This window comes from Polypterus senegalus, chromosome 15, assembly GCF_016835505.1.
Source record: "Polypterus senegalus isolate Bchr_013 chromosome 15, ASM1683550v1, whole genome shotgun sequence".
NCBI classification, from domain to species: domain Eukaryota; kingdom Metazoa; phylum Chordata; class Cladistia; order Polypteriformes; family Polypteridae; genus Polypterus; species Polypterus senegalus.
Genome location: NC_053168.1, coordinates 118,873,582 through 119,017,760, shown reverse-complemented (window position 1 = coordinate 119,017,760; position 144,179 = coordinate 118,873,582). Strand labels below are relative to the sequence as shown.

At 37.8% G+C, this 144,179-nt stretch overlaps 3 protein-coding genes, 1 long non-coding RNA gene and 2 other non-coding genes across 11 annotated transcripts in view; 3 read left to right on the top strand and 3 right to left on the bottom strand.

Annotated features, from left to right (window-relative positions):
• Positions 1 to 52,262: 52,262 nt before the first annotated feature.
• Positions 52,263 to 52,334, bottom strand: trnad-guc. The gene has a single exon. It is a non-coding gene; the product is annotated as a tRNA-Asp (tRNA).
• A 1,330-nt stretch (positions 52,335 to 53,664) lies between these two features.
• On the top strand, positions 53,665 to 53,735 carry trnag-gcc. The gene has a single exon. It is a non-coding gene; the product is annotated as a tRNA-Gly (tRNA).
• Positions 53,736 to 55,458: 1,723 nt separating this feature from the next.
• Positions 55,459 to 59,189, top strand: LOC120516103. 2 transcript variants are annotated; one of them, XR_005630778.1, is made up of 5 exons: positions 55,459 to 55,551; positions 57,915 to 58,093; positions 58,446 to 58,490; positions 58,686 to 58,737; positions 58,823 to 59,189. It is a non-coding gene; the product is annotated as an uncharacterized LOC120516103 (long non-coding RNA). The 2 variants fall into 2 exon arrangements; XR_005630777.1 differs by having other exon boundaries at positions 58,446 to 58,737.
• An 8,085-nt stretch (positions 59,190 to 67,274) lies between these two features.
• Positions 67,275 to 71,179, bottom strand: polr2k (RNA polymerase II, I and III subunit K). Its single transcript, XM_039737406.1, has 4 exons — positions 71,043 to 71,179; positions 70,065 to 70,131; positions 68,302 to 68,394; positions 67,275 to 67,436 (listed from the first exon to the last, which is right to left on the bottom strand). The coding sequence occupies exons 2-4, from the start codon at positions 70,123 to 70,125 to the stop codon at positions 67,414 to 67,416; spliced, it is 177 nt and encodes a 58-aa protein (XP_039593340.1). The 5' UTR covers positions 70,126 to 70,131; positions 71,043 to 71,179; the 3' UTR covers positions 67,275 to 67,413.
• A 3,734-nt stretch (positions 71,180 to 74,913) lies between these two features.
• Positions 74,914 to 119,305, top strand: pop1 (POP1 homolog, ribonuclease P/MRP subunit). Of its 5 annotated transcripts, none has more exons than XM_039736900.1 (16): positions 74,914 to 74,945; positions 75,596 to 75,753; positions 76,483 to 76,614; positions 79,025 to 79,200; positions 84,507 to 84,755; positions 85,174 to 85,261; positions 87,009 to 87,184; positions 93,329 to 93,582; positions 94,987 to 95,080; positions 95,289 to 95,397; positions 99,398 to 99,517; positions 109,550 to 109,665; positions 110,902 to 111,093; positions 115,631 to 115,785; positions 117,750 to 118,004; positions 118,247 to 119,305. In XM_039736900.1, the coding sequence occupies exons 2-16, from the start codon at positions 75,624 to 75,626 to the stop codon at positions 118,884 to 118,886; spliced, it is 2,886 nt and encodes a 961-aa protein (XP_039592834.1). In that variant the 5' UTR covers positions 74,914 to 74,945; positions 75,596 to 75,623; the 3' UTR covers positions 118,887 to 119,305. The 5 variants fall into 5 exon arrangements, with proteins under 5 accessions (XP_039592834.1, XP_039592831.1, XP_039592833.1 ...); XM_039736897.1 differs by lacking the exon at positions 74,914 to 74,945 and adding an exon at positions 74,963 to 75,053; XM_039736899.1 differs by lacking the exon at positions 74,914 to 74,945 and adding an exon at positions 74,984 to 75,048.
• A 5,910-nt stretch (positions 119,306 to 125,215) lies between these two features.
• The window catches only part of LOC120515647 (NIPA-like protein 2), a 63,270-nt gene continuing 44,306 nt past the window's right edge, over positions 125,216 to 144,179 (bottom strand). Inside the window, exons 5-11 of the mRNA XM_039736862.1 lie at positions 143,504 to 143,625; positions 138,791 to 138,887; positions 138,128 to 138,263; positions 135,493 to 135,581; positions 131,073 to 131,136; positions 128,518 to 128,612; positions 125,216 to 127,786 (exon numbers count right to left, since the gene is read on the bottom strand). Coding sequence (XP_039592796.1) covers positions 127,689 to 127,786; positions 128,518 to 128,612; positions 131,073 to 131,136; positions 135,493 to 135,581; positions 138,128 to 138,263; positions 138,791 to 138,887; positions 143,504 to 143,625 — 701 coding nt within the window. The 3' untranslated portion in view covers positions 125,216 to 127,688. The remainder of the gene's footprint in view (positions 127,787 to 128,517; positions 128,613 to 131,072; positions 131,137 to 135,492; positions 135,582 to 138,127; positions 138,264 to 138,790; positions 138,888 to 143,503; positions 143,626 to 144,179) is intronic.

The window sequence follows — 144,179 nt, the reverse complement described above, 5'->3', positions numbered from 1 at the left end:
TCCCGACTCTCGCCCTGAATGAAGGGAGGCGGACCCTTTTATCCGCACCCGGATGAGCTCCAGGTGCTCCCCAGCAATCTCCCGCTGACACGCCCCAGTGTGGCGGAAGTGCCGGTTGTTCTCCCGGAAGCTCTCCGGGTGTCCCTGCTTCTCTTCCCCCCAGCACTTCCTGGTGTGGCGGAAGTGCTGAGGTCCAGGATCCCCAAGGCATTGGGGCGCCCCCTGGAGGTGACCACGGGCCCCTACAGGGTGGGGCTTCCATGCCCTGAACCCGTGGCCCCCAAAGAAACGTGATCCCAGATGGGCACACGCCCACTTCCAGTCCTCCAAGGTGTCCCGGCTGGGTCGTGGCCCCTGGCATCCTCGACAATGTCTAGGCCTGTTAGGTGCATTCATGTTTTCTGTACACTATATACTGTACATTATACAAATCTCGTTTTTTGCTGTCTAACAATTCTGCTTAGAATGTAGGAAGCTCACAATTTCTTTGTTTAGTTTACACACACAACATATTCTGCACTTCAAATGTGGACAAACAATTATTGATACCTTAAAAAAGTATTAAAAAATAGCCTTAAGTGCTTAATTCTTCAAAGCTGGTGAAACAGTTCTTGGTAAATCTCATTTTTAAGTATACCCGTTCAGAAGTCATTTTAGGTAAGTCCCTGCTTGTTTTGCTCAAGTGTTTTCAAGGAGTTTCAGAACTGTCTAGTCACAGATTTTCTGTTGATTTAGGTTTGGGGGTCTAGGAAATTCAATGTGAAAATGTGTGCAAATGATGTAAGAGGTTATCTAAACTCAGTTCATTTCAGGTACTATGATATTCAGAACATTTTTGCTGTAGTACAGAATGTATTGGCTTATTATTTTTTTATTAAACTTGATTATTTGTTTAATCACTATGCTTTTGAAGATTAAGTTATTATACACAGACTGCTTATGTATAAACAGATCATGCGGTTCTACTGATTAATGCTCAAGAATTCAAAGGCTAGGTTTTATGCTGTTTTAAATGAAAGTGGGACTTTACAAGTATTTCTGTATAATTATCTGCAAGTGTTGTTACTTTGCAAGAAAAAAGTGGAAATTCTATTTATACTGTATATGTGCATCTCTGGCAAGGCAAGTCGGTATATACTGTGTTGTAATACTAACTTAATAGACCGGTGCAACTTTGAACTACCAGAGAACAAAACATTCTTCACTTAATTAATAATGACAAAGCCTTTATCTTGTCCCTTTATCTCAAGATGAGTATCACAATGCCAAGGTTATGTTTTTTGCTTTTAAAAACTGTCCAGTATACATGTATGACATTTTTATGTCAAGGAGAAGACATGACTCATTTACTAATTATCCTTTCCACTGAATAAACTCAGTTGATAGAGTTACACAAAAAAACTTACACCTAAGTCAAATATGTAGAGTGAAGTGATGTTGTATATTTTATGTAATCTAGTAGAATAGAAAGTTACATTATTTTCTTAGGACGTGACACTTGTTCAAACTAATTTACCTATCAAAGGATCACAACGTGAATCCTTTCATGATTTTACATTTGGAGTGCTTGTAGTTCAAGTGACTTGTTCGAGGTGTTGCAGTAGGGGGCGCTAGTGCTTCCTTGAGCCCTCAGGTACCACGCCAAACACCTGGTAAAAGTGCCACAATTATTCTTTTTATTATAATAAAAACATGTACCAAGCACCCTCCACTCCACACTGTTCAAAAATACACAATAAACACAATCAATAATCCAATCCTCCAGCTCCCAGACGCGTTGCCCTCCTACCACCCAGCTCAGCCTGCCGCCTGGGAGCTCAAACAATCCTTTTATAGTTCCTGACCCGGAAGTGGTTCTCATCCTTCAGTCCATAATTCCCTATCACTTCCGGGTCAGATAAAAGTCCTTTTTTCAACTCGGAAGTACATCATCCCTTCCGCTCATGTGACTTAGAAGTACTTCCGGGGCATAGGGCAAAAAGAAGTCTTCGGCCCTCCCTGCAGCTCCCTCTTGCAGCCCTTGTGATATCCCGCAGGGCTGAGGATAAAAACTACAACGTCCATAAGGCCCTGCTGGTCTTCGGGGCACCTCCATACTGCAGGGAGGGCTCCATCTGGCGGCTTGGGGGAACATGGCCGGGATAAACTGCCAGGCACCGTCCACAGGGGTTATAAAGTGAGTAAGTGGTGGGGACTGCGCTGGCAGTGATTTGCTTTTATCTGTAGTTTATTAGATAACATTTCTTAAATATGAATCTTAATCTATATTGTAATGCAAGAGTACACAGAAATTGTAATAGGTTAACAAAATGTACCAAGACAAAATGGACAATAAACTGGCAGTATATATTATAAGAGACATTCCAAGAATCAAGGGTAACTTCGGTACTATGATCAAGTGAGATGTTTTACCTGCCTAGGTACTGAATCATTTGTGGCTACCGAATTTAAAGTGATAATGTGGAGAATGGATTGAATGCCAAGTTTACACATCAGTTTAGCTAAATGCCATTACACATCAGTTTAGCTAAATGCCATATAAAAGCCCAGGTAGAAGATGCTAGACCTCTGTTGTAGTTGTCTGAGAACTAATTGTCCTCTGGCATTAATAGGTGAATGGACCTTTCAATGGAAACCAGTTCTCCAGTAAAGTCAATATGACCGTAGTGACCCAGGAGTTTTCATAGTATATCCAGACTCTGGTTTTCTGAAAGTGAACACTAGAATAGAAATGCAATTGTCATATCTTGACTCTGCATTAGGAATCTGCTTCTGGCACTTTTGAGGATGGGGCCTGTTAAATGATTTAGTAGAAAATAAAGTTAATGCCCATCTCTGGATACTTGTAGGCTCACAACAGGTTTAAATCCAGATTTAAGATATTGTGTGGAACTGCCTGGGGACACAGATGCATTGATTAAAGAGCAAAGACAGTACATAGAATGGGTAAAGCATAAGAATTAAGGGGCATCGCTGGATGCAAAGTTTCTGAAAGCTTGTTGGTAGGGAGATAGTGGAGGAGAAGGAGTACAAGGTTAAACTGCAGTTTCATTCCTTTGTGTTTTGGACTGGGCAAGTTATCAAGATTGTTGACTAATGAATGTGGTACTAGGCTATTTCTTTAAAGAGAACCAGCAAAACAAATTATTTTGTATGTCACTTTGTGTTACTCTGTGTAATTATTAAGTTTGATTTGTTGAACCAGTACCCTGAACTTGTACATTTTAGATTCATCTGACTATTTTTGTTCTGGGGGTGATAGGGAGGAAAAGTGCACATTGATACATCATATACTGTACTGTAAATAGCTTCATATATGCCTATTTTGCTATACCTGTTAACAATGATAAAGGGTTTGTTAATTAAATTTTTTTGGGTTAAAATGTACACCTGACATTCAAGTTTCAGCTTGTCACCAGAAGAAAGCATAGTTCTATCTGCTGGCTTGAAACTAGGCCAGAATTACACAACTCTATTAGACCCTGCTGAAGCATTGAAACAATTGTGTGACATTTCATGTTTATTCAGTTTGAAAATTCCATGATTTGCTAATTAACATTTTACAGACCCCAATAAAAGAAGTATTGAGTTCTAAATCCTGTTTTCAACAGTGTGTGTTAAGAAAGCAGCTTACGTAACATTCTACCCATAGTTCACTAACAGGCAACATGCTGTGTCTCTTTCTGTGGAATTTGAACACTTTGTTCTTCACTGAGCATGTGGTTTTTGAGAGACAAGGTGAAACAAACACATTAGCTTTAAATGATTTGTTGTCATATCCAAAAAGTATTTTCTGTGTGAAATGAAGCTACAGTATGTGTTCCTGCTCCCACTTTATTTCTGAAATGTTAGAAAAGTACACTAAACATTTTAATATTCAATCAATTTTTAAGTTTCACAAGATTCTTCACCTGTATGTTTAGATGATTGCAAATGGTGATTAGAACAGCCCTTCAGATTTTGTTTTGTATTTTTCTTTTTTTTTTGTGAAGTTTCAATAAAAAATTAAGTTTCAGTACTGCTAGGTGCTGTATTTTGTTTATTAAATATTTTAATAAGAGTATATTCTGTGTTGCTACCTGGATTCATTGTTTAATTAGGTAGCCTATTAATATTTTATGTGGTGGTGTTAGAATTTACAAAAGTATGTTTTACTTTTCTGAAGAAAGGATACTATACTCATGAATCTTTTCCACTGCTTTTAGATCACTTTGAATTAATGACCTAGACATCATTTCTGATGTTTTTTTATTCCATTCCTTATACTGTTGCTTGAAAGCTATAGTTCCATGTTGTATTTTTACATTGTAATCTTTCTTTAAATACATATTATCCATCTGTCCATTTCCTGTCTTGCTCAGTCCATGGTGACAGGGGCTAAGCTTATCCCAGCAACATCAGGTGCAGGTTAGGCACCAGCCTCGGATGGGGTACTAGTCTATCACATGGAACATTCTCACACACACACACACACCTTCTTGCTCTCACTGACATAGGGACATTTGACCTAACCTGTTCATCTTTGGGACTAGGGTGGAAAACAAACACAATTACTGAGGCTGCAAGCGAGGCATTTTATCCTAGTCTTCTAGAGCTTTGAGGTGGCAGTGCTAACCACTGTGCCTTTGCGACTCTCTAATACAAATGTATGATAAATTTTCTAATGTGTCCACAAAATATATACATTGCTTAGTGAAAATCCTACTGAGACAAAATAAGACATTAGGTAGGCAAGTGAAACTCAGGGTTCAATAGCTCAGTTAGCATGGTTAAGTGTCACCAGAACAAAGCCAGAGAGGTCTTCTCCTATATAAAGATGTGAAACTTGATTTAGCATGCCATCTTAATTATTTTAACACACTTGACTTGTGGTCTAAGGTGACATCATGCAAGTGCTCTTCATTTTCAAAAAGGCTGTTAAATCAGAGCAAAAAATTTTAGAATGTATCAGTTTACTGTAAGACAGTTAGTATGAAAATAGAGAATATTTATTTTAGATCTGCACAATCTCCCAAAATGATCTTGAATATCCAAGGGAACTACAGGACCACATCCAAGGGCCTCCTGACCTCCTTCTTCAGCTGTTGTCCCTATTCATGCCTCAAAAATACAGCATTAGCTGAATTTCTGTGATATCTGCTTGATCTTGTTAATATTTAGATGAATGTTCTCTGTAAGAAATAATTTAACATAAGACAAAGACCAAGAAAATACCATTTTTGATGAATATTTAACATTGCTTTCCACTATGATAACCTTTTCCTTACTGTCAGACAAGAAAGTGAGAATGTTATTGTTTTGATCAGCTTTTCTGTGTATGGTCCTGGATGAATCTCCATCATTGAGGGGACTGTGAATTCAAAGTTATACCAAACATTTGTGGAGATGATCATTAGGTCCTTTGTACATGACCTGACTTCAGCCTTAAGTGAGTTCTTAAGAAAAATACTGATCCTAAACATTCCAACAAAACTGCTCAAAATAGTTTCAGGGGAAAAATATGTTTTGAAATACCAGAATCACTAAGAGGAAAAAATGTCTTTTGGTTTACAAGAATCAAAGTCCATATCACAGTTCAGTTGAAGGAAGGTAGCAAAGGACAGGATCAAAAACCACAGAATGAGATGGACATGGAGTGTCTGTCACCTTCGTAGACTTATATATATATATATATATATATTATAGATTCAGTTGAGCAGCAGGGTTTGGTTTACTTATTTGACTGCTATTAGTGCGATAATCTGTTCTTTACCTTATTTATCTGTTGCGTATTTTAATACACCAGATTCTGGGAGGGGATAGGTGCTAGGTGGGTATTCTCTTCTGTTAGAATATAGGTTATAGTAAAAAATAACCTGTCTCATTTTGTCTCATGTTAAACAAGTACCAGAATTCATACAAAAATAAGACATTTTGTTATCCAGACAATCAGTGTTTATTTCACATTGTACCATTATGGATATGCATCATTCATTACAAGATTACAATACAATATAAAGGACATACTATACAGAGATTTAGTGCAACAAAGTCCATTTAGAAAATAATGGTTCAACAACAGATTACAGTAGGGTAAAAAAAGGGTTAAAGATCAAAGAAGAAAATTTAAAAAGGAATTACCTAGCAGCTCCTTTAGAGACTATATTCCTAGACACAAAGATCTCTCACTAACTCTGGGGGTAGCCTGTCTGCCTGTGTCATATAATTGCTGCGTCTCTTTCAGCTCTCGTATCTCTCAGTCTCTTGGTTGGCAGCCTTTCTCCCCCTAGGGAGCTCTTGCATCTGACTCTTGCACTAAATTTGTAAACTCCTGGCAGGTGGTTGATTATTTGCACCCTCCCAAAACCCCCCGTCCCTTTCCCCAATTACCACCACCATATTTTCCACATGCAGGATCTCTCCAGAATGACTTCAGAGGTCAAGAGTTGCTGTGAAGTCATCTGCCAATTTGCACCCCTAAGGCCTGGTTTCTTTCAGAGGGGTTTTGGGCCACCTACTTCAGCACTTCTTCCTGAGCAGCCATGTAGCTATCTATTTCCATTATGGACACCTTCTAATCTCCAAATGTGATCCTCTATGCAGTACCTCCTTTGTCTCTGAGGTTCCAATAGCACACTACTAAGTCAATCCCATACAGAGGTCATTTACTTAGATATGGCTTGCTGTTAGGCCCTGTCACAATTCAGCACCTTTCTCTTAGAGAGCATATTGCTTTGTGACCAATAGCTAGAAGGAAAGCCAAGCCTGACAGAAAAGCTTCTCTAGAATAGTTGCTTTGTCACACTTTAAAATGCCATATTTGCATTTCATTTCATTTTTCATTCCTGTCTCTCTGATATCTTGCCCTGTTACCTTTACTGTACTGTCTGTCTGCCATTATGCGCATGCAAAGATAAACTTTGTAATTCCTTTTTAATAGGAGTGATTTTTGAGTGTGCTATATTTGCTTACCATTGTTATTTTGTTATGAAGACTGATGCACTGGATGAAAGGTAAATTGCTTTTCTAGTTGACTAGAGGATATTAAAAACACACACCACCTTGAATGTAGAAATTGTTAAGAAAGAAAAGCATGGTATCATATAGTACTGAGAGTCAAGTAGTGTGAGATAGACACAATTGTGTTTTATGCAGTTGTTAGGTTAGTAACTTCTGCCATGGGTACAATGTAATATGTATTAGTGAAGGTCACCTCCTTGACTTGATATTCATATGTACTTTTTTTTCTTTTTCTTTTTTCCAGCGATTTGGATTTGGTTCCTGCCTTATGCCTAGACTGCTGGAAAAGACCTTGTGCTGCACATGACCCAATATTGGACTAAGCTGTTTAAGAAAACTGATGGATGAATTAATGTATCTTCAGTGTCATCCGTTTCCTGGCTACCAGGTTGGTCTGGAGAATAGTCTCACATGCCTAAAAATTACTGGGAAAAAAAAAATCTTCCTTTTTATAGATAGAGAATCCTGGGTTCAAATTCCAGCCCATGCAGTACTGATGTTGTATTTGGATGTTTTTTCGTCAGTTTTTTTTTTTTCTTTCAGATTTTCTCCCATGTGTCAAAGTCTAGGTTTGCCCACAAGTCTAATTAGCTTAGTGTGCGCAAGCGTGTCCTCTGATGTACTGGCAACCTATTCAGGGTTGGTGGTTCTCTTGAATATGATCCTGCTAGGATTGGTTTTGAGTCCCCACAACTGTAAATTGAAATAAGCAGGTTTTGTTATGAATTATGAATGGATGTTTAAGGAATTCACTGTGACAGTAAAAGAAGACTCAAAATATTTATTGATGTAAAATATATATTGTCTAACACCACACTCTACTGAGATCTGAGTAAAGGGGTTTTCTGTTGGCACATGTGCAGTGGTAATTGCTCCAGCAGATTACAACACCTGGTAAAGCTTAGTTTTCTTTCTGTTGGCAGCATCAGCTTTCATTTTCTCATCTGACCCTCCTTTAAGCAAATGAACCCCATGGGATGGGACCACTGGTTTGCCCATCCTTTTATTTTCCATACTTTTTGGCTAAAAGATATGTGTTTATTTAGAAGCCTGAGTAGATCTGAACAGTTCAAAGCTGTTTAATCTGAAGCCACTCAATAGAAGTTGTAATTTCACAGATTTCAAATTAAACATTTGCTTTGATTACAGCTGTTCCAAGTGACTGGAAATTAATTCTGTTGCACAGAATTTCTTGGTTCCTTGTGCACTCTGCATTGCCACCGCCTTTATAATAACACACGTAAATAATCCCAACAGCACAATTACCATCACTTAATTCTACAATCAAAATAGCCAAGGACAATTTTGGACTCATTGTGTTGCACCTCCCTCTACTGAATGGGTTTGCGCCCATAGCAATCATTCAAGTGAATGGTAACGTTGGCAGCCGCCTCATCCTGGGAGGAGAATTCACCTAACCAGAAGTGCAAGTTATACTGCGGACTAGTTTGGTATATCCAATGAAAAACTAGCAAAACAGATTTCTTTGAAATGAAAACCAGGTCAAATGTCAAACCCTATGCCTGTGTCCATTGTACCATTATAAATTATAGCATAGCGAATACAAAAGAAATGAATGCAGCTAGTAACAGCTGCACAAAAAGGAGGGAGTGGACACACTTTATGTAAGTTGGTAGTTGCCAGATGTAATATGTCTATAAGCAAAAATTGAACACTCACATGTGAAAGGCTGCTGTCTCTGCTTGTTTTCTGGGCAACAAAACTGGTAATTAACAGCCATATTATGCTGCTAATGGGATCTCTTTGTTAATACTTCATTTTTCCTTATGATTACCCTAACAAGATAAACTTTGTATTTGTCTTGTATTTGATACTGTTTTTTGAAATAGCAGACCAGTTTTGGTTTGATATCCCACCCAGTAAGAGAGTTCAAAAGGATTCTTGCTAATAACATTAAACACCTTACTGTGCATAGGGCAATGACATGTCTTGATTTTGATCGGGGGAATACATATGTCATTTTATGAGATTGATGTTTTAAAGTAAGTGCAGGAAAACCAGTTACCTTCTTTGAAGACGAACCAGTAAAGCTGTCAGTGCGACTACAAGCTTTGAAAGTGGAGGTTCATGATCCATCCCTCTTTTTGTATTTTAGGCATCCGGTTCCAGGAATGTTAAAATAGGTATTCCTGAGTTGTGGCAGCCAAGCCTTCACATAAATATAACTTAGATCCTTTATTTTAACTCTACCTTTCATTGTATAGCGAAATTTACCAGCTCTGGATTGTTCACTCACTAACATGGAAAGGGGTGCTGTTTAGACCATCCTGACAGAGGTTAGTTTTACAAATTGATTCCTCAAGTTTAGAATTTCTTCTTAAAATAATGATATCCTAGTGCCACAGGAATTTCTGTAGGTCAGGGATAGTAGGCCAGACGAACAGTTGTTCAAGGTGTAGCCTAATAGATGTTGTCAGATAACATTAGGCAAGACACAGTGTGAAAAGAAAGTAGGCTTTGTGATCAAATAACTGGATAAGAGCCACAACACTAGCTGCTGATTGTTTGGATAGTTCTCCACTAGGGCTGTAAAATAACATCTGGGATATTATATAGTGCATAGGTGACAGTGTAGATGATGGAACTTGAACAGCACCAAAAATAATTGTTAAGAACATAAGCTTCTGTCATTTCTGTTTCTTGCTAACTTTGAGTACTTATTGGGACAATAAAAACTGTGAAATAAAATTAAAAACCTGTGTAAAGCACACACCAAAGATAGCTCAAAGAATGTTTTTTATACAGTTTTTCACTGTTTTAAAATGCATAAATGTTCAATATTTTTTTTCTTATGTACTGTATAGCCCTGTGTCTGCGTGGGCTTCTTCCGGGCACTCCAGTTTCCTCCCACAGTCCAAAGACATGCAGGTTAGGTGGATTGGCGATTCTAAATTGGCCCTAGTGTGTGCTTGGTGTGTGGGTGTGTTTGTGTGTGTCCTGCGGTGGTTTGGCACCCTGCCCAGGATTGGTTCCTGCCTTGTGCCCTGTGTTGGTTGGGATTGGCTCCAGCAGACCCTGTGACCCTGTGTTCGGATTCAGCGGGTTGGAAAATGGATGTACTGTATAGTATATTATCTGATGTTGTTTTCATTGTTTGTTTTTGGTATCATCCTCTCGTCACCAGGATACACAGCCAATGTTTAGAGTTAATTCTGTTTGGAAACTTAAGGATTATGTGTCTGCTATTTGCAGATGATTTTGTTCTCTTTATCAGACTGTGATCTTTTGTGCACACTGGTACTGTCCACAAGTGTGTGTAATATAGTTGAAATGAGAATTAGCTCCTACAAACCTGAGACCATGGTTTTTTCCCAGAAATGACTGGCTTACTCCTTGCCAGTGGCAGCTACCCCAGCTAGAGGAGCAGTGTCATTTGAACCTCAGGGTCTTGTTTACGAGGTAGAGTAGAGGTGAGGGTGAGACTGGACAAAGAATCAGTGCAGTGGCAGAAGTTTTTTGGCCATTGTACTGAACCATGCTGGTGAAGCATGAGTCCACAAATGAAGCTGTCAGTTTCCCAGTTGGACTACCTTACCATCCTCACTTAAGGTGACAAGGTTTGGCTAGTGACTGAAAGAACAAGATTGTGAGTATAAGCAACTGTGTCAATACTAATAGATTGGATCATCTTCCTTAAAGGAAGCAGAGATATATATTCATCCTCTGGCCTCATCTAAACCTTCTCCTGTGATACCAGTAGCCTAATCATGGTGGGATCTTATAAAAAAATGTGCTTTTCACACCAGTCAATCATGTTACCTATTAGGTGAGTCTTCACAGCTTTGTGTTTGTGTTTAATCTTTTTATACGTCCTTTTTTGAAGAAGTAGTCTCTAGTACCCTGTCAGCACTAAATATGAGATAGTGGGGAGTTCTAGAGACTCCAGTTTCATTGTTTAGTACACAGGAGAGATTATGGCCCAGAAGAGCATTTATGGATTTCTTCTAGTGATTTACATACCCTGTTGCAAAGTTTCTCCTGTTGGTATTCTGATTTACTACGAGGATATGTTTAAGTGCCATTTGTGATTTTTTTGAGAAAAATTTTATTCAATTTTAAGTTTGTTGAATTGTTCCCTAACGACTGGTGTATGCTCATTGTCATAAATCATTCATTTATAAACTTTGTATTGCTTGTGTGTTATGTGAATCACGTTTATTGTTTATATGTGTGCTTATTAGTCACACTGTCATGCATCATCCTGATGTGACTACAGCTTTGATTTGATAACATGCACAGAGATGAACAAAAAATATTTTCTAATACAATAAAGCTGGAACGTCCATGGGAATAAAAACTTTTTGTAGCCAAAGTATATGGTAAAGGAAGTAGAGACAAATAGCTGATGAGTTTCGTTGTCCAAATCAGAAAATGTGATTGGCATAAAACGCAATGAAAAAAAATATCCCTTGCCTTTGAATATCTCTTCCTGTATGAATCAGTCATATCTTAACCTCATTTTATGTGCCTAAAGCACAAGAGCAACGAATTAGTGGCTTCTCAGACATGCTTTAGTTTGAGAGCACCATTTGCCCTTGAAAAGGACACAGATAATTATTTAGCCTAGCATTTGACTAGATATATTAAGTTGAACGTCTAAAAACCAATAAATGCATGACATGCGGTCAAGAGTCACTTAAGTAAATGAACATTTTGTCGTGATGACCTTTGGATGAGTCCGCATTGTGTAAAGAGCTGTGTGTTGATTCTACCTTCACAAGTAAATATTTTGATCTTGAGCTTCAGGCTGAGTTGTGCGCTCTGGAAAACCTGACCTCCATTTCAAAGTGCGTTTTAAGTACAGATGGGTTATATTAGGTATCGATTTAGGAGTCTAAATAGGGGGTTTGGTACAGTTTGACATGACACTACTTGTCATAAACTTCTTGTTAATTTCCAGGTAGATAACTGTGCCGTGGAATTCTGCTCTAAACAAGAAATACACCGCTCCTTGCAGCAATAGTAAAAATCAGACCAGGTCTGAAACACCAAGAAGAATGGGAGCAGTAAGAGTCTGGATCTGTCTAGCCTTTATCACTCCATATGAAACAGTAATACATAGTGACATAGGGAGGACTTCTTACTTACACTGCACCAAGCTTTTTGTAAAATGTAAGGGATTGGAACTTTTATCTGTGGATTCTAATATACAGTACCTCTGGAGCTTAGACACTGCTAGCAGGACTTCTTTTGACACATCTGTCACGGGAGGCCAAATCCTTTTCCTAGAATTCAGGATCTGATGGTTTTGTTGGTCTATTGCATGGCAGCAAGAGTTACTGTTTAGTTAATACCGTATTTTGCTTGTGTTATGGCAGTGTCATTCGTTGTTGTCATGCCACTAGAGTTTCTATAATGTCATTCTCTGGTTACAAGCAAGCCAATACCGATATCATGGGAAATAAAGTCAATGGGCACAATTGTGACTAGGAGTGGCATTGCTTTCTATAATGACATTAGCAATTTTTCATAATTATCTTTCCCCCATAAAAGTGCTTAATTTGAAGGCAGATGTATCTGTTATCTGTCTTACAATACAATACACAATACAATACAATTTATTTTTGTATAGTCCAAAATCACACAAGAAGTGCTGCAATGGACTTTAACAGGCCTCTTGACAGCACCCCAGCCTTGACTCTCTAGAAGACAAGGAAAAACTCCAAACAAATAGCCCTAGTAGGGATAAAAAAAAGGAAGAAACCTTGGGCAAGGCAATTCAAAGTGAGACCCCTTTCCAGGTAGGCTGGGTGTGCAGTGGGTGTCAAACAACTGCAGAGTATTGGTTTCAAAATCCCTGACTGGTCACTCTCTATGTTGAGTTTTTCCTTATGGTACTCTGATTTTTCTCCCATCGACTTGAAAGTTAATTTTTGACTCTGATAGGCCCCATAATTGTACTGAAGCCCCATCCTGGTTTGATGGAGTTTAGAAATGCATGGACGGATGAATGGGAGAGTGTAGTGATGCTTGAGGTACTTTATTGGCAGTGAGCATGAGGATGAGGCAACCCTCCTGATAATTAAAAATGAGACCCTATGCATTTAAGCTCATTGAGACAGGTAGGTTTTGCTTTTATCTTTTAAATATTTTGTGTTTTGGAATTAATCTTCTTAGTCCTGTGTGTGTGTTTTTAATAACAAAATAAGTTTATATAAAAATAACATTTTTGTTGCCCATTATTATGGCATGTGAGATTCAATTATTAAAGTGCATTCCGCATTAATACTAATCATTCTAAAACATGCATATACGTAATATGTGTTTGAATATTTCACATACATAAGATGTGGCTTTTAAGTACAAATGCCTGACTTACTATGTTTTAAAATGTAATTGTTAAAACAAAACTTGGGAGGTGTTCTCAAGGGAATTTTAGCAGCTGCAGTGAGAATGATCAGCACTTGAATGCAGGATTGGTTTAGCACCGGAAAACAGGATGGCTGCAGGGTTAAAGCTGTTTGTTTTAGCAATTCAGTACAACCAGGATATGTGGAGTAAAAAGCCACTTTAACTTATTTGGGAAGGCATGGTCTGTGAGATGCACTGCAGGTTATTATTATTTGTCTCTTTTTAAAACTGCAATACAGTTAATTTTGTATAAAAAATATCTTCTGATAATGTTCACAGTGAAAGGTGCTGAAGTTCTACCTCTTTTTGATTTGTAAGATAGTTACTTTATAAATTGCTTTTTTGATATTGCTTACAGTAAATGGCAAAGAATATTGCTTGGCTCCTTTTAAATTATAATTTCATTATACATTACTTGCTAATACTTGTTACTGTGCATATTTATTATTTATTAGACCAAGTACCTGGCATTGCCGGTATAATTGCAGAGGAACTTTCTTTTAGATATTCAACATAGCTAAATGTAACCCACGTAATCCAGCAAGTCAAAGAAACCCTTTGGCCTTTAAGATCTTGCTTTGGCCTGTAGAAAGTTTTTTTTTTTTTTTTGTGCTGATGACGAAATCTTCCATCAGCCATAATGTACTTCTTCTGCCTGATGGGAATTGAAGACTCTGTGTCGGCACTGATTTTTGGGCTGACACCCTCCCATTATAATATACCAAATATTTTAATCTCGACTAATCGAAATGGCACATGCAAAATTTTGTGAAAATCAGTTCAGCCTTTTTAATGTGATTAGTGAACAAACATACTGTATATCCATACAGCTTATAATTTAATGTAAATGGATTTCCTTTAGAGCAGGGGTTCCCAAGTTTAGTTTTGCGGTATCACTGTGGCTGCAGGTTTTTGCAATTAATTTTTAGAGATCTGTTTTCACTTTAATATTAAAGTATTTTTATATTGATCACTGTGAAAAAACCCAAATGAAATCCACTGGGATTAAATGTTAAATAACAATAAAATGGGGAAACGTCCAAGAGGTGAGTACATTTTATAGGCATTGCATATATACTGTATAGATAAGAGCCTCACAAAATGTTATCCTTGTCTTTAACAAGTTCTGCATTAAATTGCAATTTGTATGCCAACATTATTTGACTGAAGTTATAGTTGATATTCAACCCCATACTTAAATCTGTCAATTTATTTCACTTAATAAGAAAACCCTTGAGGCCATAGCATGCCATGTGCTGTGAAATTACATGAAGGCAGCATGTCTGAGATGGCATTTGACAATAAAAACATGTCACGTTACCAAAGGACGGGTCAATCGATTTTCGTGTGAAAAAACTCAAAACGTGAAGCAGCAAATGTACACCCTAGAGAGCAGTGCTACTCCAGTTTCCAAAGGTCAGGAAGCATCTTATTGCGTTTGCTTGTGGATAAGGCAGTATAACCACACATTACTGTTCAGGAACTTTGTCATATTGTGCAGAGAAAAAGATGATAAACAGCTAGGCCTGGGGCCCCTTTTGAATGACACAGTCACACACAGAAAAAATGATAGGGCCAGATGATGTCAGAAGTACACTGACACAGCACATTAAAATGAGCAGATGCTTTTCACTAGCCCTAGATGAGACTGCAGATTTGGCCAGTTTGCTTGTTTATGTTAAATTTGAGTTAGCTATGAGGACTTTTTGTTCTGTAAGCTATTACCATCAAAAACTACAGGAGAGCATTTCTAATTTTGAATGTGTTAATGATACAGAATGGCCTCTCCTGAAAACACGAATCTTAGTTTGAGCAGTTGTAGTTTTAGGTTGCCCCAGATATGAAATGAACTCACTTGCAGTATGTCAAGGAAATGCCCAAGGGTTTCAAATCTGTGCTAGAATCTGCTGTTGAAGTTGTGACATTTACTAAGCCTTGATTAATAAATTCAGGAGTGTTTGGTATGCTGTGTAATAAGGGGGCAATGAACACATGGCAGTTTTTGCAATATACAGATGTGAGGTATTTACAAGAAGTTAACATACAAATATTTTCCATGAATATCAGTTTCACCTGGCAAATCTATTTGATGCTTGTATATGACTAGCAAACATACCCTATCTGGCTGATGTATTTTCACATTTGAATGAACTAAATATGGGCACTAAATTTTGCTCTTGAACCATTTTTAGCATATATGACAAGGACACTGCAAAGAAAAAAAATGCTAATTTTGTCAAGACAAGCAATATCTCCGTATTTTTTTATTTTTGGGGAATTTTCTGCACACATACAGAATAACACTTCTTACTGCTGCTCAAGATACAATTTGTATGTATTTCTTTTAACTGGAACAACAGTCCTCACAATATTCTCCGCTTGAGGCCCCACACCAAAGAGGATTATGAACACCATCACAGTTGATGTCATGTGAATACCAGGCAATCTGAACTGTACTGAATAGAGGAGTTGTGTGAGTTATCATCTAATGAAACTTTGATGACAGAATTGAAATGACTGTCACTGTTAAACTTCTGGACCCAAAAGAGGAAGTGAATATCCTACCATTTTATCAAAGGTGCAGCGCTCTTATCATTTGTGTGTTCTGTATGAGGGTAAAGCTTAATGCCGGTCTCTATTTTTATCAGAATCAGGTGTTTTTTTGGAGACATGATTCTATCTCTGGTCAGAGAACTTCATGTACATGTATTGTATCTTTTTAGTTTGTCATGATAAGAGATTGTTGCTTATGGAGGTGTGCACTTTTCTTCATACCCATGTTGGTTGTTGAAATTTCTGTGAAGTGGTACTTTGATACTTTGTATTGGTCAAAGGCAGTACTTGCTTCAAATAACTTGAGAACTACTGATGTCAACCATTAAAATAGTATTATATCAATAAGTTATTAGAGTCTCATTCATAAACAAATTATGCTAAACACTATGCACTATTTAATATCTGATAAAAGTTCTATGTTAATTAATCACTGGGCAAAAAGTATTCTGTAATGCTTCACATATACTTTTCTGTATTAAAGAAATTACCCTTTCTTCTGCTTGCAGACTGTATTAACCTAGAGCAAAAATGTTTTTTTTAAATGATAAGGATCAGGAGATGAGGCATAGTCAGAATACAAGCCAAAATCAGAGCCAAAGTCAAGCCAATCATTTGCCAAGTTTAAATTGCTTTCCAAAAACCAATGTACTAAAAACAAAAGCAGAGTTCTAAAGCTAGGACGTTAATTTACACCAAATGAATTGCATACTAACACAGGCATTCTCAGCAAACTTGGATGGGAATATATGACAGCTAGGTCCTTCAATGGATACCCAAAACTAAGGTGACCATCCATCCCTGTTTTCCGGGGACAGTCCCCTTTTTCGAACAACTGTCCCCGCTCAGAAACATGTCCCCGTTTTGTCCCCAGTTTAAGATTTCGTCCCCGGTTTCAGCTGGTTCACTTTTTTGAATGTATCTCATCACTATGATAATTTGAACTCGGCGCGCGTGCGTGGTGTTTTGACTGAGGTTATGCTTTACCTCATCCTGCAACTTTGGTGAGAAATCACATGATAAGCTTTTGTTTTGTACTCTTTAGTGTTTAGAGTCCCTACTCGTGATCTGTAGATTCTAAAAGAGGCACGCCGTGCTCTGCCTCAGCCTGTGGCTGTGTTTGCATGTGGCTTGCTTCTGGATGCGAGAGCAGCGTGGCAGCTCTTTTCTTCCACCTGTTGTTTCTGCATTTTGGCGCGGTGATCCAGGTTAGTTTAGGTGGATTGACGATTCTAAATTGGCCCTAGTGTGTGCTTGCTGTGTGAGTGTGTTTGTGTGTGTCCTGTGGTGGGTTGGCACCCTGCCCAGGATTGGTTCCTGCCTTGTGCCCTGTGTTGGCTGGGATTGGCTCCGGCAGACCCCTGTGACCCTGTGTTCAGATTCAGCGGGTTAGAAAATGGATGGATGGATGGATTCAACATGAGTGCTAAAAGGAAATGTCAGTTCAATGATGGGCTTCAGTGTGAATTTTCGGATTTGTGTCCAACCCCGGATGATTCTGTTGTGATCTGCAGCGTGTGCGACTCAAAAGTTTTCCATCGGTAGTGATGGGAGAACTTCAATCATGGAAAACGAGGGGAGTAGTCTACCCCATGTCCCCGGATTGGCCCAAAAATTTCTGGTCACCTTACCAAAACAGACTCACCCAAGCCAGCCAGTCCCCTGATAGTTACCTTCAGCCTTTGACTTACACAGGCATATAAATGGGGAGCTTGCTTTAAAAGTTAAAATAATGTCACAGGTTTAATAAAATGCCTGTAAAGGTGGAGAAGCATAAAAACTGTGGCTTTTAATCAAAAAGGCAACAAGAACCTTGATAAAAGAAGATATTTATTTTAAAAGCACAAAAACTAAGCAAGTACAGTATAAGAAAAAAATGCTCAAAAAAGAAGTAAAGAGTTGTCCCACAAACAATTCCAAAGTTAACAAGTCCCAAAACACTATTCAAATTGCAGAATTCATAGGCAGAAGCAAAAAAAAACAAAAAGTCAAAACAAAATAGTAATGATTATGATAAACACCTTACAATTCAATAAACCACTGCTGAGGCTTGCTTTTGACAGAGTATATAAAGCCAGAAGGTAGACCCTTCAGCCATGACAACAGGGTAGACCTTCCTCATAGAGCTCCACACATAATGGAATGGCAGCAAATTTAAAAGTGATAAAACTCAAATAACAAATGATAAGTGCAATTGACAAAATATAACGTAACATGTGAAAAGTAATAAGTCAAAATTAACAAAAACAATAATAAAACAAAAAATAAATTCAATCCATGGGAAAAAAAAATCCTGGCTGTAACACAACAAAACCTCTCTGAAACAGCTGCCCTCCTTATGATTTAGCACACTACAGGTTAAAGAAAAATTTTTAAATACAAGACATTTTGTGATAAATGAAAAAATAACATCCACTAAGTAGCTATCAGGAACAAAAAACAATTTGTTAATGAGATAGGTTAGAGGAGGATGATCTGACTTGTTCAAGAGAAAGGCCACAAATACTCAAATAAAAACTCTTTACAACAATGGGAGCAGATGGGCATCTCTGAATGCACAAAGCCGTAGACCTTGAAAAGGACAGGCTACAGGATGGGAGATCACCAAATTGCATTCATGATTGCTACGTATACAGTAGAAAGATGAGGCTGAAATTAGCTCGTCTGCCACAAAATGACATCATCACAGATTGCAAGGAATGTTTCAGGGAAGAATAAAATTCAATTATTGTTGCAGCATGCAGATTGCAGGGTCTGAAATTAGAATTTCAACTGTGTATCTATGCATACATCCTGCCTTGTGTCAAAGGTACCAGCTGATAGCATTAGTGTAATAGTGTGGTAAATGTGTTCTTGACTTACTTTGAACTATTTAATACCAAGTGAGTATCATATGGATGCAAAATCTTTATGGACACAATCAACCCTTTGTGAATACTTCCAGCATGATAATGCGTAACGTCATTAAACACATATAATTTCATGCTGGCTCCATGAACAACACAGTTTACTTCAACATATAGCACAGCCAGATCTTAATTTGGCAGAGAGATGTACAACATTAATGTGTGGACAAAAATGCTGTACAGACTTGATCATTGCGTGGAGGCAACATGGAATTTTTCCAATAAAGCAGCCAGTGTACTGTATATGTTACAATGCCTTCAGACACAATCACTTTTTACACATTGTTATGTTGCAGTCCTGCGCTAAATAATTTAAATTAATTTTTTCCCTCATCAAATAACACTCAGTATCCCAGAATGACAAAGAGAAAATAGGATTTCATTGATTTTTGTACATTTATTAAAAAAATTTAAATCTGAAGTATCACAATAACACAAGTATTCTGACCCTCCATTCTGTACTTCCTTGAAGCTCGTTTGGCAGCAATTGCAGCCTGGAACCTTCATGGGTTTGTTGCAACCAGCTTGGCACACCTGGATGTGGGGATTTGGAGGAGGACTTGTGCTGCATTCCATTTGAAGTGGGAAGTTGGAATTTCTGAGCTCCTAATTGGAATTTTCAACTGGAATGTCCTTTAAGTCGTATCTCCAACTGAGAAACTCAGTGCTGGTCTGTCAAGTCCAAGTTTGTCTAATTGAGAATGACATCAATCCAAAATGGCGGCATACACTACAATCCTAAATGAAAGCAGCAGTATTATGTTGTTTATTAGCACTTCTGTATTATTATCTTATTATCTGTCATACACAAAGTACTGTCCAACTTCTATCGGTGGACATATCGCTACGGTGTTAGGATATACAAAATACCACATAATACTTTATTATCATTTGTTGTTTATATGGATGGAGCAAGCACAATAAAGGTTTTCCTGGACGCATCCATATTGGTTTTTCAAATATTTCATGGAAACGTGAACAGCTCTTGTCAAAGTGACCAGTGGCCATCTTTATGTCTAGAACAATGTCCTAATTAAAGTGCTGTTTATTTCACAGTTTATTTTTCCAACTGGTCATTAAATGTGGATCACCTTAGTGCCCTAACTCTTCCTTTTTGTTTGCATCAACTCATTTACAATAGTTTCACACACACATATAGTCTACTGATGTAGAGAATTCTGGATTGTGAATGTTCAATTGTGTGCAGTGTGTACTTGTAGACATATTGGTATAGGATTATCACAGTGGTTAGAAGACGAAATACCCTCTAAAATCACCGTACACTGGGTCATATATATCATCCTTTATACTATATTGAACTAAACAATACTTGAGTTTCTACACATTGTACTAGATATTTAAAAGAGTTTTATTATGAGATTCCTCAAGAGGGCTAATATAACATGTAGGTCAAGTAGATGACCATCTGATGAACTAAGGGTGTGCAAGGTTACAGAATGTCTCCCCAAAAGAATGTGAGGCACATCCAAAAGTCAGCAAAATTTTGCGGGAATCTTAAAATGCTCTTTTCTTTGTTCTGATGTCAAAGAATTAGAAAAAGTGATGTATGATAAGCCAACAGCCCAGGGTGGACCACCAAACCACAAAAAGAATGCAGTGCCTCCCCACATTGCCTGCTCCAAGAATTTCCGACTCTAATTTTTTCCTTAAGGAGCTATAATTTAATTGTGTGTGTGTTTTCTAGCTTTCATCTTCGAGCCTTCAGGAGTAAACACTAGAAACAATGGACTTTATATGCCAATTGCTGATTAGAAAGAGATAAGCACATGTCTGCATGTGCCCACGTGCAAAACCTTCAAGGAGGCCCCGCCAGACCACATTATTCTCTCTGAACTGGTTTGGCTCCAGTCTGTCCCACTATTGTCAACTGAACAATACAATCCAGACACCCTGAACTTTTGCACACATGATCCAATTTGGGCTTTCCCTGTAATTTGAAGTGGCAGTCACCCAGAGGCAGGAAACCGATCACAATGCCAAAATGTTAAGTCAGCGGACAGCTTGGTACGTGCTTTCTTGATTGAAGTTATTTAAATGTATTTTTGTATGTGTATGTGTTGGTCAGAGATAGGGTCAAATGAAGATTCATTAGGTCAAGACCCTCTATATACTGACCCTGTCCACAGAAGGCATCCTGCACCCCAGATGATTTTCTGTATTCATGTGCTTTAATTTAAGAAGACAGAGAATTGCAGCTGACTGACACCCTGTTGTCTATACTGTACTGGTAGTGATTACTTATTTTGTTCTATTAATTTGAGTGTCATCTTGTACTCCTCAAAAAATGTGCTATGTAATATTTGACCTTTTGGTTTACTGCAAATGGGGCATTTTGGTTAGCTTATTCATTAATTTTTTAATCCTGTTTGTATCTAATAAGTAAGTAAAGTAAGTATATAAAAGTTTATTTATAAAGCGCATATCACAAACAAAAGTCACAAAGCATTGAACAATAAAACATTGAACAAAATGAAATTTTAAAACAAAATACAGAGCAGTGACAATACAAAAAACACCCTCAGATGACAGCGCTACCCAAATGGCAATCTGAACAAATGCATTCCAAGTTGTCAACTGAACAGTTCAACAGATTTTGCAGATCTCAAAGTCAGTGGAAAAATGTGTCATACCCGAGTAGATAGTTATGGGGAGCTGGAGCCTAGAGGGCAGGGAGAAACACTTTTATAGGGCACAACAACACACACATACTGTATAGTCTCTTTAAAAAGAATTAAACCTCTAGGATTGTTCACATTTTGTTCTGAAACAACATAGAATCACAATGGATTTAATTTGGCTTTTCTAACACGAATCAACAAAAAAGACTCTTTAATGTCAAAGTGAAAACGGATCTGTGAAAAGTGATCTAAATTAATTACAAATCTGAAACACAAAATAATCGATTGCATAATATTCTCTCACTCTAAGTATTTCATAGATGCACCCATGAAATCCTCGAGTCTGTGTGCTCAAGCCTCTGTCAGCTTTGTACATCTGGACACTGCAGTTCCTCCCATTTGTCTTTACAAAACTGCTCAAGATCTGTCTGTTTGCATGTGGATCTGAGTGAAGAGCTTTTTTTAAGTACAGTCTTAATTTCTTTGTTGGATTGAGATGTGGACTCTGACTCCACAACCTCAGGACATTAATGTTATTTCTTAAGCCATTCTCATGTAGCTTTGGCTTAATGCTTGAGGTTATTGTCCCCCAAGGCACAAGTTTCTTACAGACAACATCAGGACTTCCTGCAGGATTGTCCTGTATTTTGCTGCATTCACCATCCCTGGAAGAGCTTTCCATCACATGCTGCAAAAAGGTATCCCAACAGCATGATGCTCCCATCACCAGACTTCATGATTAAGATGGTGTGTTTTGATAAAGTGCAGTATTTTGCATATGCCAAACATGGCATTTAGTTTGATGGTCAAAAAGCTCCTCTGCCTTGAAACTCTCCCATGTGCCTTCTGGCAAAATCTAGCAAAGATGGTAGAGTATGTGTGTTTTATTAACAGTGGCTTTTTTGCCACTCTCTGATGAAGCACCCAGGCACAGTTGTTTGCACAGTCTCTCCAGTCTCATCCACAGTAACTTGTAACTCCTTCTCATAGTTATCATAGGTCTCTTGGTGATCTCATTCACTAGTCTTCTTCTTGCACAATCGTCAGTATTTGTGGATTGTCTGCTGTAAACAGATTTACAGCCCTGCCATACTCAAATTTTGTATTTCTTAATTGTTGATTTCAATGAACTCCAATGGTTATTATGTGATTTGGATATTTTCTTGCTTAAATACACCCTACCCCCCCGACTAGTGTTTTTCAATCCCCTTTTTCACAGTTTCTTAAAGTGTTCTTTTGTCTTCACTATGTAAGTTATGCTACCATACTGACTTGCCACATATTGACTACAGATAGGTGATCTCCAATGAACTAATTATGGAACTTCTAAAACAAACTAGCTGCAGCAGTCATGATTTAGATGTATCACATTAAAGCGGTTGAAAACTAATGTGATCAATTGTTTTGTGTTGTGTGGGCAACAACTAAGCTCCACACAGACTGACAGAGATAGGATTAGAACATGGGGCTTTGAAGCTGTGAGCCAGAATCTCTAACCACTGTGCCACCCACATCAGCCCTGCCATGTATTAAAATACTGGAAGCAAGGATAAAAAAGTTAGTAACATGGCAAATGACACGGCTTTCGGGGAAGAGATATTTTTGGAAAGCCAGCTAGCTTTACTGCCAAGGGGCCAACTCGTAACGCCTTCTTAAGTAACAGCAGCTAGGGTTGTGTAATCAGCCCAAAAGTGCATCCTGCAAATTGCTGGTTCACAAATGCCTGCCAGCTGCTATAAGCCTTTAAAACTCCTAAGAAAGTCCTCATCAGCAAACCAACTTAGCAGAGTTTTAATTTCAAATTAAGTCAATGAACGAATTGGAAGCAAATTCAATTACAAATTTCAGTTTTCTTTTTGTTTTTTTCCACTTCTTTATTAGTGGTTGAAAAAATGTTTCATTGGCCTGAAGATTTCATCTTTCTTGTGTTAGATGTGATATTTTGTGTGTTGGTGAGGCATGCACTATATATGTATAGGCCTAGGCCAGGGTGCCGATGACAGAAAATCCTGATTCAAAACCCCACATTCTTCTTAATAAATGCTTGCAAAATTCATTCAAACTGTATCTGGCTTTTTCTTTTTCTTTTTCAGAAACCAGGATTGCCTTGAAGATATACCATATATAGTGCCTTTTACCTTGTACACTCACATGATCTCAAACTAAAGAACAAAATACTCAGAATCCTTAGGGAAATGTGATGACTAGTCTAGGCAGCAAAAGACATAGAAAGGGACCGGGTGGGGCAGAGCAGGTCATGACCATCTTCTTATCAGGGGTGGACATGAGAAGGGCTTCCTCTGTGGCTCCATTGACTGAAAATGGTTACAACCCTGTCGCGGAGTTTCCCAAAATAGCTTCTGGGAAGACAGTGGAGGGGGTTGGCGGTGGGGGGGGCGGCAGTTCAGAATCTTGAGTGTCTGTCTAGTAAAGCAGGACTGCAAATGCTTCAAATGGGCTCTTGTTTTAGAGGTTTAAGGAATAAAGCAAGGATGAAGAGATGTTTGTTGTACAAAGTGAACTTCAGTCTTGATTTTTGAAAATGTGTGCATTTTAGTTATTTATTATGCTCTACCCTTTAATCAGGTCAAGCTTGGCTTTAGAGTTTCATTGTCTGGCCCTGTTGAAGGGGCTTTTGGTCATTCATTCACCCTGCCCTCACCTTCCATATCCAGGTACTGAAGAGCATTATGATAAGGTGTCCGGTCAGGCCATAGTGGCCTTCACTACCTTGAAGGTGCTGAAGTCCACTATACAATTTTGAAAATTTAGATTGGTAGTGAACTTTGAACTTCCACTTCTTAAATACTGTGATGGGCACCTTTATAAGCTATTTTCAATTGGAACTTACATTCTGAAAACAAATTCCTTACCGTAAATGGATTTTATTATACAAGATAAACACACTATTAAGGGATAAAAAGTGGGAGAACACCAAGTAACAACTAAGTAGACAGAAAGAAAACTAACTCTCCCCAGGCCTGACATTACATATGTTTGGGACAATAACTTCCCAAACCATTATTTTTTCAGCTTATACTGGCCACACTACTTCGTTAGTAAGTAGTGTCCTTGTCCCGGTCACATCCTTAATCCAAGCTCACCTAGCTCAGGCTGGGACTATTTCCATAGCAACTTGTGAAAGTAATTTAAGGGTCAGGAACACCCCAAGAAAGTACCATGCCCAACCCCCTCCCCGGGATATCCCTCAGGTGTTTCCAGATCTCTTAGTTTGCCACATGAAATTGCATTCAAATATGAAGTACGTATCAGTTTATATAAAATATAAAGTCTGTGCCTTCCCTATACAATCCTATACCCTTTGACCAATCTGGACTGAATTTTGCTTAATGGCCCTCTAGGACCCTATGGAGAAGATAGACCCAGTGGGTTCCCCCACTCCCCACCTTGTGTGCTACAGTTTGCACACTAGTGCCACCTGCAGGTTCAGAGCAAAAAAAAAAAAACATCTGAACAGACTGAAGCCAGACAATCAGGCAAAATAACCAAAGCTTAACATTACTTAACCAGGCAACATCTTGTGGTGCTTCTAGCATATTTATAACATATGCTTCACTTAAGACTCGTTTTCAACTAAATATACCATGACTGTAAATAAATAACTTTCACTTGAAAAATACCAAACCTATCTTTTAATTATATGTGTTATAATGGGATGGTCATTAACAGGCTGTTTGTTTTTTGATTTTTTTTTTTAATAAGTTCTCCTTTATCGTATTCAGTCATCGTTTTTTCCCTGGCTTGTGTTTATTTTGTTTTACTGTTGTTTTTTTTAATTTTGATAATTTTTCTGATAATAGTTTGAGGTTTTAGACTTTGTTGCCTTTTTCTGTGTACCCTTTTTTCCCTTTTCCCCATTATTTTCTAATTTTGTGCTTCTTTGATTACTTTTTTTGTAATCAATTCCTTATTTATAAAGAGTTGTTTTGAACTTGCCATTTCAAACCAGAGGTTTAATATTTCCTCTCTCTCATGGGGCTTTTTTGTGAATTTTGAACTTTTAAAGTATATTTTGATCTTTTAAAGCTATAGTGAATTTGGTCTGAAATATGTTTTTTTTAACAATATTATTTTTTCTCACCCAAAATAAGGCTTCACCCTCATAGGGGGCATGTCTTCGGAAGTTGCATCCAAATGGATCATCACGGTAATGATATAACTACAGTAGTCACAATTTTGGCTACTTCTTTGTTCAACTTTGTGAATTAAAAAGACTTTATACTAGCATTTACATCAAGTTTATTTTGTTTTTGTATTTTGACAAACTGATGAATTTTTTCCTGCAGTGTTTTTTTATGGGCACTCTTTATCGTTCTTTTCCTGGTCCTTTCCCTCCTTTCTTTGCTCATCTTTACGATGGCAGAACACTCATCAAAGTCTTTTTAATGTTGGCATGTTCTCCCCTTGTTAGTGTAGGTTTTCTCCAGTTACTCAATTGTTTCCCACAGCCTACAAACATGCTTGTTAGTTTAGCTGGTAACTCAAAACTGACCAGGTCTGGGTGAGTATACCCTGTGTTTGATTGGCATCCATTAAGCTGTGTTATCAGGCTCTAATGGGAAATAATTTGTTCAGAAAATGGATGAATAGACTTTTTCTGTTGCAAGAAGAGCCTTTGCTCCTTCATTTGCTCCAGTCACATGTGAATGTCACCCATATTAAAAGTATGTGCAATCAGGAGTCTGATGGAATGAACTGGTCTTTTCTTCATTTACTTTGTTTACTGTGTCACAAAAAGCTTGCCTTTCATTTCACAAGAAAGGACACAAAATGGGTCAGAACAGAAGGACAAACCTCCTAAAGAAACTGGCACGAGGGTATGGGTACGAGGAACAAAAAGAGCAGCTTTCTTTCACTGGACATGTCAGCTGCTGATTGAGTTAGATCCTTCACCAGGCAATTGAAAGTTTTATCATTTGAGCTTTTGGAGAGGTGCCCTTTATCATTTCACTTTAGTGATTGTGTTAATTTGAGTGTTTTAAAGCTTCTAACCTTTTTAAGCTCTGGTGACTCTATAACTCTTGTGTAGTCTCACAGAAATCTTCTCCATGTATAAAAGGGCCACACTGCATCTTTTTTTCCTATGTTCCTTCTCATGCTTCCTTACCTTAATGTAGATTTTGCATGTACTCCTCATTCTGATGTGGGCTTTCTCATGGTTTTCCCAAAAGTTTTAAAATATGCAGTTACCTTGATTAACTGTTGGATGTGTGGAATGGCTTGCACCCAATTCTGACAGGATATACATAAAAAAACAGGTTTTTAAATGGATGGATTGAAGGATTTTACCCAAGGTGGCATGGTGAATTGTGGTTATTGATTCCCAGGGGTGCTAATGGTAGGGGGAATAGTGGTGGCCCAAGATGGTCTGCGTATAAATGAATTGTGTTTGTAATAGAACCATCAGTAATAGTAGCCAGTGATTTGAAAATGCTTTTGAGTGTCAATTGAAGCACCTGAAGAAGATAAACTCTGTTGCTTTTAAAGATGAGCTGACATCTGTTGATTTTCTCAATGCCATACATGGAATGAAGCTTCAGAGCTTTTACTCACAAGTTTGTGTTGTACTGCATATTTTTTGGGTGTTACCAGTCATTGTGGGATAAGAGATATTTTAAATAAAAATTGCTTACACTTAAAAGATATACCAAGAAACACTAAACATTCTTGCAGTCCTGCACATCCAGTGGTTGCTAGCACATAAAATGAATTTTCCAGATCTTATTAATGACTTTTAGCTCATAGATAGGTTCTTCGGAAATTAGTGATTTGGGTTCTAGTCTTATAGAATTTGAGCTGATAATCTTTCGCATTTGGCTTAAAATGTACAAAAAATATATACATTGATAATATTGCGCTGCAGTGGGCTGGTGCCCTGCCCGGAGTTTGTTTCCTGCCTTGTGCCCTGTGTTGGCTGGGATTGGCTCCAGCAGACCCCCTTGACCCTGTGGGATATAGCGGGTTGGATAATGGATGGATAATATTGTGATTGAAAGAAAGTTTTAAGTGGCCAATATGTTGTAAGCCTGAGGGTAAGGAAGAGCCTATTAAAGTAGTTCTATCCTGGGCCCTGACACATATAACAGCACCCCCAGTGACACTATGCCCAGAAGCCAATGTTTAAATACTGGCTTGGTCACTGTAGAGTTTTCACACTCTTTAGGATCTTGTAGGATTTATTAGGGCAGGTTGGTTTCTCTCAACAGCCATAAAAACATACCTGTTGGACTAACTATCCTCATTCGAGTATGTGCCCTACAATGATATGCAAATTACGCATTGCATAAGAGTCATGTGCCCACCCTGTCCCCTAATCCTGTAGCAATCTAGAGAAAAGTCACAATAATAAAAATGAGTGGAAAAGTCCATATGAGCTATGTTTGAGTCTGTGTTTCTAATAGTTACTTAAGCTACATTTATGATCACAGTAATAAGTGACTCAATTCTGATTTTTTTCTCATATCCGATTTTTTTTTGTTTTTGTCTGTTCAAATTAATTTTGCTAGTGATTCAAATCCCATATGACAATGTATCAATATCTATCCTGAATCCACAAAATGAATAAAAATTAAGTGTTAAACAATCTAATAGATAACAAAGAATACCATCTATATGCTAATTGCTGACATGTTGACTTCAGTTTGTTTGTATTACTGTACGTCTGCAAATTTGTCAGCTTGCAAGTGCTTAAAGATGATTTGAGTAGGATCACCTTTGTCATATCTGTATATAGAAACCTGAGGACACGAGAGATGAGCAAGAATTGGTTTGACAATTTCAGAATGTTGAGGGGAACATTTGATTATGGCAATGTCTGAGTGCAACAGATGTGACATTTAAAAAAAAACTAGTAATTTGGCTATACTGTATTGACAAACTTTCTTTTGTTTGTATTTGTTCCTTTCACTCTTCTCAGAAAATATGAAGTCTGTATCACATGAATGAAAAAATGGCCCTGTTAGAACTATTTGCAGAGATTTTTATTATGGGTAGTTCTGTATTTAATTCACCAACTTAAATGGTAGTTGATGGTGAAGTTGACTTCATAATTATAATCTTATCATGCAACTCCACAAATCATAAAGCTGTAAATTAAAGTCTCTGAAATAAATAACTATCTTATTATAATCAGTTCAATGAAACTGAATTTAAATATTTTCTCATGATTCATGTTTACTGATCCTCCTCAATGTCTGCAAATAATTTGATATCACAATCCAAATTTTTTTTCCCCATTTATTTATCAGTTTTCCAATTAACAGCAACATACGTACACATCTCTTCAAATACATAATAAGTGCCAAAGGTATCGACAAACATATTAGTGTTGACTATCAGACGAGAACAATAAACCTATAATACCTAAACCCCATATCCCACCCATGGGCCTGCAAAAAAGATAAATAAATAAAATATATAATGAATAATTAAATAATTAAACAACGAAAAAGTAATTTAAAAAAAAAACTAAAAAAAACTCTAATACACAGGATAGTACAAAAAATAAATATATAAATAAATAAAAATTAAAAACAAATTAGCAGTAATAAGTAAAATAGAAAATAAATAAATAAAGTTCAATCAGGTGCAATTTTTTCCAAGGATCTAAAATAAGACACAAAAGGTTGCCAAACCTTCAGAAACCCATCAGCTCTCCCTCTCAGTCTAAACTTGATTTTTTCAAGTTTTAAAAAGAACATAAGATCCTTCAGCCAGAGGGCAATGGTCGGGGGATGCGAAGCCTTCCAGGACAATAATATTCTACGTTGTGCTAACAGTGAAGTGAAAGCGATTGCATCCAGTTGTGTACTATTAAGAGACATAACAGGATCTCCAGGAACTCCAAATATAACGATCAAAGGACAAGGTTCCAGTCAGATTCCAAAAACATGAGAAATAATATCAAAATAAGAGGTCCAGTATAACTGGATTTTGGGGCAAAGAAAAAACATGTGGCTTAAATTGCAGGGAGAGGAGTTACATCAGTCACATAGGTCAGGAACATTAGGATAAATTTTAGATAGTTTAGACTTTGACCAATGTAGCCTATGTACTACTTTAAACTGAATAAGAGAAAGCCTTGCACAAGATGAAGAAGTACGAATCCCCTTAACTACACTATCCCAGTAGCCTTCTCTGAAGTCCAGACCCAACTCCTGTTCCCAATTTAAAATAGTTTTATTGTCAGAGTAACTGTCCATCGAAAGAACAATATTATATATTTGCAAGGTAAGAGCTTTCTTATTTGGAGAAAGTTCGACTAAGTCTTCCCAAGACTGTTTAGGTGGGTGAATGGGAAACTCAGGGACAATAGTGGAAGCACAGTGTCTAACTTGAAAATAACGAAATAAATGAAATGAGGGCAGACAATATAAAGACGACATATCCGTAAAATTAAGAAAGATATTATCATTATAAAGATCGGAAAAACATTTAATGCCCTTTTTATCCCATAAATTAAACGTAGAGTCTAAAAGGGAAGGGGGATAAAGGTGATTGTTACATAGTGGAACAGAAGCGGAAACAGATTTGAAGTGGCATTGAAATTGATGCCATATCTTGAGAGAGTTAAGTACAACAGGATTATCTGTATATTGAGTAAGGGATACAGGGAGGGATGAAAATAATAGAGCGGGGAGGGAGGTCGAGAAACATGATTGAGCTTCTAGCTGACACCAAAATGCCTGAGGATCTTTTAGCCAATACGTGTATTTTTGAATGTTAGCTGTCCAATAATAAAACATCAAATTGGGTAAAGATAGACCTCCACTGAATCGGCACTTTTGTAATAATGACTTACGAATTTTGAGAGTCTTACCTCTCCATATAAATGAAGAGATCATTTGATCAGTAGATTTAAAAAAGATTTGGGTAAAAACAAAGGTATGCACTGGAAAAGGTATACAAATTTGGTAAAACATTCATTTTCACTATATTAATCCTGCTCAATAGAGATACCGGCAAATTAGACCATCTTTAGGAAGGTCAGTCTGTCTAAGCCGCTGTGCAGCTTTATTTATAAGCAAGCATTCACTCTTTTGAATATTAAGTCTATATCCCGAGAAGAAGCCAAAATCTTTTAGTATTGCCATAATATATGTTGGGGAATTATTAGGGTTTGTGAGATACAGAAGTAAATCATCTGCATATAAGGCCAACCTGTGTTCTATATTTCCACAAGTCACGCCTTGAAACAGAGAGGAAGTCCTGAGAGTTATTAAAAAGTGGCTCTATAGCTAAAGCAAAAAGGAAGGGGGAGAGAGGACATCCTTGACGTGTGCCACGTGATAGAGGAAAAAACTCAGATTTTATGCTATTGGTACAAACAGAAGCTAGGGGGGAAGTATACAAGAGACAAATCCAAGAAATAAATCTATCGCCAAAGCCAAATTTCTTCAGGACTGCAAAAATAAGACTTTTTTTACAGAAGGATCCTGTCTGTGGAGAACTTTTTTAGTGTGCTAGGAGTGAAGAGTGTAATCAGTCAAGTTATAGACGAACAACAGAGAACAATATTTTGTGGGGGTTTGATGTAAGTTTTGCTGTAAACCTATTCAAGAAATGTCTATACTTTGAATTAAATCATCCTTTTGCAGTGCAGTTAGCGAGCTGCAGACTTTCTGTTGTGTTGATCATTTAAGTTTATTGCCATGTCTATGTCTCCTATGCTAAGCCAGTTTGATGATAATAACTTTGTTGTTGGATTACTGTCTATGTTGTAGCCTATTTCTTTTTGCCTACACCACCCCCACCACTACCCCATGTTTATGACAGCGCCCATGTCTGCACATAGTTTTTGACTTCTAAGAATATTTTGGTTTATAAAATACATACAGAATGGGGGCCCAAAAATAAATTTCACATACCCCCTCAAAACAATTTGTTGTGCTCCTGGACGCTCTCTAAAAGTGGAGGAAGTAAGTTTGGAAAATGGACAAGATGGATCTTCATTAATAGCTCCTATATCAGGCTCACAAAGTCACTAACTGAAGAGCTGTAGTGACTGTGGGTTTTTGCTTCCGTTAGTTTCTTTATTAGAGACCATTTCTTGCCGTTAGTGAAAACATGCAGTTTATTTTAGTAAATCTAATTAATTTGTTCTACCACATCAGACATTTATAATACTGCATGCTTTCTGGAAGCATTTGTCAGATCTTCACTTTTTCTCTGTTTTCTTTTTCTAAGTATTTTGTTGAAGGTAATATTTCATAATGGGTGGTGTAGTGATTAGTGGGGCTACCTCACAGCTCCAGGGGCCTAGGTTTGAATCCCAGATATGTGCACACCCTACATGCAATGTGTAGGCTCTCTCTGTGTCTGTATGGGTTTGGTTAAGTTAACATACAACTATAAACTACCCCACTGTGAGTATGCCCTCTGCTGGCACTCCATCAATAGCTGCTTTCAATCTTTGAAACAGATGAGGTCAGAATAGGCTGCAGTTGTCAATGTCATTGAATTGGAGGAGTGGGTTTACAAAATTGGTGGCTAAATATTTCATGATAAATACCCACTGATAAAGCTGAGTTAGCCAGTTGACCAGTTTTGTGGATCTTAACAAAGAAATGAACTTAAATTAGGCCAATAAAAAGTATGTTCCATTAGCAGCAATAACTAGCTCCTAAGTATGAAATTGGGTAGAATGAAAACTTGATTTAATTTAGCTTTTCATGGCCTGAACCTGACACTCAAAGCTTCACAGAGTGCTACTACAAAGTCGAAAATATGCAGTTTTCTGTAATGGACTATGATGCAATGCTATCAGGCTCGCTGACATAAATTACAGTAGTTGGATGTCAATGAATGCTGGTGTGTTTGTGACCTGAGCACAGTCATTCCATTACCACCCAGAACAGCTCCAGCAACTGTGTATTAGAGGAAGTTTGCTCAGAAAATTAATGCAGGGATAGATTATTTTATCTAGTATCTGTTTTAAATTAAATTCAGTCATTTCCATACAGACACATGCAGTGACAGTGGCGATCTTAGTCAAGCAGCACCACCCAGTGGCTTCTAGGCACAATTGCTTTCTAACCACATTTAGCTTAAATCAAGAATATTCAATCCTGATACTAAATAGGCCAGAGAATCCAGCCACAGGGGATGCACAAACCAGTGTGTTTCTTCGTGCTGGTCCCAAGCCCGGATAAATGGGGAGGGTTACGTCAGGAAGGGCATCCGGTGTAAAATTTTGCCAAATCAATATGCGGACAACAATACAAATTTCCATACCAGATAGGTCGAGCCCCGGGTTAACAACAACCGCCACCAGCAATGTTAGCCAACATTGTGTTTGCGGAAACTGGGCTACTGTTGGCTGAAGAAGAAGGAGAAGAAGAGGGGGGAGACATGTCCAGAGGCAAGAGGAGAGGAGGAAAGTAAAGAGAGTGGAATTAAGGGTAGGAACTTTGAATGTTGGCAGTATGACTGGTAAGGGGTGAGAGTTAGCAGATATGATGGAGAGAAGGAAGGTTGATATATTGTGCGTGCAAGAGACTAAATGGAAGGGGAATAAGGCCAGGTGGATTGGAGGTGGATTCAAATTGTTCTATCATGGTGTGGATGGGAGGAGAAATGGGGTAGGAGTTATTCTGAAGGAACAGTATGTCAAGAGTGTTTTGGAGGTGAAAAGAGTGTCAGGCAGAGTAATGATTATGAAGCTGGAAATTGGAGGTGTGATGATGAATGTTGTTAATGCATATGCACCGCAAGTTAGGTGTGTGATGGGTGAGAAAGAAGATTTTTGGAGTGATTTGGATGAAGTGATGAACAGTGTACCCAAGGGACAGAAAGTGGTGATTGGAGCGATTTCAGTGGGCATGTTGGTGAAGGGAACAGTGGAGACGAGGAGGTGATGGGTAGGTATGGTGTCAAGAAGAGGAATGAAGAAGGTCAGAGGATAGTGGATTTTGCCAAAAGGATGGACATGGCTGTGGTGAATACGTATTTTAAGAAGAGGGAGGAACATAGGGTTATGTACAAGAGTGGAGGAAGATGCACACAGGTAGATTACATCCTATGCAGAAGAGTCAATCTGAAGGAGATTGAAGACTGCAAAGTGGTGGCAGGGGAAAGTGTAGTTAAGCAGCATAGGATGGTGGTCTGTAGGATGACTTTGGAGATCAAGAAGAGGAAGAGAGTGAGGGCAGAGCCAAGGATCAAATGGTGGAAGTTGAAAAGGAAGACTGCAAGGTTGAGTTTAGGGAGGAGGTGAGACAGGCACTGGGTGGCAGTGAAGAGTTACCAGACAGCTGGGAAACTACAGCAGATGTAGTAAGGGTGACAGCAAGAAGGGTGCTTGGCGTGACATCTGGAAAGAGGAAGGAGGAAAAGGAAACCTGGTGGTGGAATGAGGAAATACAGGAGAGTATACAGAGGAAGAGGATGGCAAAGAAGAAGTGGGATAGTCAGAGAGATGCAGAAAGTAGACAAAGTACAAGGAGATAAGGCAAGGTGAAGAGAGAGGTGGCGAAGGCTAAAGAAAAGGCGTATGATGAGTTGTATGAGAGGTTGGACACTAAGGAGGGAGAAAAGGACCTGTACCGATTGGCTAGACAGAGGGACCGAGCTGGGAAAGATGTGCAGCAGGTTAGGGTGATAAAGATGTAAACGTACTCACAAGCGAGGAGAGTGTGTTGAGCAAATGGAAAGAGTACTTTGAGAGGCTGATGAATAAAGAGAATGAGAGAGAGAAGATGATGTGGAGATAGTAAATCAGGAAGTGCAATGGATTAGCAAGGAGGAAGTAAAGACTGCTATGAAGAATGTAAAATGGAAAGGCCCTTGGTCCAGATGACATACCTATGGAAGCATGGAGGTGTTTAGGAGAGATGGCAGTGGAGTTTTTAACCAGATTGTTTAATGGAATCTTGGAAAGTGAGAGGATGCCTGAGGAGTGGAGAAGAAGTGTACTGGTGCGATATTTAAGAATAAGTGGATGTGCAGGACTGCAGTAACTACAGGGAATAAAATTGATGAGCCACAGCATGAAGTTATGGGAAAGAGTAGTGAAAGCTAGGTTAAGATGTGAGGTGATGATTAGTGAGCAGCAGTATGGTTTCATGCCAAGAAAGAGCACCACAGATGCAATGTTTGCTCTGAGGATGTTGATGGAGAAGTTTAGAGAAGGCCAGAAGGAGTTGCATTGCGTCTTTGTGGACCTGGAGAAAGCATATGACAGGGTGCCTCGAGAGGAGCTGTGGTATTGTATGAGGAAGTCAGGAGTGGCAGAGAAGTACGTAAGAGTTGTACAGGATATGTACGAGGGAAGTGTGACAGTGGTGAGGTCTGCGGTAGGAGTGACGGATGCATTCAAGTTGGAGGTGGGATTACATCAGGGATCGGCTCTGAGCCCTTTCTTATTTGCAATGGTGATGGACAGGTTGACAGACGAGATTAGACAGGAGTCCCGTGGACTATGATGTGTGCTGATGACATTGTGATCTGTAGCAATAGTAGGGAGCAGGTTAAGGAGACCCTGGAGAGGTGGAGATATGCTCTAGAGAGGAGAGGGATGAAGGTCAGTAGAAACAAGACAGAATACAAGTGTGTAAATGAGAGGGAGGTCAGTGGAATGGTGAGGATGCAGGGAATAGAGATGGCAAAGGTGGATGAGTTTAAATACTTGGTATCAACAGTACAGAGTAATGGGGATTGTGGAAGAGAAGTGAAAAAGAGAGTGCAGGCAGGGTGGAATGGGTGGAGAAGAGTGTCAGGAGTAATTTGTGACAGACGGGTATCAGCAACAGGATGGTAGTGAGACCAGCTATGTTATATGGGTTGGAGACGGTGGCACTGATCAGAAAGCAGGAGACAGAGTTGGAGGTGGCAGAGTTAAAGATGCTAAGATTTGCACTGGGTGTGACGAGGATGGATAGGATTAGAAATAAGTACATTAGAGGGTCAGCTCAAGTTGGACGGTTGGGAGACAAAGTCAGAGAGACAAGATTGCATTGGTTTGGACATGTGCAAAGGAGAGATGCTGGGTATACTGGGAGATGGATGCTAAGGATAGAGCTGCTAAGGAAAAGGAAAAGAGGAAGGCCTAAGCAAAGGTTTATGGGTGTGGTGAGAGAGGACATGCAGAGGACAGAAAGATATGGAAGAACATGATCCGCTGTGGTGACACCTAACGGGAGCAGCCAAAAGAAGAAGAAGAAAATACTACTGAATAGGCCAGAGGTGCTTCCCCATCCACTATAAACTCCAGGTTTAATTTTGTTTCAATTTACTAAAGTGGATTTAAAATGCATCAGCTTGTCCATGCTTGCACACCTAAAGTAACCAAGAAAATGTCAAATTTTACTGCTAGGGAGATAATGGGCCTTATGTAAGGAAATATAGGTAACAGGCTAAATAACAGAAACACTTGAGTAAATAAAACAGGGGCTCCTTCTCATTAAAATAAGGAGTTTCGAATCCCACCATGCTTATTATAATGTATTAGAATGTAATTAAAAAATATGTTGCCTGTCATGGCATTAAGAGCACACATCAGGGCTTATTATTGGGGTTCTTTGCCAGGAGCTTCATTAGCAAACACTCCTCAACTTGTTGATGCTTCACCAGGAGCAAGGGTTAGGGTGATATTATAGGTAATTCAGTTCATTGCCATTATGCTGTACAAAGAAACACTTCAAGGCTGTAACGTCCATGCATAAAACTGGGAAACAAAACAATAGAAACAAACCAAAGAATCTATACTAATAAAAGGCAAAGCACTCAGTGACTCACTCACTCACTCCGTTTGTCATGCCTTCGTCAAATATTTTATTCGCGAGATACAAGTTTAATGAGAAGACACAAGGTATAAATGAGACTTTGGATCACTTTGTAATGGAGTTAAAATTGCTGTAGCGAGAAACTTTTAAGTGCCGGGTCTTAGCTAACATTAAATAAAGCCGTGGACATCGCAACATTACACAAGAGAGCAGCTCACGTGAACTGACTGAACACAGTACGAGTGATCACTTCCATGCATCAAACCTGTTCAAAAAACTCATTACACAATTAACAAGATAGGAAAAGAATATGCTCCGAACTGAGCTCCACAGCTAACACGGTCTTGCGGAAGCAACTTCGTCACGCTGCCACCAAATACTCACAGAAAAATCCACAAGTTAATACACACGCTGTCTCTAGAGTTTCTCCACACTCAAATGTATTCCTCACATCCCCGTTATAACCTCTGATCTCCCATTTCAATTCAGATGCCTCCAATTTCCAGTAAGGCTCTGCTGCGTGATGACAAGTAATAAGTCTCAGGGACAAACCCTACAAAAGGTTGCCAATGATTTCAGGCAAGATTGCTTTTCTCCTGGTGAGCTCGCGCAGCTTCGTCATATTACAACCGGAGTGCAGCGAGAAACTTTTAAGTGCCGGGTCTTAGCTAACATTAAATAAAGCTGTGGACATCGCAACATCACACAAGAGAGCAGCTCACGTGAACTAACTGAACGCAGTACGAGTGATCACTTCCATGCATTAAACCTGTTCAAAAACGCATTACACAGTTGACAAGGTGGGAAAAGAATATGCTCCGAGCTGAGCTCCACAGCTAACGTGGTCTTGCGGAAGCAACTTCATCACACTACCACTAAATACAGAAAAATCCACAAGTTAATACACACGCTGTCTGTAGAGTTTCTTCACACTCAATGTATTCCTCACATTCCCGTTATACCCTCTGATCTTCCATTTCAATTCAGATGCCTCCAATTTCCAGTAAGGCTCTGCTTCGCGATGAGAAGTAAGAAGTCTCAGGGACAGACCCTACAAAAGGTTGCCATTGATTTCAGGCAAGATTGCTTTTCTCCTGGACAACTATATGTTGCATTCTCAAGAGTGAGCTCGCGCAGCTTCGTCATATTGCAGCCAGAGTGCTGAACTGACAACGTGCTATATAAAGAGAACTATAACAATTGTAATAAACGAACAATAAAACAGCGGAGAACCCGTGGATTAAATAAAAAGTCAGCTTCCTTGGCAAAGCAAGGAAAAAGGATGGCCTCATATGTCGTTCGTTTATAAAACAGCTGAGAAGTTGTGTAAAGGCTGCTTCACAAAAAACCAGCGGAGCGCCTTATATGAGCAGGCAGTCAGCTAAAGAAGGGAATCAATAAATATCTATAATCATAATAAAAGAAACAAAAAATAGCGTACAAGCCGCGGATTAAATAAAGGAAATGGGTACCTGAACAGTAAAGTAAGTCTCGAATAGCTACACAATAACTATAACAATCGTAATAAACGAACAATAAAACAGTACAGAACCGCGAAGCAAGGAGAAATGACGGCCTTATATGGCATTCATTTATAAAGCAGCGGAGAAGCTGTGTAAAGGCAGCTACACAAAAAAACAGCAGAGCGCCACACTCTGAATGTATTCCTCGCATCACCGTTATACCCTCTGATCTCCCATTTCAATTCAAATGCCTCAAATTTCCAGTAAGGCTCTGCTTTGCGATGACAATTAATAAGTCTCAGGGACAGACCCTACAAAAGGTTGCCATTGATTTGAGGCAACATTGCTTTTCTCCTGGACAACTATATGTTGCATTCTCAAAAGTAATCTCAGTGCACAGCTTGGTCATATTACAACCGGAGTGCTGAACTGACAACATGGTATACAAAGAGATCCTTAACAGATAGTTATTGGTATATTTTCCCTCAGTTTAAAAAGGTGTTCTTTTCTTCTTAATAAAAATTTAAAAGCAGTTCTTCGTCGCTGCTAAGCGCGGGGATTTTACTATATACAGTATATATATATATATATGTATATATATGTAGATATATATATGTATGTATATATATACGTAGATATGTATATACAGTATATGTGTATACTGTATATATATGTGGATATGTATATATATATGTGTGTATATATATATGTAGATCTGTATATATATGTGTGTGTATGTATGTATGTATGTGTATATATATATATATGTGTGTGTGTGTGCCACTCATAACAGTGACAAAACAATTACATTGACAATCATGTTACATTATTTTCAAAATGTTTCTTTTTCTTTTTCATTACTTCTTTAACATACTACTTCTCTGCTGAGAAGCGCAGGTATTTTGCTAGTATCATATAAATATGAACGTAACGTGGGAGAGAGCAATTACATCACTAATAGACTACTGAAAACGTCAGAGAGTTGTTCCATGGCTAAACTAGCATGCATAAACTTCAAATGACAGTCAAAAAATCACTCTTTTGGGCAAAGTGGTGCAAAGAAACAAAACGTGGAAATATACAGTAGTCTGGTCATATGAGTGAATTTTCATTAGGTCTCAACAAACAGACAAGTAAAATGTATATGTGTTACATACTAAATGAAGTGTACATGTCCAAATGTTTTATTGTCCTCAATGAAGATTTCTTGTAGCTTTCTTATGGTGTCAGAGACATTTCAAGTGTGGTTTAGGTCTGTGGATTCCCTTAGGTACAAATGAATACACAGTAAATTTAATTAAACAATAGAATTGTTTCTGTCCTGATAGTTTCAGAATATTAATGATGACCGTTGCCCTCCCCCCATTCACAAGTGGTCAATGAATGATTTAAACTTATGAAGTGACTAAGTGGTCATCCCAGTCACCATATATGAATCTTAGGCATTTGAAATCATGTGGTCATGGCCATTTTAATGGCACAACGAGCGTCCAGTGAATTTTGTGGATAATATTAATGACTTTACAACTGTGAAACCTCGGAGGTGGATTCTGGAGAAATTAGATCAGTAATAAAGGATCTTTTATTAACTATATTTGCTTTAAATGATGTTAAAAGGGTATTTTGTTGAATCCTGGGACCAGACGTGTACAGTGGAACTCATAGGTGTGGGGATGGTTGTGGGGGTGTGTGTGTGTATAAAAAAAATAAAACATCTGTCTGTCTGCTTTTCACGAGAAAACTACTTAACGGATTTAGATCAGGTTTTTTCTAGAATTTGCTTGAACATTCCAGTTGATTTTGTGATTCATTGCACTATGCGTCATAGTTCACTTTTAGTACTGATTTATTTGCGTGAATCCGAGAGACTTGTAGTGGGCCAAGGGGAGGGGGTTGGGGACTTCCTCACTCACGCATCAGCCTCTGTTCAAATTGGTCTACCTCAGGCCACGTTTTGGAGCGTACCTTGCCTCCGCTTAGCTAGCAACACCTGATTGTTTATTGATTTTTAAAGTTTGTCCTGTTTCACTACTACGTGGGTGGAACTGCAGGGGACAGCTAGTATGTATGTATTGTTGGGAACAGCCCGGACACAGACAGGTAGACATGATGTTTTAGCACCACACATGTTTGTTTACAATCTTATCTATACTAATAAAAGGCAAAGCCCTCACTGACTGACTGACTGACTGACTCATCACTAATTCTCCAACTTCCCATGTAGGTAGAAGGCTGAAATTTGGTAGGCTCATTCCTTACAGCATACTTACAAAAGTTAAGCAGGTTTAATTTCACAATTCTACGCGTAACGGTCATAACTGAATCCTACTTACGTACATATATATGGCCATAGCCTGCATCTCGGTCGCCATGTGAGGCGGAGTTGCATCTCCCATACCCACGCCTCCCACGTAATTGAGTGCCTGCCCATATAAGGCTGTCCGTCAGCAGCAATTCAATAGACACGCTGCCGCTGCGAGGTGTTTGTCATGCCTAAGACGAATACGATATTCGCGAGATACAAGTTTAGTGAGAAGACGCAAGGTATAAACAAGATTTTTGATCACTTTGTAACGGAGTTAAAATTGTTGGTGAAGGACTGTGCTTATGCAAACGAAGATGAGATGGTCAGGAATAGAATAGTGTTTGGCACAAACTCAGCAAAAGTGCGAGAGAAACTTTTAAGTGCCGGGTCTGAGCTAACATTAAATAAAGCCGTGGACATCTCAAGATCACACGAGATAGCACAAGCACAGCTGAGAACCTTTGATGCATGTACTCCGAGTGGCTCACATGAACTGACTGTGAATGCAGTATGCAGACAAAAAGCAAGAGCTCCAAAGAGCGCTGAACAATAAATGCATTACACAATTGAGAAGGCAGCTTCAAAGCTCTGTACCCGTGGTCCCCAAAGCAACCAGGGCGGTTGCCCCCATATGGTCTGGGGAAGGCGCTAGCCCTCTTCCGGTCCTCCCTGGCATCCCGGCCGGGTCGCCACCCCAGCCATCTCCGACAGTATACTGTATATGTATATATGTAGGAATGGCTGAGATTATTACCCAGCCAGGATGCTTCCTTAATGAAAGGACATGGGGAGTTGGCCTGTGAAGGGCGCTATCTCCTCCAAGCTGCTATTGGACAGCCCTTCTGGCATGCAATGGTGCCACAGATTCCCACAGGGCTGTGTGGGAATTGGTATTTGTCAGCTCAGCCCTATTGGGTTCCAAGGTTGCTGCCAGGGATGGCTGCAGGAAGTGCTGAGCCCTTTTATATGGGGTTCCCACCTTACCCGGAAGTGCTCCTGGGCCATAGTACTTCCAGGATTCTGAATATAAGGAGCTTCCTGCCTGCATTCAGGGAGCCAGAATCGTGAGGAAGAGGGAGAGAAGTGGGCTATATGGTGCTTGGTGCTGGTGGGAAATGGGTGGAACATGGGTCTGTTGTGTCAGGTGTTTGGGGAGTTGATGTGCCACCTGCAGGTCACAATATATGTACATTTATGTGTATACAGTGTATACAGGTGTATATATGTGTGTGTGTATGTGTGTATATATATTAATATGAAATATATATAATATTCACATATACAGTGCATCCGGAAAGTATTCACAGCGCATCACTTTTTCCACATTTTGTTATGTTACAGCCTTATTCCAAAATGGATTAAATTAATTTTTTCCTCAGAATTCTACACAAAACACCCCATAATGACAACGTGAAAAAAGTTTACTTGAGATTTTTGCAAATTTATCAAAAATAAAAAAACTGAGAAAGCACATGTACATAAGTATTCACAGCCTTTGCCATGAAGCTCAAAGTTGAGCTCAGGTGCCTCCTGTTTCCCCTGATCATCCTTGAGATGTTTCTGCAGCTTAATTGGAGTCCACCTGTGGTAAATTCAGTTGAATGGACATGATTTGGAAAGGCACACACCTGTCTATAGAAGGTCCCACAGTTGACAGTTCATGTCAGAGCACAAACCAAGCATGAAGTCAAAGGAATTGTCTGTAGACCTCCGAGACAGGATTGTCTCAAGGCACAAATTTGGGGAAGGTTACAGAAAAATTTCTGCTGCTTGGAAGGTCCCAATGAGCACAGTTGCCTACATCATCCGTAAGTGGAAGAAGTTTGAAACCACCAGGACTCTTCCTAGAGCTGGCCGGCCATCTAAACTGAGTGATCAGGGGATAAGGGCCTTAGTCTGGGAGGTGAACAAGAAACCGATGGTCACTTTTCCAGAGGTCCTTTGTGGAGAGAGGAGAACCTTCCAAAAGGTCAACCATCTCTGCAGCAATCAACCAATCAGGCCTGTATGGTAGAGTGGCCAGACGGAAGCCACTCCTTAGTAAAAGGCACATGGCAGCCCGCTTGGAGTTTGCCAAAAGGCACCTGAAGGACTCTCAGACCATGAGAAACAAAATTCTCTGGTCTGATGAGACAAAGATTTAACTCTTTGGTGTGAATGCCAGGCATCACGTTTGGAGGAAACCAGGCACTGCTCATCACCAGGCCAATACCATCCCTACAGTGAATCATGGTGGTGGCAGCATCGACAACGACCCTAGGCACACAGCCAGGATATCAAAAGAGTGGCTTCAGGACAACTCGGTGAATGTCCTTGAGTGGCCCAGCCAGAGCCCAGACTTGAATCCGATTGAACATCTCTGGAGAGATCTTAAAATGGCTGTGCACCAACGCTTCCCATCCAACCTGATGGAGCTTGAGAGGTGCTGCAAAGAGGAATGGGCGAAACTGGCCCAGGATAGGTGTGCCAAGCTTGTGGCATCGTATTCAAAAAGACTTGAGTTTGTAATTGCTGCCAAAGGTGCATCGACAAAGTATTGAGCAAAGGCTGTGAATACTTATGAACATGGGAATTCTCAGTTTTTTTATTTTTAATAAATTTCACGTTGTCATTATGGGGTGTTGTGTGTAGAATTCTGAGGAAAAAAATTAATTTAATCCATTTTGGAATAAAGCTGTAACATAACAAAATGTGGAAAAAGTGATGCGCTGTGAATACTTTCCGGATGCACTGTACCAACATACACGTGATATTCTCATGATTTACAACTCTGTTTCCAAAAAAGTTGGGCAAATGTATATATTTCAAATAAAACAGAAAGCAGAGATTTGTAAATGCAATTTTACACATATTTATGTGACAGTACAAACAGTACAAGTAAAAGATATATAATATTTTACCTCATAAGATTAAAATAAATTTATAAATAAAAGCCAATTCCATAATAACTGCAACACATTCCACAAAACTTGGGACAGGCACCTATTTACCTGTGAAATACATCAGAAAATCTTGTTTGGAACTTTCCACAGGTAAACAGTGATGATGTAACAGGTGACAAACTCAAGACAGGTGTAATGCTGTTGAAAAATTGTGCTTTTTTAGTATGCTAAATATGACTCGTAATATTTGATTGATGAGTTTTATTTTAGTGTGTTTTTAGTTTAGAATTATTTGGATAATTGCTCTTAAACTAAAATAGCAAGCAGATACAGATGACCTCGTTAGTTAATTCTTTTTTTTTTTTTTGACTGATTCAATATCTTGTATAAGGCAACCAGTATGACACTAAAAATGAAAAGGATTTTAAAGGAAGCATGAGGAGGAGAGTGACACAACTACTAAAGAGAAGACAACTATCAGAGTTTGCCACCTAACCACCCATTTGCTCCCAAGCATTACACCTAGTTTAAGAAAACAAAGACTGCAACAACTGAAACTACAGTCACCTGATACAAAACCTGCCATGTGACCCTGATTTGAATCATTCATGTTGTAGGTTTTCATTTCCAACATTTACACCAGTTTTTTACTTCAAAAATACATAAGTAATGATTGAAATTGTTTGAGTACTGAAGTTGTCTTGTTGTTTAGTGACAATGACTATTCAGGTTACTTACTAACAGAGGTAGCAATCTGCAGTTGGCTTCTATTAGATTGTATAGCCCTTTCAAAGGTAGCCATTTGCAGAAGTATTGGTTCCTAGCTTTTGCTAGGGTATTCTGAAGTATAGCACTTTAAGTGGAAGCAATTTGAGCATGGATTGACATGTAAACTAATTCCGGCAGGGACACATCATGTGCAGAGTAGCTTGTAGCACCTAGTAAGGTACCACAGTTGAGGAAGTGAGCTTCTGCCAGTGTTGAAATATTCTTGCTTTGTATTTGAACATGCTGAGTGAATGTTGAATATGTACGTTTTGCAGGAAGCTATGTGTAAATCAACAGTTTAGGCATTTCCAATATCAACTTGTCTACCAATATAAACAGAACCTCAGAGGTTAAAGTGCCTTTCGTCATAAATTTTACACCTCAGAACAATTGGGTATTAACTGAACATCCTCAAAAAGCGCTGTCATTTACAAGCAAGGGTGGATCAAAGCTCACTATTTTGCGCTAAACTGCTTGAGCAAATATTTGAACAGTTTGGTAACAACATTTCTCAACTTAGAATTGTGAAGAATTTAGGAATTTCACAATCTATGTTCCATAACATCATTTAAAGATTCATAGACCCAGAAAAATAGGTAAACACAAAGGACAAGTTTGCAAACCAATATTGCATGCCCATGATCTTCAAGCCCCTCAGATGGCACTGCACAAAAAATGGCATTCCTTTTGTAATGAATGAACAACGAACACATGGCCTTGAGAGTACTTTGAAAAGCTGTTGTTAGTTTTTTGCAGATGCTACAAAAGGAAGTTAAAACCATACTGTGCAAAGCGGAAGAAATACACATTTCAACATTCAGTGACAATGACGTCTTTCGGCTAACATATCACATACATTGATGCAAAGTGGAAGTGTGTGTGGTGGCCTGACAACCATTCTTTTCAACTTATTTTTGAAGAAGAAGGACATTGTGTTCTCCAGACCAAAGAGAATAAAAATCACCCTTTGTTACCAACATCAAATTTAAAATCATAGTAAACATGCACATCTGTGTTGTCACCATTAATGATGTAGGGTACATACATATTTTAATACATCATATTCTGCCATGTCAACAATGTGCTTTTCAGGGATGTCCTTGCTTACTGCACATTCAGTGCATATTACAATAGTGTGGCTTAACAGTCAGAGAGGGCAGGTGCTACACTGGCCTGCCTGCAGTCCACAGATGTCTCCAGTTGAAGACCTGTGGTACATAATGAAGTGCAAAATATGTCAAATAAAATCTTAAATCAAGCAATAATGTGAAAAAGTCTCACTTTCAACAATTAGTGCCTTCAGTTCCCAAACTATTATCGAATGTTACTAATAGGAAAGGTCATGCACCACAATGGGAGACAAAATCTTGTCATAACTTATTTTTAGTGTGGATAATAACTTAGCAATTTGCGTATAGCAAAAAAAAAATCTGATTTATAAAGCCTTGTGTACACACACTACTACACAATTCACCCTTTATACATCACAAATACCTTGTTAAATATTCATACATAAACTCGGCCATTAATGTTTTGAATTCTGTATATTTGTGGATTTCTCGAGTTAATACCAATGTCTGGTGAGAATTTCATGTAAATTGCCTTATTGTAAATATATGTACTTAAAAAAATGAAAATGTTGATGTGTTCGATACTTTTTTCCCCCATTGTATGCCATCACAATGATGCAGAACTTCATTAGGTGGCAGAGCATCTTCCAACTTGAAGCATTGAGATCGTACCACCTGCATTCAAGATTATCTGGCTGTGTTCCACAACTGAGTGTGCAAGATTATGTGCAGCATTATAAAACCTTTCTTCTGGTGGTCCAGGAAAGGCATAAGGGGCCAGCATCTGAGTGGATAGCCATTATGACATGAATGCCATTACAAAGAATAGCACAGGTCCTATGAAAACCGAGGGTTCTGTTAGCAACCTTACCAGCAAACCGTTCATCATGTACTGTACCATCACGTCTGCCAAAACTACTATATTATAAATGAATAATTGGTTGGTCCAAGCCACTGAGTCAAGAAGTTTGTCAGCCACATCCTGGCTTCACACATGACTTGAGTATTAGTGGAAAGTTAACTGCTCACAGCTAACAAAAGCAGTTTCATTCTTGCTGTGTAACCTTATTGCAATATGAGTGCAGTCAATTTCTCTGATTATATTAGGAGAACTGGACACTGCTGCAAATTGCCTTTTTATGTTGGCAAAAAAAAATTTTTTGCTGTATGTACACTCACACCATACAAAAACTGGATGTAGTGCCTCACTGGTCGGTTAATGGCTTCTAGTATGGTAGATATGATGGAGTGAAATTTGACTGAGATATTCCTGACCTTTCGGCCAATTCCCTGAGTAGGGACAACAGATAGCTGATATAAGGTGATGAGAAAACAAAAATATTCATCAGTGCAGATAAGCAGCATTTCCCCTCTTAAAAGGGAACTAAAATACAGTCTACACACTGTATTCGTCACATTTGAGGTATAACATGTTTGTCACATCAACCCACTTTATAGTAACGGCTCAGTGATATGAATTATTATTACGCATGTAAATCATCATTTAGTTGGTTTGGCTGCATTTCCCAGTTTCTCCAAAATATTGTGTTTGCATGAGCATGAGTCAGAGCTGCGGCAAATATATGAACATTCCCTTATCAAATTTTCTTTTATAAATCCTGATGTCTGTGTGGGAAGTTGTGTAAACACATTTCGAGACTGTTTTCATGTGTACAAAAGCTTTATAAACGAGGCCCCTAAGATTATACTACAGTTTTATCACTGTCATTTATGGACAAGGATTTTAAAAAATAATGATCACAAAAAGTTTAGATATGTGATGTTTACTGTTGCTCGATGCTTACTGTTAATAAGGAACATTTGAATGGAATTGGGATTTCAATAAACATATGAATACACATTTGTAGTTTGCATAATTTAAGTGAGTTCACGGAGACTTAAGTGTAAACTATACTTAATGAATTCATTCAAGTTAATACAGATATTTAATTGTTGTTGTTAACTTGAAAGTCCAAATGAAATAGTAGTCTACATTCAACATATATTTATGCTGTACAAGTGGTTTACGTCAATGCAGTTTCCTACATTTAATTTAATGACTTTAGAATCAGAACATTTTATCTGTTAGTTATGGTTTTAGAGTGTTGGGCTTTAAAATGTTTGGGTCTGCATTAATTAGACTTACACAATAGTTTTTCTTTAATTTTGTTCCCATACTTTTAAACTGTATTTTCAATACAAAAACATTTTTTTATTACAAATTCTAAAATCTGTTCATCCTAGTTACATTCCTCTTTATGTCAGCTGAATGGGTCAACACGACCGTATTTAAAAGGACAAGGAAAGCTCAATATTGGGACTACCAAAAGCTAACTTTATTGATCACTATTCAGGATAATTTGTACAACCATGCCGAGTACAATGTTTGAAATTAACAATAATAATGATGGGTCAATTGAATTCAAAAAATGCACAAAGAAATTTCAGGGAACAAACTATACAAGTTGAAGCATTAAAACTATGGTATGTCCACCCCTATATTATACAGTATATATTTACATATTAAAGAAAAATGAACATGTTTGTAATGCAGAAAAAAGGAATACAATTGTACAATGCAGTTATGAGATTTTTATACAAATATATGCAAGTGACATCAACTGGTCAAAAACAGATACACAAACAATTTAAAATATACAGTACTTAATCAAGGAACTTAGGCAATAACAGAAAAATGTGTCCTTTATTATATGTATGGTTGGTAAGCTTTTATAATACTCAGAAATAATATAATTGTTAAAGGCAAAAGACAAACAAGAAAATAGACCTGTTTATGGACTATGGGTTTGAAGTGGAATTTCAAGTGTCTCAATTTCATGTCTCTCACTATTAAAACACACACACACACAAATCAACAGTCAAGAGTAAAAACAAAATTTCTAATCATATCAGACAAAAACACCTGTGTATTAGTCATTTGAAAGCACAGCAGCTGTGGGCCTTGTAATGTTTAAAATAAATATGCCCTACTCATGACATATTCTGAAATTGGCTTTTATCAATACTTAAAAGTTTTTGTACTAATGCTTACTCAATATTTCATTTTAAACATATAGGATATACTTTCATTTACATATATTTAGTTTATATTCTTACCTAAATTCTCAATAATTAAATGATATGCTGTTTAACAGAATAGTGCTAAAAAGAAAAAGACCTTGTTTGCTTCACATGGCATACCACTCCGTGCATAAACAGCCATCCATAAACACGTCATCTGCCTCTGCTAGAGAACTTTTTACAGAACTTTAATAAGAACCTATCACAAACATAGAAAAATAAAGGACAATGGTCATGTAGACAATTTATATCTCTCTTATTATAAAAAAAACTTGGGACGAGACGTGATCTTTTGAAGAGAGACAGTTTAGAAAAAAAATATATCAATACTTCAGACAAATTCAAAATAGGTAAAGCAGTAATATTACCATCATCATATCAAGGTAGTCCAAGAGCATTGTAACAGTTATATATCATGATGCAATGGCAATATCCCGAACTGTCGCTCGGCCTGTTTTATTTTACAATGACGTGCAATCCACAATGGCCAGAAATCCGCATATTCTTGACAACAATGCCACCGGCTACTTCGGCTCTGGATATTCCGACATTCGTAAGTAGATGGTTTTATCAGAAAGTCTTATTTTTATTGAGTGAACTCGAAACTGTGTTCGGTCAAATCAGAGGATAGATGTACACGATCGAATTTCAAAAACGAGGTTTTCCTCGCATGCATTTATTGGTTACTTTGCAAAATAAATTAACTGCTGATGATGTAGATCGGTTTGTCTGTGCTGAAATTCCAAACGGAGAAACCTATCCTGAATTATGGTACAAAGTTATTAAACACTTGTCTCGCGGACCTCATTTAAAAGATTCAGTATGTTGGGACTCAAAAGAAAAAAAACTTTAAAGAAAATTCCAAAAGCGTTCGTTCAAACAACAGATATGACTAAGGCTGTCTTTCCTGATTGTCGCCGAAGAGATAATCGTCACGAACAACACACTTAGGCCTATCTCGGAAAATTGTGACGCTCGATAATTCAATAGTTGCACTATATAACCCGTATTTGCTCAAACGATTCGATTGTCATTTTAATGTCGAGTATTGGCAATCGGTTATGAGTATTAAGTACATCTACAAGTACATTCATAAAGGGCAGAATAGAGTATGCGTAACTTTATCGAAAGAACAGTCGCAGGACGAAGTTCAAGCATATTTAGATACTCGGTAAGTCAGTGCAATGGAAAGCGGATGGGATTCAATGGAATTGCCAATGCACGGTTGAAGTCATTCTGTTAAATTATTACCGAGGGCGGAGATGCAGAAGCTTTAGAAGCGAAAAATAGAAATTCAAAATTATTGGCTTATTTTGAACTTAATAAAACAGACGTAAATGGAAAAGCATATATGTACGCGCAAATTCCTCAACATTTCACATGGCAGAAACAAAAAAAAAAGTGTGGCATCCAAGAAATATTAATTGCAAAAGTGTTGCTTGATTAAATCACCAAAAGATATCGAACGGTTTCATTTAAAATTGTTGTTACGTGAATTGAAAGGAGCAACGTCGTATAAAGATGTTCTAACTATAGATGGAACTACGGCAGGAGCAGCTGGGTTATGTAAATTGTACAACTACTGTATATGTTTGAAATGATGTCTTAATGCCACTTCTGTAATAATGCCTGACAAATTAAGACACTTATTTGTGTACTTAATTATGACGGATGAAGTTTATGCTTTACAATTATATGAAGCGTTCAAAGGACCATTATCCGAAAAGACGAATGAACAAACAGCTCTTTCGATCAAAGAAATGTTAGCAGCAGAAGATTTAACAATGCAGCAATTTGGACTTCCACAAGAAATTAACGAATCAAAGGTAAAGAAAGAGATAACAGCAGACGAAAATTTAACAGTGGAAGACCATGAAAAATTATATAATAAAAGTTAATTCCAAATATTTTTTCAACTGAAGTTTTAAAGTGAACATAATGCATATGTAACAATTCCCATGAAAAACAAAAAAAACAATCTCTTTAAATTGTATTTTCAGAAAAACAAATCCTGGGGTTGGCAAGCAAAGCGAGCAGGGGGCCAGTGCCCCCTTGTCTCTCTATTATATAAAAAAATCTTGGGACAAGACATTTTCAGAGAGACGAGACAAGACATTTTCAGAGAGATAATTTCACGTCCTGCAAGGCAAGACTTTGTGCCAAGAGATGAACTGAAAACCTATAGGTTTTCCAAGCGGGGGTGGAAATAAAAGACAAACAGTAGAAGAACAAAAGACAAAGATTAGAAGACAAAGTAGAACGTTGTAAAGAGGTTCAAAAATGTTGATGCGGTAAACATGCAGAGCAGGTTAGAGATTATGAACGTACTAAAATTCAAAAGTCTCAAAAAACTGATAAGAAAGATCACATTAGCGCTAACAAACAGAAATTATTACTCAGTGAAATAATGGAACAGCAAAAAGAGATTGAATATATGGACATAGGTGATGTGACAGAAGTATTTAGATATTGGTCGGCTTTAAAGTTTAAGTCAAAGACTTGTAGATCATCTAATTCATGTTGCCATCAGGGAAAGGTAGTGTTTCTTCCCAATGAAGAGGCATATCCGGGAGAAATAAAAGACATGTTGTTTGGTGAAAGTGAAATCCACAAACACAACAGGCAAAATATCCGAACCTACAATAATCTGTTCGTGTTTGCATCATACAATGCTCAAAACATAGATTTACATGATTCAGGACCATACACTATGAAAATATGTGGTCCCACAACAATTATAGCTACTACAAGTTTAATTTCAAAGAAACCACAATTCGTTCAGGTTTATATTTATGATCATAGAGAAGCGAAGCAACATAGAATTGAAACAGTTAAAATGATCGGACATATTAGAAATTCTACAGCCAATAATGGATACAAATCCATACATCCAAAAGTATCTTACTTTACATGAAATGCATCTGAAAAACACGGACAAAGAAGTTTTCTTGGATTTCTATATGAGTCCAAAAGATCACACTCCCGTATATAATAAACCAAAATGTGATGAATTGTCAGCGATAATATTTTTGAAAGATGGAGATATAAAGACAGAGTTGATATTTGTGTTTATCCAAAAGCACAGCATGATTCATAGTTAGTGGCAGATCTGGGAAATGACTAGCGCGTAGGGCCCGCACAGGGGATGGTGAGCAAAGCGAGCAGGGGTCAGAGCCCCCTAGTACTCATTAAATATTTATTATAGAAAGATTAACCTCTGGTATTAACACATCCAGAATGATGCAGACTTTGTCCATCCTTTCAGAAGTGCCTACAGCTCTTAAAAGCACTATATCCAGGTAGTGGTAGAAGACCTCTATTAGTTCTTCATTCTCTATTTAGGAAATTATCTGCGGACCTTTAGGATTTTCGTAAATGTCATACCATTTTGATGAAAAATTTCTACTTACAAAATTTCTACAAACAGCCTGAAGAAGGGGCCTGAGTTGCCTTGAAATCTTGTATATTTTAATCTGTTCAGTTAGCAAATAAAAGGTGTCATTTTGTTTGACCTCACATTACATAAAAAGAGCCTGTTGGACAAGAAAATACAACAGTTTAGTACTTTAAAGTCATCATAGCTCTCTGCTATAAGACGTTAAAATAATTAAGTTCATTAGTTGTTATCAGCAAGTGATCATCTGCCGCTTGGTCCTTCGTTATGAAGTCTATCAGTGTTCTATGTTGACCCCTCCTGGAGGTTATCTCTGTACTTTACTGGTACACATCTATTATTTTGACTGAGTATTAAGGCTACACCAATCTGGATAAAAACACTAGCTAAAGAAATATGTAAACCACAGAAAAGCTTTCTAGGTACTTTTATTCTAATCAACAAAATAACCAATCTGACACTCCCCAGGTGACAGTTGTTCCTTGACAAAGCTTAGCTTATGACAATCCTCCCTAACATGTTGAATTTTTTAAAGTTAAACCAAGTATCAAATAATATTGGTTAGACTAAATTTACAATAATACCTTGGTGTAGCTGTGTCAGTATATTCCTCAAGGAGTTCACTGACGCTATGTTCCTCCTAGTCCTGAACGACTTTATTTTGCAGGTGTTTCTCCACAACACAATCACAATGTCGTAATAAGCACATTGTTCTTCCAGTAGGTTCATCTCTTGAGGTCATTTGATAAGATTTTGGCATATAGGTATGAGAATTTTATTGAGCACCATCTGTATATGAAATATTACTGTAATACGATGTTTTTTTCCGAATTGTTTCATTTGTGCCGATCCTTCAGCTCAACATTTGTACCACTAGTGTGCGCTGGAGTAATATGAAAACACAGGCCACGAACGTCTGCTTTAGGTTGTCGTTGAAGAGACACTGCGGCTGCGCAAACGCTGGCGTCATGCGTAATTTTTGCATAAATCCCATGAGCACCCCTACAATAAGCGACCACAGGAGGAAATCGACTTTTGGTTTCTAAAAACTTTTAAAGGACTCAGTTCAGGAATTTAAAAACAAGTGTTCTCCCCGACGGGGAATCGAACCCCGGTCTCCCGCGTGACAGGCGGGGATACTCACCACTATACTATCGAGGAGTTACTATGTAGACGTTATGTAAAGGCCTAGATGTAGATCTTTTGAAAACAATACTAGTGTTTTTATTATGTTTAATCTTATTAATTAATTACTTACTTACGATCCAATAAAGTTAGAAACACCATAATCTTTATAGTACTTAAAGGAGTTCATATGCTGGTGCCGTTGTCCAATGGAAAGTTAAGTTTCGAATAAGTCAATAATATCTTCAAGTCAAGTTAAGCGCGTCTCGCATTAAACTGCGTTTCTGGTTAATTACGTTAAGTTCTACAGAACGGAACCAATTGTTAATAGTTAGACTGCTTAGTCAATCAAAGTGCAGAAGGCCTGCCATAGCGTGGGACGTAGGTTCGATCCCCCGACTGGGAGCATGCTTAATTAAAGGACGTTACGTTGGATACGAAAAAAATCGTATCAAAACCTATAACCCCCCTTTAAACATAAAAACATCTTAAACTATATTTTAAAAAGTCACGTCAGTTAAATAAATAGTTGGTATGCACTGTCAGCCAATCAAAATCGTGACATTTCGGTACTTGTGCAAAAAATGGTGACTTTTTCGTTCGGCAAAGTCATTTAATTTTACAGAATATTGTTTTATGGAGTCGAGACTGGATTTAAATTGCATGTTAGATTTTTTTTAATTTCACAAAGTCTGTGGGATGCTCTTTTTAAACATATAATGTTAAAATAAATTGAGACTGTAATTTTAAGAACTGCAAGAGATGGATAGATAGACAAGGATGGTGCTATCGAATAGATAAGGTAGGTAATACAAAAAAAACGCTACAGCCTATTTATGAAGGCAGACTCGGCAAACGGGCAATCAAGCCGTACGGCGAAAGCCGCAGAACAGCGTCTCCAAAACGGAAATGGCGAAAAATATATTGCATCGGTAGTGGTTTAGAACTTCAATAGAGAATGAATGGGAAACGGAGACTCCCGGCGAATACGGTAAACATTTTAAAAATTGTGATTCACTGGCTGTGTCCGGACCCTGTATTTCACCCAATGTTCTTTGGATATCCGCAGCTGTAGTAGCTCTCAGTTGCATTATGAGCAAATTCTGTAAACAATCAATCCGCAAAATGCAAATATGAATGTTGTCTTTGCACTGTGGCAGGTTCAAAGGCAGTTGAAGTGTATGTGGCCAATAGATTATAATTAATCAAAACATGATCCGTGATCAAAGCAAAACGAATGATAATCGCCGCCGCATCTATTATATATCTAGAAATGATAGACACAATAAAAACCAGACAATAGCGCCCCCAAAAAGGAAGTGGCTGAAAATATATTACATCGGTAATGGTTTAGGGATTTCGTAACGCATTGGTGGTTCAGTGGTAGAATTCTCGCCTGCCACGCGGGAGGCCCGGGTTCGATTCCCGGCCAATGCAACTTAATTTTTAAAACCGTCCCCTACATGTTTGCACCTCGCCTTATTATCCTCTTTAATAAAATCCCTGTGTCCAGGTGTCAGTGTGTGCGTCTTCTGGTGAAGTGCGCATGCGCGGTCCACACGGCACGTGTTCAGTCTCTTCCTGTGCATTACCTGTGCAGAGAGAGAGAGAGACAGAGAGATACAAAGACATACACACAGGCGCGCGAAACAGTAATTAACTATATTTGTGCTTAAAAACTTAAAAAAAATATATATTTACATACAGTTCATACGGTCTGGAACGGATCCATTGTATTTACATACAATCCTATGGGGGAAATTACTTCGGTTCACGACCAAATCGGGTTTCAACCAGAGTTTTGGAACGAATTATGGTCGCTGTATTACTGTCAGACAAAATTACAGGCATTTTACGGAAATACAAACCAGTATTACTGAGAGAGAAAATTAAAGGCACACAATACAGTGACGCATATTACAGCCACATACAAGGTCCCTTGCCATTTAATATAGACTGTTTCTACTAATGTTTATGCACTACTGTTCTGGCGCCCGTTATTGTAACAGGCTTAATGTCCAGTATGTATATAACATTTAATTAGTATACAGTATAGCCAATACTGTTATCTGTCTAGTACCTTATCCGTCTGCTTATTATACAGTGAATGTACTATATATTTGTCTATGTTGTGGCTTCCCTGTTTTTTATGACAGTTATAAATCCTTATCTTTATCCTTCCCCTATCTATCTATCTATCTATCTATCTATCTATCTATCTATCTATCTATCTATCTATCTATCTATCTAGTGCCTTCCCTGTCTATCTGTTTAGTGGCTTATCTGTGTATTATTCAGTGCTTTGTCTGTCTGTGTATTTCTTACAGGTACAATTAGAAGAACACTTGTTCAAGATAACTACCGTCTCAATTTAAATAAAGATATAAATTTTAAAAAGAGCATCCAACAGACTTTGTGAAATTAAAAACTAATTAATTTCTCACATGTAAATTAAATCCAGGCTTAACTCCTTAAAACAAAACATGAAAATGCCACGATTTTGAATGAGTGACAATACATACCAATTGGTTAAATTTTTGTTAAACTAATTTAAATTACTTTCTTATTGGAAAAAATAAAAACGTTTTGATATCAATTTTTTTTTGTTTTTCTCATAAACGTTTACGATCTTTTGTGCTAAAAAATAAGTAAATCAATATATTTCACCTCACTGCGTAATCGAACCGGCGTCTTCGCGGCAAAGCCTAACAGATCGGAGTTCGATTCCCTGCTGGGGAGAAAGTTTTTTTTTTCTTTTTAACCACAAACAGACATAAAATGTATAAACTGGTATGCACTGTCAGTCAATCAGATCGTTGTATTTTCATTTATACTAGGCTGACAGCGAACGCACTATATAAGAAAACAGTCAGAGAAAGCACTAGACAGATAGATATCAGCATTAGCAATCTATATATGTATAAAAGTATGTTCCATGACGTCCGAACGGCTGGAGCGATTTTCATGAAACGTGGTACAAGTGTTTCTCAATAGTCGACTAAAAATACTGTAGGGTGAAATCAGCCCTAACCCACCCCCTTCATGGTTGGGTGGGGGATTGATCTTAACGGTCTTGTATGTATGTTATCATTCAGTTGACACTCGGAACAACCACCAGAGCACCATACGTCACCGCAGTTTTAGACCAGGAAGTGATGTTACCATTTCTAGGCAAGGCAAAAACAACGCCTCCTTTTATCGAACACAAGTCTCAGTTTTCGAGCACAAACAAAATATGACAGAAAACAACACGGTATTATTATTATTATAAAACTGTACATTTTGCAAAACGTTTTTCAAAACAGTTTGAAAAGTTAACGTTACGTTTACATGTATGTAATCTTTGGCTGGCGAGCTAATTGTTAATGTCTGGAACACTGGTTACGGTGGTTTGCCTGGTAAAAACTGGGGAAATCGACACGTAATGTTGCATTGTCAGCAAAATACGATAAAAATGCATTTTGCCCAAAGTTCAGTCTATGTTCTTGATGAACGGAAAACTGCCAGTACTTTAAGACGATATTTAACTTAAATTAAGATCTTTTAAGTTCTTCAAAGTTTGTTATATATTTTATAAATTGTATTCATCCAGCCATCCATCAATCCATCCATTTCCTAACGAATGTTAACGTAGTGTTTATTTAACTTTTAATTCTTTTCTTTTTTCGGAGGTGGGCGCGACTTTTTAATGAAAATAAAACAATAAACATATTCCTGTTCGGTTAAGAAGTGAACATTAAGTCTTTAAATGAGAAAGTAATCTAGGGATAAGCTTCAAAATTCTACACCACTTTATAATAAATTATGTTTTCTTATTTAGCCGGTGAAGTAGTGTCAAATGATGTTGCTTTTAAGAAAGCTGAGAAATTAAAATCCTTTGCCTAAATTGAATGTTCAGAATTTGGTGCGTTAGTTAACAAGTCTAATTCTTACTTCATTTTCTTACTACATTTGTAAAAGATCTTTCACTTTCTCTTTAGTAAGCCACATTTAAGTATTATAAATTAGTTTTTAAATCTTGGATATGTACCTACATTATTTATACTGGCTAATAACCTCTTAAGGTAAAAAAAAAAAATCTGTGATCTATCAAATTATAGACCATTTTACTAATCTTTCTTGTATTTCTAAAATTTAGAGAAAGGTGTAGGTAAGCAGTTCTCCATTTTTTGCAAATAACAGTAATCTCATGTAACATTTTTACACAGGTACTGCTTTAGTCAAAGTATGCAATGATTTGCTCTCCACTGACCAAGGTTGCATTTTGAGGCCCATAGTATTACATCTAGAGTGAGTGCCACATTTGATACTGTAGACCATGATATTCATCTGATCAACTACATGAACCGTCTCGGTGTTCTAAAATAGAGGTTTGCCTGTTAGAAAGTAGATTCCTTGAAATTTTCATTTGTTGAATTGTAACAAAACAGAAGTGCTAGTCATTGTTTCGAAAGCTGCTAAAAATGTCAGTCTGAATGTAACATGTCTGTACAACAACAACATTTATTTATATAGAACATTTTCATACAAAAAGTAGCTCAAAGTGCATTACATAATGAAGGATAGAAAAATAAAAGACACAATAAGAAATTAAAATAAGACAACACTAATTAACATAGAATAAGAGTAATGTCCAATGGCCAGGGTGAACAGAAAAGTAGATGGCACCCCTGTCACTCACAATACACTAATTCTAAACTTGGGTTATATCTACAGAGAAAATGATGATCTTTCATTTGATACACATACTAAACATGTATCTAGAGTAGCCTTCATTTTACTTAAGAAATATTGCAAAACTTAGATTATGTTAGCATTCCATGATGCTAAATAACATATCCGTGCTTTTATTACTTCTGTATGGATCACCGTAAGGCTTTGTGGTTGATAACAGACTTAATTTAATTCAAAATTCAGTGGCTGAAGAGCTTACAAGAGCCAGTAAATATGAACAGTATATATCACCCCTGCTTTGCTTTCTTTACATTTTCTTTCTGCAAATTTTGTGTTATTTCGTAATGAATTATTAGGTACTGGTGATCACCTGTATCACTTTGCATGGTTAAGGATCTCAATATTTGAGTTACCTTTTAATTTCTTACAGTCACTCTTACAGGAAGAGGGATATCTTGTTATCTCTAGAATAAAAAAATCTGTAGCTGGAAATAAAACAGTAGTTTGTAAAGCACACAGTTTTAGGAACAACCCTCCAAAAAGTGGTATGAGATTCCGACAGTCTGTCAGCCCTCAAATCTACAATAAAAATATATTTGTTTAGTCAGTCCAATAAGTAAAATTTACAATGAATCTACATTCCTATTTGCTATTTGTCTTTTCTTTTTAAACTTGCTATATTATTTTTAATTTGTGCAAAACAAAACAGACCATTTTTTATTTTGTTCAGTAATAATCTGGTACTGACACAAAGATTTTTGTCTCCGGGTTTATGGCCTGGAAATATTTAATGCTGCTTTGTGACAATACTAATTGTAAAATGCACAAAATAATTCAAATTTGATTGCTTGATTAAAACAGTTATTTAGTATTGTGAGTGATTACTGTAGATACAGAATTTAAACTTGCTAAAGCCATCCTCCTTTTTTGTCATTTTTATAGAAACACATAACTATTCAACTGGGAGAGTCAGTACCACTGCTGACTCAATGTGACAGATGTTCCACCTTTTTCCATTGTCCTTTTTGTAGTGGTAATGGTTTTAAGCCCTCCAAACTGGAAAAATTAAAAAAAAACAAAAAATTTGAAGAGTCATTTCAAGAAGGCAGTTCTCCATGAAGGTAAGTTCATTTGAGAGTTGATTTTTAATGTACGTGCAGTACTGGTACATATACTTTTAACTCGGTATTCTACATTATAACAATTTATACTGTTGCACATTTAAGGTTTCGCCATCCACAGATGTGGTTTAGACTGCAGGCCATCACAGCATTATCACTGACCTACTGCCAGACTGCAATATTTAGGAGAAGTGACTTTGAAAATCACTTGCTTGTTTGTAAACGCAAACAGAATGCTTTTTCAACCACCAAAGAACCACTAGAAATAAATTGCAATAAGTAGAGTGTGCACTGTACTGTATGCAGATAGATTAAATATTAATTTGAAATAATTCTTTTGTGTGCTCCACAGTATGTTCTGTGCCTTGTCTTGGATATGCCATTTGACTTCACAGCTGTAAGCTTTCACTTATGTCTCTGATTATTTGTTAATATCTGTTACTGGTTTTAATGTTCTTTGTTTTTACCCTCCCTCTGCATGTCAGTGTGATTTACATGTGATCAGGAGGTGCTGGCGCTTTATTCTATTGGAGAATTTTTCTGTTGGAAGGTCTCTCTCTCTGTGTGGCTAACGTGTGAATATTTCTTACAGGACAAAGACATTCACTAAAGGGGCACTGGAGAGTGCCCAGAGCAGTGAGGAGGTATATATGTAATATCTAATATTATTTAAATAGGCATGTAGAAATACATGTTTTGTTTAATTCTCTTTGTGGTCTTCATCTAAAGGAACCACTAATAAAAAAGGACCTCCGCACTGCAGTAAAATGGTTGTGCCAACACAGACAGTTGTTCAGAGGTGCCGTGTCTGAGCCCCATTTTCTGGAGATGGAGGAGGAGGACCAAAGCCGAGCTCGAAACTGGAGATTTAATTTTGGCAAGAGAACCCTTTTTATTTATTTTTCAGTTTAGGGATGATAGGGAACTTTTTACTCAGGAAAGTCGGGATAAAATAAAACTTAAAAGTAAACTGCATATATAATTAATCACTATAATTAGTGTCTGTTGCAACATTGATTGTTACTTGTATTTTATTGTGCATTAATGCTCTGTTGATTTCAGTTTATAATCCTTTGATTTTTCTGTTTTTCTTTGATGGTGGGTAGTTTTTGAAAATAAACAACTTAACTGCAAGTCTTTTTTTGGGTCTGCTGTTCATTTTGAAATATTGGTATTCGTTCTTCTTACTTATGTTAGGCTTTTTTAAAATAATTTTTAAAAATATTTCATCACAGAACAAACACACAAATTAGTAAAAATGTCTCCTTTTGGAAATAATGTAGTGTTTTTTTGAGGGTTTCCTTGGAGGACAGAACATTATTTTGGTACAGCAGTGAAAGATTTGAGGTCTTGGACATTATGAAGATGCTGCTGTGCAATAATGTAACATTGTGGTTTTCTAAGTCACTACACACATTACTGAAGTAACTCAATGATAGTTTTAGATAGCCTCACACTTCAGTCCTTCACAAATACAGTAGTTTATTTTAATTTTTCTTTGAGAAGCTTGAAAGATAATTGTGGTGAATCTCAACTTATAATTACATTTTTTCTATGTATGTACTATTGAGGGACTTTTTTTTTTAAATCAGGTGGTCACTTTATTTTAACAAGCAATGCAAATAACCTGTTTACTCTTTACCCTCAGATCACATTCTGTGTGTTTATCAAGTAGAACTGAATATTTTCATTTTCTACACAATACTGTAATAACTGTACAGTTCACTCAGTGAGACACACAAACACACTCACTATGCATACGCACTACAGGTACCATCATTGGTTCCTCTGTGGATTGGACTGCTGAATTAACACAATGGCTGTATATGAGGTGAGGTGTCACCAATGGTTTACCCTGCTCCTCAAGATGGCTCTGTCTCCTTCTCCCTGTTCCAGTCTCGGTTCAAGGTTGTCCACATGACACAAGTATTTTTTATGAGATGTTCAATATGTTACCTGTGGCCAGCATCCAGCATAATGTTTTGTCTAAATTCTCCACTCCTCTTTTTGTAGCATTAGCGTCCATTATCATTTCTGGCCATGGAATCTCCTATCCCTGTGCAGATCACATTGTGCACCAAGGATGTGTCGTTTGTTTAGACAAACGTGAAGGTCTTCACTGGCCTATTCTGTGTGGCCAGCAGTTGAGATGGGAGCTCTGGCTTATTCTTCCTTATTGTGCTAAGCATTGTTACCTACATCTTGAGGTGCTCCTCTCCCAATTTGTGTAAAAGTTATTGCATATGGCATTGTGGCCATGCAGCTTATGTCATGTACAGGGTAACCCTCACACCTTAATTTCTCACAGGATTTTCTCCATCTGACTTCCCCTTGTTAATGAAATGACATCCTCTGCTCTTCTGTATCTCTGTCCTTTCCCTTGAGCAAGTTATTCATAGCTTTGGACTGCATTCATTTTTATGCAGATGATGTTTAGATCTGTTTCAATGTTAAAAGTGACACTTCATCACAGCCTTCTCAGCTCACAACTTGCTTCAGTGAAATTAAAATTAAAACCTGAACAGAGCAAAACTCTTTAAAATTAAATTGCAACATAACTGAACTCCTGCAAAGTGACACTAAAGTGCAACTTAAGAAAACAAGCTCCTCTTCAACCATTCTAGGTGATGATCTCATCAGACGTCCTTTTACTGCAAAGAATCTCAGTGTCACTTTGATTCCTCCTTTTCTTATTTCACCCATGTAAGCCACGTTAAGAAACTTCCACCTGTGTCACCTTTCCTATGTTTGCTCATTCCTGTCCTTTTCTAATGGTGAGAATCTTGTCCCTGCTGTTATCACATCCAGCATTGATTTTTTAAGTCACTACTGGCAGGTGCCACTTCTAATCATATATCACAGCTCCAGCTGATTCAAAACTTGACTGCAAGAGTCCTGACACAAACCACTGACCGCGAGCACATCCCAGCCACACTGAGAAAAGCGCTATATAAATGTAATGAATTATTATTATCCTGCTGCACCTTCACTGCTCCCTGTGTCTTACAGGATTGAATATCAAATTCTGTTCTTGACCTGCCCACTAAGGTCCTCTCATTCTGTGCCCCCCACTAACCGGCACTCTGTGGGTGAATGCACGGCCTTCAGCTGTATATAGCGCCCTGACTGTGGACTGACCTCCTGAAATTAATGACATCAGCTGACTCCATTCATTTGTTTTTAACTCATTTGTGTAGGAGGACATTAAACAGACCTGAGATTCTGCCCCTTCTTTCTGTCCAGGTACTCGGGTTTGCATTATCACAAATTATGTTACTTGTTCAAAAATTTGTTGTTAGTTTTATATGTTGTATTTTAGTCTGGATTATTGTCTTTAATTCTATTTCAATGTTTTGTATTTCCTGTATTTATCTTTATTTAGTGGAGATATTTGTAGTCAATGTTATATAGGTCTTGTTCTTTCTGAATTTTCGGCATAGGAAGGGTGCTATATAAATAAATTACGGCTATTAATAGTATTTTTTTGGTGGCTTGTAATAATAAGTGACAAAAACTAGAGCAGTTCTATGTAAGGCAATATATAGCATATATAGTGAAAGTGGAGACAGATGTGAAAGGCGCTAGATAGATTGTATACAACGGGCAAAAATAGCGACCACTTGATAACAGTATTAACTATAATTGATGAAAGCATGAATTAATCAACAGAAATAACCGCGCGAGCTACATTTTAAACTTAACGATTTACTTAAGAAAATAACAAAAGAAAAACGCCCCAGCACGTCAATGAACGCAGACGCTGCAGGCAGGTAGGCAGGTAGCCTACATCGCATCGGTAGTGGTTTAGTACTACCATAGTGAATGAATGGGAAACGGTTTAAGAAGTTTTAACTAAAGAATCGGGAGGAGGTGTGGGTTCGATTTCTGACCAATGCAGCCTAAGTTTTAGGAGCAGCCGAAAAAAGAAGAATCTTCTTCTACATGACCGGACTGTGTTAGAAAAACACTGCCACCGTAGCCCTCAATTATATTTGGCATATGTATTGTAAACAATCATTTGCAGAACACCGGCATTATATGGTAGTATTCTAGAACTGTTTCGAAGCAGGTGGGCAACACATCACAAATTCTTGTTCCGTGGCCACCGCTGCTGAAATTGAAATATTTGTTCTATCAAAATATAATAACGTTACTGAACAAGGCCTATGGGTGGATTGGTTCCGGATCCCACGTTTTTCAACTGAATTAAAATGGCTGGATAATTAACGTGCAAGCAAAGGGCCGCTTGTTTATAAATTTTCCCCCACCTCTTTGCTTAAAAGCCTCACAAAAATATCTTGCACTGTCTTTAAATACTATGATAAAGGTGTAGCACTCTAGCCAGGTGTTGTTCCTGCCTTGCGCCCACCGTTTGTGGGCACAGGCTCAGCTGTCCCGGGACCCTGCCTTTCTTAGGAAGGCTAGGGAGATGGATGGACGAAAGTTATTCATTAACGACTGCAATGCAGTTGTTCACTAGCCGTGCATTTACTTCATATGGTATGTATCTAACAGTATAGGAATATTATTACATACGAATGTACCCCTTCAGCGCTACGCTTGAATATTACACGTGATACTGTATTCTGTTAGGTAGAATGCCCAGAGGGGACTGGGCGGTCTCGTGGTCTGGAATCCCTACAGATTTTATTTTTTCTCCAGCCGTCTGGAGTATTTTTGTTTTTTCTGTCCCCCCTGGCCATTGAACCTTACTCTTATTCGATGTTAATTAATGTTGATTTATTTTGTTTTATAATTGTGTCTTTCATTTTTCTATTCTTTAATATGTAAAGCACTTTGAGCTACTGTTAGTATGAAAATGTGCTATATAAATAAATGTTGTTGTTGTTGTTGTTGTATTTGTAGTCTTGCTATCACTTTAAAACAGTTAGCAATGGTTCCCACAGTTAATTGTACTATATGAAACACACGTTGGTGAAACTGAACATTCATAAAAAATGCACTCCAGCCAAGGCACATAAAAGGTACAATGTATTCTACTGACGAAATGAAGATGAAAAAAATATAAATTTAAAAACTACGATGTTACGTGTCTAAACATAAATATGTATATATTGGCTATTAATACACGCTGGAAACAATTTCGTATTGTTTTATAAAACACTAGCCACGGTATATATCAAAGACAGGTGATATATTTAAAAATAGGTGCTCTCTCTTGCCCGGCGTGTATATTCAATGCTTTTCCTCTTATTCGCTTGTGTCTAAACGTCTCTTAACCGGCGCTCCCTTTCTTGAGTGTGTTCCTGTGAATCCTGCTTCTCAGACTCTGCCACTATTTTCAAGGGACCTTTTTCGCTTCCTACCTTACGTCAGTACTCCTCCTTGTGCTTTAAATATGTTTTTTAAATGTAGGCAATGGATACCCAATAACTAACTGCTTTTTCAATCAGGTTATCTCTATTTCATAGTTTTCACATGCACTGCAATATGACATGTGCAACAGATTCTGTTGTTAAACATTCCTTACAGTTCCCATTCATTATTTTCTCAATTAATTTTAGATTGCCATTTACACCACAGTGACATATTCTTAATTTATTAATAATAATTTCATCCCCTATGTGGCTCGCTGCAAGGGTGTTCCCATAAACAGAATTTTGAACCTGGAATAGATGCCTAGTTGTATTTCCAAATTCCCACCTTTCCTGCCTTAAATTTTCTAATTTCCCTTTTACAGAGAATTTTTATTTCAGTTACACTCAGGTGCCGCTGTGGATATCTATATCTGTTTTACTTGAAACTATCCTAGCAATTCTATACAGTACTTCATTTCCCCTAATATCTACATGTGGCAGAACCCATAAATAACCGACTGTAATACACTGGTTGTACAGATCCCATAACATATGCTGGATTTCTGTAATCATATCAGGTGTTTATTTACTATCCTCATTTTGGATTGATAATAAAGCAGCCATTGAATCTGAACAGATTACCACTTTGTAAGGTTTTATTTATTACCTTTACCCAAACTAATGCCAAACTTATCGTCAGTTAGTAATTCCACTGAAAAAGACAGATAAATGGACTGAGCATCTCTTCATGATGTTTATATTAAACAGATGAATGTACACTGCTGTTCCTACTTTCCCAAAATCTGGAAGTTTAGAACCATCCGTTTATATCTGTCTATGGCCATACCAATATGTCTCAAAATGTTTTTTAAAAGTTGTCCTTCTGCATTCACCCGTATAATTCATCTCCCTCTTTGGAGACATTAACGATAGAATTAAGAAAAAAGGAAGGTTGGGGGAATCTTATAATTGAAATAACTGTGGTTGGGTTTCATTGAGATGGTTGTTGCTTTAACACCCAAAGCCATTTCTGTCCAAGTATATCGCGGAGGGCCATTGCAAGCAGGGTGTCAGACCAAGAATGCCACCACACCTCAAGCACTAAGATGGCAGTTTCATTTTCAGACAAACTTACAGTTCCGTGATAGAAATATCACTTTATCTGTATGATTTATCAAGAAAAAACAACTTTTTTGTAACAAAACACATTCAATGCTATTACCAAATATCATGAAAATGTCTGTATCATTCATGTAAAATTTAAGTCTATCTACAAGAATCCCACTCGATTGTTTTCAAAATTCTGATTTCCTAACTTTCTTTGCAGCAAAAACTCTCCTATTAAATCCTCATATTCCAACCCGCTGCTAGTTCCTTTTCAATGGAGATCAGGGCAAATCCATTCCATCTCTATTGGGACATAAGTGTTTTTAAAAGAGGTTAAACATGTAAATCCCTTATTGTTGATTATTGAAATGGCAGAACACCTTTTAACCAATTAGAGAGATTGTTAGATATCATAGTTCAACCAACTGTCCAATTTAACAGATAGGAGAATGTGTGATGGTTGACAGTAAATCTGACAACTGGAAAAAAAACCCTCAAAAGTCAAACCTTCACTATTTTTAGTTATCAAGTTTAATGACACATACCAGTGTTAAGCCTTTGTATTGGATCTTCATGTTACCACCAAGCTGTATGAACAAGCAGATATGAAAAAAGAGCCAAGAAAACATATGGCCGGCTTATAATACGCACGACACAAACCTTATTTGACGGCATCCCTCATAACATTTCTTAGCAAACAGAGCCCACTGAACCCATATTTTTAATGATCACTAGTTCCTGTACTGACAGGCTGGGTGCTTTAAACGGATTCAGCTTAACAGTGCACTTGATTTGTGGTATTGGGTCTGTCCGAGTAATAACTACTGTACACTTGCCCAATAATGTACTTTGATGGGTTAGGGTTAGGGTTTAGGGACATTTCTTTTACCTGAGGTTTTGGAAATACAAAAACAACTGTCCCTGAATCTACAGTTGGCAGTGTCAATGGCTTTGTATCATTTGCCAAAATAACTGTGAAGCAAGCGTTTCTAAAGGTCTTGAAATCAAGGTAACTTAGTGCTTGTCACATTCTGGGTCACCTTCACCACCATCTGCAGTGTTTTAAGATACTGAGATAAACAGATACCATACCAGGATGTCACACAGGCAAAGAGGATATACTCTACTGTGTACCTGTAGACGTTTGTGAGAACAGATGGAAAAATTTGAAGTTGAGTCACTGGTGAGCCATCTTGACAAGAGCTGAAATGAGACTTACTGCTTCAATTCATTACTCACGCTCACTCCCAGAAATCTAAAACTTTTTAAGAGCATGACCTCCAATACAGATGGAAGTGTGGGATGTTTTGTGCGGTCTATGACCAGTTCCTTGGTTTTGCTGACATTAAGGGTGAGATTATTGTCCGGGCACCACTGAGTCAGCAGGTACATCGCTTGTCTATAAGGGGCATATGATGGTGGCATCATCAACAAAATTAATGATGGATTTGGAGCCATGTCTGTCCACATTTGTTTTTATCATTTGGAGTAAAACCAACTGAAAGTCGATAGATAATGGCAACATAAACTAAATCTGTTAATGAGACCTCCAAGGGATTTGTCAGAACTATAAGAATGGAAAATCAGCAAATATGATTTTAAGGTGGCTGTGCAGGGAAAACAACTTGGTGAGTTTGTTTTCTTTAAATGTGTCCTCTTCAGTGCATTAGTGATACTGCTTTACTGCAGCATCATTGAGAGACTGTGACAATTATCCAAAAAATGTTTGAACACTAAAACAATGAATTTATATTCAGCTAAAGCACTAAATGTAAAAAATGTGCATTCATTAATCTAAAAACATTTTTTACCCATTCTTTTTAAATTTTGTGAAAATATATGGTTAAATTAACGTACCTTTGAAAGTATGTTTTACTGTGCAGATTAGGTTATGTGACAGAATCCAAATTGGCCATGTTTGTGAGTGGAATGACAGCCCCTTCAGGGCTGTTCCCTGCTTTTTAACTAGTTGTGCTAGATGAGCCACTTGGACTTGGATCAAAACGGGTTTGATAATCAGGATATCATGTTTTATACTTTAGGTCAAGTATCACAGGACATTCAAATACTGTTAGGAATGATTTCTGTAATAACTGTTCTCTATTATATGTGGACTTGTTTCCTGTTCTCTCCGTGTGGACAAATAAGCTGGTTGTGATTCTTTAGTTTAAGATCGGGTTTCATGAGCACTCGATCCCTCCATGTGAAATAAAGTAATCTTAGTTGACTTGTATTGTTTCTATCCATCAAGTCAACTGTGTCTCACAGCAATGGTGCCCACTAGGGGAAGACAACACCTACATGCAATCATCCAATACCTCAAGATGGAACACTTCATTCATCCATTATTAAAACTTTACAGCCCAAAGAATCAAACAAACAATGCAATGCAAAAAAAAAAAACAACATAAAATGAATGTTTTCCTATTTCATAAAGGGAATTTTAAGATCTCTTTATAAGATGCTTCAAAAAGCAATCACAATAAGTGCATTTGAAGTTGTGCACCTGAAGTTTCATGCGATTACATTCTTGGAGTTCCACAGGGCCTGCCTTTGATAGCATTGGTATGGATAATGCTTTTCTATAATTTTTTAACTGTTCTTTTTTAATCCAGAATATAGAAAGAATGCATTGCTTTGCTGGATTGATAATATTTATTAAGATTTTTTTTTACATCAGATTTTAACAAAGCAGCTTTATTTAGATTTTATTTTGCACTTCATATTAGTAATTTGCCTGGATGTAAAATGTATACACAGTTGAAAAAAAATGTTTCTAATAAAAACTGTAACAAAAAAACAGTAACAAAATGCATTTGCAATAATTTACCAGAAACTATAGAAAATATTACAAATTAAAAATCTCTTCTTTGAAGATGAGTCCATGAGAAGGAATTATCGAGCATCAAATACCACCACTGGAAATGTTAAATTAAGGATTAAAATTTTAAAAGTTTGTGGATTAATGAAATCAATACTCAGTTACAAAAATCAAGCAAATAAGGTTTACTTTAGATCGGATAAATAATTTACCTTCAAAATGTTTTGTATCTATTTTGCAGTTTAGAGTTGCACAACATTATAATAAAAGTCAGCTTGGACAACTATAAAAAAAAAAAATAATGACTAAAGATAAAAGTATACATCAGTTTTACACCACCAAATGGCCAGTCTAGTCTCTATTTAAAATGTGTAACTGTAAAGTTGCAAGCAACTCTGATTAGGACTATCTGGCTTGAGAAACACGTATTATTATTATTACAATACACAGAAGAATGAAACTTAAAACCAAGAATGTTGTTTTATTTTCATCCATATTATTTTGCCATCTCAAGTATAATTTGCAGAATGCTTAGGGCAACACCTTGTAGGATTTTTCTAGATGGTTAATGAATTGGAATTTTTATTGGTACAAAGTTTAATACATTATAAACTATATTATATATAATAAACAGTATATTGTGAAAACACCATGTCACATTGGTATCATTCACTTCATATAAACATGTACATGTGGCTTAACCCACTGATCTTTGCAATAAAAAAACAGAATTTCAAGTGACAATTGTAATCTGCTTTTTGTATTATTAAAACTGTAGCTTCAAATCACTGAAGGGCACCAAAACTACGAATATTTCTAAATATAATGTTAGGTAAAAGGTCAAAGTGACAAATGCACTAACATGTGGATAAGTTAATGGAGGAAAGAAAGAAACGGACTATTTTTCTCCAAATATTAAAATACCTTAATAAGCATGCTCAAAAAAGGGATAAAAAGGATACATCTTTTTGTTCTTTTTTTGTACATTATTCTATAGCCACATTCTCGACATCTGATAGGATCCCTGGCTTTAATTTCGTTCTCTGTATGGCACTCTGATGAAAAAGAAACATCAACATTAGCACAAATATATCAAGGCAAAGTCTAGTAACAAAAATATTTATAAAATAACACACAATAAAAAATAAATAAAGCCCACCTCAAATGGATATAATCTTAATTGCTCAGGTATCAGTAGGACTTCCTGGCAAAGCCTAATTACTTCTCTATATGAGTATTCCAACCAAAAAAAAAAAGTGAGTTTTTTGTTTTGTTGTTTTTTCTATCCAACTGGCCAGCTGACGTTACCTTTTTCTTTAATATTATTGCGTAATCTTGTTTGTTTTTCATTTCATTTAACTTTCTCACAGTGCTTTGCAAGACAACAAAAAGACTTTCTCTGTATAAAAATGTGCTCTATAAATAAATTTTGTTCTTGTTAAACAATATAACATGCAACACATTCAGACCCTTTTCAGATTTTGTTATGTCATGCTAAAGTCGTTCAAAGCGGGCATGAGGCAGCAGGGTCTAAAATCCCTAAAGAATGCTTTCAATAAAGCAGTCAGAGTGTATATGTGTACAGTGCCTCAGACACTTTTACTTTTTTTTTTTTTTTACACATTATATTGCAGTCTTGTGCTAAAATGATTCAAATTGTTTTTTCCTCTCTTCAAGCAAAACTCAATACCCCAGAATGAAAAAGTGACAACAGGCTTTTAGAAAGTTCTGAAATTCATTAAAAATAAAAACTGAAACATCACATTTTTATGCGATAAGCCTGTGACACTAGTACTACACCACAGCTCACTCATTATTGATTTCTGGGAGTCTCTACGCTAGCCTGGTGTGTAAGAGTGAACTACGAGATGCCCTGGCACCATTACTTAGAGATGTGTTCCTACAATGTGCCCAGTATTGCCAAGATGGGCTTCATGTGTCATTAACTTGTATCTGACAATGGGTGCTGGGAAAATGGTATTAACGCATTAATGCCAATAGACTACTCTAACTGATCAAAAAGGCTGGTCTCATTTGGAGAAGGAAGCTGCTTACTATTCTGGAAAATTACTCTCACCCCCATATGAGGCTTTGGCTAAACAGAGGAACATGTTTAGTAACAGACAGACAACTGTGTTGCTCCAAGGAATGCCACGTAAAAGCTATAATGAGTCCCCCCCCACAGCAGAGGTGGTATTGTTCCCTGTCTGCTGAATGGTACGGAACTGGTTTAGCAGACATCTTAACAATGATGCTGTGTGCAATACACTGTACCAATCAATGACTGACATCCTGTACTGTAAAACTAACTTACAAGAATGTGCAATTATAATCACCTTACACTTAGCACATCCCTACAGTTTGTTAATTTACTTACAGATAATTCTTGTTATATGTGTACTTGTATCTGGCTAGCATACTTAAAGATTATGATATTTTTGTTTTATGAGTAATTGTGCCTTGTTTGTCTTCTGTTGCAATTTTCCCTGGGGTTAAAGTTTCTGTATGTCTATTATTTCTACACATTCACACGAGTCAGTTTAGAAACTCCAACCTAGATGACAACTTTACCTGAAAAACTCATGTATGGAAGAACATGCAAACTACAGACATACAATGAATTTGGATCCAAACCCCATAAAGATAATAAAAGCCATGAATTCCTAAGAACACACTGTGTGCATCCACTTAATTATATTTAATAAACTAAAATAAGGTTAGTTACCTCCACAAATGTATATCATTGGTTGCTGCTTAGGTGGTGGAACATCCTTCTGAGTGTCCATGTTGATCTATAAGAAAAATGGTTATATTCAGTATTAATTCACAAATATACAACATTTATTTATATAGCACATTTTCATACAAAAGGTAGCTCAAAGTGCTTTACATAATGAAGCATATAAAAATAAAAGGCACAGTAAGAAAATAAAATAAGTCAACATTAATTAACATAGAATAAGAGTAACGTCCAATGGCCAGGGTGGACAGGGGTAAAAAAAAAAAATAAAATCTGTAGGGATTCCAGACCATGAGACGGCCCAGTCCCCTCTGGGCAACTAAATATACGAACGACTTTCCTCACAGATCTGGCATTGTCTACTGAAATGTTAAAAGTACATCTTAAAATAATTGGAATCATCTCTGCTTGCATAAGAATGAACAATAGGATTGCGAACGCAAAACTGTGAAATAAGTAAAAATGTAATCTAAATACATACGGGGAAAAAAAAGTGTACCACGATAGACAGTGTTTCACAGCAGGTTACTTCTCCTGTGGGCATGCACATATGCAACTTCGCAAAACCAGTAATAAGGTGAAGGTTGGCATCGGCATGCAACCCACCTTTTTGACTACGTCCTTTATTTCTAGATCAAATCAAATTTAAATAGTCATTAAAGGCTCCTTCAAAAGAATCTTCGTAGATTCACGCTTTTCACAAAGTAAAGCTCCGCTGTCTGAACAATTTCTTTTAGGTCTTTCATTTACGTCAGTCCCGAGTCTTTTACCATTACTTATTCGCACAAATCATCAACGTAACTGACAAGAAAGTTTTTTTTTATTTGGAAGCCCCGTTTCTTGTGGTTCGATGCTGGGCCCCAATCAAAAACTATATTAACTTTGCACCTCGTTCCATTTGATATTTTACCAATCACAAAATAAAAAAAGAGCACACCAAGTCGTTCGTGCTATTATTTGTACCTGTACGTTCACACAACTGTCCGCCGTTTATTCAGAAGGCTACATATGCTCGGCACATTTGTACAAACAACACAAAGTTCAGCATGAACAACATTGAACCCCCTCGAGTGTTTCTTTTTTTCCTTTTTAAATGAAAACTAACGGATTATTTACTGCTGCCATCTGCTGGGTGGAAGATCAATTACAACTATTTGGCGTAATGGTATTTTTCAATGTTGAAGACACTACGATTTGTTTAGTACAAGTAGTATATTTTCTAATCATAATAAAACGTAATCTTTCTATTCATGCGTTCACAGGTTAGTGTCTTCCCAGTCATCATATTTTACACAAATAGAGTATCATGTGGAGGAGAAGGGCTGGGTTGAGATTGAGATTAGAGATTACAGTTAATTTTACTCCATTCAAGACAGAACATGGGCCTGTTAGAGTGCACCCTGATGCTGGCAGCTTGTTTGGCTATGGCAGTAGAAATGGACCACCATCTAACAGAGCACTAAGCATTGGGTGCTCCTGGGGCATAAAGAAGGTGAGAGTATAGTGGGGGACATTAAGGTGTGTGTTAGGAATTCCCCATCTGACAGAGGGCAGCAGGGTGCCTCTTTGTGTTATACTTTCCTTCCTGTTATCCACTGTATAGAGGGTTGTCTGGCCCTTTAAATAGTAAATGAGGATCAGGATTGCAGAGACTCGTAGGACTGATATAAGGAGTGCCAGGTGTATAGTTCCAGGGGTTACAACGGCTTTTTCCAATCCCAAATGTTATTACCAGGATGTCCCCAGATGTGATTTTGGGCTGGGTCAAAGAAACCTTTCTGTTTAAAGCCTTTGCAAGAGCAGAGTTGGCAGGTTACTTCTGGGTTACCTCTTGAGAATATGGGAATCAATCTTGCATTTAAAAAGGCCAGAAGGCTTTAGGGTTTTCTTTATTCCTTTTGATAATTTGTTCTCCACTACCATGTTCTCTTCCATTATATTCACTTTTGTAAATAATCCTTTCTTTCTTTTTAATAGTTTAGCTTCCTTTGTGACATTTAGGTAATGGCTCAAGATCACCCACTTTCAGTTTAAATAAGATGTAAGTTGCTGTTCAGATCTATTGTGAATGGTGTAGCTGCAGACCTTCAGAGCTCTGTGATTGCCAATCCAATTGCATGTTTATGTCACGTGATTCAGAGCAAGACTCTACTGGATCTACTACCACTTTGCTTTCAGCAACTACTGGATAGAGTAGATTCCATGTGGGTCAAAAATCACCATAACATCTTTTGACAACTTGGTCAGTGCACACTTTTCTGAAGTCAAATAGTGGACCAACTGTCTGTTAGGTATGAGTACCAAATAAAATGGTTCTTCATTCTAAGTTTCTTTTTTAAGATGTAAAATTTTGCAATTTGTCTTAAGTCCTGGGTGATCTTTACATAGAATTTGCATATTCCCCCCTTTTGTGTGTAGGTTTCATCTGGGTGCTCTTGTTTCTTGCCACAGTCCAAAGTCATGCAGGTTAGGTGAACTGGTGATGCTAAATGGACCCTGCGTGTGTTGGAGTGTATTTAGGAAGTGTAGTTTAGTGGTTAAGGCTTTGGACTTCAGAGATTTGCAGCTTCAGTCCATCCATTGCTGGGTGCACTATACCCATCTCTATAAAGGACAAGCATGTTGGTGTTATTCTGTAAAACACTCTTTCCACTACTACTAACATCATCTTTCCCAGACTGTCACCTTACAGGCACCATGAAATAAATTCATGATTATTACTATTGTTATACCCACTCTGAGATAACCTACAGTTTTCTCAACACAAGTCCTTGGGTGGGATGAAAGAGGAAAAAACATGTAAACAAGATGAGAGCAATCCACACAGACAGCACCTGGAATTTGAACCCAGATCTGTATGGGAACAGTAACAACTTCACCACCACTGAAGTTTGTACTGACTTTCATATTGTTACATGTAAAATCTTTAATATTTATAGAGGCCATACAATTTTGAAAAGATTGCCAGGATGCAATATTATTGGTACAATAAAAGAAAAAAATTAATGGACTCTGATTCATTGCAGTTCTTCCTACTCATTATGGTGTATACTTACTGGAATAATAAATTTCATCGATAATTTAGAAATGAACCCCTTTTCATTTAACGGCTATTGTGGATGTTGAGTATCTTGTATGCACAGGACCAGCTTAAGGGTATGTTGCGCCCCTAGGCAGACTCGGTTGCAAGCAACCTTAAACGAGACACACAAAGTAGAGTTCCTCTTTTAGATCCGCACGGTTGATTCCACAACTGCAATCGATGAGTTGTGTCCCTTGGTGATTGTATATGAAATCGACAAACTGGGGAGGAAGATCCACCTTAGAGGTAGGCGCCTGCATGTGGGGATCCCCCTTGGAGATTGCTGCCCTCGCGATCAATCATATATGATACTACTGCTTAGTTCCCCCTTGGTCATGGCACCCCTAGAGCCAGCCTTGTGTATGCATAATGAGCAAATTCAACGATTCTTGAAAATAGTGACATAAATCATTTTGAGTTGGACTTACACATCATCGTTAATAACAGTCTTTCTACTATATTGATTAGTATTCATACCATCTTCCAAATGACATTAATGTATTGTGATAACAATGAGTCGGAGACATCATAAAGATTTGGGGCAGCCACCCGTATAATTGAATCGGCTGCGAAAGTAGTTGTAAATAGCACAATGTGCTTAGTTCAGAGTCCAGAACAGAACTGCCTGTACTGAGGCAAGATGGCAGTTTTAAAGGGCTGGAAGGGAAGTGATGTCATCTATGCCGGAACTGGGAGTGGTGTCCTTGTGCGCGGAAGTGACATCATCCTTGGGGTCGGCAACAGGCGGGATTTCCCGGGAAAGGTCTGCAAGGGACTGAGAGAGAAAGTCAGTACACTCTGCCACCCCCTGGCCTGGTGTAGAATTACTAGCGTTTAGGCCCTTCAGTTGGTTCCCATGCGCACGTGTGTGACAGTATGTATAAACATAATTGACAAAATCTTACGGCTTAAAAAAACAATTCAAATTAAACCAAAAGATGTTAATTAGCAGCAAAAACAGGTCACTAATTAAGAAAAGGGTTAGAATGAGAACCTGCAGCCACTGGGACCCTCCTGGACCAGAATTGGGGACCCCTGGTCTAAATAAATCAGCCTGGCATACTTCAGAAATGAAATTAAAACTTGACTATAGGTAAATGCATTTTATGAGATTTGTCAGGATAGTTAAAGTTGGGGGTAGGATAAGCATTCCTTTACATTTTAATAATTTACATTAGTGAAGATATTTTTATGCCCCATTTAAAGGCAGTTGTTCAAATCTATTTAGATATATTCGTATTATCTTTATTGTTAATGTTCCTCAAAGCAATGTTAATGAACATTCAAAATGTTACATATTTAATGGCTTGTTATATACTTTACTGCACTGTAGGTGGCGTACCAGTCTTAAAATTAATTTACAGCATAAATTCATCCATCCACAACCCTCCTGATTCAGTTCATGGGTGAAAGGTACTGTCTAAATATCTGTCTCAGATCTTTCCAGCAGTTTACTAACCGTTGTATCCAGTTTAAGGTGGAGCCCACCAATTCCGGCAGCAACACGTATCAAATGACGGCATGTCGATCTCATCTAGATTAGGGGTTAACGTGTAAATTCCACACAAGTAGTAAGTGGTGTCTGGCCAAAACGCAGGCGGCGGATTGCTATGTTTGAAGTGATAACGGAAACGAGATTATTGTTGTTTTGGTGTATGTTACTAAAGTAGTTAGGGATCATATGCGTGTGACCCGCTGTTTCTAATATAACATAATGCACGCTCACTAAACCTGCGAAATGAAAAATACTTCCTGACTCAATTTCCCAGAAAGCTCCACCGGAGGTGCGTCACGTAACCGGATATGTTTCCGTAGGGTTCGTAGCTTTCTCAAGTGGTGTAATATAGTACCGTGGCGTGTGGGTATGTTTGGGCTACCCCGTCTTAAGTAAGGTGACGCAGTTATATTGTCAGATTGTAATGTTACAATTCAGTTGTTTTTTCCCCCCCCACATGCTTTGTGTTTTGTTTGTCTCTGTCGAGTTATATTTTAGGTTTCATGACACATGTGCACCTTTACCACGTTTGGTAGCTTTTGCACATGTTTTTTATTTTCTTATTTCAGATAATGCAGACCCTTTTTATTTTAGTGCAGCGTCAAAGTAAAAATATTTTAATACTTTGCAGTGTCGGTAGCGTTACGTATTAGTTGACAAAGGGTAAAAACGTGCCTGCTAAGTATATGCGTTCCCAGTATGCCGCAGTGCCAGGGCTTAAACATGCGCTCCGTTCAGGGTGAGCTTGCCTGCTTTTCGCATTATGCTGCCAGATTAAACACCGGCACCATAATTAAAACTATTTAAAATCTGTTATCTAATTTTCTTTCAATGCCCAGTTCATTATTGCATAACTGTACTGCTGTTTGGCTTTTCAGTGAAATCTGAAAGCGTTAATTTTTCAATTGTCTGTTTTGTGATTACTCTTTTCTTTTTCAGTGTGAGTTTTGGGTTGTGACTGATAAAAATGTCCGGTGCCAAAGGAAGAAAATATGAGAAGAAAATGAAATACCAGCCCACAAGTGTTACTTTCCACACTGGCGATCCTGGTGGGAGCTCTTCTAAAAACTATAATGGAGCAGGCGCTCAGCAACAAGGTACACTCGTGTTTGAAAATCTTTTTTTTTTCAGTAGTATGGCTTGTGTTGCTGGTCATATACTGCTTCTTCCGTTATTTGACCCATGGCATGAAAATGTTGAAAGGCACATGACTAATTTTACTTAGTGTAATGTTTAGCCAAAAGCTTCCTTTTTATCTCTTTTTCGTTACTTTTATGTTTTGGATATTTATGCAGATTGTGTGTAAAAGTATCTGCCACAGAAAGAATTAATTGGCAAAACCAGTAGGTTTTCCAGTTGTGTTCAGCTAAATTAAAATGTGTCAAGGGAGTCTACTGCAGCAGCATTGAACCCAAGGCAGGGAACAGCACCGAATAGAAGCCAATCCACTGCAGAGTCTACTCGCACACATGGCACCATTCACCTTGGGCCAATTTTTTGTGTAAGAATGTCTTAATTAAACTTGACTTTACATTGTAATGTGCATATGAAAACCAATTTGGGCTGTTTTGGCAGTGGGGAATTGTTGGTGCCAACCTTTTACTCCAAGCTACTTTAATAATCCTTCTGTGTGAGTTAAGGATTTTTTTTTTCATATACACAAAGGTTGAATTTTCTACCACATTTTCCCCATCTCTAAAGATAGCATATTACACTGTCAGTATTTTATTACAAATTTGGTGGAAATGTTTTTGCCATAAAGGTGTAGTTTCTGATTTGCCGACATAATGCAGATTTGAACTGTATTTATAATCTTTCCACTGTAGAAAGAAAATATGGGGGAGTTCAACCACAGAGAGACCAACCTTGGACGCCATCCTCTGGTTTCAAACCTTATCAAGAACAAAGTGATTATAGAGATGGTCAAACTTCACAGGGATTTCCCAAGTATATAACAGGTAAAAATGCCTAAAATGCATTTTTTGTTGATTTTTCTCTTGGAATCAACTGACCTTTTTTTAATTATTATAAGTTGTCTGACTCTGTCTAACCCAATGATATGATGTATGCTCTGTCTTGATGGGGAAAAGGTTGCCTTAAAGTAAACATTACGTTTTATGATATTTTCATTAGCAGACTTTTTATATACAAGGGTGGGACATTTTATATGGATACACCTTAATAAAATGGGAATGGTTGGTGATATTAACTTCCTGTTTGTGGCACATTAGTATATGTGAGGGGGGAAACTTTTCAAGATGGGTGGTGACCATGGTGGCCATTTTGAAGTCGGCAATTTTGGATCCAACTTTTGTTTTTTCAATAGGAAGAGGGTCATGTGACACATCAAACTTATTGGGAATTTCACAAGAAATACAATGGTGTGCTTGGTTTTAACGTAACTTTATTCTTTCATGAGTTATTTACAAGTTTCTGACCACTTATAAAATGTGTTCAATGTGCTGCCCATTGTGTTGGATTGCCAATGCAACCCTCTTCTCCCACTCTTCACACACTGATAGCAACACCGCAGGAGAAATGCTAGCACCGGCTTCCAGTATCCGTAGTTTCATGTGCTGCACATCTCGTATCTTCACAGTATAGACAATTGCCTTCAGATGTCCCAAAAGATAAAAGTCTAAGGGGGTCAGATCGGGAGACCTTGGGGGCCATTCAACTGGCCCACGATGACCAATCCACTTTCCAGGAAACTGTTCATCTAGGAATGCTCGGACCTGACACCCATAATGTGGTGGTGCACCATCTTGCTGGAAAAACTCGGGGAACGTCCCAGCTTCAGTACATAAAGAGGGAAACACATCATCATGTAGCAATTTCGCATATCCAGTGGCCTTGAGGTTTCCATTGATGAAGAATGGCCCCACTATCTTTGTACCCCATATACCGCACCATACCATCAATTTTTTTTGTTCCAATAGTCTTGGAGGGATCTATCCAATGTGGGTTAGTGTCAGACCAATATCGGTGGTTTTGTTTATTAACTTCACCGTTCACATAAAAGTTTGCCTCATCACTGAACAAAATCTGCGTAAACTGAGGGTCCTGTTCCAATTTTTGTTTTGCCCATTCTGCAAATTCAGTGCGCCGATCTGGGTCATCCTCGTTGAGATGCTGCAGTAGCTAGAGTTTATAAGGGTGCCATTTGTGAGTAGCTAATATCCGCCGAAGGGATGTTCGACTAATGCCACTCTCCAGTGACATGCGGCGAGTGCTACGCTGTGGGCTCTTGCTGAATGAAGCTAGGACAGCCACTGATGTTTCTTCATTAGTGACAGTTTTCATGCATCCACATTTTGGCAAATCCAACACTGAAACAGTTTCACGAAACTTAGCACGCAGTTTGCTAACTGTAGCATGGGAGATGGGTGGTCTCGTAGGGTGTCTTGCATTGAAATCTGCTGCAATGACCCGGTTACTGCATTCACCAGACATCAACACAATTTCTATCCGCTCCTCACGTGTTAACCTCTGCGACATGTCAATGGCTGTAAACAAAGAGAAACTTGTAAATAACTCATGAAAGAATAAAGTTATGTTAAAACCAAGCACACCATTGTTTTTCTTGTGAAATTCCCAATAAGTTTGATGTGTCACATGACCCTCTTCCTATTGAAAAAACAAAAGTTGGATCCAAAATGGCCGACTTCCAAATGGCCACCATGGTCACCACCCATCTTGAAACGTTTCCCCCCTCACATATACTAATGTGCCACAAACAGGAAGTTAATATCACCAACCATTCCCATTTTATTAAGGTGTATCCATATAAATGGCCCACCCTGTAGATTATCAACAAATTATGCATTTCTAAAACCACGGGTTTTCAACAAATTTTTTTTTCCTTGGTACAACCCCTGAAACTATTGAACAATCTAGAATTGCCTAGAAGAACGAAGACCTTAACTGTAGGAATGCATTTTGCTTTTGAATGTAGTAGTAACTTTCTGTCTTTATAATCTGTAAAGCTTACGTTTAGTTAACATAGACGTAGGTAAGGCAATGCAGCCTCAGGAATCCAGTGTCTTGGTTTTGAATTCCATGCCAGATCAATGTCAGACTAGAGGCTGCACTTTGCTGGTTGTCTCCCACATCCCCAGAGACTTTTATGTTAGTCAAATTAGGCTTTCTAAATTGTTCCCATGTATTCATATGTATGAGTTAACCCGGCTACAGACAGATACTCTGTTCAGGACTGGTTCCTACCTTGTGCTGCCTTGCTTTCTGAGTATGCACCGGTCCTTTACATACAGTATTTGAGTTGGGTTAAGCTTGTTTTAAGAATTTTATTTATAATTGACTATATAAAATTGTTTTTATATATCTTTTCATTTTGTGTTTTCTGCTTAGCAACTACTTTTGCTCAGGCTCGAGCAGCAGAAGTCAAAGCCATGCTGAAAGCTGTTTCGAATAAAAATTCAAATTCTCAGGTCTTCCAGGCCTTGCCCAAGCATATGAGGAGAAGAGCAATGAGCAGTAATGTAAAACGTATTCCCAGAAGGCTCCGTGCTATTGCCAAAAGAGAGGTATGATGGAGAATTTGTAGATCCCTTATCTGGCTAAGGTCTTCATTTTTCTGTTGATACCACTGTTTTGTTTTCCCTGTATATTTTCATGATTTGGAATTGGTGTGGGGCTTTTGTCCATATGTTTTTATGTTTAGGTAAAATGTATCCTTGAACTACATTCTAGTTGATTTCCTTCCTAAAAGCCTGTATATTTATGCTTCCGTTTTTATCAGTTGTTGACTGGTGCATTCCTATTAAGGTAATATGTGATTAGCGGATTTTATGTTATTTTAATTAACATATTGGAAATTACTATGGTTGATCCACTATCTCCGTGTAGCTCTTTTGTTAAGTTCATTATTAATGTTAACTACTTTAGTATTTTATAATTAAAGTATGTCTATTACAGTTTTACGTCCTAATGACATGTATGCCTTTTGCCGTTTGGAGCTGAGGTTAATCATAACAGACGGAATGGTACTTTAGGGAGAAATATGTACAGTGTGTCTAGGGCTGCAACTAATAATTATTTTGGTAGATGACTAATCGTTCAATTTTTTTTTCGATTAGTCACGATTATTTCATGCCTGACTGTTTTGATGTCTGAGACCTGTGGTTGCACATCCTGTTCTGGGCTCCAGTGCATGTCATACCTCATCTGCTCACGTCTGTCCACCTGTGAATGTCACCCTGATGTCTCTGCATTAACATGTTTAAAATTAATAATAATCAAATTAAAATAACCAGTGAAATATATGAATTTGAAAATAATCAGATGTTTTATATTAGTGTGAGCATCACAATAAAAAAATACATTAAACAATGCAAACTAAAGTGCACATAGTCTTTAAACAAAAAAAGTGCATTTAACTTAACCAAAAATGGCCACTGGTGTGTCTTAAACTCCAAAAGTTTAAAGCTTCAATTCAAATAAAATAAAACATATATTCATATATTCCTGATTGCAGTACAGGAACGTGAGCATTTCGATGTGCTGTAGTGTGAGGCTGCCTCTCTTCTTTGAGACAATGTTCCCAGCTACTGAGAAGAGACGCTCAGAGGGAGTCGAGGTAGCAGGAATACACAAGAATGATTTTGCAGACAGAGAAAGATGTTTTAATCATCACACTCTGAAGGAAAAGTGTTGTAGTTTATCACATCATGTACTATATTATACCAAAATAAAAAAATAACGTACTAAAATATGTAACAAGCTAATTACTTATATACTCCAAAACAAAAGTTACCTAACGTTAGTTAGAGATGGTTTACTATTCATATGAACTCAAATATTATATGAAAAAAAAAAACTAGGACGGCTCAGCTACTCCTATTCACTAGTTTACTATAGCTCCAAACATAACTGAAATTATATTCACAACTGAATTATATTCGGCTATAGTCGGTTCCCAATGCATTTTGCCAGCATGTCGGAGCCAAGTATATTTGGAAAAGTACATTCGTTGAACGCCGCAACCGGCTAGAGTCGGTTTCCAGTGCAATTTGCCAGCACGTCGGAGGTAAGTATATTCGGCAATGTATGCTGCAACCGGCTGTAGTTGTGTCTCAGTGCAATTTACCAACACACAGGGGGTGAGCATATTCAGCAACGTACATTCATTGAACCCCTCAATTGGCAATATTTCCTTCACAGAGCAATTTTCCAGCACGTCCGAGCTGATCAGTCAATGCCGTACATTCGTTGAGCAGCCAGCTTACGAGCACTGCCAGCCCCAGCAGAACTGCAGCACCACTGTCTCTGGGATTGAGCCGCTGCACTAGACGAGCCTGCAAGCATCCGCGCTTACCTCTGTGTGTTCCAAGCACAGTTGGCTCGGTGATTGACGGAATTTCATCAATGGCTTCAGTTGCACAATGAACATATAATAATAGATTGTTGCAGTAGTTTTTTTTTTTTTTTATATATATAGTTTTTACAGTTTGTAGTGTGTAAAATGATCAGTGGTGCAGTAATTGTGGTGCTCTTTGCATGAAAAGAAATACTTGTTACATTAAAATTTCACATTTTCTTTGTGAATTGTGACGTTTACTTAAAAAGTGCAACTAAAAAATATTTGGCGTCCAGGGGTGCATTAACCCCCAAGTATGTGTCGGTTTAAGGGTTGACTATCATTTTTCGAAACCTTGATATACATATTACAGTACAAACATCAATGTTAACACGTGACACTAACTTTACTTGCTAAAACTTACCTCTCGAGATGGCGGCATCACAGCTCCAGGATGCTTGCGTTTCAGATGCTCCTACATTGCGGTGGTGCTGCCTCCATGAAAAGAAAGCTCCGCTTTGCATAATCTGCATTCAGCTTTTTTTTTTCTTTTTCGGTGAAGTGCTCCCACACTTTAGAAAGTTTCTGTCTCAATTTTTTTCCATCTCCTTCCCCCTACTCTATCCGACTTGCCATTGCAACCACGTTTATTTTCCTCTACATTCTTCTTCTCCTCAGACATTCTTCGTTGGTGGGACTGTGTGCAGTCTTGACAAACAATAACAAACGTTACTGCCAATAAAAACAATGTGGTTCTTTGTGACTGAAGCCTCTATAGAAGGCTCTGTTTCTGAGTCGACGATTTCTTGTAGTCGATTACATCGACTAATCGTTGCAGCCCTAAGTGTGTCCTTATTAAATAGAAGCTTAACACCTTTTTGGTTTTATTAACATTGGAAAATACAAAAATGTAAGTAATATCTCCGAAAACAAGCCCTCTCTCAGTTGTTACACATTCCGCTAGTATTTTTCTGAAATGGGCAACAGACTTACAGTATCTATCCTTGCAGTATACCACTTTGTGTCCTGAGGTTCTAAGTTTCTGTCCATAGGCTAAAGACTTTGTTAATTTCTATTTGGATATTTTTTTTCTTTTCAATTTGTCATTCTATGGATTAAAATTTATTAGTTAAGTTGAATTAAATGTATTCGTAAAAGTTGTACTATTCAATGTGGTGGTGTTAAGAGCAGTAATGGGAGCTTCAGCTAATAGCTTCAGGTTTTTTCTTGGCTTTCAAGTGATGTCATTAATGTAGCAGACGATTAAATTAACGTTGAATGTATATAGAAATACACTCAGATGTTCACTCCAGAGTGTGTACTACTTCCTAGAGGGGACTGGGCGGTCTCATGGTCTGGAATCCCTAAATATTTTATTTTTTCTCCAGCCGTCTGGAGTTTTTTGTTTTTTCTGTCCCCCCTGGCCATTGAACCTTGCTCTTATTCGATGTTAATTAATGTTGATTTATTTTGTTTTATAATTGTGTCTTTCATTTTTCTATTCTTTAATATGTAAAGCACTTTGAGCTACTGTTTGTATGAAAATGTGCTATATAAATAAATGTTGTTGTTGTTGCTAAGTCCTTTTATTGATACATCCATGAACTTAGAACACTGAGCTATGCAAGCTGCTTCTTTTTTCTGCTTTAACTCTCTTTGTAACTAAGCAGTACAACTTTTTTGACACAGTAGTAGAAATTCCTGCTTACAGTTTAGCAACTGAGTAAACAACCAATCAGTTGTCCATAGTTAATGAAACTACATTTAGCATTCAGCACTGCTATAGTACTATATACATCCCTGGTTTATGCACTGAATTCTTTGTTCCACCCATTGTTTTCATTTTGTCATTCCAGTCTAGCGCTGCAGTCATTTCCGCCCCTCATACTTGTCTATGTCATTCCCTCCTCTCGCAAACTTTCAAGTGTCATAGGTTGTTAGAGGGGCTGTGGTATTGTGGGAAATATTTATTGTATTTTTGTACCTTTTAGAAGTGAAAGCTTGCTATGGTGCATCATTGGCATTTTTTGTAGGTGGTGTTTCAGATTGCATATTACCACAATGAATAAATAGTATGCTAAATTGAGGGTGACAGAGCACAGAATTCATGCTTGCAGCAATCCAGATAATTTTATTACATGATCATGTGAATATCCATCATAAACATGTCAGTCACCCATAGTTTATGAAACACGGGTATAGTGGGATCATGCCTCTACTCTTCTTCACTGTGGCTTATAGTACATCGGGCCTTCCTGCCAGGACAGTGGAATTCTTATAAAAGCTTACTACTTTCTGCATACATCAAGAATGAATTTTTGACATGTTGAAAAAATGACTGGTGCCTTGTACTCCTTTTATATGTACTGACACCTGGCAATTCAGCTATTTTTCAAACGATTTCCATTTTATCAGAATTCTAGGATGACATATCCTTGTTAAAAACAATCCAGTTTAATCAAGCTAGTGTAGCATACAACCAGAGAATTGCTCTCAATTTTTGAAGCAGTGCAAACTTTACAAATAATTAATCTAAAAATGGTCAATGGAAGAGGTCATGATTCTAATAGTTAAGTGACCATTCCACCTGTAAAATTTCATGAACAATTGAATACAAGTCAGATGTGAAATTACATTAAAAATGGTCTGAGGTTTAAGCAAAATCTGTTTTGGACTGCACAGGACATCACCACACAGTCTGCTTACCCATATGGAAAGATAACACTGAATTCACATAAAGTAGTCAGTAAAAGTATTACATTTGAAGGCTGTAAGAAACAATTGGATTGCTAAGAACTTCAGCTAGTGTGCTTGGTGCAGCTAAAAGATTAGCAATACCAGAAGTCTTCATGAGACAACTTGTAAGCCAACAGTAGCCGGAAGAAGTAGTGACAGATTCTGTTTTGAAACTCCGAAAATATCTCTGGCTATTGCTGAAGCTTAAAATAAGGTTGTGTTATTTAGCCAAATTCTGAGTGCATTAATAAAGGTGATAAAAGGGACAGTATGCAGTCTGTACATACAGGGGCATTACAGTGACTCAGAGTGGTTTCTGGGACTTCAAAGTAAAGCACTTAAAGCACTTTGAGCTACTTTTTGTATGAAAATGTGCTATATAAATAAATGTTGTTGTTCAAGTAGCACTGCTAATTGCTATACAGCTAAAATCACAAACGTCCCTTCATTAGTTATAGATGCAAACGTATATTTGCAAGTGAATAGCAAACTGAGGTGGGGAACCTTGTAGTTCTTCAGAATGGTTATAGTTTGTATTTTTTACTGTGCTTTTTAAATATATAGTTAGTTGCTTCTTAAGTTTGAAAATTCAGTGATGATTTACTGTATGTACCATCAATATTGATGGCTATTTGTCCTCCTCAGGGCTGTCTGCTGTCTTGCTGTGGTTGGCTCTGGTGGCCTGTGATCCTGAATTTGATAATCAAGTTGGAGAGCATTATGCTATTTATGTTGTTAAATACAGTAATGTATTGATTAGAAGTGTTTGATTCATGATGCTTTGTTATCTGTATTTAGCTTGAAAAAGCCTCACAACAAAAGAAGGAGCAGTCTAAAAATAAAAGCCGCAAAGCTCGCAGACGACATGGAAATCTACTCCTGGAATTTAACCGAAGGCAAAGGAAAAATCTGTGGCTTGAAACTCACATCTGGCATGCAAAAAGATTTCATATGGTTAAGAAATGGGGATATTGTCTTGGAGACAAACCTACAAGTAAATGTTACAGAGCATGTTACCGAGCAATGACAAAACACTGTCTCTTACAGGTAAGAAATCATTTATTTTTAGTAAAATTACTGCGAAAATTGTTGACAAAATTTGCTTTTAAACATAGCGAAGTTTCACAATGTTTTTAAATTAAGCAAGAATTAGATTAAATATTTGGCATAATGTCATGACTGAGATTTAACTGCAGCATTTAAAATTTAAGCAAAAACCATGAAGCATGGTAGTGATGATACTGAAAATGTCTATTTTATAGATTTCAAGAAATCTGGTTTTAATTATTGGAAAATGAACACACTTGGTTTCTTCCATGTTTACTATATGTTAAGGAATCAGTGGTATTATTCCTGAGTATTTGTATATTTATGTGGCTGCTTGCGAGTTATGTTTATAATTTTACTGGTTACAATGCTGAAGTTTTGGGTTTGAAAATTCACAGATATTTTTCTTTTCAATAAGGATTTGTCTTATTACTGTTGTTTGGAGCTAACTGGAGGAGAAAATGAACTACTGAAAGCACTGGCCAGACTTACCAACAGAGAAACTGGTAAAGACTATAATCACAATGTGTTTAAATGTTTTTCTGTAGTATATATTAATGAAAGTGTTTAAGTTCAGCTAAAAACCTTAATTAAATAATCCATTAAGTTGTTATCCAAGGAATCTTGATATAATTAACCTTTTATCTTGGAAAATTTGACCTATTTAATGTGTATAGAATATGACACACTTTTCAAAATTATGTACATGAAAATTTTTTAATATGCTTTAAACTTACTATAATGTTTTTTTTAATTTGTAATATTTGGAATAGAACTTCATTACATAATGCTGTTTTTTTATTTTTAATATAAAGTTCCCACCAAAAATAAAATACTATTAAGTTTGAAATATCACCTCTAATCTTTTCTGAAAGATGGGGGAAGAAAACTTAAGTAAATCAATTCACAAATGTATTCTTCTCATTTTAAGTTCATGTTTACTGTTTTGCATACATACGTCGTAGTACATGGAAATTCTTAACGAAGAAATTACTTTTTTTTTGTATTGGCTGTGACAAACAATGGAATTTCGTATGCTCTGATTTGACTGATTTAATCTTTTTCTTATTTAATGTCTAGTGGAAGGTACTGTAATACTCTATAAAAAATACATATTGTAAGTTGGAATGAGTCCAAAGCTGTTCATGAGAATTTGTATTTGTTCTACTTGTGATGTGGTGAACAAAGCACATGTCACATTTAATTTTCTAGCAAATGTCAAATATGATACACACCTTACAAAAGTAAATATAAAGCATATACAAAAATAGAATTGGTAAAAGTATGAAAAATTTTGCCTCTTCTCGAATTGAAAATGAAAAGCCTGACCTACAGATTTTGCATTTGAGTGAAAATTTAATCTGTGGTGTTGCAGTGCATGTCAAGCAACTCTGTCCAGCTTGCATCCTGTACCTATGCAATATTTACAGTCCCGTGTGGTGTGTTTATTTATTAAAAAAAAAGAACAACTTCAGTGTAAACTGTAAGTGTAAAGTTTAAAACCACTAGTACTTATGTCAGCCATGAATAACACTGGTTTTCCCTTGCCAGGAACTTGCTGTTATTGAACCTAACCTAGACAACTGGAGTGAATCCATCAAATATCAGTGTAGCTATTGGGGGGGAAATGGAGAACAAAATAGTTTGCTAATAAATTAAAACAAAAGAAGCCAAAATTCTGTAAAAGTAGCCTAAACACTTGAATTGGGGGTTGTTGCTCATATAATGATGAAAATGCAGCGGTGAAATTTAAGTATATATTACGTGTTTATCCTACACTTTTCAAGACAATTTTTTGCCCTGCTGTAGTGTGCAGTTAGAATAACAGAATTGGAAATAAACCTTTCTATATTTGTTCCCATGCTGGACTGCACTACTCCAGCAGTTTGTCGGAAAACCTTACTTATAATATGAGAGGAATGGAATGGAAGGTTAGTGTGTTGTATATGCCACTACTGCATTGTCTCCTTTTAAGTAACATATTAGTGCTTGGTCACTAGAAGGCAAAAAGATATGTATGTATGTATGTATGTCTTTTGATTATAACTTTTTAGATATCCAAATACAGCGTTTAAAATACATGACTGTACTACTCATTCAGTGATTACTACATTATTGTAAAATTTGAGTTTTCAATTATTTAAGTTTGCAACTTTTTTTTCCCTTCTATGGGTTTTTCTAATTGGCAGTTTGCCAAAAATGTATTTTTAACAGATTACCACAGATTTTTTTTTTATGTTCTTCTGCTTGTAGGGTTGACTTTTGCAGCAGTCGGGTGCCTTTCCGGCAAAAGGCAGGGATCATTAGTTATCTATAAGGCTGACAAGTATCCACTGGAACCTTTGGGCCCTGTAACATTTTTGTGGAAACCAAAGAAAATGTCGGAAGAGAGGCAGCTTTGGATCTGGTTTCATCCAGCACTAAAGCAGGTTTCTAAAATTTCTGATGCCTAACACTTTTTTGTGTATATGACTGTTAGTGATGTTTCACAAATGCTAAATAGACCTTTTTTTTTTTTTTTTCCCTTCCCCTAAATAAGATATTTTTGCACGTTAAACATTCAGTGTCAAATACCAGTTGATACTGACAACAATTTCTATAGACATGATTTTCATCTGTTTCTAAATATTTGGGCTGAATGGCTGGTAACGAGGCGATTACAATGGATGAAGTGTTTGATCTCATTTCTTTAATTTAGCCCAGGCAGTAATTAACCTTATGATATCTTCACATCTCACTTAGGAGTAAAAAGGAACCTTAACACTTGACAGAAATAGTAATTTTATTTATATCATGATCTATATCGATATTAAATGATATGTAAAAAATGACTGAATAATATTTTTCCGTATTACCCAGCCCCACTCTAGACTCATTTAGGACTTCAGTGTACAGTAAGTTACAGCCGATGATCCTTTCACAGGCTTTGATGATGTGTTGAAAATTGGCCTTATCCTGAAGAGCGGCAGCACCAAACCAGACAGTTATAGATGAGGTCAGAATGGGCTTGATGGTAGCTGTGTAGAATTGGACCAATATAGCTTGAGGGAGATTTTTTTTCTCGGCTCATGCAAAAAGGCATTCTGTGATGGGCTTTCTTAATAATGCACTTAAGGTTTTGTGACGGTACAGTGTCTAGAAATTTAAATGATTGTCATTCCAATGGCTGAGCGATTTTATAGCAAGTGATATGTGAGCAGGTGTCTGCTTCCTGAAATTTATGATCATCTCCTGAGTTTTTTGAATGTTAAGGTCCAAATTATTATGGCTACACCACAGTGTGATATTTCTCATCTCTTGTCTATATATGGACTCACCATTGTTTTAAAGGAGGCCTATTAGTGTAATGTCATCTGCAAATTTAAGAAGTTGGACAGACAAATCTCCAGAGGTGCAGTCATTTTTCTAAAGTAGGAAGAGTAGTGGGGAAAGGACACTTAGTGAGTTTCTTATCTAGGAGCTCTGTGATGATTGTATTGTTTGTGGACTTTAGGTTTGCTTTCAAGATCCTCACATATGCCCCTGGCTTATCAAGGTGATGGCAAAAACAACTCATACCTAAAGTCCCTGCATTATCCACAGACTGGTAGGCTCTGTTTGCAAAGTGTAATGGATCCAGGAGGTCTTTTGTAGAATTCTTGAGGTCATTCAGAATAAGGAATTCAGAGGTCTTTGTTACTATAGAGGTTAAAGCTACTGGTCTGCAGACATTTAGGCCTGTGACCCATTTTATTTATTTACCAAAATGATGGTGAAGTTATTGAAACGGGCAGGAACAGTGCAAATATCCAGAGATTTGTTGACAATGTCTGCAAATACTGTAGACAACTGGTCTACACAGTGCCTGAGTGTGGAAGGTGAAATAAGGTACAGGCCTGTTTTTATATTTTGCTTTTTGAATAAGCTCCAGATGTCTTTCAAAACAACTGTAAAACTAATTTAACTGATTAGCCAGACAGGAATTGGCAGAACTATTTTTGTTTCTTGCAGTTTGAGACCTGTTTTAAGGCCTTTCCATACCGATGTGCTGTCATTTGCAGACAGTTGCTCCTGCAGCTTATTGGAGTTCTTTCTTTTCACATCTTTGATCTCCTTCTCCAAGACCTACTTGGCTTTCCTGTATCCCTCATGATTGCTAGATCTAAAAGCACACTCTTTGTCCTGGTGCAGTCGTCTGAGCTCTGGGGCGAACTAAGGCTTATCATTGCTAAACTTCACAATTGTTTTTGCAAATATCTTCAAACCTAATACTGTATATGAAATTACAGAATCTGTGTATTTGTGATTGTTGGAGGTAGTAATTTTGAAATCACTCCAGTTGATACAAGCAAAGCAGTGCTGAAACTCCTCTATTGCTTTTGCTGGTCCACTCTCTGTTATTGTTACTGACTTTACAGTTTACAGCTTTTGTTTGTAAGCAGATAAGGTGAATCATAGAATAGTCAGAATTAACGAAGGGGTAATGGGAGAAGGCATGATAAGTATCCTTAATAGCTGCCTAACAGTGATCTAAAATATCTCCATCTCTGGTAGGGCATTTTATTTGCTGTTGATATTTTCACTGAGTGTGACGAGGATGGATAGTATTAGAAATGAGGACATTAGAGGGTCAGCTCATGTTGGACGGTTGGGAGACAAAGTCAGAGAGGCGAGATTGCGTTGGTTTGGACATGTGCAGAGGAGAGATGCTGGGTATATTGGGAGAAGGATGCTAAGTATAGAGCTGCCAGGGAAAAGGGAAAGAGGAAGGCCTAAGAGAAGGTTTATGGATGTGGTGATAGAGGACATGCAGGTGATGGGTGTGACAGAACAAGATGACGAGGACAGGAAGATATGGAAGAAGATGATCCAATGTGGCAACCCCTAACGGGAGCAGCCGAAAGAAGATGATGATGATTTAGGGAGGACCTAGTTAAAGTTTATATGGTTAAAATCGCATAGATTATTGAATGATTTGTGAGTCCAGGTTGTCTCTTTCAATCTCAGTGATTACATCAGCGAATCGCCAGTGCACTTAGTGAGTATTCGCATGAGGGCTAGAATTATGGAGGAAAACTTGTGTGGTAAATAAAACGGGTTACAGTTTATAATAAACAATTCTAGGTTGGGTGAACATGATTTAATAAGAATAGTCACATTGTTACACCAACCTTGACTAACATTGCAACAAAAGAAAGGGTGGAGGAGAGTGTTGCTAAGTTTGGTAACGCGGTCTACTTGGTGTAGTGTGAAGTCAGGTAGGTCTAATGCAGAGTTGGGAATCGAGTCATTCAGCTATGTTTCAGTAAAGCACAGAGCAGATAAAAGAGAAGTCTGTTTTAGTACATACTAGCAGAATACCCGCACTTTGCAGCGGAGAAGTAGTGTGTTAAAGAAGTTATGAAAAAGAAAAGCAAACATTTTAAAAATAACGTAAGATAATTGTTAATGTAATTGTTTTGTCATTGATATGAGTGTTGCTGGCATATATATATATTTATATGTATGTGTATATATATATGTATGTATGTGTGTATATGTATGTGTGTATATGTATGTGTGTGTATATATATATATATATGTATGTATATATGTGTATATATATATATATATATATATATATATATATATGTGTGTGTATATATATATATATATGTGTGTGTGTGTGTGTGTATATATGTGTGTGTCTCTATCTCTATCTGGTGGGACTCGATTAAAAAAATTAATCCAATTAATTAGAGGCTGTGTAAGAATTAATCTTGATTAATCGTATGTAATCGCACACGTAAATTTGCCCCAAATCGCAAATGTTTTTTTTTAATTTAAAAAACGGTTTTAGTGGGCTTACAGAATCAAATAATAGACATGGACATGAATATTGTAAACTGAAGCTGTTTTAATTTCTGAAAAAAAAAGCTTTTAAACTGCATTTGAATTCAAAACAGAAACAAAAATCATCCCTGGTTAAAATTGGGCAGACTTAAAAATAAAGTGGTAGTTTAAGTACTTTAAGTACATTTTCAGAATAGTATTGTCTTTAAATAATAATAACCAAAATTTCAACATAAAGTGCAGTTTTCTAATTAAAAAAATAAGTCAGAAACATAAAAGGTAATTTGACCAGCTTACTCTTTAAACTCTGAGTAACATTAGCCAAAATTATTTTGTACATTAGGCTAAAACAGTGTGATCATTGAACATTTTGTAATTAGATGTATTTAGAATTACTAACGGTCACGGAAGTCCAATGATCCCCAGTAAGAGCCACAAAGTCCGCTTTCTGTAATGCATCTAATTTTGCTTGCTTTTCAGTGTGCACAAAACCATGCTTTTATCAAGGCTTACTCGGGTAGTCGAAATGATCAGTCGTAGGAACGTGCTTTATTCCGACTCTTAACATTTTTGTAGCTGTGATGTGTGCATCAGTGTAATGGATGTACCAGGAAATCATGCATTGACAAAAGTTCCCGCTTGCTTGGAATTGAAAGTGTGATTAAATGCGTTATTTTTAACGCGTTATGGAGTACATGCATCGAAGCTTCTCAGCTGTGCTTGTGCTAAGAAAGGGAAAATTTTAAAAATAACGTAACATGATTCTGCGTTAACCTAATATTTTTTTCATACATCCCAAACCAAGGAGATGCGAAGGTAAAATGAATCGGTAGCGCGTACATACTCAGTACATCCCTCTCGGGATCGAACCTCGAATGTCGCGTTAGAGGCTTAAGACTCTACAATTGGCCACAGCGTGTGGCTTGTCTATGCTAAAGTATGTATTGTAGATCGGGGTATATATATACATTTATATATATATACAGTATATATATACCCGTGTATCGCAGTGGAGAAGTAGAAGTTATGAAAAGAAAAGGGAACATTTTAAAAATAACGTAACATGATTGTCAATATACAGTAATTGTTTTGTGAGTGTTATTGAATGTTGCTGTCATCAAGGATTTGATTATCATTATTTCTTTCAATCAGGCTCGTATTTGTAGGATGTGTTCAAGTTACATTCCGTGTTTGTCAATCGTTGTAAAGATAAGAGGTTTCATTCATCGATTAGTTCCTTACTGCATCAATAAACAGCTCGTCTTCCTCTTTATCTGTGATGTGACAAACTGCATGCACGGGTTTTTTTTACACTGTCTTCCTTTAGCAGGACATTCACTTTTTCCACCGTGTGCTTTGTTTCTGCAGTAGCTGCACTTATGAATATGATTGTATGTATCAGACGCTTCATATTTTTTGCTGCCTTCTCAATTGTGTAATTCGGTTTTGTTCAGCACTCTTTGGAACTGTTGCTTTTTGTCTGTGCACTCGCGTCAGTTCACGTGAGCCGCTTGGTGTTCTTGCATCGAAGGTTCCCAGCTGTACTGGTGCCATCTCGTGTAATGTCAGCTAAGACCCGGCACTTAAAAGTTTCTCTCGCAGTTTCAATGAGTTTGTGCCAAACACCACCCTGACCATCTCATCTTCCTCTGCATAAGCACAGTCCTTCACCCGTGAACATTTACCGGCAGTGTTTGTATTGGATTGCCGCTGATGGACAGCCTTATATGGGCAGGCACTAAATTACAAACGCTAGTGGCAGCCTGTCTATGAACTTAATTTAATATAAACTTACGGTTCACGCAGTGCTTTGTTTCCGCAGTAGCTGTACTTATGAATATGTTTGTATGCATCATTTGCTTCATAATGTTTTTCTGCCTTCTCAATTGTGAAATGCCGTTTTGTGCTCATCGCTGTTTGGAGTTCTTCCTTGTGCTCTACGTACTTACGTAGGAGGCGTGATGTCACACGAAACTCCGCCCCCCACGGCCATCTCCAACTCAAGACTCCATTACATTATATGGGGAAAAATAGCTTCCAGTTATGACCCTTATGCGTAGAATTTCGAAATGAAACCTGCCCAACTTTTGTAAGTAAGCTGTAAGGAATAAGCCTGCCAAATTTCAGCCTTCTACCTACACGGGAAGTTGGAGAATTAGTGATGAGTGAGTGAGTGAGGGCTTTGCCTTTTATTAGTATAGATTAACAGCTGCAATGTGTTGCCTTTTTGCCAATGTCAAGTCAGCTCTTTTGCCTCTGCGTGGGCACCTGTGATTAACAAAATCGTAAGATCCATGGATGTAGTTATATCTGGAGTCGCATCAGGTGGCACACTGCCAACGGAGTCCAGAAGCTCTTCCTGTTTATATGATATGAATTGGCATGGTGACAACGAATTTAACATAAAAAGACAAAGACGGAGCACCAAAGTACTGTGGCTACCATTGTAGGCACAATCATAAGTACAGTCTCTTGCTTCATAATAAACAGTTTTACTTAATAGAAAACACAAATTGGCTTACCGGATTTACTCCTTAACTCCTGTTTCTATGTTCGCATTATTTGCAACCATTTTTCCTTTTAGTATGATAATCCTTTAATTAACTAGTTAAGAAAGCTGTGTAGTAGTCACCATTGGCATTCACTTAACTGTAACTTTTCTGAAATATGCAGTATGTTTTCAAACTTTGTCTGGAAGGAGAAATGATCATATTAAATATGTATTGCTTCATATACATGTCTTTTTCTTTAATATTAAATAGGATCTTATACCACAGCTTAAAACTGTTTGCCAGTGTGGGGAGCCAGTTGTCCAAAGTATTCCACTTCCAGAGCCATCAACAGTAGTGTCTACAGTTGAAGAAATGCCTGAACCTGTCTCTGTTGGATGTAAAAGAAAGAGGAAAGAAGGGACACCTTTGGAAGAAATAACTGCAAAGAAGTTCATTAGAGAAAGAACAAGTCCACCATTAATACCAGCTTGTTGGAAATCTCAAACTACAGGAATTGTGTTAAGGTTAGAATGATCCTTTGTGGATTTAGATTTTATCATTGTATTTAAAAGGCAATCAAAAGTCATCAGGACTTTCTAGTGAGTAGTATTTGTTCTGTATCATGTTGGGGTAGCTTTCCTTTGGTTTAAATCCTGCAAGACAAGGCCTTTAAAAAAAAAAAAAAAGTAGTATTATGTAAGAGCATTTGTTCAAATGTGGCTGGACAGTCTTTTGGCCTGGAACACCTACAGATTGTTTGGGGTCACTCTGGCCAACTGACTTTATCAGACTGTCATTTAGTGACTTAAAAAACAATTCTATAGTATATTAAAAACTCTCTTAATTATGTGTCTGTCTTATGTAAGTGTGCATTGCTTATTTTTGTAGGCAATTTATGCATTATTATCTAATTTTAATTTGCTTTTCTCTGTATACAAAGCACTTTTTAGCTACATGGTTTAAATGAAAATATGATACAGAAATAAATGTTATGGTTGTTGCTCATCAAAAGACAGAGCTTTGAAGATGCAGTGTATCTCTGTCAAGTTGATCCAGATTCTGTATGACCATCTTATGCTTTTATCTAGATTTGTTTGTTACAACAGTTCCCAGTTACATTAAAGTTAGTTATTGAACACTTTAATAAATACTGAGTTTCAGTATATTCCTCAAAGTACTAAGTGTGTAATTGAATGGTGAATAAATAAGCTGTTCAATGTATTTCTCTGGGTACTTCTACTCTTTCTTGACTCCCTGATATTCAAATATACAGCACCTAGTAGAAAACTAAAACAGCTCACTCTTACTGGCTTGTGTTTACTAGGCTGGGCAGGGCTTGCAACAAAAAAATGAATGGCTCCTAAATAGGAATACAGTAAATTCTCATTATCTGCAGGTTCTATTACAGTGAATTCCCTTATCTGCTGTTACAAAAGTATAGCCCATTTTTTGACATCCTTTTCATGAACTATACTGCCAGGTTCAACATGTGCCTTCCCTGTGCCCAAAGGCACGGGTAAGTTGTTGAACCCCATTCATTGGGGCCTGACCATTTCCCCCCATTGGGTCCTCCCCCAACCTGATGTCCTGCTTTAGTAAACTGTATAATAGTAAGTTTTAAATAGTTATAAGATTAATTGTGGTGGCAGAAGCTTGCTATAAAATCTATTTTAAATCAGTTTAAAGAGGTATTTTCTACACTAGTAATTATGATTGCACACGGGTTGATGAAAATAGGAAACTGTGACCAGACTATCAGAAATTTGCTCCCAGTTTTGTACTATGTAGACCTGAAAGGTGGCCTTGAATTACCACCTTTTGTATATGGTATTTATAGTTTTATACAATTTTAAAAAAACAAACATTTTAGAATAGAGGATATAAATGGTTATGTTTGAGTAATGTTTCTTCTGTATGTTGCCTTTTAGAGATCTTACCTTGGAAATTTTAAGATATCGTTTAATTGGCCCACTGTCTCACTCGGTTCTTAGTGATGCTTTGTATCCTGCTTCATTATGGAAGGTAGGAATGTACTAAAAATTGGAACATATTTGTTTTCATGAGCTTGTCTTTGATTTCTGCTTTGTGGTAACTAGAATTGCATTAACAGTTTCATAAACAAATAAGTGTACATCATTATTGATGCATTTTTTTTATTTCATAAAATAGGCAGATGTCAAACTTTAAAAACCAATTAATTTTGCCAACTTTGTTTTTCTTTCCTCTGTAGATCTTCCATTCTCAAGATGAAAAGCACTGCTCCTGGTGGCCAGAATATTGCAATGAAGACAATTTATTTTTGCATGAGCGTCAACAGAACCTTTTTCAGTTACTAAGGGGTATGTTTTGCTACTTAGTATAGTGTGATGATAGTGCAGTCCATCAGCTCCCCCTTGCAAATGGGACAGTACCTAAAGTGGATTCATTGTTTGATTGTAGTATTTACCTAATTGGACTTTTAAATTCAAAACCAACTGCTTACAGATTTAAAATCTGCTTTTTTTGGAGGTCCGAGCAAAATACTAACAGGAATTGTTTTGCATTTGAAAGTTACCACTGTTTTTTCTCAATACAGCAACATTTTTTCAGCCCAAAAACCAGGATTAGGTTGTTCCTGAAAGTGGTTTACAAAGATAAGTTGGCATACTGAAAAAACACGACACCTAGTGGAAACTACTGAAAATGTCAGTTTTAAATATTCAAACTATAAAGCACATTTACAGCGGAAATGCCATTTTTTAACTTTCACATGACAGTACTTACAAGTTTATGCTTTTCATATTTTTCAAAAGCTTGAATTTGCTGGATTGAGCTTCATGTTTGTTCAATACTTTCATTTTCTTGGAATATTTAACAATGTTAAAAAAAAAAAAACTGTTTTGGATGTTGTGTGCATTTGAGTAGATAACTGACATGGATAATGTGACTGAAGTGAATGAGTTGAGTTATTTTGGGTTTTTTATGCACATTTCCAATATTTGAATATGGATACAGAGATTAGCACCTGATGAGGAGAATTACAACATGTTTTGTATAATCATTCTAGCATGTACAGTATTTATAATTATATGATTTGAGTTTTTAGATAGATACTTTATTAATCCCAAGGGGAAATTCACATAATCCAGCAGCAGTATACTGATACAAAGAAACAATATTAAATTAAATAGTAATAAAAATGAAAAAAATAAAAATAAAATTAATGTTAGCATTTACTCCCCTGGGTGGAATTGAAGAGTCGCATAGTGTGGGGGAGGAACGATCTCCTCAGTCTGTCAGTGGAGCAGGACGGTGACAGCAGTCTGTTGCTGAAGCTGCTCCTCTGTCTGGAGATGATCCTGTTAAGTGGATTCAGTGGATTATTCAAGATTGACAGGAGTTTGCTTAGTGCCCGTCGCTCTGCCACAGATGTTAAACTGTCCAACTTTAATCCTACAATAGAGCCTGCCTTCTTAACAAGTTTGTCCAGGCGTGAGGCGTCTCATCTTTATGCTGCCACCCCAGCACACCTTCTGCACACAGTCACCTCTGATCACAGGGTCCATGAGGGGCCTGGGCCTCCTATAGTCCACCACCAGCTCCTTGGTCTTGCTGGTGTTAAGGTGTAAATAGTTTGAGTCGCACCATTTAACAAAGTCTTTGATTAACTTTCTGTACTCCTCCTCCTGCCCACACCTGATGCAGCCCACAATAGCAGTGTCATCAGCGAACTTTTGCACATGGCAGGACTCTGAGTCATATTGGAAGTCTGATGTATATAGATTGAACAGGACCGGAGAAAGTACAGTCCCCTGTGGCGCCCCTGTATTGCTGAACACAATGTCAGACCTGCAGTTCCCAAGACGCACATATTGAGGTCTGTCTGTAAGAGAGTCCACAATCCATGCCACCAGGTGTGAGTCTACTCCCATCTCAGTCAGCTTGTCTCTAAGGAGCAGAGGTTGGATGGTGTTGAAGGCACTAGAGAAGTCCAAAAACATAATTCTTACAGCACCACTGCCTCTGTCCAGGTGGGAGAGGGATCGGTGTAGGATATAGATGATGGCATCCTCCGCTCCCACCTTCTCCTGGTATGCGAACTGCAAAGGGTCGAGGGCGTGGCGGACCTGTGGCCTCAGGTGGTGAAGCAGCAGCCGCTCCATGGTCTTCATCAGATGTGACGTCAGAGCAACAGGCCAGAAGTCATTCAGCTCACTAGGACGTGATACCTTTGGGACAGGGGTGATACAAGATGTTTTCCAAAGCCTTGGGACTCTCCCCTGTTCCAGGCTCCGGTTGAAGGTGCGCTGTAGAGGACTCCCCAGTTCCAACGCACATGCCTTCAGCAGTCGTGGCGATACACCATCTGGACCCGCTGCTTTGCTGGCACGAAGTCTTTTCAGCTCTCTGCTCACATGGGCTGCTGTAATTGTGGGTGGGGATGTCTCACCTATGCTGGTATCAGCAGAAGGATGTTTGGTGGATGCAGTACTCCGAGGTGAGATTGGGTTACTGTGATCAAACCTATTAAAGAAGTTAATAAGCTTCGAGCTGCAGCCAGTGATAATCTTTATCCCATCCCACACTTCCTTCATGCTGCTGTTCTGCAACTTCTGCTCCAGCTTTCTTTTCTTTATCACCCAGTGATCAAGTTCAGAGTTGAGGGTCCATACATTCCACTGATTTGGGACTCTGAAACTGCACTTTTTTAATGACTTAGTTCATTTTCTTAACATTATAAACAATGTTATAGTAGTGTCTAGGAAGGTTTATTTACATAAGTAACTATTTTTCCTTTCTGTGAAATGGATAGATACTCTGGCCTTATTCCTTTTTTTGAACTACATTAGTTTTATTTAATTCTTAAGCATGTCTTTATAAATATATATCCTGCAAATCCAAATCATATTATGTGATATCATCTACTGTTAAATTCTGCTCCGTACTTATAAAATGTTTATTTTTATACTGTATTGAGGATTTGTTCTGTGTATTGCATTGTATTGACCCCCTTCCTTTTGACACCCACTGCACGCCCAAACTACCTGGAAAGGGGTCTCTCTTTGAACTGCCTTTCCCAAGGTTTCTTCCATTTTTTCCCTACAAGGGTTTTTTTTGGGAGTTTTTTCTTGTCTTAGAGAGTCAAGGCTGGGGGGCTGTCAAGAGGCAGGGCCTGTTAAAGCCCATTGCAGCACTTCTTGTGTGATTTTGGGCTATACAAAAATATTTTGTATTGTATTGTATGGTCGCCATGTACTTGGAGTATATAAAATAGCATACGTAGATTATGGCTTGGCTGTGAAAAATGTCGGAATTTGGAATATCGTATTGATGGCTGGGAAAGTAGCAGGAGCTTGTAAAGTTATAGGCAGACTTCCATTTATCCTCTACATTAAGATTCTGTGTGGTGTGAGTGTATTCACAATCCTTAATCTGTGTTCCACACAGCTATAGCTTGTAGCAGTGCCAGCAACAGTTCATTGTTACTACCAATCATAATATTCAAACACTTAGAAGATGGGAGCAGCTCTGAACAAGGTGTCACTTTAGTTCTACTGGGATTCTTAAAAATGTATGGAGGAAATATTTAATATATTTTATGCAAGGGTATCTTATGGGCAGTGCTGCAACAGTTTTGGCCCTAGGAGCCACAGTTGCTATTTGAAAGTAAAAATTGTCGCTATATTTTTTTCAGCAATAAGACATTTAATTTAAGGAGACACAAGACTTTGCTATAGTATGTCTTATCTCTACTACTTTTTGTGAGTTTACATCCCTCTCCATTTAGATTATATCCTTTTTGCCTTGTGTGACTGTAGTCTTTGACACATACTCATCGTTCACAGTCAAATCAGAATGGAAGTGCTGAAGTCTGAGCTAATAATACTCTTCTGGGGCCTCATGTATAAACGGTGCATACTTACAAAAATGTTGCGTACTCCCGTTTCCATGCTCAAATCGCGATGTATAAAACCTAAACTTGGTGTAAAGCCACGCACATTTTCACGGTAGCTCAGACCATGGCGTACACAAGTTCTCGGTTTTGCATACTGTGTCTCCCAATTGATGATGCTATTCCCAAGACAATAAAAAGTACAGTGTGTGCTTGAATATTTTGAAGTTGTCAAAGGTGTGCTGAGCATTTTATAACCACTCTTGCTGAAAAGTACTAGTATAGAAAAAAAAAACTGGGAGTAATGTGCATGTTTTGCTGTTATTGTTTAATACTTCTATTTCTATTTTTATATTATATTTCAAATGCTTAAACACGTATATATAAAGTTTGTGTAGTGTGTGATTGTGTGTATATAATCTCGTATACACAATGTATATAATTTGTGTGTTTTTAAATTTTTGAAGGTATTGCATCACCTGCAGAAATATCAGCAGGTACTGTCCTTGGGCTTGTAGTAGATGATCCTAGACTCACTCTGCCGAGGAAGAGAACAAAATCTATGCCTGATCTTTCAGTGCTGCCAGGTAACTAAGAAATACATGTTAAACTTCTCTTTTCTTAGCATGAAATGTAGCTCTTTTTTAACTTGCATCAGGTCATATATTTTCTTACTTAAGAGAAATCACATATAATTGTAAATTGAAATGTCAATGTTAAACAATAATGCATTTGGATGACTTTTGTAGATGTCACAATAGTAATCATTTCCCTTTTAATAATTAAGTAATATTGAATATTAAATAGGGGTGTGTGATAGTGGCCAAAAATATATCTAAATATTTTCTTGGACCTTGACAGTAACAATAGACATTAATTTGCATCCTTTAAAAATGTGTATCTAAAAGTCTTACTGATCTAGCCTAGTCTTGTTAATAGGATATTAATTACAGATAACTATTCATCAATGGAAACAGTTAAGTAAAAGGGGCCTTATTTACTTGAAACAGAAGTTAAAGTATTACTAAGATTACATAGTGAAGTAAACCATTTTAAAGTGGCCTACAGGATTTACACAAAAACCAACAACTATTCTAATGAGAACCATTTTAAGCAGACACTTAATTTTAATGTAAGCAATATATGAATCCAAAGGGAATAAAACACCAATTATAATTTAACTATAGGGCCTGAAAATTGCATAAACATAAACTGCTCTGCTGTAAGGTGAATTGTACAGCTTGCAAGTGAGAACAAAAATCTGACATACTGTACTATAATGTAAAAATCCAAAATTCTGTGAAATACTGTGCAGAAAAAAAAACTATTGCATTTGTAAACCTGTTCTTTCATATATTGGACACAGATATAAAACAAAAACCCAAACCTATAACATTTTTAAACAAATGAACTTGACGTTCCGTCCAGTATTGCACTAAGATATCATAAAAGAATACTACAATTGTAAAATTCTACTGAGGAAACTTCAAGTTGTGTGACACAAACACCAACCTGTCCATAGCATCTGGCTTCAGAGCAGCACGGTTGCATTTCCCTCTGTGCTGAAAGCCCTCTCAGAAGGGCTACTTGATGTATGGTTTCATAGGTATTTTTTTGCAATTTTCTAAAATTTGGAGGAATGTACTGCTTGTGTTTTCTACCACTCAAGTGGATTTAGATCACTGTCCACCTCGAGTAGCAAGTAGCTCTTGATCTTTTTTTTTTAACACTAGGATTACCAAAGCCTACGAAAAAACTCGTAAATACAGCCCACCTCAAATCCCTTCGAACCTCTCCGTCATTGTCTTTTGTCCTATAAATATGCCGGTAAAGACAAGCAGCAAACAGCCTGCTATACCATCCCCCCCACCACCGCAGAACGTGCACATAGTTCTCCCAGCTTATGCCTTGATTATTTGGGAGTGAAGTGCTGGAGTTTTAGAGTGGAAATAATAGATCATTGTTTGGAACACATACATTTCATGTGTGTTCTGTTTCTACAATAATCTGTGTAAACACATTGTTAAAACAGAAACATTTTCCATATTTTAGTAATAAATGACAAAATGTAGGCATAATCTATATAATGTATGAAGCCTGAAGTCCAAAGATCAAATAAACACTTTCATAAAAGGTTCAAGGACGATACAACAGCTTCCGTCATATAGCGGTAAGAATTGCTGACTTGTAATTAAGAGACCCTGGTTCAATTCTGACTGTCTCATATATTTACCATTTTCAGTAGTGAGCTGCTGTTATTGTTAATATTATACAATAAGCACATACATTTGGTTTGCATCTGTAACAGCCTATGTACATTTATAGTACTTGTAAAAGTTACCTTTTTTTTTTTCTTTTTTCACTTTAATTCTCCAGTCACGATGCATACTACCGCCCCCCCCACCCAGTGATCTGACGCTGTTACTTTTTATCTGAGACTGGGAATAATTGTAGATGTGAGTGGTGTTTTGAGGGAGTGGAGCTGGGCATTCTCTGATCTGAATGGATAAAAGCTGACACACAAATATTGGTGAATCTGCATTATTCGTATCTCACTGTCACTTGATTTTTTATTTTTTTTTTTATTCAGTTTTATTCAGTGTTCCTGCTCACTCTGAATTAGTATGCACCTTATGGTCCATGATGTCAAAACTGCACTGACAAAAGGACTTCTTTGGTTCCTGTTGCACACCTGAAAGAAAGAGACAATATATGTGACATTTTGAGGAAATCATTTTATGACCTCAATAGTACCAATCGGAAAACATCACACTAATGCAATATTATTTGAAAACGAACAGCGTCAGATCTGGTGTGAATTTATGCTGGTGCTGTTACTTCGAGTCAGATCAGGAGGTGCGGGGTACATTGTGATCGTGATTTAGAGAATAAAACTAAAAAAAGCTAACTTATACACCATAAATTTATACCCAATGTCCCATATACAGTCGGTCCTCGTTTATCGCGGTTAATCAGTTCCAGACTCTACTGCGATAAATGAATTTCCGCAAAGTAGGATTCTTTATTTATAAATCGAATATTTTCGCAGTTAGAGCATAGAAAATCTGTTCCAGAACTCGCCGCTAAAGGTGAAAATCCACAAAGTTAAAACCATACGTTTAAATTATTTTTATATTGGCACGCATGAGTCACAGATTTACATAGAAACACAGGAAGTTGTAGAGACATAACACTGCAAACAAACATTTGTCTCTTTTTCAAAAGTTTAAATTGTGCTCCATGACAAGACAGATGACAGTTCCGTCTCACAATTAAAAGAATGCAAACATATCTTCCTCTTCAAAGGAGTGCGTGTCGGGAGCAGAGAATGTCGGGGAGAGAGAGAGAGAGAGAGAGAGATAAAGCAGCTGCAAGAAAGGGAGCAATGTGAAGGTAGTCTTTCAGCATTTTTTAGAGGAGCGTCCGTATCCTCTAGGCCAGTGTGCGAACAGCCCCTCTGCTCACACCCCCTCCGTCAAGAGCAGAGAATGTGAGAGAGACAGAGAAAAGCAAATAATCAAAAATCAATCCGTGCCGTTCGGGCTTTTAAGTATGCGAAGCACCGCGCGGGAAGCATATTGTATATCATTGAGGAGTTTTATTGAATACGTAATCGTTGCTCTGACTGGGTAGCTTCTCAGCCATCCGCCAATAGCGTCCCTTGTATGAAATCAACTGGGCAAACAAACTGAGGAAGCGTGTACCATAAATTAAAAGACCCATTGTCCGCAGAAATCTGTGATCCAGCGAAAAATCAGTGATATATATTTAGATATACTTACATATAAAATCCGCGATGGAGAGAAGCCGCGAAAGTCGAAGTGTAATATAGTGAGGGATCACTGTATTTGTCTTTCTTTTTTTCACCGTGTTGCATTGACATTAACCACCAGAAGGTGTGAGCTTTTTCAGTGCAAGCAGGAACACACGGGTGGCCAGTTGCTGTGTGCTATAACAATTTTGACCTGGCAGCGATCAACGCACATGTACTGTGCAAGGCATGTATGGAGTCCACTGAGAAAAGAAGAGTGTTCATGGCTCACCTTGCAGAGGAACTTCGTTGTTGCATCTTGCTAGAAAAGACAGTGGAAAAAGAAAAGGAGGATGCAACATCGACGAGCTTCTGTTCCAAGACGGCCGCTTTCCCCAGGAAAGTAAACCGATTCGGTGTTAGGTGCCCTTTTAATGTAATAGGAACCAAAGCATATAAGTGTGCACATTGCAACAGGTACACGTGTTGTAAATGTAGGAAGGACAGTCCTTGCGTGTGTGTGAACTGTTAACATTTGAGTTTAATGATTGCATATAGCGCTGAACTGACCTCTCTGTACTATTCTTTCCTCTGCATGTCCTGGAATACAAAAAAAAGGCCACTACATATATGTATGATTAACATGCACATCTCTTTGTGTTTTGCATGTCATATCAGTTTTCTGTTGTATTCCTAAAATGGTACTTTTTTGCTTCTGTTTCCTATTTGTATACATACAGATTACTATGTAGCCTCTTCAGGTCTTCTGCTCTCTGGGAGCCTCTGCTTGACCATGCAGAAGAACCAGGTTCAAATCCTGGCAAGGCCTAATGGAAAAATATAGTGATCTGTGTTTTGTTTTGGCAGAATAGTAATACTTGAAAGTATATCAGTCATTCAACAATACTAAGGGCTATTTTATCTTTATATCAGAAAAAACAATTGATGGACAAACATATGAAATCTACTTTTATTATTGGTTAATAAAGCCTTTTAATTTAACAGGAAAGTGATAAAAGCTATGTTTGCACAAGTAAGCAATGCTTTTAATTCAATATTTTGCATTCCCATGATTAATCAGTCTTAGAAAAGTTTCTTTTCATTCTTTAAAAAACAAAGTTTTGAAAGAATAATTGACCCAAAAATATTTTTTTATTTTGTTTACCCCATGTAGTTTGTAATGATGGCTGAGGAAAAAAATGTTGTCTTCATGCGGAATAAGAGGGAACAGTTTATTATACAGGTAAAATTCCATTACAACAAAGTGCCATGGACCTGAAAAATATTTCGTTGTAATGAGATTCTGTATTTGTCGCTATAGTCAGTCAGTCATTTTCCAACCCGCTATATCCTAACACAGGGCCACGGGGAGTCTGCTGGAGTGCTTTCTTTAACTTGTGTCCAGGTGTTTGCAATAATTTCAGTAGCTTCTTTCACGTTAATTTTAATATCCTCCTGTCTACAAGTTATGCTGACAATTTTTCTCAACCTTTCCTTGCAATGATACACTTTCAGGATGCGAATGATGCCCAAATCCAATGGCTGAAGCACTGCCGTGGAGTTGGGTGGGAGGAACTCAACGTGAACTTATCTAAATGTGGAAGTATGCTGTGGGCAGCACAGTTATCAATCAGAAGCCAAATCATCCTTCATATTGTGAGGTTTCTGAACTCTTTTGGGTTCACCCCCACCCAATGGGAAGACCTGCTGAAGTGTATCCTGAAGCACAATTGCCGCATCTGTTTGTCCGTTGCCAGGGCAGAGCAACAGCAGGCTCACAGTGCTGCAGCGAAGCGCCACAAAAGCAAATCCTAAATGATTGTGGTCATGCTATAAGTCCTTGTGTTGCACCCTAAATCACGAAGGCTGAGTCTCAGTACTTTAACAAAACCAGCTTTTTTTCAGCTTGAAACAGGAACAGCACAGTTATTTATTGTAGCGGGATCTACCACACAGACACAGCAGTCAGGCAGGGTTGTTGCTAGGATAATGGCCAAGTAATACTGATCCGTGCATTTGCAATGTTCCTTGCGTCAGCCATCAAAATCTTTTCTGTTTGCTTCAGCGGTGAGCTGCAGCAGCGCTGTGAGCCTGCTGTTGCCCAGGAAATGGATGAACGGTTTTCCACAGAAGCGGTGATCGCAGTTTGGGACACTCTTTGGCAGTTTGCACAAGTTTGCAACCTGAGGTTTTTTTTCCATTTTTTACTCGGTCTTTCAAGAAAGTTGACACTGTCGATGGTGAAATTCCAAATTCACTGGCAACATTTTTTTTTTTTTTTTTTTTTTTTGCCAGAATTGAGAGCCACAAAAATTTCAAGTGTTTTTACTAATGTGGATTGTTGTCATTTTTTCATGTCTGCCATTTTCTATAGGAGGGTGACAATGAGTCAGATATCGGTGGATGTTTTTCAAATGTTGACAAGCAAAAGGTATCACTGAAACCATAGAAAACAAACACAGTTTAAAAAAAAAACAGTTTGAGGAAATTTTGAAGAAAGAAAAAAAAAAAATTACAATATTTCTGTTTGGGGATCATTGTGCACAACTGAGCTGCGACCACAGAACTAACTGCTCTGTGGATGATTGATTCAGGTATTTCAAGGTCTTTTGGGCACTTCGTTGTAATGAAAGTATCTGCTCAATGTACTACGTAGTAACAAGATTTCTATAGATACGTGTCGTATGGGGAAACAGTCGGGACCATAAAAATTTCGTTGTAACAGAATTTTATCTGTATAATGAAATTTTATGGTGACCCGTTCTGTCCAATACCAAACGATGTGAAAAACATCCATGGTAAAAAGGAAAATAAATCACTTAATAATCAACATGTCCGATATCCATTCTTTTATTCAAAACTTGCAAAATGCATGCATTTTTTGATAAATCTTCGTATACAAGATAAACGGGAAAGATGCTTTTCTATCATCCATCCATTATCCAACCTGCTATATCCTGACTACAGGGTCACACGGGGGGGGTCTGCTGGAGCCAATCCCAGCCAACACAGGGAGTAAGGCAGGAAACAAACCCCAGGTAGGGCGCCAGCCCACCGCAGTGCGCGCTCACACACACCCACACATCAAGCACACACTAGGGACAATTTAGGATTGCAAGTGCACCTAACCTGTATGTCTTTGAACTGATGGAGGAAAAGTGGAGTACCTGAAGGAAACCCATGCAGACACGGGGAGAACATGCAAACTCCACGCAGGGAAGACCCGGGAAGCGAACCTGGGTCTCCTAACTGCAAGGCAGCAGCTACCCACCGTGCCACCCCTTTTCCATAATGTGCACTTGAATTGAAGATTGGGAATTTGGTTTGTCACATTTGCTTTAGTTTAAGAATTACTCATTTACATATGTGAAAATTGTTTTTCACATTTTTTTTTTCTGTTGAGCAGAGAGGATGCCCTGTAACATGAGTTAAACGTCTAGCTGCAGCTTCAGCTAAACCAAGAGTCATGCAGAATCACTTTAAAATGAGTCATGGGAAAACACTTAATGTACTGTACTTCATAACCAAGCTTAAATTATATAATCAAAACTCTCTGTAGAATCCCTATTTTATGCAAATTGACAGCTTTCCTGTTGCATTTGTAAATGATGTTTCTGTCTCAGTTACAGATTAAAATACATTTTCACATCCGTCATATTGGTATTTTAAAGGAATGTCAAGAGTTGTGATCCAGTCCTGTTAAAAGACACATTTCCACATGTCACAATATTTTAAGCAAATGAAGTCCTGTTAAGCAGAAATTGATTAATTTCACATTACTACTACTACTACAACAACTATTATTATTATTTTTTATCCATCCATTATCCAACCCTCTATATCCTAACTACAGGGTCACGGGGATCTGCTGGAGCTAATCACAGCCAGCACAGGGCGCAAGGCAGGAAACAAACCCCGGGCAGGGTGCCAGCTGATTGCATATTATTGTTGTTATTATTATTATGCCAAAGTAGTCAATTTTGCTTTGGTTTGTGATGTTTTGTTAATGTTCTTTAAGGTGAATCTTCAGCTGCTGTGTATGAGGTGACTGTTCCACGATTACAAAATGCTTTTGCTTTTTGTCTTAATTCTGCTAACCGCTCCCTTAACCTTCTTTTAACCAGTGTCTGCTATATAAAAATTTTCTTTTATTACATTTTTGTCTTATTGAAATATTGAAAAGTAATCTTTTGGTGTGAATATTTATGTACAACAGAATGCAATTTCAATATGCATGTTATACAAAATAAAGCAAAAATTTGATTGATTTTTTTTTTTACTTTGCATAGTTGTTTGTAAAGGAAAGATTTGACAAGCATGTGTCACCTATGGCATTTATCTACCCACATTTCTTTTTTTCCCTTGGTAACAAAAATTATGCCACATAACACATTTCTGGAGCTGCAGTAGTATGAAAGTTCTTACTGTTCTTGTAACATTTTTCACTGTAAGACCAAGATATTATGCTTGTAGTTTAGCTGTGCTATAGGCCAAAACACTTAACATGTAAGGTAACAAAAGAAATCTGTGTAAAAGTGGCCGAACTAAAGTTAAGTTGAAAACATTTATATTCTTTTCTAATATATTGTTTTACATAAATTATAGGTTGTTTGTCTAACCTTTTATTATGGGGTGCTTATACAGTATAATGTTAAAGGTCAAATTTGTAGCAAATTTCTGCATTGTAGTAATGAGAAAAAAATATTAAAATTAAACCAGTCATTGCTGAACTAAACCACCAGCAAGTATTAAAAAAAAATGCATATTCCGAGGTTTACCTCACTTGATGGAAAATCTGAGCACTGATATTTAAGGAGACAGTTCTGCTCACATTGAAACAATAGAATAAGAATTGCACCGCAAGAATGAAGTACACATGTAAAGAACGAAGTACCGTATATACCCATGTTTTAGTTCTTCAATGGATAAGTCTGGCTTGATTTTATGGTATAGTTTCTGGTATTTTATAATGGTTGTATAAGTCGAATGCGGAAAACTCAAGCTATTGGTCCAAGAGATTGATATGCTAATGCCCACCTGAGGGAGTAACCACGGAGTACCCCTATGTATTGCACCTACATAACCACACGGTAATACCTGAACTATTCCGAAGCAACATTTGCACTTGTTTTGTGTTTTTTTGTATCTCACACCCTCATACATCTTTATCGTAAGAGCATCCCTTATCTGTGATGAAGCGTTCGATCAGAAGAAAATATGAAGCTAGTTTTAAATTAAAAGTTGAAGTAGCAAAAGAATTTGGTAACTGCACTGCTGCAACACAATTCAATGTGTCTGAGAAACTGTTTCAAGACCCGACTTATGCTGTACATGAATATACTGTATACGGTACATACTGCATGAAATAGACAAGCATTATTCTAATATAGCGAGTCTCCACTGGGAAGTGGGTCACAGGGAGGCCTTTTGAAGTTGGGTCCAAACTTTGTAAACCCCTTTTCCTAGGTTCATTTTGAGGTACCAATGATGAGCACCATCTGACTGTGGAAGCTACAAATGGGGCATTGAGATTGAAGTAAAAATCATCAAGATGATCCTGCTTCTCTTTCTTTAATAAGTAACTTTATTTGCAACTGCTCACATATACTATTTTGTTGGAGCAAACGCAATGCATGTATATCTAAGTTGGTATGATTTTAAACTGAAATAAGAATGTCCTTGATAACTGTACAGAATGAAAATTGAGTATTGACTCTGCTTGAGGGGCTGTCTTATTGGAGAAGTAAAAGCCAAAGCATAGTTAATCCAAACAAGCACTTCAAGAAGAAACCGCAACTGTACTGAAACTCTTAATTCTAACTGATGAAAGGATAAGAACGGAGTTATTATTTTCACACTGATTGAAAAATGTTTGTCATTTGTGGCAGAATTTACCTGAAATTATGCATTTAAGTTTAGATGTCTTGAAACGTTTATTGCTGTCAGTTTCTTAGTTAGAAGCTTGTTCTTGTGGGTAATGGATATGTCATTTGGCTGGACACTTTGCTCCTTGTTGCTCTTCTCACTGTGTTGCTTGAGATGGACCTAGCAGTGTATATTATACTTAGCTGAGAAACGTTTGTTAGGGAATGAAGATAATTTATATTTTTCATGTCATTAGCTTTTATTTTCTTGTTATAACCACAATAGCACTGTAAAAACGGTATACTCCAGTTTATTAAAAGCTTTGACAACAGTAGCTATTGTTCTGAGTTTTAAAAATAATTTTAAGTACAGGAAATCTGTTAATTTCTAAGTTTGCAAGCAGAGGTATTGGTGAAGCCTGTGAAATAAGAGTTGAATAGCAGTGGTTGACATTGAATTAGAGATGGTCATTCTTGGCCCTGGTGGGGCACGCTGGCTGTAGTAGTTTGTTCTTACCATCTTATTTTAATGTCAGTTTTGCTGAAAGTTGAACACTTTGTTTTATATGATGGCTAAAGGTAGGCTTCCACTGTTCTCTCATAAACGAATAGTGTGAAAGACGCTAATAGCTGTCACAACACTTGAGACACAGGATCCTGTTAATATAAAAACATCCGGCATTGTGTACTCTTAATTATTGTAATCCAACTCTTCACTTGTTTGTAATGTGATTCTGTTAAGTATTTTATTTTTGGTTTGGTAAAAAAAAAAGGTGCTGGGTGGTAGTAATTAGTATTGTCAGTTATAAAGGTTTTATAAAATAGTCCTAAGTGTACTTGAATGAACTTTAATTATTAAATTTGTTCAAGTAAGTAGGGTTCAGCTTTCTGAGAGCAGCTGCTTAGATATAGACTGTACATCCGTATATAGTTTGTAATGTAGTTTTTGTTTAGCACTTAATCTCAGCATAGACAATTTCTATAACTTTTTCTTTATTTTTTAGATTTTGAGAAGGTTCAGCAATTAACTGTTGAAGGCATTACAGATGAAGCTTCACCAAGCCCCATTTGGGACCAGGCAGTACGTGATTGTGTTACTAGAAGCAAAATTTCAGAACAGGTAAAAAAAACAAAACCAGACGTTTCGATGTAATTTGTTTTCTTATACTAAACATGATAAATTTGTTGTCCGTTTTCATAGCCTAAAATATTAAACTTTAACATTTAATCTTCTTGCCTATTTAATACATTTGAAGTTTAGAAAGATGTAAATTTGTTTTAAACCCAGTGTGTAGAGTTTTAGAGTTTTAAAACATTATTATTATTATTATTATTATTATTATTATTATTATTATTATTAGGCAGAGTTGAAGAGGCTACAATTTTTGCTTAGAGTAACAAGGGTAGACAGGGTTAGGAGTGAGTACATTAGAGGGACAACACAGGTATGACAGTTTGGTGACAAAGTGAGATGGAGTTTATGGATGCACTGAGGGAGGACAGGAAGGCAGTTGGTGCGGCAGAAATTGATGTAAAAGGCGGGTTCGATGGAGACGGATGATCCCCTGTAGTGACCCCTAAATGAGAACAGCCGAAAGAAGAAGATAACATTATTAGGTGAAGAGTTAAAAGAAATTTGCAAAATTCATTTTTCCGTGCTTTCCTTATGCATATTTAATTCACATTTACTTGTGGTTCTTGTCAAATCTTTAGTACACTAAACGTATCAATTAAATCTGGTCTTGAACTGTTTTGTTTTTTTTTGTTTTTTTTTTTTAAATCGTCCTAACTTCAGAATTACTTTATTTTAATTCTGAAGTTTTGGTGCTAGTATTTTCTCTTCAGTAATATTTACTTTCCTTTGTTGTTCTAATTACTGCACTATTAAGGTCGGCGATGTTGAGTTGCACTTTTCATTTACGTAATCTTGGCAAGTTGACGGGTCCCTCCTGTGAAGGCCAGTCTCATAACGTCACATGCCCAGTGACGCACTCCAGCTAGTCTTTAACTCTCCCCAGAGAGTAATCTTAAGGTGTAGTGGTGGGCTTTTTAGGCATGACAGCTCACAACTAATGAATGCTCCTCCATATAGAAATATTATGTACGAGTATGTCATGCGATGTCAAGGAATAAGAAACACGGGTGGTTTGGACCTTGCAAACAAAAGAGAAGTTAACTGTATGATGTCTGTTTTTATTGTGCCCTGACAGATTGGGTAAAAGATTTTTTTTTTCTTTTTCTTTATTAAGACTAGCACCTAAATGTTGTAAGCCTACATTATAATTCCTTTTGATTGGGCAAAATGCCTTGCATGGAATGTTTTGTTGAAAATGTAAAATGTTCTCCTGTATTTCAGGAACTGAATCGCATGAAAATGGAGATTCTTGTACCAGGTTCTCGTTTGGATTTAGGAGCAAAAGAATCCAAAATTCCCATTCTGTTGATACATCAGTCCGGAAAACTAACAGGACAGGAGTGTCTAGGCTGGGGAAGTGGTTGGGATATCCTGATTCCAAAAGGCTGGGGAATGGCTTTCTGGATTTCTTTGGTAGGTAACAGTCGTCATTCTGCTATTGTTTATCAGTTTCCCTTTCACTTTATCAATATTACTATTATATGATAATGGAATAAATGTAAATCCTATGAATTAAAAGCATTAATAAACTTTTAGCATGCCTTCAATCATTACTAACTTCGTCAATTAGTGAATAGGTTCATGTAGAAATGTATGTTTGAATTAATCGTCTAATAACCTTTTCTGGAACATGTGTCTTGCTAATGTTTTTTAGTAGCAGCAAAGGTAGCAACATAAGATGAGGTGTCATTTACGTTGAATGAATGACAACAGCAATTATTCGGTGCATTAATTTGCATCCAAACTTGTTAGAATATTCCGGAGTCCTAGCTTGCTGAAGTGACAGACGCAGTTCTACTATGTGTTTCTCTAGCACCCGTACCCAGGAACTGTTTATTCGTAAAGCAACAGATTGACAGCTACAGTTGAGCCTGTGTAAATGGCAAATGGGCCTTGTGGCAGTACTGCAGCTGGTGGTGGCACACCATGGCGTACCAGTTGGACAAGGCCTTTATCTCAGTAGATTCAGTTGCATTCTGTTGCCAGGTTTTTGCCTGTTAGAAGTGTGACTAGGAATTACTGTAGTAGTGAGTGTCCACATATCACATCACCTACCACATTGTTTGTACATGCAAATAGAGTTTTGACAGAAAAGCAAGGTTGCTGCTGGATCCAGACCAAAAGAGGTTCAAGTTTAGCTGTTTTTAATATTTTTTTTTTGTGTGTTGATGAAAGTAAAGCCACTGAATAGAGTGCATTTATAGAAATACTAAATATGTTACGGTGCAACCAGAATAAAAAGATGAAAGGCTTCTGCATATAGCTTGATGTGACACCTGGGAACGCATGTTGCCTCCTGCACTGATACCCTGAGGCTGAAGGTGACTTTTTGGAAATTAACAGCCTGCCTCTGTATTAGTTGTTGAGAATCGCCATTTACAGATGCAGATAGATCCAAACATGAGCACAATATAAGTGGCAAGTCTGTTGCAGTTAGTTTTATGCATTGTTCTTCTTCATTGAACTCTTCCTTGATCACATTATTGCTCTGTAACCAAATCCTCTCCAGCTTGAATGATGCCCCATTGATATTGGGCAACACAGTCTTGGCTTCACTTGGGCATTTTCCAGTAACTGGGTTTCAGACCGCTAAGAGAACTTCACTCCGGACTCTGAAGTTTTCAAGCCATGGTTTTATAATTTCTCCATTGTAGAAAGTGCTTTCATTCACAGTATCGTAACCTCACGTAGAGTGGAAAGTGCAAAATTCTCCCCTTTCAGATCACTCAGAAGTAAGTTGAAGCGTCTGTCACTTTCTCCAGTTTACAGTTCATGTCCTCCGCTCATGATCCTCCTTCCAGATGTGTGCTCAGGTGTCTAACTCGGTAGTGTCAGCGTTTTGTTTCTGTGAACGTAGTCCTTGACTACAGCTTAGGCTTTGATTTTTGTATTTTAAGGTTTCGGTTTTTAATAAAAATTAGTTGACTGAAATGGGCCATTTCATGATATTTTATGGGTTGATGTTCCCTGTATGTTTTCCTGAATAGAATTTAAACCAGGACAGGATCATAGTCCGCCAAAGGGCATACGCATAATTTATGAGTGTCATTTACACCAACTACAAGTAAGACAGATACATTCTTTTGTTTTTTTTTTTTAATGTTAGCTGTTTTGGATGAATGAATGGGGGTTAAAAACGCATGAGCACACCAATGAGGTAGCCTAGTTTACGTGGACGTGCTAATCCTTGCACAGGACTTTTCCAGTATGCTAGAAAACGGGACAGTAAGCAGTTTATCTGGGTGAGCTAAATCAACAGACCCTTGGGATAAGACTAACGCCTTCTTAAAGTGCTGTCTCAAAGTAGGTAAGAACTGCAGGTTATCTCAAGTCATTGAAAAAGTGTGTGAGAGAGAATGCATTTGCTTTAGGGGTCACAGGGAGGTCTCGGGTTTCTCAAAGCAAGACTTACATGGAAGGCACGTCATATTTGCAGTTGAATTGCAGTGGGTGGCTCATCACAAGGTTGCCAAGTTTTAACTGTGACCACTTAGTTGCACATTTTGACGTGCATGTAACCCAAAGTGTGTGCGGCTTTGTCAGTGATTCACTCCACAAAAAATAAACCCAATACACAGCTTGGTCACACTGTGCTCTGTAGAAAGTTTCACATCAATGTGATGAATGTCCATTTGTTTCAAAATGCAGTGACTCTGTGCTTGTACCTCTGCCCCCAGAGTTGGTCGGGCATGCAGTGTTATTGTAAGGGTGACCGCGATTACCTGGGGGCCCGTCAGTAGTGTGTAGAATGAGAACACTGGCACTAGTGTATGAGGGGTTAGAAGTTTAAGTTTTAGATTTGCCTATGGTGGTCTTCCTTCTGCCTTATACCTAATTCTGCCAGGGTGAGTTCTGCCCCCAAAATCATGAATTAGACTAAGCAGAATTGTGAATGTTCTGCGATTCTGCCGAGTGGTGCAGACCAACGTTCATGTCCCAGTTTGGCTGTTACACATTTGCTTTGGTTTCTTGCAGTTGCTTCTTGCTTGTTAGGTGACTTGACGATGGCCACTGGTGTGGTGTGAGGGGGCCTTCACCCTGCAATGGGCTGGGACGGGGTGGGCAATGTTGGTCCTGGAGAGCCGCAGTGGCTGCATGTTTTTGTTCCAGCCCAATTTCTTAATGAGAAGTCCATTATTGCTGATGACGTTCTTATTGCTTAAGTGACATTTTGGTGTTTCATTTTAGTGGTCTCGCTTGTTCTTATTTGTCTTAAACTGCTGCATTCAGCAGTTTTAATGGCTCCTTATTAGTAGTAAGATGGAAATACAAAGCAGCCAGCAGTTCTCCAGCTAGCGTTTTTCCAATTGCCTCTGTGTGTGTTCATCATACACTGTTTGATTTAATAAAACACTTAATAGAAAACCTTGGCAGACTGAAAATGATCCGTTTTTAGGCTTCAAATCATTTTGATGATATCCTTGGAAAGGAAAAAATCTGCGATATAAGAACCTTGCATTGCACAGACTAACAAGCTGTAAAATTAAATCAGTTCTGAGATTGGCAAGGATTGGTTTCTTATTAAGCAATTGGTTTGGAATGAAAACCTGCAGCCACTGCGGCCCTCCAGGACCGACATTGCCCACCCCTGGGCTGGGGCCTTAACCAGGGATTGTGTCTGCTCTGCGCCCAATGCTTGTTAAGGGCAGGCTGTAGTTTCCCTTTGAACCACCTTAGGAAAAGTGGGTTAAGAAATTGGATGGAAAAATGGATGTTGTTCTGCTCCCTCGTTAACTTATTTACATACATTTTCATATTTGCTAACTGCTTCATTTTTGCAGTGGATAGAATTTAACAGCCGGCTGTTATTGTTCACTTTAGACTCGGGGTACAGCCCACTCTAACAGCCATCTTCCTTTAATTAACTAATGTACCAGCTTGGCTCCTGTGACATGTTATGGCTGCATTATCACATGGACTCAGACCTCAGCCAGATAACCATCTTTGTCGGAGTTTACACGTTCCCTCTTTTCAGTTCTCCGATTATTAAACTGGCGGTATGTGAGTAATGGTGAGCGTTCTTCTCTGTAAAACCGACTGCATCTGCAGAAAGACTTGGATTGCTTTTTAATTTGAACTCTGTCTACATTTGCAAAGCTTATAGTTTTGAAGCTGATCTCGGGTTGATCAGAATGGACGTAAAGGTGGTCTGTAATGGGCGCTAACTAACTGTGATGGAGAGGTAGCAAAGAATTTTTCCATATGGTGGAATATTTTCAATGATCTGGGTGTACAAGGCCAGGATTGATCATTGTTGTCTCGCACGTCATGAATGTTCATTCAAGGTATCGTGGCCTTTTCATGAATGAGTCGTGATAGAAAGAGTCGTTGATTTTGAAGTTTTGGAATTTTCTTTCTCGTGTTTTTTTCACTCCATTCTTGATTGTGTAATGCAATAGCATGCAACAATTATATCATTGGATTTTTGGACTACTATGTATACCATTTATTGCTTTTTTGCTAACTGTTGTGAAGAGATGTGCAAGTAAGAATTTCATTGTGCCAAGTAGACGTGACAGTAAACTTGACTTGACAAAAGTGTCTGGTGGCACAGTGAGACCCAGACTCTCTTTATTTTCAAAGCCATGCAGCCCTACGAGAGACCCCAGCGCTGAAAAGATGCAGATGAGCAACTGGCTACATGGTGCAAAGCTCGAACATACAAAAGACTTCAAGTCAGGGGTGGTGCAAAATAGAGTCCTATAAAACATGAACGTGTAGGGAGTAAACACAAGCAGCAGTAATTCATATTTTATTTCATCTTTAAGACTTTTTTTCTAACATAAAAAAATACCAATGACTTTCAGTTATCTGAAATAATATCACTGAGAACAAAGTATCCGTGCAGGAGTAGTTTGGTTAATGGTCTGAGTACTTAGGCAAGGCCCTCTGTGCATTGCAGGTATAACACCACTAGTGGGAATTTTGCTTGTCGTTTGTCTTCCTACAGATCTACAGAGGGGCTCGAGCTGGAGGGCTGCAGGAGGGGCTCAAACACTCACAGCACAAAGGAACGGCGCATTTCCCAAATGACTTCCCAGACTGTGCTGCTGGTGTGAGATTTAGTGGTGAACAAGAAAAGGAGCTTCTGGACAAATACAAGAGGTGCTGCTGTTTGAACTTTGTTGTCTGACTATATATATATATATATATATATATATATATATATATATATATATATATATATATATATATATATATATATATATATATAATATAATGTGTGTTATATTTTATATAATTTTTTAGGATGCCCCTCCTTGATATCGTCCATTTGCATATTTGTCACACTGAGTGAATTTGGATCTTTAGACATAATGTAATTTTACATGAAAGAATCCCGAATAAACATAAACCATTGCTATTTAAACAGAACACCATCGGCTCCATTGCTATGTAATATATATAAGCAAGAAAGTTTTATATCCTGTGTGAGAAGGCTGTTGCCCCCTTAGTTTCTTCACTCAGACCACTGACCCGAGTTAATTGATAATCGGGCTCCCCTGACTGAACACAGCCAGCCATACTGAATCTAAACCTACACCTCATTCTTTACAGACTCTTGCCATAGCAGTGAAGTAGTCACCCACATGGGCTGTGCCTCGATCAAAGGAAATTCCAGAAGATTCATGGGAAAGATTGTTGAAACTTGACAATCGGAGAAAGGTTCTAAAGTTGTTTCCCCTGCACCAGAGTGAAGAGCATTATCATACCGTAGTAGAGAATGGCAGATGAGCACCTGAGCAACTGCAAACATCCGTATCTCTTAGCTATTATCCATGTTCTTGACTCAACAATAAGAGAGAGACCAAGTGAAAAGCGGGTTCTTGGAAGAGCGTGGCAAGGTGAAACCCTCTGCTGTCCAAAGGTGACCTCATCGGTCAGCTCACTTTTACAAAGACACACCTGGATGACCCCCAAGTTTTTTGGAGTGATGTTCTGTAGGCCGATAAGTCAAAGGTAGAACTCGTTGACTGACATGAGGCCCACTATACCTGGCATAAAGCGAAGATTGTGTTTTACAGTAAGAACGTCATACCTACAACAAAACCTAGGGGGTGTTAGTGAGAAGGTATCTGGATACTTTGCTGCCTCAGGCCCTGGAAGGCTCGATATTATTGGAGGACCCTTGAATTCTGTACTTTACCTTAATATTCATGAGTGTAGCGTCCTTGGTCTGAGGCTGAAGTGTATTTGGAATCTACAGCATGACAGTGACCCAAAACACAAAAGCAGGGCTATAGCTGTGAAAGGCCCAGAAGAAACAAAATGAAAGGCGTGGAGTGTTCAGGGCAAAGTCCTTACTTGAGTCCAGTAGAGGTGCTCTGAAAGGAGCCGTTTACACTCGCAAACCTACCAGTGTGTCTGAATTCATGTCCTGTGTACTGTATATACAGTAGATGTAGCTATCTATCTATAAGATGTATCATTTATAAATCAGATTATTTTAAGGCAGCCCTTTCCTATGCTCATTTGCCGATCCTGAAACTTTCCGCCACTGCCAGCCAGTCGGACATTGAATCCAGAGTTCAGACACCTCATTTCTGTTAAATCAACGGAATTAAGTGACAAGGGTTGTGCCAAATATGTGACTTTGCTTACTAGAGTAAATCTGGACTTCAGTAATTTTTCTTTGACTAAAATTAATACAAGTTGCATGATTTTAAAATGACTAATACCAAAGAAAAACATTAGTTGACATGCCAAGACTAAATAAAAAAAAAATCGTTAACCAGCACCGCTGGTGTCTCTGCAGACGTTTTGAGAGAACCCAAGCTGCAGATGGCATGATCGAGTTGGCCGTCCAGTCTCATGTTTCAGGTCTGCGTTGATAGTTTAGTTTAGTTGTGTGTTTATTTCTTGGGCATTGGCGGGTGTGTAATCAATTCTTTGTGACATTTCTGAACAGAACTCAAATGCGCTCATCTTTTACTGCGTGTTTTATTAATTGTGTTTGTCCCGAATGGGACTGTTTGTCTTGCTTGAGGTTGCGAGCTTGCAACCATTTTACAAATGCATACACTTTGTTGTCTGACTTTTTTTTTTTTTAATGTTGTTATTCCTTCCAGACGACCACCTAGCAAAAGACCAAATTACATAAAACATGGCAGCGTGGCACCCTTCCTCTGTCCTTGGCAGCAGCTGGTTGAGGAATGGGAGATGATACTAAAGACAGAAGATGAGAGGGGTGTCTCTGAAGAGCACAGGGGGGCCCTGCCTGCACCTGAAAGCAGTGGAGAAGAAAAGTCCAAAGGTGTGAAGGTGAAATGTGCAGATGAAGAAATGAAAACCAGTCCTGGTGCAGCGGACTTCAGCATTTTAAGGTTTGTTCAGTCTTACCTGGCACTCATTTCCACACTCGCAAGTGTAACCAGGGTGCAGGAGTCAAACGTGTGCCAGATATGCCCAGTACTTTCATATGTTAACGTATTTACTAGAAGTGTTGCTAATTTGAAACAAACCCCCAACTTTAAAAACTTGTGATTTTTCACCCGTAGCCTTTTCAGAACTGATCGTTTGTTTGTAACCAAAGAGTAATTTGAATTGGTTTGTTTTCTTCTTCTAGGAACAGAACTGTACTCAAGCAGGTCTCCGCTTGGTGCTTACCCACTTCTGGAAAAGGGAAACGGGCAAATCGTTCAGCCAGGTTCTCAAGGCAGCAGATTCCAAGTGGTGCTGCTCTTTCGATTTCTGCCCATAATCCACGGTGTCTTGTGTGGACTCGGCTGTCACTGCTGAAGAAAGGTTCCCCTACAAGTCATGCACTCATTTGTATTCCAGACCCTGGAGATATACAGATGCTTTGTGCAGACCTTACATTTTGTGGTCCTCAAGAGCCCAAGCACAAAGATCACTTCAAGAAGAAAATCAAGGAGCTGAAGAAGAAGAAGTTGGCAGCCTCTCCTGGAGCCTCCTGTAAGGTTCAGGGTATCGGCTCTTCGGAGCTGCCAAGTAAACTCATTTCCGGGCTGTGGCCTGAGCCTTTGCCAAGTATAACTTCTCACTGCACCAGAGTTACAATTGGGTTTGTACTGCGTGGGGATTTCTCCCTGACGGCAGGCTGCGGGGAGGCCCTGGGCCTTGTGAGCTTAGCAGGACTCTTGCACATGCTGTCCCAGCAGGCCTCAGACAGGAAGGGCCTGGTGCTGGTGAGAAACCCAGCTTCACTGCAGTATAGATTTGCCAGAATCATGGTTGAGGTATAAAAATAAGTGAGTTATTACTATTAGCAAATTATTCTTTTGTATGAGACATTTGTTTTAGTGACTATGATCCTTCAAGAAACAAACTGTTGTCAGGTAAATTTACTCACTGACTTCTCACCTGCACCCCAGAATGATTGTAAATGGTGGTAGACCTTCTCAAAACGGTCAGCAGCCCCTTTTACAAAATCACCGACCAATCATGGGAACACAAAAACATAAATGACACATTCAGTGCTGACTCTTGTTTCAGTTAAACTTGTTTAAAAGTTGAACCATCAGGCTGGCCATTTTGAAAAGTAATCGGGGCTTCACATTTTATTTTGAGTGATCTTGGTAAGCACTGCTAGCTTGTTTTGGTTGACTTGAAATTGAAGAATTAATAAAAATGATATATAAGCGTTAATGCTTAAGGGACTTGCCTCTCGACTTAAAAGCTTTTCTTTGTCTCCGTCCATTTTTAAGCCACTTCTGTCCAGTGTAGGGTTACGGGGTGTCTGCTTTTCACATGTGCCGTGTGGACTGCAGACGAGTTTGGAAGCTGTTGGTCTCTTTAACCCCCTTAGTGTTAAAACTAAGCGTCCTTGAGCTTGAATTTCTATGTAAACCTGATTAATCCTGAGCCGTACTCTGGGTAACTGATTTAGATGGCATGTGGTGTGTTAAGCCAGGACAATACTCGGGATACTGCAAAAAGTGCAACCTTTTCTATGCATTCTGCCACTCTATGATCGCTCATCAATATTCATGAGTGGGGTGGAGCCTTCAAGGCAGACACGATAAGTGTGTAAGCGTAAAGCAGGTTTTAGAACAAGCGGAAACTGAACTATTAGTTGATTCAAGTGATGGTGATGAATTGGTAATCAGACGTTGAAACTCGTGCAGACAGCACTGTAGGACTGAACCTCCGTGATACGCCTGGGGAATTCGCTCACCTGAAAGGTCATTGTGGTGCAAGTAGCTTTCTGGCCTAAAAGGCATAAAGATTGCAGTTCAATAGAAGGATAAGTAAGATGTTAGCCCCCATTTACAGTGCAGCAACTGTTAACAGTCGGTTTGGGGGAAATATGGATGCCGTTAAGCTTTGCACTGTGGTAGTCCACAGTAACACAAGGGGCAGGTTGATTGTGTGGATCTGACACAACAGACATTCAGCCTCTCGTGCAGAAGCAACAGACAAAAATATAAGAAAAGTGTGCAAAGAGACAGCTTCTACTGTCCTGATTGTGACATCTGGTCGTACGTTGGAGACGGAGGAGGTCTTCTAAATCTCTCAGTACAGCAGTGAACACTCGCTATTCCTTTCTTGCTGTATTTATGTTGACGGTGTGGCATTTACAGGTTTGCTGTGCTGAATTTGTTTTTCTTGTTCTTGGCTCACGTTTCTGGGTTTATTAAACATAATGCTACAGAGGTTAAGGACCCAGCAAAAGTGCAGAACGTGTAGTGATGCCACCATCAGCATTTGTGGCAATTATTGATTTTGTAGTAAACAGTAAGAGCCTTTGTGTCTGGATAGAGAAATAGTACACGTTGTGACAGATTAAGGGCTCTCTTGCTCCCTTGAACCCTCAGACACCAGATAAAAAGTCCAATAATTATTTATTACAATGATAATGTGCACAAAGCACCATCACTCCACTATACTCAATAACAAAACCAATAATCCAATAAACAATCTCCCAGATGCTTAGCCACCCTGCCTCTCCGCTCAGCTCATCTGTCTGGGATGTCCCACAGTCCTTTATAGTCCTCGACCCGGAAGTGCTTCTGAGCTCTCTGTCCATGTGATTATCCAGCACTTGCGGTTCAGGTAAAAACTTCTCTTTTTCTTCAGCCTGGAAATGTATCATTTCTTCAGTTTCCGTGATTGTGAATGACTTCCGGGCTGTCAGGAAAGTATAAGTCCCTGGGCCTTCCTGCAGTGTCCTCCAGTCTTCCCCATGGTATCCAGCAAGGTTGTGATGAAAGACTCCAAGTTCCATGATGCCCTGCTGGAATTCGGGGCCCTTCCATGTTGCAGGGATGGCTCCATCTGGCGGTTTGGGGGGTGTTGGTCGGGACACACGGCCGGCAATCCCTCACAACGTGCATATCAATCTTAAAAGAGCTGATCACGTGTTTAAGAAAGTTACAACGATCTCTAGAGCTCATTCAAGCTTTTTTAATGATCTCCACAAGGACCCTGTCACTGCACAACCTTGTACCGAGGCTGGCCACAAACTCCAAGTGCCTCGGTGGTCAGTTGCGCTCAGCTTTGCTGCAGGGCTAGATGGATGAGCACAACTGGCTCATCTGTGACCCAGTCTCCTTTAGATCTGTATGTTGTGGTCTTCACAAAGCTGCTATTTGTAAGCTGCTTGAATACAAGGCCGGCACACACAAATGAGCTGGCGTAAAGCCTGAGGTTGGAGCAATGGGAAATATGGAGTGTTGGGCAATCTACTTCGGGACAGGATTACATTTGAAGAAAGATGAAGTTGGCTTTGACCCACAATGTCTATTCTGTCTGGTTAATATGGTGGAGATGCATAATGGTATGGGCAGTCATCTTGTGTCCGTTTGCTGTGGTATAACTCTACACTTGTCATATGATGAACGTGGATTATAAGGCTGTTTCACAGGACCAGGTGAAGACTGGTATCCATGATGTTCCCCTTTTCCAGGGTGATGAGGGCCACCCCCAGTCTGCTAAACTAATTACGAGGGGTGTTAGCAACAAGAACCTACCATGGCTTCCGCCACCAGCAGATCTAAACAACATTGAACCTTTACAGAATGTTCTACTGCTGATGATGTTTTTCCTGAGGAAGTTTGTGACTTCCCATTACATACAAATCAGGAATACTGCTGGAAGGACTGAAGCTCTTCTGGAGCCAGAGGGTGGCCTGAATCTGTTGGGTTTCAACACTGATCTACTGCTGCGTGTTTGTTATTTTATCCAACCCCAAACTTCACAGATGCTTCAGTTGATCGTCTTGTTGTACAGGAAGTCTTCCCGGTGCCAGAGTGTAGATGACGCACATTGCTGGCATGTTAGACTTTGTGATGCTTTTTTTAAAGTGGATATGTCTGAAGTGCAGCTCCAGCAAAGGTAAGATGACAAGCCTCTTGGCATTTAATGGATTTTATTATTACCAACATTCAAATGGGTTATCACCTGGCAGGTCTTACAGTGAGTTGGTGTGGATGCATTGTGCTGAATGAACAAGTGGGAAGAAAAGAGAAAAGGACAGATGGACAAACAATGTCTAAAATCAGCCTGTCTGGTTTCACTGCAGTGCTCTGTCACCACTTGGCAGCCAGCAGTGACAAGTCTAGGCCACACAGGACAAGCAGGAAGACCACCTTGCCATCTCATTTTAGCCCTAGGGATGGGACACCATCTTGTTACACTACACTAACACAAACGAGCTGATTCTAAGTGGCACGTCTGCCAAATTCTAACCAATTTAGTGTAGCAGCTCAGAAAATGAATTGAAATACACGGGTCAATATGAATCTGGTTGGAGACAAAAATAAAATTTGAAATGTACAAAATAAATAAGCGGGGGGCCGTTGGGCTCTCCCTGCTAGTCAAAAATAACCAGAAACAAGAACAAGTGACAGCTGGGAATCATAGTAATGTTACTAATCAGGAATATTTCTATCTTTATGTGAAATGGGTAAATGTGGACAAAAAATAATACCTGTAGCCCCCCCATATGCTGTATATTAGATACTAATACACAAACGGCCGTGTTATGTCTGTGTTGCTACCTGATATTTCTGTACTTCATGCACTTTTTATTTCTCAGGCACCAACCTGGATTGTTAAATATAGCAAAGCTGCGCCCTCTAGTGGCAAAAAGGCGATCTTGGCAGTAAAGCTACAAGCAGACATCAGCTTCACAGGCCATGAGAACTCGACTACAGGTGAGGTTTGGGGTCCTTTAAAAGTCTACTGTTAAATCTTAAGAGGCTGTTCTGTAAAACCTACACCGGGTGTACTGCCCTTATGTGTTTCTGATCATTCGTTACTTTTGCTTTATAAGGCTTTTTTTCCACAACCATTTAAACATAGAATCAAGTGAGACAAGTCATTTGCTTTGAAACGTGGCAGATCCTTGTGGGGGACTCGTAGACCCCTAAAATGAAAGCTGCAATTGCTCTTACAGCTGGTCATACTTTTGCCCCATGATTCTCCATAGTATTTAGTGTATAAACTATGGAGGAAGTTTTCAGACAAAATATGTACAGTACATGAATAAATGCATTGTAAAATGTGACAAATAAAATAATGTGCAAGCATAAATAATTAAATGTGTCAGGAAGTGTGTTTTGTTGCTTGTTTCTGTAATTAATTATTCACTTATTTTTTTCAATGATACCACATGCAACATGAAATTCAAACTGCCGCTTTCAGCCATCAAAGTTGAGAGGTTGGGCTCCAGTGCGTGTCTGGTGTGATTGGTGCCTCATTTTCAGGCTGACAAACTCGTATCCACCATGGACCCTTCACAGCTGCGTCACTGAGCTTGTCCTTCAACAACATGATTAGAACCAACCCTTTGATGGATGAAAATGTCAGTTGTCATTTCAGTATGCATTTGAGGTTACATGTGATGTCACTGAAATAAATATTGGCAACTTTATTTCCTGATTTTATGTATTTAATTATTTATGCTCACCTTATTGTGTTATTTATTCACACATATGATGATGTATTCCTTTATTTGCATCTTAAATTTCATCTGAAATGTTCCTTCATACTAAAGCCCAACTCCTCCTCTTTATTTATCTGCAGTGGCAGCCGCTTTGTTGGTCTTTTCCTTCTGTCACTGTACGTATGCACTGCTGTTTTATAAAGTCTGATGGGGGGTGTAAGGTGCACATAAAATAATGGGTACGCATTAAGGATGTCACTGAAAGGTGGCCTGCAGTGACAAACAGTACAGACATTTTACTCCTGAAAGCAAGTATGTTTGCCCACCCAATTACATTTTCCTTTATTCCCAGTTTTGCTCTTTCTGTAATGCCGTTTAATGCCCCCCATGGTTACTGTGCCATTAAGCTCCTGTATCCTATAAGAATCCTAATCAACACCCATTCCTACCAGTAAACGGAGCCCTGCTGGGAAACCAAAGCAGCTGGCCAGGTTTATGTTTTAACTTTGGGGACAATGGGCCACTGGGGAGGCTTTGGGACTCTAAGGGCATGGGTGCAAGCTAGCTTTGGCCATATAGAGTCTGCATGGTGGTCTTGTGTCCGCATCCAGCTGGTTTCTTTGGGTATTCCTGGTCACACAGATGTGTCCGTCCAAAATTGTGTGTGGCATGTGACCTCTGAAGTGGTGTCCAGCTAGGGCCAGTTCTGGCTTTGCTTTGCTGGAATAAGCCCAGACTACCATGGGACGACTGGGTCTAAGGCTGTATGAAGCCATATTCACCCATCAATTGAGCAGGTCCAGGCAAACCCAAGAGACACCGAGTGGACGGTTGTCATTCCCCGATACACAGGGCCCACCCTCAAAGTCCTGTTTAATTTGCTTCCAGTGAAACTTTCCACCTTTACTTTGTTTGGCCGTTCACTCTGCTGACCACATGACAGTGAACCTGACCTGTTTGCTCCCTGCCAGCAATTCATGACTGAAGGCCAAGTGGCACTGCTGGAGTGTCCTCATGTGTCACTGGCTGCTTACAAACCTCAGGTGATGTCACCTAAAACTGTGCTGCCCCCCCAGTCTATCAGGTCACCATCAATGGCTCGGTCTCCTTTGGACTGGGCACACGTTTGATATACGCTTCATGCAGAATTGATAGGGAGATGAAGCAGCGTCCTTCCCTGTCTCTAAGTTCAAAGGCTCGTATCTTCAATCATCTCAAACGCTTCCGATTTGTCAAATGACTTGTTTGGAGTTGGGCCATCTGAGGCTCCTTAATGAGCTCCCCAGACTGCGCCACTGTTTATCCATGAATTATGGAGTGATGGCCGTTTATAATTCAGAGGAGGTGGGTAGGCAGTGATGCTTTTGTGGTTGTGGATGTGCGTGTAGGCATACAGCCGATTTAATAAAAAAATAATAATAAAAATGGTGGGGTCTGCCTGCAGTCGGGTGAAGTTCCATCAGTAGTCGGTGCATCACTGGGCTCTGCTGCACCCATATCCAGAACTTGTTTATGAATTATTTTCATATACAGTATATAGTATTTTTATTTCTACCTGTTATATTGCTTGTTTTTCCTTCTATTGTACATTATTGCTTTTCACTTTCACAATTATGCCTGCATCAGTAATCTGCCAGAGGGACGCTGAGAAAGAAATCTCTGGGAAGAAAGGCAACAAGCTGCTGGTCAAGCACTGAGTGGTTTATTGTAGGAAAACAATAGAAGGTGGGCTACCTCAGGCAGGTACTTATGATCCCACCACCCTGCTTAACATTTTAACTTCCACTATCCAAACCTCTCCAGGGGCCGTTGTAACATGCAAAAGATTAGGGCCATCTTAGCCAACACAGTATGTCAGCATATTGGGGGTCTTGTGGTAGCGTCTGATGTTGACTGCACACTAAATAGCTATTTACAAGCAGTACAGGCCAAGGCCAAAATGATTTGTTTTTTGTTGTTGTGGTTGATTGGTCACTTTGCACAGAATGACCGGACCGTAGTGCATACCCCAAACCTGGTCAACTGCTGGACACAAACAGAAATTACAAGTCTGTGTAAAGCATCATGTCTATCACATCCTGTTAAATACAATTCACTAAATCTGGCACCGCGAGTCCAAAAAGCCAAACACAACTGCCTCATGTCAGGGTCGTAGTATATGGAATACAGAATTTCATTTCCAATTAAATTATTTGAATCTGTGAACAAGTTACTTTGGGGGAAAACAAATGTTACATTATTTTTGGATAGCTAACAGAAATTCTGTCTACTGCGTCTAACAGTAGAGCAAAAGCTCCTGTACTTAAAATGCTTTAAAGACGGGGCCAAAGTTAATCCTATAGTGAAAGTGCCACATGAAAACAGTAGGCAGAAGGTTCTATGAATATAAACACAGACAACTCAAGCCCCTAAAAAAACACACACAGAGACGGGGCGGTTTGGGGGGAAGAAGCAAAGTCTGCTGGCTTTCCATCAACAACAGTTGAGATTACACAGTCAGACCATCACACAGGGCCCAGCTAATCGGCTCCATGCCTGCCGACATGTTGTGCTCAGAACACCAGGCGCACCCAGAGTTATGGTGGGCACGAGTGGCTGTAAAGCGCACTGATAACAGCGCAGTACTCTCACCTCTTAACTCCAGGTCAGAAGCTGCCAGTGCTCGGGTCTCTGATGGAGTTCTCTGTGAAGACAGCGATTTAGGTTAAGAGAGCAGCTCGCGTACATGGCTTGATCACCAACTATTACTCACAGATCTCTACGATTACACGCACAATGTGAGGCTACTCAGTGTCAGCTTTAAGTTATTCTTTGATACACATTTAGAGTTCAATATTGTAAAAGAGTTACTCTTTCCCAAATTGGGCAGGATTCATAAAATATTTAGTTAGTTTTTCTAAAACTAATTCTGCTAATTCAAGTTTGGGGGTGAGCTTGACAAAACTAATGTTTCAAAATTGTGTTCATCTGACTGGAAAGGAAAGAGCAGGAACGAACACAGACACCCACGTTAACCATTTGCTGGCACTTAGAAGTGACCATGTGGGATTGGGGTGTATGTTTTCCTTTTCAAAAGATCACATTTTCTTTGGCTGTCAAATTGCTACTGGAGGGACTCAATTTGTCAAGGTAGCTTAGTGCAATTACTGCAAAGTGCTTTTTGCCTCCATTTGCCCCTTTAAAGATTGCCCAACAAGAGTAAAAGAAATGCACATTCTTCACTTATTGCATTTATAAGCAGTGGATTTTTCTTTAGCGAAGCGAGGCCACACCAACTCGGCTCTGAGCTGCTTCACAGTGCTTGCTGCTTGGCCACGGCCTTTCGGCTTTTCTCTTTTTCTTGTCAGGACTGTGCTGCCTGCACACAAGAGCTGCAGTTGTGCATCCACCTCCTTGCTGTAACATTTCAGTTACAGTCCACTTCTTCAGGATTCCCCAAGATGCTCCAGCCGTGGTATTTCTTGAAAGACTTCTTTTGAAAACTCCCATTTGTCTTCAGTGATATTATATTTCTGCTGTTATTCTACATCTTTAATTGTGTTTTCCTCCAACACCGCGGCCATTTTTAAGCTGTGGATGATGCACTGACCTCAGTATGTCTGATGTCTTCACACACAATCATTTATACTCCAGTGGAGAAACGCTGAGCTCTGTGGAAGAATACAGCTGAACAAACCCAATTGAGGGCATGGGCTTCACTAGCAGCAGCTTTTTAAACAAAAGATGTTCTCCTGCAAAATCTTCCCACTTTCACCAAAAGGTGGCAGCATTGCAGAGGTTTGTGGTGCCACCGCCACACAGTGCACAGTACAATATGTCTACAGGAGCGGGCGAGCGAGCGTGTGCCTCAGTACTTGACATGACTGGTCAGGTTCTTATTTCATATTCAGTTCACTAGACATTTTCTCCCAAAAACAAATAATACATGTCACCAACCTTTACCATTTAATCTTTCAGATCATAATCATAGCTATAATTTGGTTTAAATAACCTTACAGTATACTGATAAAATATTAACCAAAGGCATATTTCCTCTTCTAAAGTTGTCTCCTGAGATGCTGTTCAGACGCCACATTCAAGTTCTGTGACTTGACTCATTTGTGCACTTCTATAGCAAACCAACCAGATGAAGTAGATGATGAAGAGGTCAGGTTAGCTCTTATGTGAAAGCTTTGGGTCCTTCGTCATCTTCTGCATTAACTGAGCCATATGAAGCACTGCTTGTATCCGGTTGTATTTTATCTGTTGACTTCTTTCCTGTAAAAGTAAAGTATAAATGGAGCTCAGACTGGTAACGGCCTTTTGACTATGCTGTTCAGTTTTCTACAATTTAACATATAATATTGATTCCAGTGTGAGATGTTAAAGGATATTTTTTTCTGAATTATAAGTTAACTGCATGACAAATGGTCCCATGACTGAAAGATGTGTGCAAGCTAAACTGGTCTCTGTAACTTGGATTGAGATAATGAAGGGTGTGTGTGTGTGTGTGTGTGTGTGTGTGTGTGTGTGTGTATAAACAACAACATTTGCTGGCAGCCAGTTTCAGGCCGATTCTTCCATGAGGCAGATGGCTGTGGCTCCCCCTGGCTCTGTAAAGGTATGGATGGACTATCTAGCTGAATGAAATGTTTTAGCAAAGTATGACGAAAATGGTAGATTACACGTGAATATCACTCTGCCGATTTCCACTTATAAGCAGTGTGTAGACTTTCTCTACTTCAGCCCAACCACCAAACTGTATTCTGGCTGATGTGCGTTTCAGCTCATTTAAATCCGATGGGAGCCCAAAACAATCACAAGATCAATATTAACAAAAACAGAACAGGGGCTCATTTTATTTACATGATAATGAGAATGACAAAGCAGTCCAAAACTGCTGCATAAATATTATTCATATTATTGTAATACTTGAAATAATAAAATCTACCCATAAAATTGTAATACCTAATAAAACTTGCATGTAGACTGAAACATGTAGTACTCACCAGGAATTTGGCCAATATCTATGAAGGGTACCTCAGAGGTTTTTTCTTCTCTGTTTTTGGCAATTAAAAAGACTCCAAGGAAGGACAGAAGACACCTGAGCAAAGAGGGGTTTACAAATAAATACGTGTTTTTTAATTGGTAAGTAAGTAAAAATGTATTTATAAAGTACCTACTGCAGACAGAAGTCACAAAGCACTGAACAATAAAGCAGATTTGAAACAAATATCAAAAACAAAGAACATAGAATATGAAAACATAGAATAAAATGAAATATCAAAATACAAAACAAGGTTACCCAGAGAGATACCGCTCTGAACAGAAGATGTGTTTTAAGATGGCACTTACAGTTCAATAGATTCTGCTAATCTCGATGACAGACTGTTCCATAACAATGCGCTACCCCCTCGTGTCTTTAATGTGGTTCAAGGAACCAAAAGGAGATCTAAATGAGAAGATCCAAGAGCACAACCTGAGGTGTACTGTTGGAGGAGGTTTGCAATATACTGGGGAGCTTGACCATGCAGAGCTCCGTCAGTCAGTCAGTCATTATCCAACCTGCTGTATCCTAACTACAGAGTCACAAGGGTCTGCTGGAGCCAATCCCAGCCAACACAGGCAGTGGGAGGAAACCCACGCAGACACGGGGAGAACATGCAAACTCCACGCAGGGAGGACCCGGGAAGCGAACCCGGGTCTCCGTACTGCGAGGCAGCAGCGCTACCAGTGCGCCACTGTGCCACCCCTAGCTCAGTAAGTAAGAACCAGAATTTTGAATTGGATCCTAATTTCCACTAGGATCCAATGTAGAGAGTGTGTAAAAATTGGAGAAATGTTGGTCCCTTTCTGTGAGTGTGTTGAAAGTCTGGCAGCTGCACTTTAGACAATTTGAAGACAAGACAAACCAGCTTTACTTGGGCAAAGAGGGAATTGCAATAATCCAGATAGGTTGAGATTATGAGAGAGCATGGATCAGCATTTCCATCCCAGCCATGGTAACAACAGATCTCAGATTGGACAAGTTTCTTAAATGGAAAAATCAACAACAGACACCTGACGTGCATCAAAATTCAGAGATTGATTAAATGTGACACCTAAATTATGTAGGGATGCACAACAAGAAGTGGAGATGGTGGAAAGTTTTTGAGAAATTGCTGGGTGCAGATCTAGAGGGTCAAAGATTAAAACCTCAGTTTTCTGAGTATGCAACTTTAAGCAATTGGCAAATAGGCAATTATTGACCTCCTTTAAACAATTGACCAAAGAAGACAACTTGTGTAGTTCTTTTGGTTTAAAAAAACATTAAAGGTGAATATTGTCAGCATAAAAATGGTGGGAGATACCATTAAAAGAACTGATGGTTTGTACTAGAGGAAGCATATCATATACTGCAGTGAAATCAAGATGGGTCCAAAGACAGAGCCTTGGGGCTCCTCACGAATCGAGATGGAGAAACTCTTATCAGATTATTAAGAAGTAAACCAAGCCAAGGCTGAACCAGAGATACACACGGAGTGATTTAACCTTGCTAACCATGTCAAAGGCTGAACTAAAATCAAGATCCACTAACACTGAACCTTCGCCTGTGTCTGCAGCCATTAATAAATTGTTTCACTTCAAGGAGAGCACTTTCTGTGAGTGGTGTTTTCAAAAGCCTGACTGGAAGGGATCTAAAAGTTTATGTTTCTCAAGAAAAATGACCAGCTGATGCTCAACAACATTTTCTAAGATTTTTGAGAGAAGTGGAAGTTTAGAAATGGGCCTGTAATTTTTAAGAACGGAACAATCAAGATTAGGTATTTTCAGCAATGGATGAACAATGGCATGTTTAAAATAGCAAGGCACACAGCTAGAATGCAAAGATCAATTAATTACTGATACCAGGCTGGGGGCCAATAGAGTCAAGAACAGTACTAGCATCTGTAATAGTCAGAATTAATATCTGTCAGATGATGAGTGTTGATTTCTGCCTTTTTAAATTGACATTTGTTTGTGCCGAGTGATCTCCGATTTGCTTTCTGTAGCAGATTTCAAGGGGAAATGTACCAAAGTGAGGTAGAAGTTTAACGATTACCCATCACATTGCTGCCATAGCCCTCAGGTCCCCACAACTCTTAACTAAGCAGGTCAGAAAAAATGGTTTGCTAGGCAGACATTGCCTGAGCTAATAATTCTGTCTAAAACAGAAGCTGCGACACTAACATGTAGGCACATGGCATACAGGAGGAGCAGGGAAAGCAGACTATAGGAGACAATTGTAACAGAATGACAAAAGAAGAAAAAAATAAAAATAAAAACAGGCTTGTATTTTTAATGAATACTTTACTCCTTTAGTTCACAAGAGAGTTGGCCCAGCCTACACCTTATTGCATGGTTATTTATTTCTCAGAATACACTTCTTAAACTAAACCTGCCAAGAAAAGAAACTGCAATGAAGATATCAAGTTACTTTGGGGACAAGACAGATCTTTCAAATGATAATGAACTTTAATTTCCAAATTATGCAGACTTTGAAAAAATGCAATCTTAGATTCAATTACATTTAAAACCTACTTACCCAAAAAGAAACATGAAAATATTGAGGAAAGCAACACCTTGAAATTCCTGGTAAAAAACAACACCTGAAATAGAAGAAGCACATTTTAGTAGAGGTGGTGCACTTCCAACTTACCACTATAATATGGTGAACAAGAGGACAGCTAGTGATTTTAGGAGAGTGGACAAGGGTCAAGTAAATGTCCATCACTCCATAGCACGGATGTTCGGCTTTACTCATTTCTCTGGAATCGCAGCCACTTGTACAGTCCAGGCACAGCTACTGTAGAGGTTCTCACACTGACCTGGCTGAAACCAAGCTGGCCATAGTGCACTTGTGGTATTAAACATTAATACAATACTTATGTTTTGACACATTAATCATTATGAACATTTTTATTATATTTGGTCTAAACTACAAATTAAAAACATTTATCAAAAGCAGACTTAATAAGCAGGCTCTTCTGCATAGATAATCATTTGTGACAGTATCAGTTTCTGTTATTTCAAAAATGACCTTTTTACACAATATTTATGCCAAGAACAAGTATACTGTATACTGTATAAGAAAAGGGGGAACACAGATTTGTAAAAGAAACACATGTCAATTACATCCCTTCAAGGAAATGCCTTTTAGAAACTAGAAAATTAAAGACCAGATTTAAATACTCCCTTTAGTAAAAGATCAATTCCAGTGAGAACGTATACACGGCCGGAGTAGAGTAGCACTTAAATAAAGCAGTCACACGGCAGAGAAGACTTACCTTACATAAATCAGGCAATGCCAATGCAAATTAGCCTAAACAGTTTTTCAATTTATGGGGAACCTTGCATATGTGTTGATTGTACATTTATATCACTATTACATGTCTCTCTATAAAAAAAGAAAATCCTGTCCAAACAGTTAATTAAACTCTCCAAAATTATCTTCTGAACCAAAATGAAAGCTACAGATGTTTCTAGTCTGTATTTAAAGGAAAACCAGGCTAGCATTTCTGTACTTGGGACGTGTTTTTAGCACAACCATTTGGTATGTTAAGACCACAGCAGTGCCTTACAATTTGACTGGGATTTAAAAAAGGGCTGAAATGGAAACAGCAGAACAGAACAAAGATGACAGCAGATAGAAGGAAAAAACTCAAAGCAATTTAAAGCAAGTTTTAAGTCCAAGGTGTTGCAATAAATAAAAACAAGCTGACAGCTTGACATGAACCAGCTGTTTAAATCCAAGTCCTCAGAATCTTTAGCGTGTTAATGAGGCTACTGAGCAGCACAGTTTTAAAATGCCATTGCATGTCCAGGGCTGTACACTAATTATACTCACTGAGGAGCTCAACATGGCATTGTAGTTCGCCAGCACGTGCAGGTGACACATTCAACCATTATTTTTCATAGAAATCACACAACATAAATTAAGCTGTGATGAATTCCATTCTTTTTGTACTTACTACAATTACCTTTAAATGACTGGATCCCCTAGCAAGACCCTGTGATCATGTAGACTGTACTGGTCAGCTATTGCAGAGAAGGAAGGCAATATGACTTTTGGATAACCTAAATGTACTGCTACAACGAGGTGTCACATGGCAAACATCTATGCACTCATCTTAAATTTGAAAATGTCAGTTGGTTCTGTACTGATCGAAATGAAAGATCTTTAGTCACATACACTACTATCAATGGTCTCACTGCAGAGGTCTGTAGACATTACAACAAGCAATAAGAAGTCTCAAGTAGTGTAAGCTGCCTCAATTCAGGGCACTCCATGGGTCAGTTGATGTGGCCTGCACAAATTCAAGCCCTTCCGATTATTTTTTAGTGACGACACATATTGATTTTCTTTTTATCATAAGGGTGTAATTTACTGTGCAAATTATCCAAAAATGGCTTAAAGATTAGGATTTTTGTGTGTCTAGGAGGGCCAAAAATGGTCATGGTGGAATACTCCAAAAAGCTTGACATCTTACATAACCAGACTTCAAGACAAGTTGAATGATACAGTGCCCTCCACAATGCTTGGAATAAAAACACATTTTTCCTTGATTTACCCCTGTACTCCACGGTTAAAATTTACAAATCTGACACATCCGTATTGAAGACTGTTACTGATCTGTCAGACAGACGTTTGGTGTTTTTTCTTTACCATAATGAGTATTCTTTTGTCATCAGTAATGGACATCTTTCTTGGCCTACCAGTCCCTTTACAATTACTGGGCTCACCAGTGTGTTCTTTCTTCTTAATGGTATTCCAGACAGTTGATTTAGGTCATCCTAAGGCTTTACCAATGTCTCCAATGTTTTTATTCTTATTTTCCAGCCTCAAACTGCTTCTTTGACTTTCATTGGCACAGCTGTTGTCCTCAACTACAGACTCCAAGGGGTAGAAGCAAGTTGAGGTCTCTCATGAAGCCATGAAACCCACCTGAGGAATCACAAACACCTGGGACACCAATTGTCCTAAGCATTATGGTGTCCTGAAATGGGGGGACCACGTAGAAAAAGTGGTGTGACCGAAATGTGTGCAAATCCCTTTAAATGAACGTCTGCAGCGTGCATTTTAATCACATCTGAATGGTACAAAAACACCTATAGTCAGAGTCAGCTAATCAATACTGCTATAAAGTACGCTTCAAAATCTGAGCTGAGAATTTCATTAGCAATACTTGATTAGAGAAAGAACATTTTTATTCATATTTGCCCTCTTATTTCTGAATCTAAATTGTCCAAGGTGAGAATAATGGTGCATGAGAGTGAAAAGAAAAAAAAAAAAAAATCAGGAAATTAACTACCCCTTGGATTTTAAACTTATTCTTCCAGTCCTTAGATTTTGCCATTCAGCAGCAATACCCAGTCACATTTAATTCTCTAATGTATTTTTGCAAGAAGTCTCAACTTTTGATGAGGACAATCTTGCCTGAAAAGAAAACAAACTTTGTACAACTATCTTTTCTAAAGCCAAATATAAACCTTAATGACACTTGACACTGGCAAGCAAGATTAATATTTAGAATATTCTATACTCAATGATAAAGCACCAAAACCAAAATGAGTCATCACCTTCTTAAATTGCCCCCTTTTTGTTCTCATTGTGTAGGCGGCTGCATGTAGTGGAGTCAAATGGTTCATGTAGCAAGGCCTGCAGTCAAGTTACTTGTCAATATGTTGAGCACAGTGCGTACTAATCTGTATTTAGCCTGCTTCATATTATATATTCATATTCCTATACAGGTAAAACCGAGAGTACACAGCACTTTAGCCCCTGTGAAATCAGAATGTCTTTTGTCATCTCTACTGGTTTCCTTTAAGGACTTGTTTTACCAACATATTGTGATTAAATTGCTGAATTATGTTTGTATTTATTTGCATCCAAACAAAAAATGGAGTCCAAACCTATCAGTGTTTTACATTTACTGCTGGGCTATACTTTAGGTTTTTGTGACCCATAACGAGATAAATATATATTCACATAATAGACTATACAGTAATCCCTCCTCGATATCGGGGGTTGCGTTCCAGACCCCCCGCGATAGATGAAAATCCGCGAAGTAGAAACCATATGTTTGTATGGTTATTTTTATATATTTGAAGCCCTTATAAACTCTCCCACACTGTTAACATTATTAGAGCCCTCTAGACATGAAATAACACCCTTTAGTCAAAAGTTTAAACTGTGCTTTATTACAAGACAGAGATGACAGTTCTTTCTCACAATTAAAAATGCAAATATATCTTATCTTCAAAGGAGTGCGTGTCAGGAGCAGAGAATGTCAGAGAGAGCGCTTGCTAAGAAAAGCAAACAATCAAAAAATCAATACGTGTGCTTTTAAGTTTGCCGCCCGGCATTTTTTAGAGGAGCGTTAGTATCTTCTAAGCAAACAGCCTCTGTGCAAACAGCCCCTCTGCTCACATCTCCTCCGTCAGGCGCAGAGAACGTCAGAGAGAGAGAGAGACAAGGACAAGCAAACAATCGAGCACCGCATGGGATGCATATCGTATATCATTGAGGAGTTTTAGTTAATATGTAATACGTGCTCTGATTGGGTAGCTTCTAAGCCATCCGCCAATAGCATCCCTTGTATGAAATCAACTGGGCAAACAAACTGAGGAAGCGTGTAGCATAAATTAAAAGACCCATTGTCTGCAGAAATCCGCGAACCAGCGAAAAATCTGATATATATTTAGATGTGCTTACATTTAAAATCCGCGATGGAGTGAAGCCGCGAAAGTCGAAGCGCGATATAGCGAGGGATCACTGTAATTTCAAAGTACAAGTACACCTTTTTAATATTTACAATATGCATGAACAAAATCATTCCTGATTCACAAAGAGTGAAGAATACAACAGTCCACAATATTTATTCAATTTTAGGAGAATGTTTTTCCAGTAAGAGAAAAATCAGAGACTGGGTGGGAATGGAGAAGGAAACAAGCTTGTGACTTACCTGCAAATATTGCACTTGCTGTAAAGAACACAAAATTGATTGGCACCACTTCTGTTGCATTAAACAGTCTCATGGCTTGGTTCAAAAATCTAAAAACAGTTTAACAAAACAGAGAAAAGACAACAAATACATTTAGTACCAGAGTCTCTACATTGTCTCAGTGATTAAAAGCAAGCACATATTTATCTTCTCTGGAAATATACACAAGCACTCATATGCCTAGGTAAACAGAAGCTTGCACTGCACTTCATGACTTCATGAGCTGTTATCACATCTGCATGGCACGGACTCAGGCCAAAGCACCTTTAAATTCAGTTAAAAAAGGTGCAACTGAGATCTTGCATTGCATGCCTGCGAGACAGAATAGGATTAAAGGGTTTATACATAGAGTATGTGTAACCATTACTTAAGTGTGTTGACCTCTCGGTCTTACTACTTTTTATCAAAGCAAACCATAGCTGAAGATTAACAATAATGTCAACTTTACAATGTTAGAATAATATTACTGTAAACAATTGCAAAAGATACAAATGAATATGCTTACTAAAATTACCACCATAAAATAAACCGACCACATGAGTGGGTTAGGAATCCAGTAATATTTCTCCCAGTTTGTGCTTGTCTAGAGCTTACGATACACATTTATTTTTTGGACATCTGTTGTACAAACCTAGGACTTATTGGTTCATTTGGTGGGCTCACAACGTTTTTCTTTTGTATCTATTTTCGTACATTTGGATTTTTTCCATTGTCCCTTTTTTATTGTACATTATTTGAAGGAAATTATTTTGTATCGTTTGATATGTTTTATAGGCACCTGTAATCTTTCAGTTGTTTCTTTTTTGTAGTGTTTGTAATGTTTTGTTGTAAAGACATGTAGGATCATTAAAAGTGGCTAATATTTTATCAATTTATGGGGAACCTTGTATATGTATTGATTGTAAATTTATATCACTATTACACATCTCTCTATTATAAAAGAAAATCTTGAGACGAGACTATTGCCAAAAGGTTTTTTCCAAGTCCTGCCCTCCTCTCAACCATTTTCAACCACATCCACAGTCCTCTCACCTCTCATTCATGTGAATGCTTTTGTCAGACACAGTTCCTGTGCTCTCAACTCTTATAAATTCTTACATTTTCCTCACTTTAAGTTCCCAATAAAAGAAAACTTATTATGTCCAAATCTTATTGAAGAATTTAATCCCAAAGGGTTAGCAACAGAAGAAATTAATACATGGGCAATCCTAGCTCCGAGAAATGATGAAATCAAACAAATTAATGCGATAATTGTCAATCGGTTACACGGCAAATTGGTTAAATGTGTATGAATAGACTATGCAGAAACAGTTGGTGGTTATGGTGCGGAAGATGAAAGTATCGACTTAGAATATCCTGTACAATACTATAACCGTTAACAACATCTGGTCTTCCACCAGCCGAATTACTTTTGAAAAAAAGGATGTATCGTAATGTTATTGATTAATGTATGTATGAGTGACGGGCTATGCAATAGGACAAGATTAGTTGTATTCAAAATTGGTCGAACAATTCTGACATGTAAAATTTTAACAGGTGACAAGAAAGGTAATGTAGTACATCTTCAGTGAAAGACAGACACTAAAGGAGATCCTGATAAGCCTTTCGTATTAAAACGTTTGCAGTTTCCCGTTAGAATAGCTTTTGCTATGACAATTAACAAATCACAGGGACAAACATTTGAAAAAGTCAGTTTATTTATTAGAGAGAAAGAAATGATATTCACTCACGGGCAGTTATACGTTGCGTTGTCACGATGCAAGTCCAAACACAGAATCAATGTGATATTAACAAAACCTTAATTCAAAAAATTGTTTTTACTGAAGTTTTACAGTAAAAGTGCAAGTTTAAAACTTATTTGCGTGTTAATTACTCAGTTATTTTGAAATATCTGCACAACATACATTTTAAAATCATTTTTATTTACTTATCAATTGATTGATTGATTGATTGATTGGCTGTACTTGTCCTGTGAATACATATCCTTGTTTTCAGGGCATAACTAATAACTCTTAGAAGTAGACAGGGCCTTTTCAGAAGGACCTCAATCAAAGTGAAAAATGCAAAGTGGATAAAAGGAATAAGCAGTGATCTCTATTACATATTACATATACAAAGCCCTCATCACCACCATTAGTGTGGTTGGTACTGTTGTTTTTAAGTCTTACAAAATTGTTCTTGGTGCAACACACAGAAACTGCTGCACTCAATGTGTACTGCCACTGCTGAATTGGGATTAACCACTAGTACACGCCAAGTACACAATGCACGCAGTAAGAAAACCAGGTATTTGGCTTTGCTCTTGTGGGCAAAAGGTTTTCTTTCTGTGAAATATGCCAAGGGTTGAATTCTCATATTTTCTGTATGTTTGTCTTAGTAAAGGTACACAGAAAAATGAAAAGAGACATCTTGACTATTGAGTCTTAGTCACCTGACACACACTCAACAGCCAAATCATTGTTTTTATAACTCTAATTATTTTTCTACTCGACATTATTGTGGACACTTCTTTCTCTACAAACATTGGTAAAACAAATAATAATAAATAATATACACATGATCACAAAGAACATGCTGTACTTATGAATTCACTTACTTAACTTGAAAGGCACAGGAGGCTATCATGACGACCACCATGACATAGAAGATTGGGTATATAAGCTGCATTGAGCCATTCACTGATTCAGTGATCATGCCAGATACGGCCTTCACAGAAATGACAGTAACTGAAGCTGGAATAAGAAAGTCAGATAAAAAATAACTAGATAATTGTGCATGTTGTTTGGGAATGGGGTTATGGAATGGAGCAAGGCTACCATGAAATGACTTGTAATATCAATTCATAAAAGTAACATTTAAACCAATTTTTCTAACAACCTACATATTTCAACAAAATCGATATTATCAAAGAATATCTTTCCATAACAAAATTTTGTCATTATTGTAGTATGAATTGCACTAGAAGTCAACAGCATGATGAAAGAAAATGAAAGAAAAAAAAATCCCCACAGAATTCATGAAGATGAAAATGTATTATCAGTACACAATAAACAGGAGAGAACAACTGACACATCTAATATAAGAAGTTACATTTTCTTTCCTAGCAAGTTATGATTCAAATTACTAATAATAGTTGATAAAGAACCTTACATATTTTTATTTAATTTTATAATAATACCTAATTACCTATACACCGAAGTAGCATTGGAACAGTTTTTATTGCATACATCACAGGGAAAAAAAGGCTTTATTATCTTACCAAGCAATGCAACAATCAGTAGAACGACTACAATGTGCTTCACATTCTTCTTCTTGTACAGGTACATTAGAATGCAAAATACAATTATTTCTATGATCTGTATAAAAAGAAGCAGAACATTAAGGTACCTTCAGATGGGTAAACAAACAACTGTAACTACTTTTTAGTGTCAAATTTATATGTAAATTGTTTATGACATTCCTATTTACAGAATAGATAAGTGCATACAAGTACCTAATTAACATTCTGTATAACGTTACATTAACATGATTTCTCACCAAGGCAAGAGGAAACAATACCATGTAATAAAAATTTCTTGGAATCAAATAAAACAGCATTAGGAAGTCAACAAATCTATTGGACTTATTTCTGTACACTGTATGGTCAGAATGTTTACTTGTGCTTGCATCAAATGAAACAGGCCAAACTAAATAAAGGAAAATATATTACAAGATAGAATAATGAACAAAATCTCACAAGAGAGATCAATGAGAGGAAAATGCACTGTTAAAGAATGAAGCACATTTTAATATGTTTTGCTGAAATTTGTTTCTAGACTTCAATTTAACTTAAATATCCTGGATAAAAAGAGACATTTTATCACAAGTAAAAATGTTATACATGATAAAGTATAAACAAAATGAATTTTATTTTACAGTGTAATGGAATTACAAGAAACCCCTGCTTATTCATTAACATTCATGAATTCACCTCTTTATCAATTCAGTTTTCTTTGTCCTTTCCCAGAATAGGGACGTGTTATGAATTTCTTTAAGCCATGTGAAACACCAACACGTTCTCCTAAATAGTAAAGGTATACACAAAGTAGAAATTGTATATAACCATTTTTTCCTAACACAGAGTTTTGTGCTCTAGTGCAGTTACAGTGGCTATGATCTACTATAAGATATTTTAAAAAATTGTTTTCTATTTGAAATGACAGCAAAAACTGATTTGACCCATGAATTATGAACTGAAACTTTATTGATTCAGTCCTCTGAAAAGGAGTTCATACAAGTGACAAATATGATTAATTACATGTCTTACTGCTCATTTTGCTTACATGCTTTGCCACTGTATTATTGTATCCACGTGCTTTGACATTAGGCTTTTTAATGCTTTATGTTCTTTTCAAATTTAATAGAACATATTCAAATAATATGAAAGTTACAGGACTCTAATTTGCACTAAACAATACTAATATTAAATGCTATAATTTTGTCACATTATTCACAATCATCTGATTTATAAGCCATTAGTTTGAATGGCATTTTACTGAACCATCGGTGCACAGCAGCATATCAAAAATTGTATTTCCATTTACAGTAAATGACTGTGGATAAAACAACTCATAACTCTCAGATATAATTTGGCAATGGCCCATGTGTCTAAAATATTGAAAAACCTATAGTACAGAAATTACAGATAAGCAGGGATTGATCTTTTCTTTAATTTTTAAAGTATTTTATTAACTGTCCTTGTACTTTACTAAGATTCAAAATAAATATTGTAGTTTCTACATTTTAGCGATTATATATACCACATATTATGATTTTGTAATTGCACAAATTGTATAATGAAGCAATAAGCTGACAGCTCAACAAAGCTTGCTGCATCAATCAACTGGAATGACTTTCAAGAAGGTGACTGACCTTTGATTCAAGGCACTCAAGTGCCAAGTGCACATATGGTGAAATTTCTATTCAATCATCATGTTTGTTATGGACAGAAAATCAATAATTCACTATTCAGACATAGATTGGCTATTCCATGTCTGATGTTTTGGTCAATCCCACCGTGAGCATGGAGGTACCTAGAGTGAGCAGACTATATACTTTTAAGCAAAAAACTTATGGTCTCCAAGAAAGCAGAACTTGCACCTAACATCAGTCTGAATGTTTCTCTTGGCAAAAAAAACAAAAAAACTGCATTAACAGAACATTCTCTCCAACTAGTACAAGCTCAAACGGTATAGTTCACAAATATCTTCACAAACGCCACTGCAAATGTCTTGAGTACGCATATTAGTGTCGCAAATGATTGTCACATAGCTGTTAATCTCGCACACCTTACACTCTTAGCTTTGCAGGGTTAAACTGAACAGCAGAAACATTTCTATCTGTGTGCTCACAGTGCCCATAAACAGTATTCACCCCTTTTCAGAGTTTGTTGTTATAATCGACTGAATATCATTTGATCTCATTTAGCTTTTTAACACTGATCAACAGAAGAGACTCTTTAATAGTGAAGTCTAGTGACAGAGGCAAACAACTCATCTATGATGAGGAATTAAAACACTGGCTTGTTGAAACTGGACAGACTGTATATACAACAATTGTTGCCCAGGTGCACCACCAAATGCAGCTTTAGGGAAAAGTGGCAAAGAGAAAAAAAAAAAAAGCATCATCTCGGTTCGAGTTTGCCAGACATGGAACACTCTGAAAATTCAATTGGAAAGATGTTATATTGACTGATAAGACCAAAATTGAGCTTTCTGGCCATCAGCATGAAATGTCATGTTTAACACCGCACATTATTTAAAATGGATACATGTATTACCTAAAACATACAATTCCCCAATGTAGACTAGGGTGGTGGCAGCATCATGCAGTAGGCCCTGGAAGGCATAATGCAGAAAAATCCTGGAGAAAAACCTGATGTACTCTGCAAGAAACCTGTGCCTTGGAATAAGATTTGTCTTCTAGAAAGACAAAGACCACAATCATAAATACAATGGCTTTAAAACAACATAAATTAGTGACATGGGGGTAACTTAGTCAAAGCCCAATTGGGAATTTGTGGTTGGATTTGAAAAATATTGTTCACTCACAATCCCATGCCACCTGACAGATCACAAGCAGTGTCCAGATGTAGAAATGTGACAGGGACCTGTTCACAGAGACTCAAGGATGTCATAGCTACCAAAGGGACATCTACTAAATACTGACTTGAAAGGAATGAATACTTATGCAATCAATTATTTTGTGTTTTATATTTTGAATTAATTGACACCACTTTGCAGTCATTTCTTTGCTGACAGTAAGCATTCTTTCTGCTGCTCACTGTCAAAAAAAGTCAAATGATATCCAGTGTGAGTCAAAGTCATATAAGAATAAAATGCAAAAACCTCCAAGGGTTAAATACATCTTAAAGGGAGTGTATCTGGTAGTAATGATTCAAGGGCAGCCAGACCTGCTATATAACATTAAAGACATTTTACCACAATTTTGTTCCTCCGGGGGCTTATATGGTGAAATAAATCAGAACATCTTTTAGCGAATAGCTTGTCAAAAGGAACAGAATATATTAAAAACGCGCATCTCCCAGGTTAATTTGGTTTGTCTTATTTTTATTTTCATTTTAAAGAAAACTGACACAGTTTAATTTATATATGAACAATAAATATACAGAGTAGTGTTTTGCACGTTCAGGCAAAGCTTAAAGTTATAAAATATTTAGTTTTCTTGATCTGATCACCACAAATAGCTTCATAATCATAAATGTTGTATCGTGTTATTTCTCAATGTCTACTTACCTTTGCTTACAAAATGAAACTTATTCAGTCATTTCACCATCTAGTAGCTCTTCTCTTCTCTTCTCGTGCTGCTATGTCTTTTTTTTTTTTACAGTATGGAGACTAAAACTCCAGCGGAGAATTCACAATAAAGCAGAATCTTCTTTCACTTACATTGAACAATGAATGTCATCCAGCATTTCATGTAAGTTTTAATTGTCTGTGTATACTGGCTGGTTATGGGCACTGGCCAGTATCAATGGGATGACTCACAAAGGGAACACATACATCTTTAAATGTCACAATGTTGCTCTTCCCTTTTGCATAAGAAAATGAATCAATTTACCTGAAATTGCACTTACTCAAAAATTCTTTGCAAACAACAAAACTGTCACTTTTAATTTAGCACTTAATATATGCAATATTTAAAATAAACAAAAATCAAGGCAATTTCTATCTACATATAGCAAAGACCTATTCATAGGATATAATTTGATAAAATACTCGGCACATACCATCACAACTTAAATAATGCTCCTATTAAAGGATTTTTCTCTTGCACTAATACATTGTTTTCCATGAAGCACAATCCTCTATTTGTTCTCAGTATTACTTTTCATCAGAGCTGTTCAAGCAAAATCAATATCTCACTGCAATTTAAACAAACTTTTTTTTTTAAACCCAGTCAGTCTGACATGCCTCACAAAAGGCTTGACGAAAGACCAAAGCTGTTGCTTATATTCTTCCAGGAAACTGTATTGGCTTTTTGCTAAAACAAATTGCTTTTTTGAAGACTGGTGCCCCGGCCAATTAAATCTGATCAATAACATTATAGTTTCACCTCTCCAGTTCTCAAGTGAGCACATACAAGATTTTTCAAGTGTACAGATTCAAGATACATCTGTGCAGCAGCTGCTGCTTGTATTTGTATGGAATCAAAAATGTATATAATCAGTTAAGAAAATAAACTCAGCTTTGAATTTATCTGTTTTAAGCCACAGAAGGCATAAAAGAAAATAGCATTTGCAGCTCTATGTACTTTCCTTATACTTATTTCTTACTACAGAAAAGCCTCATGCATTGGCTGATATCACAGATTTTTAAGAACTGAATGCCTAGGATCCAAATTAAAACAACACAGGCAAGCAGGCTGTTCATTTGAAACAGGGTCTTGAGTGATAGATAAGGTTCACACTTACCAGATAAATTAAGAACTGCCAGCTAACACAGTATCTTTGAACTTTATAAGCAGTTATTTGTTGAGAAACATTAGGTGCAAAGGTGACCAAAAGGTATGTTCCTGAAATTGCAAGAGCGCCACCTGTAAAAAAATAAAAACTGTCATGCCAGATCTAAAAAGAATTGCAATGTTACTTAATTAAAAAAAATAAAGCAAACTGAAAGGCAAAACACAATTTTACTGTACATCATGGGCTGTTTCCCAGCTGATGCAAGGACAGGCTCTAAACTGCTGCATCTCTGTACCAGATGCATTACGTTTGAGAAAGTTATGTTGTTTCACAATATAATTACAGACAAAAAAGCCTCAACATCAGTCCAAAGTTCATACTTTAGATATCCAAGGACTTCCCATTTTACATTCATAAAGACCCATAATTAAATTGAAATTAATTTCCTTATTCTGTGTAACTGTTACCTATGATACATTGGTGGTGTTAGCTGTCATAATAGATCACAAAGCAGTCAGTCTTCTGATTCAAGTCTCAACTTACTGTTGTATGCAATTTAAGTTCGACTCTGTAGGTTTCAAATTTGGCTTCATAATGAGATGCAATTCACTGCATAATGTTCAATGCCTACTCGATGATAGGCTACTTATTATTATTAAAATAATTATATTATTATTGATTGAGT

Bases quoted from the DNA above. Each gene is read 5' to 3' on its own strand.
- polr2k (XM_039737406.1), bottom strand. From the start codon at position 70,125: ATGGACACTCAGAAGGATGTTCCACCACCTAAGCAGCAACCAATGATA. The intron at 68,395-70,064 runs GTAACTAACCTT...CTTTTTCATCAG, and splicing joins AATGATATACATTTGTGGAG to AGTGCCATACAGAGAACGAA. The intron at 67,437-68,301 runs GTATCCTTTTTA...TAACATTTCCAG, and splicing joins CAAAAAAAGAACAAAAAGAT to TGGTGGTATTTGATGCTCGA.
- pop1 (XM_039736900.1), top strand. From the start codon at position 75,624: ATGTCCGGTGCCAAAGGAAGAAAATATGAGAAGAAAATGAAATACCAG. The intron at 75,754-76,482 runs GTACACTCGTGT...TTTCCACTGTAG, and splicing joins AGCAGGCGCTCAGCAACAAG to AAAGAAAATATGGGGGAGTT. The intron at 93,583-94,986 runs GTTAGAATGATC...GTTGCCTTTTAG, and splicing joins ACTACAGGAATTGTGTTAAG to AGATCTTACCTTGGAAATTT.